We start from the raw sequence: 140,163 nt of genomic DNA on the forward strand, positions 1-140,163 counted from the left end.
ATACCAAAAAATTCGATGAATGTATATATTGAAGCTCGTAACGTAAAGCTTTGACTTTAAAGACTAGAAATTAACTAAACCACGGGAATATACTATGGGTAGTCTAAAAAAAATACATTTCTATTGAGATTTCGAGAGTGTTGTTGGTCACATGACGATCCCATTAAGCCAAAAGGCATAATTCGGACTCTTCGTTAGAAGAGTCCTAATTCCAACGATATATATAATTATGGTTCTTTTCGGTCGCGTATGGCCAGAACCGGGCCGCGCGGAGCCCCTGATTAACTAATCAGTCCCGTAGGTCCCGGGATTATGCGCCCATAATCCCACCAGAACCACACTATGATGAAAGATTCAGTTGTAATTTGTCGCTTTGACTATGTGTTTTAGGGTGGCTCGCTCGCTTGTGAAATACGTTATTCGGCCGTCTATGCAGCCATACTAGCTCTACCCACTGTTCGTCTGATGGCCCGAACACAACCAAGCAACGCCTCTTTGGCCTTTGTACCTGGAACCGAATGCCCCTCCTCGTGCAGGAAAACCACCCGGTCCTGTGGATCACACATTCCACATAGTCGCTCGCTTCTCTCCGCCCAAAGTTCATCATTCCGCCCCCAAATGTGGGCTGTTGGGAATCCTCTCAGATAAAGATCGTCGACCGTTTGCAAAGCTACCTCTCCGCGCTGAAGAGAGGCCAGATCCACGGGTGCCCCCGCGGACAAAAATACAGCACACTTGACCGGAAGCGGCACGTTTGGGTACAGCTGAGCCTGCCGAAGCAGCCATGTTGCTGCCAATGCACCCCCCAGAGAGAACGCAATGAGGCCATCGTAAGGCCCCTCGAGCTTCAGGAACTCAGTCATGTCGTCTAGGGCCTTTTCAACGCTCTCGGCCGATTGGAATGAAAAATAGTCATAGTAATCCCCATCTGAAGGGAAAAAGTCCTTCAACTCTGGTTCTCCTACTTGGTAAGTCTTGGGCATTTGTGGGTGGGTGGTGGATCTCACCGGGGGCCAAAGGCGCAGGAAGAGTCCCTTCTACAAAGTCATATGTGTGACCATCTTCCAGTTCATGGCGCAGCGCAGCGATCTGTGTTTCCATAATCTGCAACTATATCAGTTCAGAAACACCCAGCAATTACTGACCCCAGGGAAGGAATCACTTGGCTGTTGGTGCCTCTGCCATGGAGACAAAGAAAGCGCATGGTCCTCGTGGTAATTCGAAAGGAGTTGATAACGACAATTGCAATCCGAGATAAATCCTATCTTTGACACATGTTATATCTCAGTCTTGAGGTCAATGCTACATCTTTTCCCGACCCACACTTTTACGGTGATGAAATTATGGGGGGTCTGCAGGACTACGGGGCGTTTTGTTTTATTCCCTGTTTTTTCCTTTTATTTTGCCACATTGGAGATGGGCTGTGCGTCGGACGCGGTCTTAATTGGTAATATTCTTGTGCAAATTGCCTTGTGCTATTGAGCATTTGGCCCCCGCACTAGTCGAGAATACAGCGTCTAGTGCAGTGCGTCGTGGCCCGTAAAATCTACACTAAGCTGACTGGGGTAACCGACCGGAATTAATAAATACCACAATTCCCAATCCTCCGGTACAGGGTTAGACTATTGTCACTGATTCCCTCGACGTGTCCCTTTTTCAGGCCATATGACGGGCATGAAAACCCAGTCAAGCGAGGCCTACCTCCGCGAGACCAAACAGCCACTAATACTTGGGATCTCGGGGTTTTTCATTGCAATTGAGACCATTGCCGTAGCTCTAAGACTCGTTTCAAAGCGAATTGGTGGCCTACGTATTGGTTGGGATGATGCCCTTGTTTGCTTGGGTCTCATCTTCTGTATCGGCGATGCAGCCTGCACAATCGGTATGCCTGATTCTTGTATGCTCACACGATTGGGGCTAACTTTCACGTAGCGGACGTGTATCATGGTGGCATTGGGCTTCACGAAGAACGGGTCCTCCAGATTGACCCGACCATGATGGTGACTTGGGGGAAGTTCATCATCATCATCCCCATTGTATACTTTTCCACTGTCATGCCTCCAAAGTTGGCCATCTTGCATCTCTACCTCAGTATATTCACGAACAAGAAGCTTCGTTATATCTGCTTCGCAACTGCAGCCGTGGTGGTCGGAAATTGGATCGCTGTGACCATCGCCGGCGGTCTTGCATGTCAGCCCATTAGCTACTTCTGGACCGGAGAGGGGAATTGCATCGATATAAACTCATACCTACGCTGGGGTGGCTTTGCCAACATTTTGACAGACTTGGTCATGCTGGTCTTACCTATACCAGTGGTGTGGAATCTTCATGCGTCAACACGGCTGAAGACTGGTATCCTGATCACATTTTTGCTCGGTAGCCTGTAAGTCCTACATTCAAGATTCTGGACGATGTATTCCCCACACTAACAATCTCAGTGGTCTAATCTCATCTATTGTTCGGTTTGTCGAATTCTACATCACTAATGCCGAGGTTGACAAGACTTGGGCCGCTTCAACTCTCGTCATTTGGGCTGTTATTGAAGGCGGCATCTACCTTGTTGCCGCTTGCTTGCCTACTTACCGCCCACTAATGAGATCCGTGTCGCGCAAAATCCGAGGCTCGGAGCCCGCGGGCACTGATAGTACAATTTTCGGTGGATCCAGCCGACCCGATGCTCGAGACATAAAGCCTATCTCCAGTGGCTTCGGAAAGCTTGATGATGAAGAGGACGCAGTGAGATTGGTGACTCTGGGGCAACACCGTCAGGACATTGCCCCCGGGGCGATTCTGGTCGACCATCAATTTTCGGTTCATTAGAGTCGGGACTGCCAGTTTGGTTTTTTGTATATTACTCTTGTTGCCATGTCACTTATCATTCAGTTCAGTCCGTGGGTATTGCTACAACGTTGAAAGAAGTTCATTCAGTTTGTGCTTCCGGGTATTGACAAGCTACAAGTACACTCTCTGGCCACGTCTGCGGAGATAATACCGCCCAGATCATAATTTGAGCTCTCATATTGCTTACACCAGCCCTGATCATAATGTTAATTAATCCTACCTCCTTATTGGTTACCATTTAGTTTCCGATGAAGAAAAGTGAATAAATAACCTAACGATATAATATCAGTATTAGATAATCAATTTTACAAAACAAAAAAAAACGCTGTAAATTTCGGTATAATTTACTACCGTCGCGCTAATGCACTGCACAGTGTCTCCGCGAATGTGGCCAGAGTGTAAACTCACACAATTTGGTGTGCGAACCTACACGTGCTGGAAAAGATTGCTTAGTAAGAGACAGAAGTGGGCCCTGCTAGGTGATTTAATGTTGACGTTCCAATGCTACATTAAGACCATAGTACTCTGTACTGTATTGGGGATGAAGCGGCGCGCCCGACGACCCGCATATCCATACACATGCATATATAGCAATACAGCATTAGAATACGCTGAAAAATACCTGCGGCCCCACAGGCTACTCCGTTATTGCAATGTTGCCTTTGGGGGCCGAATGCGAACAAAGCTGTTGGACACCCCACTGGGTATATCTGAAACCCCCCACTTTAACTAATGCAATATAGCAGCGCTAACTTACGAGGAGCAAAAACTGCCCATTCCCTGTAGGCTGAACCATTCTGAATGTCGCTTGCCGTCGGTGTCTCGCAGGACTTTCCAAGATTTTCATTACTTTTTCCCCCGACCTATTGACGCCCCACGGTCATACTGCTATTTATGAGGCGACGTGGTACTGGGATTGCGCACATGAAACCAACTTTTCTCCCAACATAGCATCTCAGATTGCAAATATTCCACGATGACTGCTTCAGCTGCAAACGACTTTAATCCTTGCACACAACTCATTCCCAATATCATTGATCACTATGCCCGGGTCTTGCCAAATGCCATCTATGCCGAGTATCCGGTCTCTTCGATGAGTTACGAAGATGGGTACCGCCCGGTCACCTACAAGGCGCTTGGAAATGCAATTAATGGCATTGCAACCTGGCTAACGGCGAACCTGGGTCCAGGAAATGGTGAAATCTTGCCTTATGTAGGACCAAACGATGTGCGGTATCCAGCCCTGGTTTTAGGTGCCATTAAAGCTGGCTACTGCGTAAGTGTCCACAATGGATGGTTCGTGGAACTGGAATGATCCACTGACGTGAAATAGATGTTCCTCACATCTCCACGCAATAGCGCCGTTGCTCACCAGAGTTTACTCAAAAAGCTCGGTTGCACCACATTGATATGCCCTACGCCCCGACCAGCTCCCGTCAATGTTATTTTGGATGCATGCTCACTCAATGTACTAGAGGTTCTGAGCGTGGATGAGCTGATGAGCACCCAATATCCGGACTTTCCTTTTTCGAAAACGTGGCCAGACGCGGCGACAGAGACATTGGTTGTTCTGTACGCCAACCCTTGCAATTCTTTACAAACCCCTTGCTATCAACTGCTAACCTCTATGTATGTAGCCACACATCCGGGTCGACTGGAATTCCAAAGCCAATCTTCTGGACTCACGACACCGCATGCAAGCACATGGAGATGGTAGTGCTTCCTCCTCCACACGGCTACGAGAGCCAGGACTACTGGAATTTCGGCAAGAGAATGTATCTTGTCCCGCCCCCTTTCCATGTATGTTTCACCAAACACCCGTCGGAACAATTCGAGCTAATATCGCACCAGGCTGCGGGCGTGGCATACTTGCACTACATTGGGCTATCCGTGGGCATTTCCTTGATTGCCCCGACATCCGGAGGCCTTCCTACTGCGGCTTCTCTGGTCGAAGCGAGAAAGAAGACCAATTTCGAGACCGCTCTGATCGTTCCTTCCATTGTGCAGGAGCTCGCACAAAGTCCCGAGCTCCTGGACTACGTCAGTAGAAATCTGACACATCTTGTGTACTGTGGAGGAGATCTTCCACAGCAGATTGGCGACGCAGTGGCTGCAAAGATCAAACTTGTCAATCAGTACGGCGCCTCCGAGGTTGGCATGATGCCTTCAGTTCATTCCACAACAAACCGAGATCCTTTCAAGGACTGGCGGTACATTGACTTCCATCCTAGGATGGGGGTAGAGCTTCAGCATGTCTCGGATGGTGAGTATGAGCTGGTTGTGGTCCGTCGTCCAGATTACGAACCACAGCAGTTCTCATTCACCATCTTCCCCGACAGACAGCAATATCACACCTCGGATTTGTTTGTTCAGCACCCTGATCCAGCAAAGGCCGATCTGTGGCGCTGGTGTGCTAGAGCCGACGATATCATCGTACTGCTCAATGGCGAGAAGACAAACCCAGTCTCCATGGAACAACATATTGTTGCATCCAACCAACAGGTAACAGCCGCTTTGGTCGCGGGCACACAGCGCTTCCAAACCTCCCTTCTCATTGAGCTTAACACAAAAGAAAATTTGAGCTTGAGTGAGCGTGCTGCCATGATTGAGAAACTCTGGCCTAGTATTCAGCAGGCCAATGCTGTTTGTCCGGCCCATGCACGGATTGCAAAAACTCATATCGTTTTCACTACGAAGGAAATGCCAATGCTTCGGGCTGGAAAGGGTACCATCCAGCGAGCCGGAACACTCGCACAGTACCGCCATGAGCTTGATAAATTATACGCTGATGCGGACGAATTATCGAGTGATGCTGGGATTGGAAATGGACCTGGTCGCAGCAATGACCTCCCCGTCGTTTCTCAGTATATTCGACAGTCTATTTTGGATATCACAGGATGGAATGACAGCCTCTCCGATACGGAAAACTGGTTTTCCCTTGGGCTTGACTCCCTGCAAACAATCACCACTACCCGAGTTCTTAGGCAGGGTCTCGGAATTCCAAGTCTTAGCCCAAATGTGGTATACTTGCATCCCACGGTGTCGGAATTGGCCAATGCAATTATTCTTTTGCACTCCCAAGGAGATCAATCTGCCGAAGACCATCAAAGGCACCAACTGCAAGAACGTGAGGAACTGTTGCAAGAACTCCTTGGGCAGATCAAGCTTCCTTCAAGCCCTCCTCCTCGCACAACTCCCACAGAGCAAATTGTTATCCTCACTGGCTCGACAGGCAGCTTAGGCAGCTACATTCTACATGCACTATTACAAAACCCCTCCGTGGTGCATGTCCATTGCCTGAATCGCCGATCCAATGCTAGTGAGGTGCAATCCCAGAAGAGCAAATCATATGGCCTACAGCTAGATCATACCCGGGTGAGCTTTTGGACTGCAGACCTTGCGGAGCCTCAACTTGGCCTACCTCTCACGACCTTGAGGCAGCTTCAACAGACAGCCACGCTGGTGATTCATAATGCCTGGGCGGTCAATTTTAACCTGTCTCTTAGGTCATTCAAACCTAATCTAGAGGGCGTCGTGAATCTCGTCAACTTCAGCCTTGAAGCTACATATGGGCCTCATCTGTATTTCATATCCTCAATTAGCTCAACTATGGGGCACCATACGCAAAATGGCCTCACTCCGGAGGACGTGGTCACCACCACCGTGCCCGCCCCCAATGGATATGCCAATAGCAAGTATATTGCCGAGCGCCTTCTCGCCGAGGTAGCCGAGAGAAGTTCTGGGGCTTTTCATCCCGCCTATTCACGCGTTGGTCAGATCGCTGGCCCAGTGCGTTCAAGTGGTCTATGGAACAGAGCGGAGTGGTTCCCCAGCCTAGTTCTGAGCTCCGCGCACATTGGAGCCCTCCCAGAAAGCCTCGGCCCTGCTCTGGACCGTATCGACTGGGTGCCTATTGATCTCCTTGCCGAAGTCCTGGTGGACCTAGCACTCACTAGAAGTGTTAGGGTAGATGGAATTGTGGAAGTGCATCACCCAGTGAATCCTAGTCCACTGAGTTGGAACGATATCAGACCAGCTGTGGTGGAAGCTCTCAAGAACAGCTCCGGTTCGAACGTTGAGACCGTAACCTTCCGTGAGTGGCTACATCGCGTCCGCCAGGATATTGAAGTAGCTGGAGTTGACGGGGACAAGGAGCTGCAAGAGCTTCTTGCGCAGAATCCAGCTGCCAAGCTCTTGGATTTCTTTGATCAGGTCATGTCCCAGTCCACAATGGAGAACTCACTAGACACAGAACTTACCACTCGGCGCTGTAGGAAACTCCAGGCTGTGGGTGCGGTCAAAGCGGTGTGGATCCAAAAGTGGGTTCGTGAGTGGTTATAGTAAAAAGACTTAGTCTCTACTTAGCTTAGATATTACCTTCAATCCTAAGCTTAGAGGTTAGCTGGTTAGATTACTCTTCGCAGTATTTCAAGGGTGAAATCTCTATGGCGATTAGGCTTCGGCAAATGGGCCCTCAAATTCAAAATTCCAGGGCCCAACCCAACCCAAAAAATATGGGCCCGATATGGGGGGCCCATAGGCCCATATTTTCAAAATTGATGCTTAATCTTGCCTGATTTTGCCTGATTTTGCATATTCTTTGCCAAGACTTTTCTTTTAATTACAACTATTCTAGTCTGTGTATGTATAGCAACCACTATTTCTCTAACCTTCTACCATACCTAATGTAATTATAAGTAATATAGCTTAATATAAGCTTATTATACTATGAAATAACCCGTGCCATAGTCTATCCCATAGTGGGAATCCCGTGGGTTTTATCCAGGTCTATCTAGCACTATCCAATAAGAGTCTATTCTATAGATCCAAGCCCGTATAAGGCCTAAAGGCGACAGTACGATTGCGATTAAGACTTAAGGGCGAGCCCTGAGGTACGTATAAGGAACAATACGAACGATACCCACCGTGACTAGTTAGCACCGCGTAACAAGTATTTCTTAAAGGGAGCTATATCTAGCCCCCCCCCCCCCCTAAATGAAACTTCTAATGATATTTTAAATTATAATTAGCTCAATATAATCTTTAGGATTATAAGGTCATTTCTCTAAATTTCTAGAGGTTTATATAAAGAAGGCATAGTAGTATATTATATAAACTAGAATAGATATAAGAAAGGGTAAACTTTCTTAATGACTAAGTAGCTTTATGATTAGGATTATGAATAATTTAGGCTTATTTAGGCTTATTTAGGCTTTATTAGGGGCCTAGACTAGGCTTTGGGTTAGGTCTGGGCCAGAGAGGTTAGGCCTAAGCCTAATATAGGTTGAGTTTTGGGCCGAGACCTAGGGCCTAAATTAGCCTTTGCGGAAGTCTAATAATAATAATTTAGATAATAGGAAGAATAATAATTAAAGTAAGTAACTATAGCGTAAACGATTAAAGAAACGATTATCTAAATCTCTTAATAACGATAATGATGACCTTCTAGAAATACTAATAGATAAGGGTATATAGGGATAGTTAGGGCGAATTTAGAAGTAACCTAGGTTACCTAATAGATTTTAGATTAATTTAAGGTAGTTAATATTATATAGAGATAATAAAATTATGTTTACTAAATTAAAATATCGAAAATTAATGATTACACTATAATTATATGAAAAATATGTAGGAAACCGCATAATTTATATATGCTTAAAGGAGTTATAAGGCTAGGCATGTTTAGCCTATTTAATATCTACTAGATATCCTTGAATATCTAGAGGATATTAGGTGGTATACTATATCTATAAAATTAAGGATTGTGGATATTAGGTGATATACTATATCCATAGTTTGCGGAGAGGATATGTGGATATCTATGGATATTGAGGATATTACCACAGTCTATACTAGGGTAAGCGGGAGCACGCACTACGGCCCAATGAGCGTGCGTATAATTCTACTAGACCCCCCAGTGGAATTGACAATACAGTATAGGGCAAACGCCAAAGCAGCATAATCGAGCTATGACCTAGACCCGCCGAAAATGAAACTCATAATATAATCGTCATAGATCCAGTGGATAACTTAATGCGGATAAACGCCTTCAAAAGCCGACAAATTCGCGAATCAGATAAACCTTATTTCTTTTCTGCCGCAGCGGGCCTGAACGTCCGAACTCTAGTAATGATCATGCGATCTTCTCGTTCCACGGTCGGTAGTGTTAGCGAATTTTCTTCTAGTATACCTCATAAATGTCATAAGGCTGGTTTCTTTTCTTCTTTCATCCCTAGTTCAGTCCTCAGAACAACGATATATTTCCAAAAGATTTTTCATCATAATGACCACAATTCCTATTGGTTTTCGTGTTGCCCAAGCTGTCGGCTTCACGGGTGCTGCTTGGCTATCTGGTAAGCGCCCTTTCATAAGAGGTCATTGCCTTCTCACTAACTTCGCTGTTCTGAATAGGTAACATCGCCGCTTTAAGCATGAATGCTGCACCTGCAGTCTTGCGTGCCCGGGTCGAAGACAATTTGCCAGTCAAAAATACGGTGAAGCTTTGGAGAAATCTCTATGAATCCGGCAAAGCCCAGAACCCTCCTGTTGCAGCTCTCACCGCCTCGGCCTTCTTCTACCTTGCGTGGTCCAACCGCTCTAGTTCGACACTAATTCGCCAAGTTGCGCGCAACAGCCCTGCATTGTACGGCACGGCAGCAATTCTGACCTTGAGCATCGTACCCTTCACTTTCGTTGCGATGAGTAGCACTAACAATGCACTCTTGGCCAAGACAGAGTTAGACTCTGAACCATCCGCTCAAACAAGCGCGGAGATTGATGATCTTGTGAAAAAGTGGATCTCGCTCAATGGCATTCGGAGCCTCCTACCTTTAGCAGCTGGTGTCTTTGGCATATTCGCCGCCCTCGCGTAAAATTCGGGAAAGCGCTCTGCAGTCAAGAGGCTCGGTGTATCAATAAAACCTCAACTAATATTGGTGAATTCCTTTTTGTATCAGCCGTTTACTGTTTCTATAATAAGATAATCCCCCCACTTGGAACTATTCGTAGGTACTCAGAACGGTTGAGTGACCTTAGGGCTCTACGTGAAAGAACCACGGCCTTTTAATAAGTACTTTTTTGGAGTTCCATAAGATAAAGTAGAGGACACCAGGTGAACGGTGAAAAGATCTATCGTGATGTCTCGTTTCGGTATTTTTTTAAATCCTCAGTTCGTCTATTCCCCTCAATCCTTCCATCAACTCCTTTAAATTAGTAGGTCTATATATAGGTGATTTTGCATCCTTACCGACCTTATACTCTATGGCTAACGGCAATGAGCCCCTGACTGCGGTTCTTCGCGCTCTAAGTGGTCCGTGGTGCGTGGTTCCGCCCCCGGGCCGCCGTGGCGGGATCGGGGTAACCCTAATCAACACCAAACGATCCCCGAACACCACCCGATAGAGGGATCTTTAGATCCGCTCTCGATAAGGAGAGGAGGAGGAAAGAATCCCGTGGGATGAAAGTGATTATGCGGACGGAACTAAACACGACGCTTTATTTTATTATTTTTATTTTACTTTTTTTTTCCCCCCCTAGTAGTCTCGAATTCACCTACGTTCTATAAGGTAGACATCGCCAAAACCCACAAAGCCTAAAGCCTAACCCGACCTAACCTATAGGGGTAAATCCATTAGACACTAATGGATTTAGGGTGAGCGGCTCTAGTATAGGGAAATAAAAGTGGGTTAGGGTCTAATAGATTTAAGCTTCATAACACCGATAGATTTACATTCCGCCCTCTAGGGTAGCTTATATATTTATATATTTAGCAACACCCTCTGTTTTATGCCCAGAGTAAATTTTAAAGCATTCCCACCATTAAAAAAGGTGTTTTTAGGGGTTCAAAGTTGACCAGTTTTTTTAATGGGGTGCCAACTGTTACGGACCTACAGGGGGCCGCACCACCCGCGGGGCACTTATACCTAATCATCCTGGATGAACGGGACGACGTGTAGGTCACGTGTAAGGCATGGTTCGAAGAACCGTAGCCTCTCCATAACAGGATGCACGATACGTGATAACCGAAGGTCATTACGATTCGGTGCCATCCTGGGAAATGGACGATCGCACGATAAGTAAGATCGTAGGATAAGGAGTATCCTGCGATACGCCATGGTTATCGGTAACGGGAAAGATCCTACGACGGGTTCCGCCCTATGACTAAGGATGCCCTACGATAAGCCACGGTTTAGAACCAAAGGGGGGATTCTTAGGACACGAGGTATCCTAGGATCAACAACACCCTACGACGGACCATAGTTACTAATAACCATAAATATCCTACGACATAGAGAATCCTGCGGAGCTTAGGACCCTAGGAAAATAAGGATCCTAGGAAAGGATCACGTGCTGACTTATCGAGTGATAAGTATAGCTCATTAAGCGATGAGACTGGAATAGATTAAGCGATAAGTCCCAGACTCATTAAGCGATGCGACGGATTAGATATATAAAGATAGTCATTACTATAGATATATTTAGTTCTTCGCGTTTAATCATACATTGTTACTTAGAACCTATATGTTACGCGGTGCTAACTGGTCACAGTGAGTATCGCTCGTATGGTTCCTTATACGTACCGAGAGGCTCGTCCTCAAGTCTCACACGCAATCGTACCGTTGCCGCTGGGCCTTATACGGGCTCGGATCTATAGAGTAGACTCTTGTTGGGCAGTGCCAGATAGTAGCGCCTAGTCAAGCTATGCTTAGGATCTGTGTCAAGTGACAAGAGACTAAGTATACCTCTCCTAGTAGGGTGGGTTGTCTTAAATACGAAACAAGTTGTGAAGCTAGGGTTGTAGGTCCTAAGTAATAATATATAATTAAACGCGAAGAACTAAATACATCTATGGTAATGACCGTTCCTTATATATCTAATCCATCGCATCGCTGATGAGTCCAGGACTTATCACTGATCTGTTCCAGCCTCATCGCTGATGAGCTGCACTTATCGCCCGATGAGTCGGCACGTGATCCTTCCCTAGGATCCTTATCTTCCTGGGATACTAAGCTTCTTAGGATCCTTCATATTGTAGGATACTTCATGGTTGTTAGTAACCATGGCCTGTCGTAGGGTGTTATCGATCCTGGGATACTCTATATCCTAGGAATCTCCCTTTTGGTTCTAAACTATGGCTTATCGTGGGATATCTCTAATTATAGGGCAGAGCCCGTCGTAGGATCTTCCCTATTGGCGATAATTATGGCCTATCGCAGGATACTCCTTATCCTGCGATCGTGCTTATCGTGCGATCGTTCTTTTCCTAGGATGGTACCGAATCGTAGTGTCCTTCGGTTATCATGTATCGTGTATCTTATTATGAAGAGGCTATAGTTCTCCGAACCATGCCTTACACGTGATCTACACGTCGTCCCGTTTATCTAGGATGATTAGGTATAAGTGCCCCGCGGGTGGTGCGGCCCCCTATAGGTCCGTAACATCACCCCCTCCTTTCCTAGGTCTTTGTCCCTAAAGACTCCTGTGTCTTATAACCGCCCACTCCCCTCTCTTAGTAAGTGTTGGTTCTTATTTCCTTTCCTACCCTTTAGCCATAACTCCGTTATTATGCCTTTGTCTAAGTCTTCTATCTAGAAGAATCAACTAAGTGATCGCATTTCTGTAGAAGGTTATTAATCCGTTATTCCTTGCGATCGTTGTGTTCGCCTTAAAAGAGTGTGTGTTCGTTCTGACTTCTTGGATCGCTGTGGTTCTTGTGTGAAGGGTGGTGGTGGTGTAAAGTGCACCATGTCTCGTCCTTTATATTCCGATGCTGAGTGGCGTCGCCTCCTTAGCGCTCGTTCTTTATTGGCCGATGAGAAGCGTGTAGCTTTATCTAAACTACTTCGTCTTGAGGCCTAAGAGCAACTATTACTGAAGCGTTTAGGTGATTTCATTGCTAGGGATTTCAAGGAAATCGCTAAATTAGAAGAGCTCGAACGTCGCGAAAAGGAAGAATTAGATCGTCTCAAGAAAGAGCGTGTTGAGGCCGATCGTGTAAAAGACTGTGGAAAGAAGGCTACTCTAACCGCTGATGAGCATTCTGGCCTTTCTTTCGTCGAGGACACGTATGTCCTTATAGCCACGTTAGAGGACTCTAGTTGGACGTAGACGACTGCGTCTAACCCCTTACTTTTAGTGGACTGGTTAAGCGTTGATTTTAACGCTTTCTTAGCTACCGTCCCCTAGGGGTCTTTTTCGCCCCGTTGTAATACTGTTGAACTAGCTGGTGGCAGCCCCTTAGGTTCTTGATGGGTTCCCATGTATTTTCTGAGGTAGGGTACCCCTGCTATTTGACCAAAAGCTGTTGCTGACTGTTATGCCATCTATCCACTAGGATTTCTTCCACTTTATATTCTTCTTCGCTAGCGTCTTCGATTTCTATATTGGTAGCGGTTTCTATATTGTCTAGCGCTTTCTCTAATAATGATATATAAAATACTGGGTGAATTCTATCTATGCTTTGCGGTAGCTTTAGCTTATAGTTCACTGGTCTAGTTTTCTCCTTAATCGTAAATGGTCCTAGTTATTTATAGTCTAGCTTGTCGCTAGGTCGTTTTGTTTTTATGTTCTAACGGAGGAGGTACACTTTCTCCCCCTTTGTAGTTCTAGGCCCTCCTGGTGAGTCTTGTCGTAGTATTTTTTCATGCGTAGGTTAAAGAACTTAATGTCCTGTGATATTTGGAGGTGTAACTGCTTAATTCCTGTGGCTAGGATTCATGATGTTTCTGCCACTGCGTGGTTACTAATTAGCTCTCCGATGATCGTGGGATTAAACCTATAATTAGCGAAGAATGGTGATTCCTTAGTTATCGCATACATCGCGTTATTGTACGCGAATTACGCGATTGATAGTAACTCTAACTAGTTATCCTGCTAGTAATTGATATAGTGTCGTAGATATTACTCTATAGTCTGATTTGTTCGCTTTGTTTGCCCGTTGGTTTATAGATGGTAAGCGGTAGAGAGTCTATACTTAATGCCGATTTGGTCCGCGAATGAACGCTATATATTAGAAGTGAATAACTTATCTCGATTAGACGTGATCTTTCTGGGTGATCCATGATTGGCGAAGACATTTCTTACTAAGATCGCGGCTATCTATTTTGCGTTAATCTTTTCCATAGTTAGGATTATATATACGTACTTAGTTAGCTTATCTATGATAACCATAATTATGTCGTTTCCTTCTGATTTTGGTAGTTTCGTGATAAAGTCTATTGTGATCTATTCCTATGGTTTCCTGGGTACTTCCGAGTTTTGTATTTCCCTGTATGGTAGATGTCTTGTCGGTTTATCTCGTAGATATATGTCGCATTTACTAATATATCTTCGCATCTTCTTATGTATATTTAGGATATAGAAGTGGCGAGTGATTAGTTCCACTATCTTCTCGATTCCTAAGTATCCTCTAGTAGGTTCATCGTGATATTTCTGGATGATCTCTTCCTATATTAGTCTAGGAACGTAGATTAATCTATGTATTAGTAGTATTCCGTCGTCTAGGGTTACTTAGCGATTTTCATAGTTAAGTATCTAATCTAAAGCTTCGTCTTTAGTAGTTACTTCCTTGATTCGTTATAGCTAAGTGTCGTCCTATAATTCGCTAGTCGCGGTAAGGGTTTAGTGATTATATACTAGGTTCCCTTTCTCGTCTTTAGTTAATATAGCTAGTACCGCTTCTTTAACTCCGATCTAGTAATCTAGTCTTCTACTGAGTGCGTCTACTTAGCCATTACTAGTACTACTACAGTGTTCAATCCTATAATCGAATTGTGATAGTGTTTTAGCCCAGCGCACTTATCTTCTCGTGAGTTCCTTTATTGTGGTGAAGTAAGTTAGGTTCTTATAGTCCGATTTAACTAAAACCTGATGCTTTGCTCCCTTAAGGTATGGTCTCTATATTTTAAATGCTAATACTATAGCTAGTAATTCTTTATCGTAGATATTATAGTTGAGTTCTGCTGGTGTTATTTTGCGTGACTAAAAGGTAATCGCTCTAGGTACTTTAACCCCGTTAATAGTTATATTTTGTGTTAATCGTGCTCTAAGCGTAAAGTTAGATGCGTCGGCTTCTATTATGGACGGTAATTCCACGTTAAACGCGTAGAGGATTGGTCTTACCTAGAAGAGGTTCTTGAGACCTTAAAATGAGTTTTCCGCGGCCTAGTTCTAGTCCTATTTTTTGTCCTTCCTAGTCAGGGCATCGAGTCCTATAGCTATTTCCCTAAAACTGTCTATACTTTTTCGGTAGTAGTTACATAGTCCTCGGAACTATTAAATGTCCTTCACGTTCTTTAGTTAAGGCCATTCCAGGATGCTCCTGATTTTTTCTTCTTCTATGCTAAATTAGTTATTGCTGATGATATACCCTAAAAATCCGGTCTGTCGTATATAAAACTCGCACTTCTTAAGTTTTAGGGTTACCTTAGCTTCCCTTAGCCTTAAGAGTACCTTTTTCACGTGTTCCTGGTGTTCCTCGATGGTCTTAGAGTACACCAAGATGTTATCTAGGTAGGCTACTATAAAGATGTCCAAGTAACCTATCAGCACACTAAAGATGAATTATTGGAACGATGCTAGTGCGTTAGTGAGCCTAAATAGCATCACTATATATTCAAAGTGTCCGAACTTTATTTAGAATACTATCTTCTACTTATCTCCTTCCTTGATCCGTAGGCGATTATAAGCATCTATGATATTAAACTTTAAAAAGTACTTAGCGCCTTAGATCTAATCTTAGATCTCCTGAATTAGGGGTAGTGGATATCGGTCTTTCTTAGTAATCCCGTTTAATTATCGGTAGTCGACGCATAGTCGTAAACTTTTATCCTTTTTTGGCATAAATAGGATAGGATATCCTGCCGATGATATTAAGTGTTAGATGTATTTCTTTTTAAGATTGGTCTTAATATACTCCTTTAGGGTCTGGGATTCTTTCTCCGATAGTTGGTAGATTAGTATATAGGTTAGTTCTTTGCCCTCCATGATTTTGATCTCGTGGTCGTGTAATCCATGCTCTAGTAGCTGACTAATAGGTGGTGGTGTAAACACGTCCTGAAACTCCTTATATTCTTTAGGGAGTTCTAGTGCTCCTTCCTCTATTATATATAGGGCCACCTCGTCTTCGTGGATCACGACGTATTCTTTAAGTTTGTTATCTATTATCTCTAGTCGCTATTCTCGCGACTTAATAACGCTCACGTCTATAATGCGTTAGCCTGTTACCGGCGTTAGAGGTAGGTTTACCCTTCGTGGTGCCTCCTTAGGTTCTCTTACTCCTATACTAAGGACCTTTTCAATTGTTTCTCGTGATGCGCCCGACCATATTCAGCTTGTTTTTCTACAACCGCAACTTACGAAGTAAATAGCTCTAGTGTTCTATTAGATCGTTAGCTCATGTTTTTTTAGCCATGGTATTCCCAGCACCATATCATAGTTTCCTAGTGGGGTTACGTCGAAATAAATGGTTTCGATATGGGTTCCTATAATCATGGTCTAGGGTTCTGTTTTATGGGAAATGCCTAGGCCTAGACTTTCTCCATTTAGCCTAACAATAGGCCTAGATTAGTTCCTTTTCTATACTAGCATTTTAATTCGTTGCATATATTATAGATCCATGAAGTTTCTACATACTCCTAAGTCGATGAGTACCTTAACTATTTTAAGGAGGATATTCGCGTCGATCTTAAGGTATACTACCTAGTTAGTGGCTATAAGTTATTAGGGTTTCTCTTGGTGCGTAGACGCATTACCGTTAGCACTTTCGTCTTACTTAGGAGTTTCTTTAGGCGTCTATATCTCTGATCTTAGTTCCTGCATAACTAGATCCTGGGAGGTGGTGTTATTCTAGTCTCTATGTTAAGTCTATCCTTGACTCTCGATTTCCGTAAATCTATTACTAAGGACTATATCGATCACTTTCTAATGAAGTCCTTAAGCCGTTATTTCTAGTTAGTTCAATGTGTTACGTCTTTCTTACCCGAGGGTTATTAGTTCTTGTAACTACTGCTATACCTAACCCAAACTATGTCTATCTTCCTGGTTGGATGCTAGTAACTAATCAGCTAGTTCCTTAATATCGAGTTCTGGCGTGGCTTCTTAGACTTTGTTGTCTTGGGTTGTATCCGTTGGTTTGTCTTCGGCCGTAGCCCGAAGTTATTATGGTTCGTTATAGCCCCCTCGTTCTTGAGTGGCTCTAAGTTGCTAGGGTTGCTCTTTACTTCAGTAATCCTTAATGCGGTATCCTGGTTTCCTACATTTGAAACATAGATTATTGTTTTTGCGTCTTTTCTATTCTTCATCAGGGAGTCTTGCTACGTTAAGCTCTATTGGTTATGGACTATAAGGATCACTGTTATACGTCTAGCGCGCGTTGTAATCCTACCGTCTCTCCAGTCGCTAGTTACTATATGGTTGACTAGTGTTACTTCTCTACTGCCTATGTTCTCGCTGTTACTAAGCTCTTTTATAAAGCCAATTATTGTATTTAACAGCGATGTCGATAAGCTTGGTAAGCTCGTCTAGCCGGTCGATTCTTATAAGTTCGTCTTTAACTTCTTCCTTGAGTCCTCGTTCGAATAGCTAGATGTAGGTATCGTCGTCTATATCCAAGTGCGAAATAATCTATTAGAACTCCACGGCGTACGCGCTAGCAGATCCCGTTTGTCTAAGCTTGTCTAATCTCCGTTCCACCGTGCGTACCGCGTCGATGTCGCTAAACGTTTATTCAAGTTTTTTCTTAAAATTCTTGTATAAGGCGAAGATTTCTATCGTGTTATCGTTCCACTTATCCTTCAGTTTCTCGTAAAACTCCCTTATGGTAGGTTCGAACTAGTTAAACGCGGCTCCTCGTAGGTAGGTGGATGCATAGACCACTTTATCGATTTCGCTGGTGCATTGAATAATCCTTAGTTGCATCTCCATTTACGTGATAAATGACCGCAGTTTAGTTCGTTCTCCATGGAAGAACTCTAGCTTTGGTGGCTTGACGGGCGGTGCCCGGTTGGCCAAAGTTCCGATTTGTTCCTGAAGCTGGCTCACCATTACTATGAGCTGCTCGTTCGTTAGTGGCGCCTCTATGTCTACTGGTGCCGCCAGTGCGGTAGCATTGGTATTGGCTGGTGCCATATTAAATTACTACTTCACGTGTCGTGCTTTCGTAAAGACAGGGCGTTCAATATATTACACGGTGCTAACTAGTCATAGTGAGTATCGCTCGTATGGTTCCTTATACGTACCGAGAGGCTCGTCCTCAAGTCTCACACGCAATCGTACCGTTGCTACTAGGCCTTACACGGGCTTAGATCTATAGAGTAGACTCTTATTAGGCAGTGCCAGATAGTAGCGCCTAGTCAAGCTATGCTTAGGATCTATGTCAAGTGACAAGAGACTAAGTATACCTCTCCTAGTAGGGTAGGTTGTCTTAAATACGAAACAAGTTATAAAGCTAGGGTTATAGGTCCCAAGTAACAATATATAATTGAACGCGAAGAACTAAATACATCTATGGTAATGACCGTTCCTTATATATCTAATCCATCGCATCGCTAATGAGTCCGGGACTCATCACTAATCTATTCCAGCCTCATCGCTAATAAGCTACACTCATCGCCCGATGAGTCGGCACGTGATCCTTCCCTAGGATCCTTATCTTCCTAGGATACTAAGCTTCTCAGGATCCTTCGTATCGTAGGATACTTCACAGTTATTAGTAACCATGGCCTATCGTAGGGTATTATCGATCCTGGGATACTCTATATCCTAGGAATCTCCCTTTTGGTTCCAAACCGTGGCTTATCGTGGGACATCTCTGATCATAGGGCAGAGCCCGTCGTAGGATCTTCCCTATTAGCGATAATCATGGCCTATCGCAGGATACTCCTTATCCTACGATCGTGCTTATCGTGCGATCGTTCTTTTCCCAGGATGGTACCAAATCGTAGTGTCCTTCGGTTATCACGTATCGTGCATCCTATTATAAAGAGGCTATGGTTCTCCGAACCATACCTTACACGTGATCTACACGTCGTCCCGTTCATCCAGGATGATTAGGTATAAGTGCCCCGCGGGTGGTGCGGCCCCCTATAGGTCCGTAACACTATAGTTCTAGCTTTACACTTATTTCGTATTTAAGATAACCCACCCTACTAGGAGAGGTACCCTTAGTCTCTTATCACTTGACATAGATCCTAAGCATAGCTTAACTAGGCGCACTATCTAGCGCAGACCAATAAGAGTCTACTCTATAGACCCGAGCCCGTGTAAGGCCTTTAGGTAACAGTATAGTTGCGATTAAGACTTAAGGCCAAGCCTCGACGTACGTATAACGGACCATACAAGCGATACTTACTATAACCAGTTAGCACCGCGTAATATATTAAACGCCCTATCTTTACGAAACCACTTCGCGAAGCAGTAAGTAACCATATCGAAATCTAGACGACCACTAGTACCGCTATAGTCCTAGACGGCGCGACTACCCCTAGATAGCGACAACAATAACGAGGATTAGTCTAAGCTAATCCAACAGCTAAGGGCCCATATAGTGGGACTCACTAGTTAAATCAACGCACTATCGCAAGACGTGAACTAGATTCCTAATATATAGGACTACATCACGCAACTTAACGCCTAGGTTAGAGCATTAGCTCCCGCCACAGCTACCTATGTTATGAAACTCCCGAAAGCTAAGCCTTTCGATAGAACTCAGTCTAAGCTAAGGGGCTTTCTTACTTAAATAAGAATACACTTAGACGTTAACCGAGCACGACTAACTAACGAAGAAAGTAAGATCATCTTCATGTTAACCTACCTTCGCGGATAAGCATAGGACTGGTTTAAAGTCCATATCCACGAATACTATGAGAAAACACGTAACGAGTAGAGCGTAGTAACCACAGATATCTTTAGAAGTTATAGTAACTTCGTAGCTTATATAACTAAAATATTCAGAGAAATCAATATAACTATTAACATAGAAAGGAAGCTAGTAACACTCCACTAGACCACTTCCACTATAGCCTATACTATATAGTTTATATAAACCACAGCAGTACTTAGATAGGATAACTATGCCCTTATCCTATGGTACGTGGAGGGACTTAAATCCTATATAAAAGACGAACTTACGCGTATCGATCGACTAACTATAATAATAGAACTAATCGATGTGGTAATATAATTCAATAACTAGTACTTCGACCGCCAGTAGGAAAAGAAAGAGGTCAAATAGTGGAGAAGGAACCTAGGACAAGGGAACCGATTCTAACCTAGAAGTCACGGTCATAGGGCACCTAGATAAGATAACTATAGCCCACGACTAATAGAGCTCGACGTAGCGAGACTCCCTAATAAAGAGCAGAAAAGACATAGAAACAATAACTTATGTTTTAAATACGGGAAACCAAGACACCATATTAAGGATTACTAAAGTAGAGAGTAACCCTAGTAACTTAGAGCTACTTAGGAGCGAGGAGGCTATAATAAACCGCAATAACTTTAGGCCACGGCCAAAGACGAACCAATAGAAACGACCTAAAGCAACAAGATCTAAAAGGCAGAAGCGATCAACGCAAGATTTAACGCGGCCTACCAACGAGCAAAGGCGCTTAAATAAGAAGAGGGTAACGCTCTCGATAGAGCAATATAGTAACTCAAAGCAATAGTAGCTAGCAGTAAGGAGCGCTAGGAAAAATTCGACCATCTATAAGAAGCCATACAAAAGACTTAGAAAAGGATAACAGACCTATTTCTAGACGTCGACTTTAAGGAAGTCAAGAGTTAAGGATAAACTTAGCATAGAGACTAGAATAATACCAGCTCCCAGGATCTAGTCATACAAGAATTAAGATTAGAGATATAGGCGCCTAAAGAAACTCCTAAGAGAAACAAAAGTGCTAACGATAATACATCCACGCACCAAGAGGAACCATAATAACTTATAGCCACTAACTAGGCAGCATATCTTAAGATCGACGCGAATATCCTCCTTAAGACAGTTAGGGTACTCATCGATTCAGGAGTATATGGAAACTTCATGGATCTATAGTATATATAATAAATCAAAATACCAATATAGAAAAGGAACCAATCTAGACTAATCGTTAGATTAAATAAAGAAAGTCTAGGCCTAGGCATTTCCTATAAAACAGAACCCTAAACCATAATTATAAGAACCCACTTCGAAACCATTTATTTTAACGTAACCCCACTAGGGAACTATAATATAGTATTAGGAATGCCATAGCTAAAAAAACATAAACCAACGATCTAATAGAACACCAGAGCCATTTACTTCATAAGTTACAGTTATAGAAGAATAAGCTAAATATAGTCAGGCGCATCACGAGAAATAATTAAAAAGGTCCTTAGCACAGGAGTAAGAGAACCTAAGGAGGCACCACGAAGGGTAAACCTACCTCTAACGCTAATAATAGGCTAATATATCATAGACATAAGCGTTATTAAGTCACGAGAATAGCGACCAAAGATAATAGATAATAAACTTAAAGAATATATTATAATCCATAAAGATAAGGTAGCTCTATATATAACAAAGGAAGGAGCACTAGAACTCCCTAAAGAATATAAGGAGTTCTAGGACGTGTTTATACCACTACCTATTAGTCAGCTACTAGAGCATAGACCATATAACCACGAAATCAAAATCATAGAGGGTAAAGAACTAACCTATATACCAATCTACCAACTATCGGAAAAAGAATCCTAGACACTAAAGGAGTATATTAAGACTAATCTTAAAAAGAAATATATCCGACACTCTATATTATTAGTAGGATATCCTATCCTATTTATACCAAAGAAGGATAAAAGTCTATAACTATACATTAACTACTAATAATTAAATAGGATTACGAAGAAAGACCAATACCCACTACCCCTAATCTAAGAGATCCAAGATCGGATCTAAGGCGCTAAGTACTTTTCAAAATTTAATATCACAGATACCTATAACCGCCTATAGATTAAAGAGGGAGATAAGTAGAAAATAGCATTTTAAATAAAGTTTAGACACTTTAAGTATATAGTGATGCTATTTAGGCTTACTAACGCGCTAGCATCATTCTAACGATTCATCTTTAGCGTGCTAGTAGGCTACCTAGACATCTTTATTATAGCCTACCTAGATAATATCTTAGTATATTCTAAGACCATCGAGGAATACTAGGAACATATAAAGAAAGTACTCCTAAGACTTAAGGAAGCCAAGGTAACCCTAAAACTTAAGAAATACGAGTTTCACGTATAATAAACCAGATTCCTAGGATATATCATCAGCAATAACTAATTTAGCATAGAAGAAGAAAAAATCCAAAGCATCCTAGAATAGCCTTAACCAAAGAACGTAAAGGATATTTAATAGTTCTAAGGACTATATAACTACTACCAAAAAAGCATAAATGGTTTTAGGGAAATAGCTATAGGACTTAATGCCCTAACTAGGAAGGATAAAAAATAGGAATAGAACTAGACCGCGGAAGACTTATTTTAAGGTCTTAAGGACCTCTTCCAGGTAAGACTAATCCTCTATACGTTTAATATAGAATTACTATCTATAGTAGAAGCTAATATATCTAACTTCGCGCTAGGAGCGTGATTAACCTAAATCATAACTATTAACGGGGTTAAGGCACCTAGGGTAATCGCCTTTTAGTCACGTAAAATGACGCCAGTAGAACTTAACTATAATATCTATAATAAAGAATTACTAGCTATAGTATTAGCATTTAAAATATAGAGACCATACCTAGAGGGAGTAAAATATTAGGTCTTAGTCAAATCAGACTATAAGAACCTAACTTACTTCATAACGACGAAGGAACTCACAAGAAGACAAGTACGCTAGGCTAAGATACTATCGCAATTCGATTATAGGATCGAACACTACAGTAGCGCTAGTAATAGCTAAGTAGACGCGCTTAGCAGAAGACTAAACTATTAGATCAGAGTTAAGGAAGCAGTACTAGCTATATTAACTAAAGATAAGAAGGGAAACCTAGTATATAATCATCAAACCCTTACTATAACTAGCGAACTACAGGACGATACTTAGCTATAATAAATCAAGGAAGTAACTACTAAAGATAAAGCTTTAGAATAAATACTTAACCATAAGAACCACTAAGTAACCCTAGATAATAGAATACTACTAATATATAGATTAATCTATATTCCTAGACCAATATAGGAAGAAATCATCCAGAAACATCACGATAAACCTACCAAAGGGCACTTAGGAATCAAAAAAATAGTAGAACTAATCACTTACCACTTTTATATCCTAAATATACATAAGAAGGTACGAAGATATATTAGTAGAATTGCGATTTGCTGGCCCGCCGCCGTTTTCGGCCGCCCTCTCCGTTGGGTTTAGCGCTCGTGGGTCCGCCGCCCGATCCGGGATCGCGTCCGTCCACTTGGGGTTTAGCCCGTCCGCAACGGGTTTGGCGCCTAACGCTAGCCCCAACCAGGATCTGCCGTCTCCCGCCGCCCGCCTCGCGACGTCCGCCATCTATATAACCCGCGGTGCGTCGCTCAACGACTACTCTCTTCTTTCCCACGCCCCTTTCCCCCCCCCCCCCTTCCCCCTTCATTTTGTTTTACCGACGCCATTCCATGGTCGGCTGACGTGGCCCCTGCCAGCTGAAATCTCTGCGCCTTGAGCACAGCCCGCCTCCCCACTTGCGGAAATTCGAAGGGGGCGGCCTGGCCTTTTCGAGTCACCCGGATCGCCCTTGGTTTCCCAGTTCTACTAGGCTTCATACCGGCTTCATCATGATGTACGCTGTGGATGATCACTGGTGCAGCTCATGTACACATCACCTTCGGGCTACTTGATAATTGGACATGTGATTAACAATATAGAAGGGCTACTGGGCGCTCTTTGTCTCAGGCTTCGGTTCGCAAGTGCTACGCAGCGCCCCAAAACGGTCACTTTGCTTTTTCAACCGACCACTGATTGACAATCATCACCGAGTTGCTCGTGAGACCCGCTTTCGCTCACTAGCCAACCGCAAAAATGCCGCAGGAGCTCCGGCGCTGAGCTGAGGCATTGCCGTCATCCATGATATTGATGGCTTGCATGATCGGCTTGCCCGATTGGGGGACCGTAGGCTGCCGCTCGTATTGAGGGACTTATTCCCGTGGATCTTTCCCCAATCCGTCATTTGTCAGCTGAGGTGTCTTGCGTCTTGCCGGCTGCATCGTTACAGATTGGAGTAAGAGGCACCCTTGCACAGTGGGGCCACGAACCCAAGACGTCCTTCGACGAGGCAGCTCGGCTGAATTCGCCCGGAATACCCCCAAGTGATCAGCAGACACAAGCAGGGAGTAGTGGCAACGAGGCAGTGATATCGGCGTTCTCGGTTGTTATGGGGTCGTCAAAGCGGTATACTGCATGATTTCCGGCTAGCATTGCCCTGACAGCGTCTGGGGTTTAAAAAGGCTGACTGAACTCCTTCTTCTCACTCTCTGGATAGGATTCAGATCGGACATGGACACACCAGCTCAGTCACCACTGCACTCATCTCAAAGGTTGCTTTATCATCTGTCAGTATCTACCTCCGCTGTGTCTTACCACTTTCTCTTTCTCGGAGATGGGGGTGAATCTTGATCAAATCGAGTTCTACCATGGCCCAAGTCGCCAGCCGCCTTCCACCAGTACCAAAAGCGTGACCCCCAGTCACGTTCCGGCTCACGTGCCACGATATTTCCAGCAGTCTTTTCCGACTGGGTTCGGCTTCCGTCCGGGACTGTGTGAGGTACCTCCAGGACAGCCACCGCAACTCACCGGTACGACTCATGAGTGGAACATTTTTGATTTCGAGATCAATAATGTCTACGGTCCTACTCGGCCTGACGTGACGAAAGATGTCGAACCTCCAGTGACAACAAATATGCCAGCTGCCTGTGATATCCTGTTGGAACGTGGAACTTCCGCGCTGGATTCCTCAGAGCCAGTGCCATTGACAGACTCTCCCAAAACAAGCCCATGTCTTTCAGAGTCAGATATGCCGGGATATTATCTACCGGGTAAGTTGGCTTAATGTTGATGAATGTTGAAAGTCGGCCACCATTCTCTCATTGTCTGACTCTCTTTACTTTTTAGACGCCATTCCTGATACCAAAAAAACGGAGGCTTCTCCACTCTCGTGTGTGCCTTGTGTGACCGCGCCCGTGCCTGCACCCGAACAAGCGAATCGTCCCTTTAGCGACCTGTCCGTGGTGGATGATTCCCAACAAGAATCAGCCAAGCGGAAATTATCTATCACGGAGCCCTCAGGCAGTTCGCACCCTGGGAACTACGAAGATGATACGGACCCAAGTCAGACATCTGACCTAGGTGGGAATTTATGCTCCAGGGCAAACGATACTCCGGAGCGGGAAGACTCCGGCACTGCTGAAGACACGTCAGCCCCATCTGGCCCGTCCGCTCCGCCGACCGTGCGCTCTACTTCAGAGTGTTCTCGTGTTCTAAAGACACTGACTTCTGATATCCCGGTGCGCTATCCGTCGATAGCTGTGGTTGTACCATCACCGTCCTGGAAGCAAGGAGCCACCAGGACAAGCACAAGGGCGGCTGCGGTAGTATGCAAGAAGCGACTCCGCTCAGGCCGAGGCACCAGCAACCACCAAGATGGGAACACCACCTTGTATGACACAGAACAGCCGGGTCAAAAGAGGAAGAAACGGAGGCCTTCAAACAGGCCATGTTCCGACCCTTCGGACTCTTCTACTCCCGTTTCATGTCATTGCCCTGGTGCTATCCAGGGTGTACGCGGGAGTGCTCTCCTCACGATCGAACCTAATTCTGGCCTGAAACCGGCATATTTCTTCACTTTCGTACCCGACCCTAGCCCGATGTTGTCTCAACCCCACACGGCGGTTGTCCCGGGGAAACAAAGACCGTACACATCGGACGAGAATGCGCTGCTGGTGCGGCTGAAGGAAAAAGAGGCGATGTCATGGTCGGAGATTGCGAGTCACTTCCCGGGCCGAAATATGTCATCCCTTCAAGTCCATTATTCAACCAAATTACGCCACAAGGCCAGCTCTCGGTCTGGGAAACCGAGGATACGCGAATGAGAGAGTCTCTTCAGTCAGTATATATTTCGGTTCACCCCTGCCGGCCTTTCGATTTATGCAACATTCTCTGTAGCTATATGTTTCAATACCAGCATCAAGGGCAGTTTTGTGTACTGTAAATAGTTCACATACTCGAGCTCATCCGAGTCCCTCTTCGATCTGAGATACTACTAGGTAGAGCATGGGGCATTGCTTGCCCTATGGCACTGGCAGTTCAGAAGGAATCCTTATCTAACCGAGGATTTTTGGCCTCATAAAAAGAAGTTGAGCCATGAAGTTGGGGAGCAGCGAACATCACCTGTCTCTCAGGAGCTGTCACAGGCTTTTGCACTGGCAGGCCCTCGTATTTTGCCCTTCTTTTTCTCCTCATTCACAAGAAACCTGCGCCTAGCATCACGGCAGAGAGAATCCCCAGACAAATGCCTACGCCTACTCCAACTACAACAGTTTTGTGATTGTCCTCTGCCGAGCCCCTAAGGTTGTAGCGACGGTAGCCCCGCTGGAGTCGTTTTCTATGGCGACTGATGTCGCTGCAAGGTGCGGCGTAATGAGAAAGCGTCGATCTTAGCCAAGAGAGCACCGTTATAGTTATCAATGGTTGCATGCATGCAGGCATCAGCACAGTCATTGCTGGGGGAAGGGGCAGTAAGCAGTATGATACGCGACGCGTTCCGTTTGAAACATCGGTCATATAAAAAGCAATTACCTATCTGACCTATTTTTACTTCTACTGTGGATGTTGCTCGGAAATATGATAGGTCAACCCGTGCTGCAGAGCGTTGTACGACGAAATACGGGGGCACTCCCCATCTGCTAGCAATCAAGATGTCGGGAATCGGGGTGGGGGTAAGGCGGTATAGAATTTGGTGGCATGACATTGGATGTGGCCCCAGACCAAGGCTGCCGTAAAGCGGTGATCGGTATTGTATTTTTCCTCTTGCCTAGGATTTTCTTGACCCCCTTGCCTACCTAAATAACTAACTAGTACTTAAGTAGTTAGTGAGTGATCAGCAGCAAAGTGGTCGAATTTTTCTTGATCCCTAGTCCTAGCCTTTTCTTTTCTGATCCTTGTACACGAACAAATTTCTCCCCTTTCCAACTAACCGATCTTGGGTTTTTCCTCCCGGTAACTTGTTTCATCATATGGTTTGTTCCTCACCTTTGCTCGATCGGCAGCTACGAAACCATGCCACAAACTCTAAGACCGCTCGACTACGGGTGCACGGATTGGCGGATCAGTAGCCAAAGAGTCGCAGATCTGTACAGTTCTGGTACCAGACTTTGGACGAAAGAAGATCTCGAAGACATAGAACAACAATTGCGTCGTTCCTATACGATGGAGCGATTTTCAGTCCGTCGAGTCGATGGAAGCATAATCCAAATTTCCAATCCCATGTTCCAAGTACAGAATCCAATCTGGTACGTGGCTATGGTATTCTGACCCAAATTCAGCCTGCAATCTAAGTTCCTCTTAGGAAACCTCATGTCAAGTACCAAGAATATTGGCAACTTGTGAAAGCACAACCCAGCGGCCCAATTGAAACCTACCTGTGCTCTTACATTGTGGATTGGAGCAATCAGACTGCACGAAACTTCCGAGAGCTTTTAGCACAGCCTATGCAAGTATTTGACGAGAAATACTTGCTGTGGCAGAATAGCAAGACCTGCAAGCGCTTGGCAACCTTGGTCCAAGATACACTCGGTACGAACACTGTGAAGAAAGTTCTCTGCTTCGGGCTCGGTGATTTCTGCCGCTCCGCACCTGAATGGCTAAAAAGGCAGCACGGCTCTTGGGATGAAATCTCGGAGGTGGAAAATGTTATGGGTTGCATGATCCAGCATTCGATGGCTCTTACTATCGCTCAACTTTGTCGTGGCAATAAAACATTGCCATTATATTCTCAGGACCCAGAGTATACAGAGATCGCGGAAGAGATCCTGACCAAGAAGGAATTCAAAATTGTTGGGACTCACGGTGCAGGAGGATTCGCGGAAATTGACGATGAATCCATCATAATATCACCCTTTGCTGCCGCCCCAGTCAAGCAGATTATTGCCGATCTTGCTCGGCCTGTGCTTATTATTTCCACCGGCTTTGAAGTTTTCAATGGCAATGAGTAAGTTCGCTTTTATCGATCCTCGAATTTGTCTAACCATGGCACTTAACAGAAAACCATTGGCAGATGCTGAATCTCCGAGGACAAGGCAAATGTGGCTCGATTATGATGCTTATAGCCTTCCAAGCCATTCAGATGAAGTTGAAATATGCTCTGCACTTAAAGGACTATATCTGTATTGTAGACGCCAACAATCTCTGGATTCGCAAGAAGCCTGAGTTCGCATCACAAAGGATCGCAAATATGAGATCGATTTCAAAACAGGAATCTTATGTATATGTATAATTCTTGGTCTCTCCCATCCCTTGTGCGCTGCGGTGGATTTCGTAAACTGGTTCAGGACAGCCCGCGGAGTCATTATTCAGGAGAATCCTTATGACTGGTTGTCAGTCAAGCAGCTTCAGTGACAGTTCAAAAATCGCAGCTATTCACCTCCCACCTCCGATCATTCAGTCCTTTTTCTTGGAGCAATTGCAGCAAGAAGGACAAGCGCCACAATCTCCATGGACCATGCTCTTCTCCTGTCCACAGGTGCAACATTTGATCGCGTCCACGGGATGGGTTATGTCGGATTCAGAAGTCATGACGGAGGCGGGGACTATACATGTATTAGTTGGGACACCGCCGATCTGCAATAGAGGGCACGAATACTGTACTTGTGAGGACTCTTGCAATTAGGTATACGCTTGAGAGGAGCGGTTCAGAAAAGTGGTTTTTAACGATCAAGGTTTGAGAATCCAAATTCAATAGAGACCGGGCAGAGTAGGTAGTCTGTCGACCAGATATTATAGGAAACAAAGCCACGAGAGTGATTCTTGAGAAATTCAAGAGACAATCGTTACTTTCGCACTTTATACCACAGGAAAGCGGGGGAATAGATCACCTGGGCATAACATCAGGCGAGTTCATTATATTAAGCGTAGTCCTGTGAGAATTGTTTCTGATGGGTCTGTAATGCATATGGGATTACTGAGGCTGCCTCCTTGTTTACTCGAGGGTGACGGCCCCTACATTTGGCGCTAATTATGGCTCACGAGCACCAATCAATCGATATTACTGAGTGGCTTTGTTGATTATTAGGTTTCGGCGAAACCCAATTTGGGTCCAAGGCCCCCCTATCCGTGCGCTGTGGATGTGAAAAGCATGGATCAGCCCCACCGAGGGCGTTTCGTCCATGTTCAGAGCATCTGTGAAGATGATTGGCAGCATGCATGCGGCTGAGTGCGTCGAATCTCATCAGTTGAAGAGGGGAACCCTGTCATTTACCAGGTCAGTGAGGTTCTTAACCTACTGTGATCAATCACAATGCAACCCTTGGTTGACGGAGCTCTCGTGACCAACGATACTGGGAAATATTGTTTCAAAGGTAGCTCTCGCTTTCTTGATCTTAGATTTTCTTTTTATGCCGGTGGCCACGTCACCTGCAGCTACCCTGTCACGCTGCAATTCGAACGACTCGATCAGCAAAGAGCTACTCCAATGAAAACTCATGTCAGATTATGTCCAATGACAAGGGTGAAGGTCGTCATACATCATTGGACTGGGTGTGTCGAGCTGATAAGCCCAGACCACAGAACCGATGTGCATTAGCGCGAGGCTGTCCCCCTGTTTACTTAGTGTTTGACACACTCACGGGGTCTGTGCAGGAAATGCGAGGTGGAATGGGTGAATAGACAAGTTAAAATGGACAGACAGGGATGTTTCGGGCAGAATGCCCAGCTTTTGAGGAACTTTGACCAGAGCGGGGTATGGTGGATAATTAAACAGGGATGTTTGGGCAAAAGGACTAACTTTTGAGAAACATTGACTAAAGCAGGGCGCCATAGCTGAAGCTGCATGCAAAACACATGAGACACGTGCTCTTGGCTACCAAACTTTAACCCCAAGTGTAGAATGTGGGCAATTGCATATCCTATTTCCAATAGAAAACTATCTTCTGAGTTACAGATTTGTCACTAGCCAGGATAATCCCGCACGCTACGTATCTGCTTTCATGGTCGGGCTTATTCCTGCGAAAGTAACACATCCATACTGCATTCCGGAGCTCTGGAAAAGTAGAACGCGACGGCCGCCTTTCTCAGACTCATTGTTGTAATTTGGAGCTATGCAGCATATAAGTAGTGTATAGTGATTTAGAATTCAAGGCACTTACCGTCACAATTTGGATCTGTAGGTGAGGTTGTATACAAGCAAGAATTGTCAAGCCTAATAGAATAAAAAACATTCCTATTGAGCTAACGGACGCTGCCCACAAAGCTCGTTGATGTCTGGTAGTTGCGAGATCCGGACTTCGCCATAAGAATTTGAAATACCCTGTTTCTGTATGCCACGTCCTCATGCAAGTGACCCAAGCTCTAATGATTAGAGCATGGACGAAGCTGAGACTAGCCAAGCTGGCGATCATGTATGAAGAAAACAAGCCGCTGCGATGATCCTTTATTCTCGGTTAACAAAGTACATATAAACGGAAGAGCCACCACTCAAATCTCACCGAAAAATAGAAGGTAAGTGATAGAATAGTAAGTGCCACCAGTAATGATAGGACATATATTATATGTATCAACGAGGATTGCAAGAGAGAAACGCTCAAGTACTGTATAAGTAAGTCTCATACCACTCCTCCCCTCCTGATTTAACGCACTTACCTCATTCAAATTGAGTAAAGTCAATACTCCACCAACTTCCTGCTGTAGTATCTGCCAATTTTTCCCTTAATTAAAGTCAACTCCGATAAAGGTCACGGGGGGACATTGAAGCTTCACCTTTCTTCGACTTTGATTCAAACAATCCAATCGGAATAGATGCAATCAGTCCCAAAAGCGCCACGCCGCCTAGCATGACTTGGCTAGAAATAAGATACTCTCTCTTTAACCTTGAGAAGCTAAGAGCCTTGATAGACAGGAGCCAGAGAAGAAGACTTGTTCCACAGCAGAAAGATGCTATTGCGGATGTAACTAGTTGAAAAAGCACATCAGAACCCATATCTACCTGATTTTTTGATAGCCGTCTCCAAAGCATGGAGCTGCAATTCAAAAACATATGAAATTTGCTTACCCCTGGGTCTTGCTCCGGAGGGTTTTATACATTTCCCGGGCTTTGATTGACCATCTCGTGTCTCACCAAGGACTACAAATACGGAAGATTAGAATGGTGGTTCTCAGTTTGTAGGAGGGATTTAGGGCAAAATGGACAGCCTTGGAGGAATATTGTCCGGGGCAGCATACGAAGTCAGCTAACCGGTGCTTTTGCTGCATACGCCACTTGCCTGGTCATTTTGCCTGGATTATGGGGAAGTCTTGACCGCTTATTAAGCCTAAGCCGTATGCTGATCATATTACTTAATACCGCATTTTTGTTGACTGATGTCATTGCATTTCCCACACTTGCAGGGTTTGCAAATCAGAGTAAACAGATATTTTGACATTGAATAATCCCTACCAGGAGCATCTACCGGTTCGATTTGTGACTCATTGTATGCGCGAAGAACGGACGAAGCACGAAGTGTGGATGCCTAATCTGTGCCAGTAGTTATCCAGCAGCCTTAGTAATCATATGAACTTCCCCCACCTTTCTGCCCATCTCTAGTCCAGCCCAACCGACTGCGTTCTGATGTTTTCGCCGTGCGCAGTCGACGACATCAACTTTGATTCCAACATCTCGCAACCCAAATCGACAATCCTCACGTCTAAGCGAACACAGTCCGGCCAACTTCATCCCCGAGGAACGCACATTGAGAGTTTCAAAATATTCAGATTCTCCGCGACCAGACTCGATCTTCTCGGGCACCCGTGGCGCACTAATCTTGGTGCGTTGGTTTTTGCAGATGGCAAATGAAGCAACGGTCACTGAATCCAGTTTGGTATACTATACGCCCTGTCTTTTGAATATTTTTCTAATCTGAGCAGGCAAGCCGCTGGCAAAATTTCACAACCGCTTCATTTCAAGATTCCGACAAGAAAGCAGCTCACCAAATCAATGCATCCCTGACCGAAGAACAATTTTTTGCATGTGAATCTTGCGAGGAGATACTATTTCAGGATGGAGATGGCTCGACCATATTCCGGGCGGAGGGCAGTGGACAGATGATATTACCGCCGGGTATACGGGTCAGAGCAAAGGGTGGATCGGCCAAATCACGACCGATAGATTGAATTTACAAAATTGTAACATGATGTCCAGCCAACCGTCAAAGTGATTACCATAAGCTGTGCTGGATATATGTCTGCCGCCACACACCTAGTCTTAATTTCACCAGTTTCTTGATTCCAAAGTTGACTGCTCGTAATAGCTTCAAAAACGTCATCACCGAACGCTGTAGCTATCTGGTTCTTCACAGCGCAGCCTATGGAAAACCGCTCTTTTTTAAGTCAGTAGAAGTCAAAATTCGACCTGAGAGTTGCTTACCAGCAGCCATTGTGTCGCTTTCTGGACTGCCGAATAGGTTTTGAAGGAGGCTCTGGTCAAACATCACCATCACTCTGATCAGTCCATCCGTCGATCCTTCGGATGGAAGAAAAGTTGTGACATAGCCACGAACAGCTTTAATCAGCAATCGAGGGAATGCAATGTGCATGGATTCAGGCTTAACGATCGAAGTATAGCACCAGCACGGTCCTCCGCACAGAGAGTACTGGAGATTTGGGCGTAAGTTGCCATTACCTATTCGTCTCAGAGTAATGAAATCTATGGAAACGTTAGAAACTTTGCAGAGATGCCGACTATCGAACTTACTTTTCAGGAAATCTTCGTCGGCCGATGAGCTTAGGACTACCCTGTTGATTTCGTCGCATTTAGCGATAGTCTTCACGGCAGTTTGGGAAGCGATCACAGCTTGTTCAAGCAATACATCAAAAAGCTCTTTTCGCATAACCTCAATAGCTTTTTGCGTCAGGCTCAGTCCACAAATGATCAATGACACAGGGTCCAGCTCCCTGAGGGCTGCCACTTTTGGTTCGTGCCACTTATCAGGTCTAAATATCAGATGTAGCAGATGGGATAATCTCCCCAATGCAACACGGCTAAATGAGGTCTCCTTGGCAGGCAACAATATTTTAGCAGCCTCCGTTCTAAGCAGTTGTTGCTTCAGAGACGTCATAGTTCTTTCCAAATCTTCAGCCGCTAAAGCTTGAGGATCAAAGTCGTCCAGACAGCTGACCATTCGGATGTAGCCATCCATGACGTAAGATTGCCTGCTGCTGAACAGTATCTGGAAGAAAGGATGTAGGACCGAGTGGAAGTCGAGGGAGTTCGGGCAAATTGCCCGGCTTTTAAGCCATTTTGGACCAGAGCGGGGTACTCAGCTGCGCCCCATCAACAGGGGTCTGTGGATCCTGAAATGCATAGAAATTGGGCCAGAGCCTTATGGTACGGGATTCATGGGCACTTTACCATTTTTTTAGGGCATTTTGACTTTTTTTTTTCTGATATCTCTGAACTCCTCAATGTTTGCGGTGAAGGCGTCTTGATGGAGGGAAGAAAATAACAGGTAGTTGGTGCGCCATATGCATATTGCTTTTTCGGCAAGAATGAACGAATCAAAGATCCGACAGCCAGGATTGACGCTGTTGCATAGGCGAGGTCTTTGTTTATTCTCCCCTGATTGCCAGCGTATAAAGGAGCACGAAACTCTCAAGAGAAAACATAGTTCCAGCCATCAAGCTGCGCTGATATAAAAATTGTCGGCAACTTTTGTCATCCTTATTATGAGTTCTTTCAATGATAGTTCCTACCAAAGCTATTCCCAGATGTCTCTCTTAGACGTTTTCTTTCCGGGCCTCAGTATGGTCTCTGCCTCCGCACAGCATTTGTTTGCTGGAAACCTGGACAGTACCACTCGATTCCTTTGCACCTTGGGAATGTTCATCCTCTTCGCCCGCTATGCAATCTGCTATGCATGGGAGGTAGTGAGAAAATATTTTAGTTCGTATGCCTTCCATCATGATGAAATGACCCTGACATTGTGAAGCTTCCACGATTTATGTCTCATACTACGATGAAGCATACGACATGCTAGTTGATTGGATAGCCGAGCAACCGTTTGTCCACAATGCCCATTCATTGATTGCTCGTGTGAGAACCACACAGCGGCCAGGAAACATTTACTCAACAAAGAAAAAGCCTGTGACCTTCTCCCCTTGGGATGGATCATTCCTTTTCTGGTACAGGGGACACTTGCTCATCCTTCACTGTGCAGTCAAAGAGCATCGAGAAGACCTCCGTATCTCCTCCATTGGTCTCAATGCCAATATCCTGAAAGCTTTGGTCGAAGAGTGCCGCGAAAAGTATCTCAGGGACACCCAGCAAAAGATTTCTGTATTTGAGCATCACGAAGGGGAGTGGAAGAAAGCCAGGCTAAGATCCGTCCGACCGCTCTCCACAGTCATTATGGACGAACGGATAAAGGATGATATTTTAAGAGATGTGGACGAATTCCTCGATCAAGACATGCAAGCATGGTACGCAGAAAGGGGCATTCCGTACAAACGAGGCTACCTTCTTTTTGGGCCTCCTGGAACCGGGAAATCCAGCTTCAGTTTATCACTCGCGGGCAAGCACAAACTGGATATCTATACGCTTCAATTGTCAAACATCTCCGACAGTACACTGATGAGACTTTTTGCTGAGCTCCCGCCGCATTGCATTGTCCTCTTAGAGGACGTGGATACCGCTGGAGTGGGACGCAGAGACAGCGTTGATGCAACCCAGGAAAATGAGTCAAAGTCAGCGGTCACCCTATCCGGGCTTTTGAACGTGCTCGATGGTGTCTCATCCCAAGAAGGCCGCATACTCATCATGACGACGAATCATATCGACCATTTGGATGAAGCGCTTATTCGACCTGGTCGCTCAGACAAGAAAATTCATTTCAAGCTCGCCGATCAAACCATCTCGAGCCAGCTCTTCCACACGGTCTTTAAACAGCTGCCGAATCAAAAGCAATGCAATGAGGTGTATGATGATGAGACATTCAGTACCCTCGCTCAAGACTTTGCCAGCAAGGTGCCGGAGCAAGTGTTTAGCCCGGCAGAAGTTCTATCATTTCTTTTGGAGCGCAAGAAGTCACCTTCGGATGCTGTTTCTTGCGTGGAGAGCTGGGTGGCCAATACAAAGTATTGAGGAGAGAGTGGCAAAGAAGGCAGAGGGCCTGGGAAATACTGAGAAGAAATGGGTCGAGAGATGGGAGCTCATTTAATTGACGCCGAATGATTGAGCTTTTTGGAACCTTTGTCGCATGTATTGAGAATGAATTCTAGCTCTGGAGATTCGTAAATTGACTTTATGACCGAGTGCGATCGCAAAGCAGTCCACCCTGACCATTTGATGACCATTTGAAATGATCTCATAATAATAATTCGTTCGAAAAGGGGCTTTAGGTTGCGGAAAGACCTGCACAATCATTCGGTAAATCTGAAGAATATGTAAAGGAGAAGCGAAAGTCAGCTGAAAAATTATTATGGTGATCAATTGTAGGTATCGATAATTGATTTAAAGGCAGAAGGAACATTTAATCCTCACAAAACACGGACGCGTTTCACATTTGCTGCCTCCTCTGCTTGACATAGCCGTCGTTTTGTGGCCCCCGGCCGCTGCTTAGCTGGTCGGCGTCTCAGAGTAGAGCGGTGAAAGTCGATGATCAAAGCACGCCCGAGCTCTTCATTCCAAAGAACATTGTCTCGCCTAAGGTCTTCGTGTATTATCCCGAGAGCTTTGATTTCTTCGTTCGATTTGTGAATTTCGCGGCGAAGTCGCTGCGTCAGGTCCATCTTGGCGGTGCTCTCACCTCCCCAGCCCATTATGAGCATATGGCGGATCTGTCCAGCGCCATGAAGAAAGTAGATTTTTGCTAAATCAATCGTCCCCAAAAACACAGGCACGGCAGATGCTTGAGCCTTGCGCAAGACCTGATATACCTGCGCTTCGCGGGAAACTTCCTTCCATAAGCCCGAAGTGGTGCCTTTACCGATGACCGTATAGCCATATTTCGTGCACGTCAATTTGAAAGGCGCACCGTAGGAGCCACAGCGACCAAAGGGAATGCAACGATCGATGTTTTCGTCTACTTGGCTTTTCAGTGAAAGCATCAGATCTCCGACCGAGATAGAATGATGGCTCGGATCGTTCTGGCCCTCACGATGATGGTCCACGTTTGGACACAACTCGTCCAAAAACTCCCCAGTTTGTAGGCCGAGTAAACATCGCTGCGTGCAAAATTGTGCAGCATGGCGTCGGGAATGGTCTTCTTGGTCACAGCCTGACTTTTGTTGGTGACCTGATCGCCGTGCGGACGGTGAAGGAGTTGAAGGCGTTACTTTACTGATCGTCCGCTTGTGGCCAGCTGCTTGATTTGTGTCGGAGCCGGACGAGTTAGGTGACTGCGAGCGCGGTCGGATCTCCCAAGGTGCACAATTGCTTTGAGATCGTGTAGGCACTCGACGGCCATCTGAGGGAGACGGTAGCGGGGATGACGAGGGCAGCTCATAGGACGACCCAGATTCAGGACTCGGGAACTCAGGGTTGGTGCTGTCGGAGTGGGGAATCTGCTCTAATTCTTTGCTCGAAATCTGGGATCGGGCATGTTCAAAGCTTGTTTGCCACGTATGAAGATCGGGCCGCCAGCGATTTCTCCACTCTTGCCCACGAGAGGGTGATCGGAATGCCAGCAAACAGAGGCATAATACCCTCGCAACAGAGGTCTTCGATAACTGTGAAGTTATGTCGCCCGCTGGGTCCACTTCGCTGTGGGGATCGCAGAAAAAGTAATAGAGCGTGGTCGGTTCATCTTGCGGAACACGAAGTAGGATACGGGTAAGTCCATTTGTCACATAGGAATACTCGCATCCTTCTTCGAACATCGCATGGTATTCTTGGACAACAGCAGAGCAGGCTAGCCGCTCCGCATTGTACCTCAGTTTCGCATGCTCATCCGTGGGTATTTTATTTGATCTGACCATTGTCTTCCATAAATCCATTGGTCGTAGTCCCATGCGAAGAGCTGCGACAGGCAGTTTGTGAGGCGGCTTGTACTCGACAGTTGTAAGGAGGGTATTCGTGTTGCCGTCGACCCGATGGATGCAAAACTGATCTGGTCGTGGATGAGGTGTGCTTGACAGATGACTCTCATCTGCTCCAACGGTCTCGTCCCTGCTCAAAGAATGATTGTGATTGCTGAACTGAATCCCATCACCGAGGCCAAATTCAGCACATGCCGCTGGTATTTTGCATAACTGTGATATTATATCATGGACATGCTCTTCCACTCCAAACCGCTCATAGGCCTCGAGATCTTGCTCACTGCTGAGGGGCTTGCGGGCAAATCGGCGGCCGAGTCCTTTCAACTCCAGCAGAGGGGAAAACAAGCGTTGTGACAGCCCTGATCTTGGCTGTAGATACTGGCAGACAGAATTGTAGACCCTTAGCAACTGCTCTGGGCAATCATCCCAATGTTCCAATCGAGTTGGGCAAAACTTCCCAGTCGGAGCGGGTATTTTGCCAGAGGTTGAGCGAGATGGTGTCTGAACTCTCAATTGGCGGGAGATTGTATCATGACAGTGTCGTAAGAGCTCCGTGAAAGAGGTCTGTTGGTTGCGTTCTTCTGCCTCCTTCCGTCTCTCCTCTTCTTGCTTCCGTCTCTCTTCCGCCTGCAGATAGAGAGTTTTATAATCCGGGGAGCTGTTATCAGCCATCGACCTTTTGGAAAGGGGCGTCACATTTGCCCTTGTGTATGGGCCAGCAGACCAACGAGCGGAGAGTCAGCCGAGCCGGCTCCGGCGGAACGTTTTTCCAGCGATCAACAATGGATAACCGGTATATGGTTTCTCCGATCCTCGCTGGGTACGCAGATAATAATATCGTGCAAGACGAGGGTGAACTATCCCGGTGGAGTTCGCCTTTCCAGCTTACTCGGCTCTTAGCTCCAGTATATTTATGCGTCGAGCATTAAAATGATTTGGCTTTTGATGCGATGGAACACAAAGACGTTCGTTCCTTGGAATATCATGTGTGTATAAGGCATACCAGACTGCTTTTGCTGAAAGGGCCTTGAACGACCATAAGGGATAAGAATATCAGGTAGACATGACGAGGTATTTATAGGCCCGAGGCTTGTTTGATCTTGGTGGTTCAAAAAGGTACCATCACTTTTTTGCAACTTCATGGAAAAGCATCCCGCACAAAAAAAAAGAGGTTTGGAGTTTACTCACACTTATAACGATTTTCCCTTACCATCATATGGAGCCAAATTATTCCTTATAGTGATCTTACTCCATCGCCCTTGTTTCCGCGAAAAATACTCATCATTTCGTGTCAAACTGGATATCATCTCGTCCTCGACAGCCTCAACAAATTGAGTATACTTGTATGACGAACCGTTTCGCTTACATCTCGTACATTCTAGCAGTGCCTCTCATTGGTCCACACTCTGTAATACAGTATCAATATCCGACCTACTACTGTCTGGCTCATCTTTTGCTGTGCCTGACAATCTTCAAAACCAATCGTTTTTGAGTTTAATGTATATTAATTAAAGGCAGGCTTTTTTTTCTCAAGAAGCGTCTTTGTGATGAAATAGACATTTTTGATATTCTCTAATCAACACGGCACACAATGTGTGTTGCTGACTAACTTCTAGCTTAATCATCTGTATCACATGATCCATATCGCGACAAATACGTGATATCACCTGATATATGTTTAGTCATGGCAGTCCCTTACTTCATTCCGGGCAGGAGAAATATTCTCCCGGACGGCAAATACATATAGATTAAGTCCAGTTTACAAGCGCTGAGAAGATATGACTTCATTGGTAGGTCATTACGACATCAATTTTCACTCTCAGGCAGCTCTGAGTCGCAATAAAGCTTCGCTGATCAACTCACCCACTTCCATACTCAAACCAAACTTAAATCATCCTACAATGCCAGGAGAAGGCTGGCTCAGTTTCTTGCTTGGATAAGCAATATATCAGTACGCCCGTTCACTCGACTGGCGAACAATCAAGAAGCGTCTAAACAAGCAGACACGAGGTGTTAAAATGCATGGACAGAAACTGCCCGCCACAGGCAGCCCACTTGGCGGGTCCGGTGATGCCTGCAGGCCTTCAAGTCCTCACCACGACGATGTGACGAAAGCTGTTGCAGCCGAACCGAGTTACACCCGTGAACTACTTTTTAATATTTTCGAGGCAGTTCAGCAAGCCGACCATACTTATGAGCAGAAATTGCTCGAATGATCCAGCATCGCAAGCCTGTGCAACAGCTTCATGCCTTTCTCAACGGGATGTTAGCGAGTGCAGGAATGTCCGAATTGAACGACCAGTTGATCGTTTGTTCAGACCGCGCTAGGCGCCAAACTAATATTGAAAGTCATCCGCCTAGAGCCCGTCCTAGAATTATGGACATTCAATATTTGTGTGGCGTTGCCCCATACAGTGTCCCTGCAAGTCCGTGGACATCCGTCACAGACAGTGATGACCTAGTCTCGCATTTAGTGTCATTATACCTCACTTAGGGTTATCCTTTCTATGCTTTTTTTTTGCCGTGAAACCTTCATTAAACATATGCGATCTGGTCAGCTGACCTCGGACTTCTGCAGTCCTTTCTTAGTGAATGCTCTCCTCGCCAATGCGTGTGTAGGTGTCTGCATCTAACCTTTCAGCGATAAGAAGCTAAGAACCGGCTAATTTAATATAGTTCTACTTAGATTATTCGGAGGCTTATAGTTTACCCGGAGATGTGAAGAGCAAAGGTGCCCATTTCCTGGCCGAGGCAGAAAGACATTTGAAATCGCATCAATTCGAGAGCAGAGGCGATATCCGTATTTCTTCCTTGCAGGCGATGCTACTGTTATATGAGAAGTAATACACCCTCGGTTCTATGGCGTGCTTTTCGATTGCTTACTCTCAATTCGTCGTTCCGCAGATACTCTATGGATGGTCCCGATGATTTTGGCTATTCAATGCGACATAAAGCAATAAGAATGGCGGAACCATTTGGCATTGTGAATAATGCAAAAGGACTACGTCTAGAAAAGTCTTATATCTCCACGGACATGATATCATCTCTCAAGCGAACGGCGTGGGGTTTGTTTCAGATCGATACGTAGGTCTTTCCTCAACGTGGCTAGTAAGAAAAGCTCACACTAACTGTCTTGTAGGATTGTCCATATGAACTTCCTAAGACCAAGTCACATCAAGGACGTAAATTTGGACCGAATTGATCGTGATGAGATACCGGCGCAGGAATCATGAGTACCTTATCCGATTTCAAGAGCGCCACGTAACGCTTACATGAGCCAGTATTTTGATGAGTCATGCAAGCTCTCTTTTATAGCCAGGGATACGTCTTGGAAGGTGCCGCACTCCCTTGAGGATGTGGAGGTCAAGCAAGGAATTTATAACCGTCTGCGTCAATGGAAGAAAGAACTCCCCCAGGTCTTTGAGCTGAAGGAGAAACCAGCACCGTATATTCTTGTCCTCAGGTTTGTGTTGACCGTACCTTTCGCTCAGTTAGTATTGAATTACTGACATCAATCATCCTGAAAGGATGCGCTACCACACGCTAGTGATCAATTTATATTGCTACGATCTCCAAAACGGCATTACGTCCTCAAAAGCTAGCAAAGACGCCTGTGGCTCCGCTCGCCCTCATCAGGATGCCATGCAGACCGCGCTCTTCTCTGCGCGAGAGATTGCCACTTTGATCGAAGTGTACAGAGCGGAATACGGACTAGTACATTGTCATCAATTTGCTATGTATGCTATCAATGTTTCGCTATTTTGCATACTTGCGCAGGAGTCTTTTCAAATTCTGGATCCAGATTTCTTAAGCCTCACTAGTGCATTCTCCGTTCTTGCCTGCCGTTCGAGGGTGGGGAGACATCTCTTTCATGCGTTCAAGTTGTCTGTCCGCTCTAGGGATTCAATTGGATGGATGTTTAGCACCGACGATGATATCCCTCCTGGGATTAAGGACCTCTTTGGACCACGTGAAAAAACCGACGAACCGGACAAGTGGGATCACTATGCGGAAGGCTTGGCAGAGATAGCTGGTGAAGTAAGCTTCCTCAGAGAACTTGGAATGGATCCTGCTATACCTGGACTACTTGACATGCTTAAGTGGTACGAGGTGCTGAGTATTGGGAAAGAAACCAAGTGGAGAGGGAAAGATTCAGACCATGCTTTCTTGAAATTCTTCGAATGGTTATAGAATGTAAGCGTTCAATAGCGTTCTTCCTCTTGTCGCTCTTTGAGGTAATGACATTTGATTTAGCTGATGATGTACTGCTACATTTTCATGACTTGATCGTACTGCGCCTCCAACATACATGCGTCAGGTTGGTCAATCTGTTTCTCTTGCGAAAGACTGGACCTTTGTCTCTATCGTCAGAATAGAGACAAATAGGGCGTCTTAGAGACCATAAAAGTCTCGAAGCTGTCACTAGCCCGCAAAATACGTAATGGCGATCAAATATTTCAACCCCCCTTTTGCTTATAGTTGTAGAGTTAGAGGCTCTGGTGACATCCGTACTGGAACATAAATCCGTCTCGTGCGGGGTTCTGATAGGATGAGCCCCACCCATGTGTCATCAGATCCATGGACTCAGAAAGTAACCTTGCTTGAGCTTCGGACTCTTTTTCCGGCACAAAACCCCGCCACTCCTGCTTAGAGACCTCCCGTTTTTCCAAGACTCTTTTTCATCGGGACCTCTCCAATTTCCAAGTTGATTCGAGGTGCAACACACAAAGCGTCAGAGAACCTATGCTCATTTGTGTTCTGTCGAATCGACGAACACAGCATTAAGACGCATCCGCGTTTCAGATAAATCAGTATTGAGAGGTTGTCTCCCTTTCGAAGACGTCATTTCATGATGAGGAAAAATGAAAATGCTGTCAATTCTCCTGAGAAGGGCCTAGTGTCACAAAACAGCATGCAAAATATCCTACCTGAAGCTCTCAGTCTTCATTCCTTCCAGCCAACCTCGGTCGCCAACACAAATTCAGCACTTGGAACGAGTTGGGTGAAACAGGCTGTTTCTACCAATAGCAAAGTTCCCATCCCCCGCCATCGACCAAGCACTGCGCCGCGATACAACCATCGAGTGCCTCGAGCTTGCGAATCCTGTCGGCAGCGCAAAACGAAGTGCAGTGGCGACACCCCGGTGTGTCAGCAGTGTCAAACATCAAAAGGAACATGTCTATACCCTTTAGCGTCGACGGAGAAATTAAAAAAGTAAGATTTCTAGCCTCTTATATCTCTTGGCTCTGGATGAAATGATATGTGGCCGGCTTTTTTCTGATTCATAAAATCACGTAGACAAGTCAAAAAACTGTCCGAAAAAGCGCAAGATTACGAGAACATGTTGAAGGATTTGGGAAACCTCGTTGACACCCGCACTACGGAACGAATCACGAACTTACTGAGCAAGGTTCGATACGACTCTGTCGCAGAAGGTTACTGCTTACTAAATCATTAATTTCTAGCATGGCTTAGATGCCCCCTCGTCTCATAGTGTAACATTACATGATGAGCTTCCCAATGAGCCAAGCTCGCCCTCGTCTATTGGCTCACTTGAAGAGATTGACCGAGTAGAAGAAGACCTTAACCGCAATAAAATCTCAAGGGCAACTGGGTTTATGGGAAAGTCCTCCGAGGTAACTTGGATGCAACGTCTCCAGAGAGAAGCGAAACGTCACGTGCAAGGATCGTCGAGCTCCTTGGAGCATGGCCAAGGCAAGCTGCAAAATGACCTTGCTCTTCATACAGTAAACTACCATCTAGACGAAATGGGCATCTCTATTCCCGAACCGATGGAAATATACGCTATTCCACCTCGTCAGCTAGCCGATAGACTACTTGATGAATATTTAAGGACTGTTCACCCGTCTTTTCCTATCATTCGCCAAACTCTCTTCACCGCGCAGTATCGGACGTTTTTTGACAGCAATGAGCACCCAGGTGATAAATGGCTTGCTATCCTAAATATGATATTTGCCATTGGCGCACAGCATGCCAGTCTCATTAGGGCTTCATGGCGCGGGGCGGATGGAGATCATGTCACATATCTTGCCCGTGCCAGAATTCTCAGTATGAGTGGCCATGAGTTATTTAATCATCCCGATTTTCAACAGGTCCAAGTGGAAGGCCTAATTGCATTTTATCTCCTATCTTCGGGCCAGATAAATCGGTTAGTCGAATGCCTTTACCAGTGATAAGCCTTGATTCTAATTCGAGCTTTCTAGCGCATGGAGAATTTCCGCACTGGCAGTCCGATCCGCTGTTGCGTTAGGGATCAATATGAAAAACAGTAGTCCCACAACACCTAATATCGATAAAGAGGCCCGCTACCGAGTCTGGTGGTGTCTCTACACATTTGAGCATCTTTTAGGTATAATGACTGGCCGGGCTACCTATATTCTGGATAATATTTGCACCACTCCTCTGCCACTTCCTTTTGAGGATAATGAGCTCTCTAATCCAGTGGCCGCGGACATCCTCAATGATACGCAGCTTAGAGATGAGTGCATCAACAACGTCATGGCGAGTGCATCAGTCCGACATATACCTCTCAACCCACTCAAAGGCACAAAAACCTCGCATCTAGCTCACGTCTATGATAGCTCATGGGTGAAAAGCCTACCTTTAAGCTCTAGCCTCTGCTATCTATACTACTGCGACCTAGCGCTTATCGTCCAGGAAGTCGTGAACAGAGTATATTCCACGGATTGTGTTATGGAGCCTTGGGCTCATATTTTGAATCGTATTGGGGAATTGAGGGTTCGGATTGACCTATGGTACCAAAGTCTTCCAGAAAATTTCAAGTTCTCAGAGAGGAAAGATGGCCGCCCTGATTTGCTCCGTTCCAAGTTGGCTTTAAACCTCCACTACTTCAGTGCACGCATCACGCTTGGACGTCCATGCCTCTGCCGGCGCGATGCGCAAAGGGAAAGTTCAGCGAACAGATCGGCTTTCAGCCGCGAAATGGCAGAGCTGACTCTACAGTCTGCAAAGCTCATGCTTGAACTCATCTCGGATGAGCCAAATGTCATCGAGCTCTACGAGATCTCCCCGTGGTGGTGTATCCTGCATTATTTAATGCAGGCAGCGACCGTCATCCTTTTGAAGATGTCGTTCTGGAGTGACAAGATACCGGAAGAAGAGACACACTTTGTGATCTACGCTAAAAAGTCAATGCGATGGCTTTATGCTATGTCTGCGCACAGCATCGCCTCGCAGCGCGCCTGGCAGCTTTGCGACATCAGTTTGCGGCGTATAGCGGCCGGCGTGGGATTCAATGTCGACGATATGCCCTCAGCTTTCGAATGCCAGCCCACGCCTACCGCTACGCTCGCTCCCAAACACTACTCTTCGCAGAGATTCCAGTCTGGTTCAACCGAGCTTTGGGATTCATTTCTAAATGACCCCTACCTAGCTTCCCCTGATGTGCCCTCCACGGGTCCTACGGCATCGGTAATGGCTGACCTCCACTTGTCTAACGATTTGTACTTCCCCTATGATCCCATCAATGGTGAGTTTATTCGTTCTTTCTTCCCGCATTCGGGTGAGGACAGTAAAGAGATGATGGAAGAAGGCTGGTAAAGGTTTCCATAGTAGAACCAGTTTTGCTACCTAAGTAAAAGGTAGATTGGGGTTTTGAATTGAAACTTGAAGCATTGTTGGTTTTCAATTGACCCCCCTCCCCTCCATCTCTTTCCCCATAACTAAGACATCCTAGTAAGGGTTGGAACAAAATCTTTGTTCGAATTGTTCAATTAGATCATTGTAGAAGATTTGAGGCTGGTACCGATCTTCTTTCCAAATTTGGAAGCCAGCCCAAAATGTGTGGATTTGAGTAGTTTTTTCGCGGGTTGTTAGATGACGAGACAGCTGTAGATCATCTTGAATTTTTGGTGCTGATGCCCAGCAAGCATGCTGGGGCATTTCAAAATCGAACGGGCCTTTGTCGGTAATAATAAAAGTGAAAGATATCACTAAGGTCGCCTTTTGTTCTTTCGATATGTCGAGAGAATAGATGCATTGTGTAGCGAATGATGACGGAGTGTAACCAAATTCCTCTTTGCATTGTCGTCTGGCAGTATGGAGCAAGCTATAATCATGATCTATGTCATGACTTCTATGCAGAACTCCTCGGGTTTTGGCATTGTATTGATAGATAGATTCTTGTATATTTTTTTCATTTTCCCTGACAAACATATAGCCTGCAAGGTATTTCATACTTTGCGGCTGGGGGAGCTCAGGAAGTTGAATATGCTTTACGCACTTGTTGATGTTGATTGTGGAAATCTTTGATGGGTATTTTCGGGCTGGGTGGCGTATAATGGTGTCGACTGTATCCATGATTGCACGGTATGAAACGATTCGCTTTCTTTATTCAATATATAAGAAGAAAAGGCGATATGTAGGACTCCTTGTCTCTTCTAAATATTTTGGATGGAACGTCCTGTTTTATATGTCTCAGTCTTGATTAATTAGGAAAGATATCTTTGATGATGTTGTGAAGCCATATCAATTGTGTTAAGCCATACTGGTTGAATTATATGGAGTGATATACCTGGAATAGTGCACTAAGTGCGCCTGTGATGGTATTGGTAATGTAAGTTAATCATCAGAGAGCTTATCTAATCCGCTACCCTAATATCACGGATTAACCTTTCTCCATCATGCTCTACTCTTTTGAGTAGGCCCTGTATTGATATTGATATCCAGTATTGATATCCAGGTTGTTCTCATGCGCTTGTGCGCTGGTTCTCAGGTCCTCATGCGGGCCTTGTGTAGACGTGTAGTAACAAATGGGATGGCTAATACGAAAGACTGTGGCGGAGAATTCTGGCTTATCCTTCTCCTAGTATTACAAGTCTAAAGTGCTCAACTAAACTTCTAACAGATCTCTATTACATAAGAGGCCCAGCGCCTGGCTTTATACCCACCATGTTAATAAGCCGTCACAAATTTATTGTAACAATTGAACGACTTATTTTGATATGTTCTAACATGAAAACCCGGCATTCCGAGCTTTGTCTAACACCCGCCAGATATATTTTGAAACGCATCGACGACTCATATCTCGCTATTGAATCAATAGTACTAGGGGGTCAAGTAGAGCTAGCAAGCTTTATTTTGGCGGTGGAGGAGGGGCGCCCGGCTTTTTGACACCTGTGGTCTCGTATGCGCCACGCCTATAAGTGTTAGCTTGGTAGGAATCCTCTGTATAGGGAACATACCTAGTATTTGACATGTTTGCTTTGAACTGAATAGCGAACTGAATATGAAATTTTCCGGTGGAGATCCAAAGGGTCCGGGTATCTCTATATATGGTGGATTTTGATGACCTGATCTGTAGGCCTCTCTGGAAAAGGATAATAATTCCTGGCGAGATGTTACATGATTTCAGCGCAATTTTTCATGTATACTTTACCTTGTACTGAACGCGGGTCCAAAATTAGCTCCAACAACTGATGAATGGTTCATGCATGGTTTTAAGGGCAAATTTTCTTTTTGAAATTGGAAAAAAACTCGATTAGGTCATGAAGAATTGTAATAAGTGGCGAGATCTATCTCCAGCTTTATATCAATGAGAACGGATCACGAAGGTGTAATATTATGGCAGAATATAGCAGCGCCCCTCCCCACTCAAGTCGATATAGGTACATTCTAGATAAATGGGTAACTCATGAAGTTTTCCGTCATTTGCCACCAACTCAATCAAGTATCCAGGCCAGCCAAAGGCTTCATTTGCATGACTGAACAAAAGCTCAAGTTTCTTGATTGCGAGTTGCTCAGTGGTCCACACACTCTCCATGATGTTGTCTGTGGGTGCCGATTCCGCAATGTTGTTGCTGTATAAGGATACATGGCTGACAATAGTGTGTAAAGATTGTGTCACGAGGCAGGGGCGTACCATATGTAACAATGACCCATGTGTCAGAGCATGAGAAAACATGGTTTCGCTTTCCTGGTGCTGAGACTTTCCTATTGCCATTATTGCTTGGTGATAGGTTCCATGATTTTTTATGCGGCTCGTCAGCCAGTTCACCGTTATGTGTCGATTCAATTCAAGTGCCCCAATAAGGATATCGATTCCTCTAACTGGAGCTTCGGCGGTATAGTCGTCTTTGACTAGGAGACTGAGGATTGTTCCGGGATCCGCTCCGAAACAAATAGATGCATCTATAAATGCAATGATGAATCTCAAGGACGCTTTGTATTTTATGTCGTAGTTGCTTTTCATAAGAATCGTTTCCAGTATTTGAATATCACTCTTCCCAAGAAGGTAGATAGTGGGGTTGGCCAGAATGTGACTTATTAGAAGGTTCAATTGATGATTTGATGGGCACTTTGCAGGAAAAGGCATCTGATAGTTATGAACGCGAGGATTTTATGATTTAGGATTCGGATAGTTGATGTGATATATATGCGAAATAGCTTTTGAGGCCCCACAATCTAAGTAGGGTCATTATGTGGAGAGGCTAGTGCAGATAAATATGGCACTAACCGCTTGGTCATATTGAACACCTGTAAAGGATCTGCACACGCGTCAATTGGGTCAAAAAATTCCACGGATGAACCAACCAAAGTGCGTATAACGTAACAGATACGGTATGATGCGGGAGATGCCTAAGCCCGCTCTGAGTGGAGGTAGATGGCATGTGGTCACCTGACCTCACCAACCCTTACTTAATGGCGAATAGGGGCGTAGCACACGTATATGGCAACAATTTTTGATACCTTAGACTTTTATATTTTTCCTCTCGTGGAAAGTGACTTTAAAACAGGCTAATTAAGATGCTAATCATGAGCGGGTACGAACAACTAGCCTGCAATATATCTTCTAACCTTCTAGAATCCTCAAATGGTATCATGTGAAGGGCAGATCTTTCGCTATCTTTCAAATGGCAAGCTGGCACGTAAAAGCCTTCTGATTCAAGACCTTGCTTGATTGCTGTCATTGAATAGTAGTTTTTGGCTCTATGCAGTAGCTTTAATGCTGTTAGTAGGGCCGACATTTCGAGTTCAATGTAATCATACCTTGATAAGTTTCATAAGTTTATTTCTCATCACTGGATCAGAAGACTTTGATTTTGCAGTGGAGAAAAGAAACTGCCACCGGTGGTTCATTCTTTGAAGTGATTGGCGAATGACGAAATCGTTAACGTAGCAGTGATGAAGCTCTTGGAAAATCCGATAATCTGCTTTGACCATTTCTCTGGCAATCGTTCGCGCTCCCGTTTGGTGCAGTTTCTCGGGTATCCCCCAGTCGATATCAATCAAGTCGCGTAGACTGACTTCAGAAAGTGGACAGTTGAGATTGATGTAGTTCAGCTGTCGAAGCACTTCCTTCACAGGCAATGCTTGGTTAAGAATCCCTTCTAAGGGTCCCTTGATGATATCAAGGTTACTCAGCTCAAAGGGCGAGTACTTTCCCTCAATAATACAGCCTACCGCATGTCTTAATGCATCATATATAAACCGATGAGTTTGGTGACATTTCTTACACCGGGTATTAGTATTTAGAATCACAAGGTGCGAATTTCATGATGGCCTACCAATTCTATGTCAAGCTTATATTTCGCGAAATTCCCGCTCTCGGTATCAAATACCAGACGACTCAACTTCTCCATCTCTTGTTTCAAGGTATTGATATGCACTGACGGCATCTCAAGAGATAATTGGATCCATGCAGAGAAAGGCACGCGATCAATGGCCTCCTTGCCTTTTTTCCTATGCTCCTCAAAGCTGAACGGTATTTTAGTATTCTGTTCTGGTGATAAAATGCTGGTAGAGATATCACATATTGGCAGTTGATCTGGAAGTTCAATTCCAGCTTCATCGAGAAACTGTTTGTTGAAAGGGCGGAACTTGTGAAGAAGCTGTTTTTCTTTGGTTTCAGGGCCATTTAATATCGGCAAAATATCTCTTTGGCGCCAAGACATGGCGAAGTGAGGACTTTTATCTTCCATGGCTGAGGTATGATTTGTGGATTGGCGTAGACTTAATATCTTGTTTAGTAACACCTCGTATACTCAAGTGAGGCCAAACTCTTGGATTGTTCAAGCGTTGTTCAAGCTGGGGACATATTACCTCCAGAAGCCTTGACACCCTGCATGGACTCCCTGCATGCTAACTAGCCAACCCAACGTCTAGACTCTTTTTGAATTTTGAGATATTTATTGAAGGTGGCTGGGTAAGTGCCGCCTTAAGTTCAGATTGTATATGCTAGCCTCTATGTCAGAGAGTATATGCTTTCACGAGCACATCGCCCGATAATGCGTGCATTACACCAGAATGCCAATACTATATTGAAAATAAAGTTTTATTCTCTCATATTACTTACAGAAGATAACTGGCAGAGCTGGTAAATTACACCGGGTGATATCTCCCTTTTCATTTGCCTCAGCAGGCCCGAATTCTAAAAAGATGAAATCCTCATTCAGCATTCCAGTGGGCAACTTTGCGGAATTCTTCATGCCTCTGTATCGCTATCTGGAACAAAGCCACCTGCGAGCTTGGGACAGGTATCCAAGTCCACGTAATCTCCCATTAGAGTTCTTGGATTGATTTTCTCCTCAATTCTCCTCCCAAATATGATGACACTCAAACAGTCTCGGGTAAAGCCAGTGTTCTCAAAATGGGCGGCCGCACATGACCATTCCATGGCAGGCACCCGGTATCGCTTTTCAGCGAGCAATCGGTTGATTTGCTGCTGCAATATATTGTCCAGAGCGACGTACTGGCGGGTTGCAGACACAATACTTGCTCGACTGAAGACAATCGTAGACAATTCGTTCTGTGGCATGAATTGTTGACATCTCTCCGCTATTTTCCAGCCAGACGCGCTGCTGGGAAAGCCTAATTGGTAGAATATGTAGGCCTCGAAGGTCTGAGATGGCTGAAAGTTCGTTCGTGGATTCATATTTGAGACGACGCAATAGTGAGGCCGCGGGCTTTCTTAGTTTGCAGGTCGTTGAGCTTTTTAAATGGTTTTATTTTCAATTTTGATGTGCAGAAAAATAGGTGTTCTGACTTTTAACGCGATCAGATCCTTTTTATGGGGTGCTGGTGTTTTGATTAAAGGGGTGTACATCTAGGACAGGTACTCTAACCTTTCAAATCGGATCTTCTGCGCCTACCATTCCCTTGAGGCTTTTAATGAATCTTCCCATTAGTTTAGATGCTTCGTTTACTAGGCTTTAGATGACCTTTCTTGCACTTCGATTTAGATGAAATGCAGCACGTATTATGGAAATACAAGGGTATCAAATTTAACACTCCCCGTCTGGTTTCAAACGTAAAGGGCACCGTATCTTTCTCTCTTCTCTCGCTAATGGCAATTAGTTGCGCTTCGGGATTAGGGAGAAACTAGACTTACGTGGCGTAAGGACTCTTGGATAGATGTGCAACAAATAAAACAGGCTATGATAGTCACATAGAGTATCAAGGAATGCCATAGAATAGCACCAAAAAAATCGAATTCTTCGTTTTCCATCACGAAAGCTTGTTGGTTCGACATTTCTGGCTCTGTCGAAAGATTCGGTCTGGCATTCAAAGGTTGGCTATTCTTAGGTCGGTCACTAGGTAATGACTTTTCGGATAAGTTTCAACAAAGCATAGGTTTAGGTGGGATGCATTGGTCGTGAAATAAAACAGGAGAGATAGAATTTGAAGCCCTAGTACCTTTAATATATGACTAGCTAGTTAATGCAAATTAGATACATTAGCCACTGCCTTGAATGGGTCATCGCTACACTGCAAAAAGTATTCTTGAAGAGCAGCTGGTGTAACCCTTCTATGAGGAACTTCGTTCGCAAATTCGGTGGCCAGCTTAACAACATTTTCTTTTGAATCGTCAAAAAAGTGACAGAAATATTCTGTTATGGTTGATGCATCAGGATTTCCAAATTCAAATTTTCGGTCCATTCGACCAGGTCGAGTCAGAGCAGGGTCAAGTTCTGCTATGACGTTTGTCGTGGCCACAAACAAATGACCTTCTTTGGTACCGATCCCATCCAAAACGTTCAAAACAGTTCCTAGAGTTACCCCCCTCTGATGGGATGTCGGCTCCATTGTGCCTACGTCCACTGTACTTACTTGTCTTTTGATCCCTGCACTGTCTATATCCTCAAGAAGAACCAGGCAGCGTTCAGGAGCGGATGGTAGTGTGCGAAATAGTTCTTGAAGACCGTAACTGTCAACAGTGGCGAGGTTGATTGTGTAGATAGAAAGTCCAAACTTAGCAGCAAGTGCGCGGCAGAGGCTGGTTTTGCCAGTTCCCGGAGCGCCATGAAGGAGATAGCTTCGCCGATAAGGAACACCGCGTCTGCGATATGATGCAATGACATCTTTACTGAGAAATAACTCCATATCCGACACGATGTCTTGTTTCATACTTTTGTCCAATGCTAGACTTTCCAGCATTCGTCCGTTTTCTTCACTCATTTTTCGCCATTGCACGTCTGCCTTTGACTGATATCCATTCATAATCCTCACTTTTCCGCTTTGGGAATCAATGTTGACCTTTTGAATGGTTTCCATGAGATCCGTAAGGGCGCCTTTGCTCCATGAGAAATAATACAGTATGATATTCTCGGAATTCCGGCTAAACGGATCATTGCGACTATCCTGCGGATCGCGATATAGGGCAAACCAATGGTTTTGAAATCGAAAGAAATGAAGACAACTCTGTCCTGGGGTGTAGCGAACTTTTATCACTTTTCCATGATACACTGGATCATCGATATCCGCAAACTCAGGCGCAATGTCAATGTCCCAAAGATATCCGAACGGATCGTTAGTTCCGACGATCCGAGAGCTTGACAAACTGTGGAATTCGACAGTCGACATCCACTTCGTGATTTGAGGGTACAGGTTGTTGCGATATTTTATTTCAGCGGAGGAGATGAATACTTCAAAGCATGGTTTTAGAGCCGCGAAAGTCCTTGGAAAGATGAATGTCAAAAGTGCAGGCATGGCCAACAGAAGGCAGACGTGAACAGAGTAGGAAAGCAGGTCAATTCCAAGCATAAATGAGATAAGTCGAATCAGCTGCAAAATGCCTGGGGAGAACGTATGAATGATCGGTGTAAGTGCATCGTAGATATTGTTTTCTTGGTGCTCTGTCATTGTGGTGGAAGGAATAATGGTTTTTGAAGGATTTTTAAGTATGATTTGGAACGGCATTCAAAAATGAGTGGGGTATGTTCGACTTTATACCCACACTTAGACTCCACAAACTGGGCTACTTTGATAAGTTAGGAGGCCCATGCTGACAGCGCAAGTTCATCTGAGGATCTGATTCTTTCTTTTTCCTTCTCGATGGAAATGTTTGTAACTCCAGGCTCCTCCATCCATATTTTAATTGCCTCTTCTATTGGTCAACGATACTATCTTATGCTTTCCGTTTCTCTTGATATACATTCCCAAGTAGTGGACAATTTTGTATCAAGTTGTTTTTCTATAGAGCTACTGTTGGATATCAGGGAATAGTAATAATGAAAAGAACAGGGCAGATTATATCTTATTTGACGAGCCCTGCTGAAAATTAAACCAGGTCAATTGCCGGTAATTACGTAAAGTTCTCCTTCCTCTCGACGGATTCGGTAAAATTCACGCGCAAAAGCACTCTCGATAGGGCCACAAAGCTTGGCCGTCACAAAAACAAAGCTTCAATGACTATAGTGGATTTTCGGGTCGACTTGGGGAATATCAGGATTAGAAGATGTGAATGAAATGATGATTTTCATAGTGTTGCAAGGAGTGGCTATTCTGAAACTTGATTTATGTTTTCGAATTAGATGAACAGCTATTTCATAAAGTAATTTAGTGCTTGTGTCAAACTTTCTAGGTCCATGCGAGCGGGAAAATGAAACCTTCATCTATACATCTCAACCATTCTTCGTCCCTTAACAAAGTCTGGCAGCTCAGAAGCTTCCACTTGTCTTCCTCTGGTAAACGAACTCCATGTATTGAATGTGCGTACCTGACTCTCATAGTCGTACCGTCGTATAATTCGGCAGAAAGCAATAAGCAAATTTCCCTTTTTCCTTGTGAGCATGGTTCAATGGACCAATGTAATCCAAAAAACTCCTTGAACCTCGAGATATCATTTAGGATCCTCACAGTGAGCCTTAGAGAATAACTCTATGTGGAATAGCTTAGTATCTAGAATAACAATGATAGTTGGATTTAGCTTACCAACTCATTGCAATGGGACTTCTTTTCGATATTTGAAGACGGAGGCATCATGGAACTGGGCCCAGAAGGCAATATACTATCAAGACTCGAGTTGCCGAGTGAGACGACGTAAGCAAATTTATAATGTAGGTTCCTTGGGGAACGGAAGTGTCTCTTCAACAAGAAACAAGCACAGCATCGATTCATGGAAGACGCGAGTAAAACCAACCTAGGATACAAGAAATCGCGATGCTGCCATCGATATCGATGGCAACCCGGTCTTTTATATTATTCTACAATATGCTGGCCAGTCCTGTAAGAGACAGCACGCTAATGCAAGCTTCAGGCAGGAAGGGATAGGTGCCTGGATGCGGGAAGTGCGCTGTATGATAGTATGATCATAGTCAAAAGATGGTATTGCAGAAAAGCATGATGCATTAACCATTCTAGCTCTTAGACTTGAGCAAATCTAGAGGATATGGCTTACACCTGGTATTCTCATTACGCAGAAAAGAAAAAGAATATATCAAAGTATTTAGATGAAATCATGTGGAAGAATACAGGGGAGTTCAATCATGATCTGATATTATTTCCAAGACTCGTTCCTGTCGCTCAGTTCGTTCTATCAGCTCATGCCCGATGTCTGGAAGGGAGAGCTTCAAGTCCCAATATTTCCAGGATTCGCGATGAGGTACGATGCTTTCAATCAGTGCCACCGTAGGAGCACTACCACCACCACTTATTCGAACTCCATGATATCGAACCTTTCGGTTCAAACTAAGCGCCATTTCGGTAATATCTTGTTCGTCTGTCGACGAAAAGTCGCCACTGCGCCATTGCTGCTGAAGACGATCTAACCAAGACGGCCCAATGTTTTCACGCAACCCCTGGAAGCCAGTACTCGCCCACATAACAAGGTAAATTTCAGCAAGATGAAACTTAATTCCTTCTCGCTGGAATATTTGCCTGCAAGCAGCAAACAAGGTAGGTTGAATTGGGATATATTGTCTGCCCGATGTGTGGGGTTGGTGAATAAGAACAGTATCTAAATTTATTTAGTATAAGTAATTGAAAGCATATAATATGTGCTTACCTGGAGTGACTGGTCTTATCTCTCGAGAAATAGTAAAGTGATCAATAGCGGATCTCGGCTGCACAGGCGAAAAAAGTGTTCGCGAATAAAATTCTTCCAACATAGGAAAGTCCACGTCTGTGCAATAGCTTGTTAGTTTCTATGGTATTTGCATAGTATTTCCTTACCTTGAGCTTCTTCGGTCTCTGCGACGACAGTGGCAGTATCATCAAATTCGTTCGCCTGTGAATGGGGATATAAAGTTGACGTAGTCATCTCTTCCTTGAGACTCGCGTCCAGGAGAAGTCCTGGTTCCTAATGGGTTTAGAATGACCACTACTCTGGTGTGGGAGCGACTGGATGAACAGAGGGTGTGAAGCTCTATTAAAAGAGACAATGAAATTATCAAGTCGCTAGTCAATTAGTCAATGTCAATTGACCGGCATATCTATATTTAGCAAAAAGGACATCCCAAACAAAAACAAAAAAAAAAAAAAAAAAAAAAAAAAAAAGATTTTGTGGCTCTCAATCTATCGATTCCGGAGCAACAAAGCCAGCGCTATCAGCCACTTATATAGCATAAAGTCATGTACTGGCTAGATAAGAAAATTTTACGGTCATTCTTACTTCGGTCTTTACTCCCTCCGTTACCGATTCTTTTACAAAGTGGAAGGCTCCACTATATGTTCTACACAAATGTTAGGATTGGCAATACTGGACGGGACTATGTAAATAAAAAAAAAAATGTTAAACAAATGCATCTACATAATGGATTCAATGATGAAGACCACCAGGATCTATCAGTGTTTAATGGGAGCAATTTCATGTCCCCATGGATATAAGCCGTCTGTGATTTGCCGAACCTTTTGCTGAAAATTTGTAAACCAGGTTGATTCACGGTATCGAGCAAGCGTCCTAGAGGGAAATAAGCATAGCGATAGATTATAAGGATTCTCACGTACAGCTTTCCCCCCTCTCGACGAACGCGGTAAAATTCATGCGGAAAATCGCCCTCGATAGGCCCAGAAAATTTGGCCGTCTCAAAATCAATTACAACGTGAATTTTTGGGTCGATTTGGGGAATATCAGGATTAGGAGGTTGAATGTGAATGAAATGATGATTCTCGTCCAAGTGTTGCAACGAGTGGCCCATTTTCTCTAGATACAGTCGAACAGGTTCGTAAGGATCGTTGTAGTTCATATCCGCTTCTTGGAGTCGTAGGATGACTCGCTTGGCTTGGTCCAGGTCCATGTTGAGTAATAAAATAATCTAAAGTTCAAAGCTGTGGGCGCCAGCCGTAGTTTATAAAACGGGGTCCAGGGGGGCGGTGTAAGTAATGCCGAATTTTTCAAATACGCGTTATACTAATCAATTAGTTGGTTACACGTGAATATTGGGGCGATTAGTCATTGAGGACGTGAATAGTTAATTTGAATAGTTAATTGGGGTTGAACCCCTTAGTTGAGGAATACGAAATCCATATACAATATGACCTGTTATGCACAGATAGCCTCGCAAAAAGAAGAAAAAATGGATCTAGTAGTTGATACCAGAATCTTTAGGTCGTAGAGAAAGTTGAACCAAGCAGTCAGTCATCTCGATGCCAGGTAGATACAAGGCCTGAATCAGATTAGCAACTTGATTTTATTACGTTTTCAATGAACGCTTACCTCAAAGAATTTCCAAAATTTCAGAGCCCTGAGAGCTTGGTGGTGTTTCGCCCAGGCAAACGGCGCATTTTCCCTCAAGATCTCGATCTTGCTCATCAACGTCTCGTTCCAGATCTCGTAGGTGGCCTGAGGGAGGTAGACATGGAGTTTGGCCAGGGCGTCGAAAGGCGTCTCCACATCGTAGAATTTCTACCGCAATAGCATGGCCACAGCCCCTGGGTGCAGGGCGATAGGTTTTGCACCTATTGGAGCACATGTCTGCGGTCGCTGAGGTTGTTTGACTTTGATGGCATCAATTTACCTGCTATCATTGTATTATATATGCGAAGATGGGTTCAGGCAGCCAAATGGAGGATATGTTCCAGAACAGGCCTGCCTAAGCCCGATTTTCTCGAATACTGGAATCACACGTTGCCAACTATACGATTTCTAGACTTGTAGTTGTCGCACCACGAACAACGCGGCTACAGCCCCTGGCCAGAGATAGCTTCTTTAAATAGAATTCCACATGTTTCCTGCCATCGCAATGGCACATCGATCTAGTCCTGAATTATGTGGATAGATAGCCCGAAAATATTGTTGCAGCAAGAGGGTGTATGCACCAGAAAAACCTTTAGTATACTTTGTTTACAGGTCGTATTTCGAATTCAAAACATTCAGGTTAGATTGCTAAGGATCTACTAGTATGACTGGCTGTGAAATCACAGATAGCTCGGGATCGGCAGTTTATCTTTATGTCAGCAATCTAATCCCACACTCGATAGTCTCTCCCTGTGGCGCGTTCGGACTTCTAGTCCTATTGTCATATGTCATATTGTAGCTTAGTAACGCTAACCGAATTCGAAAGTGCCAGATTCTGGCCCTTTTGAATCCGGTTAGCGTGCTCATGATATCAGCATTCTCATGCATCAGGATCAGAGACACCTAGCTGGAGAATCGTGGTCGCCCTCCATCGCCTTATCAAGACAAGAAATAGTCTCTGCCCACTATGGTATAATGGCTGCAATGTTGTCGAACGTGAATGGGAGCAAAAGGATCCTAAAATGGTGCATAAGCGTGTTGTAGAAGATGGAAAGTAATATTTTGTAGCAGATGGTGCGATGGGTCCTTTAAATGTGATGAACGTGCAGTGAGGGGAGGAGGGGGGGGAGGCGCATACCTCAGCGCGTCGCACGGACCCGCCCTTTCCAAGCTCTTCCGTCTCCTTTCCCCTCCCCCCGGATATCCAAAGCAGCTTTCTACAGCTGATGGGGATTTTGAGCTCTTCCTGAATTGTCCCAGCTTTTACCTTTTATTCTCAATGACTCATGAGCGCTTGATTCGATGTGAGGGTGACGATGCTACCTATACTAAGCACCTTGAACTACGAGTTGCTGAACTTGAGAGCGCCCACGGCACTTCCTGTTATCTAGAGCATCAAGAAAGCCACCATCGTATGACTGGGCAATGTAGACCATGCGAGGTCTGTCAAAACCCCGCCCGTTACACCAGAGACATCCGTATCAGTTTCCAAGGCAATTGTGGCGACAGGATTGGAGTACCCTCTGAAAGTCGTGAAGACAGTCAATCGAGCCAACATGATAATAGTGACACATGGCAATTTATTCCATATGAACCAGCGGGTGGAAACGACCCAGCAAATGGAGACGACCCAGCAAATGGAAACGACCCAGCAAATGGAAACGACCCAGCAAATGGAAACGACCCAGCAAATGGAAACGACCCAGCAAATGGAAAGAAAACCGCCAAGAATAGCAAGACCAAAAATCTCGAATTAGAACGTTTATCCTCGTTCACGTCCTCTATCAATGATCTACCCAAATCTGACGACTGGAAAGAGTGGACTTCCGTCCAAGATGCCAAACGAAAAGAGATCGTCCTTCACTTAGTATCAGGCATTGTTCCCTCAGAGGACAACAACCTATCATCATCCGAGACGCCGCCTAAATCTTCCGTCGTGCTCGAATACGGCATGTCCATGCGGCCTTCAGGAACGGAAACCTTGACGGACACCAAAAAGCGCCCATTTACGTGCTTCCGAGAGCTTGTCTTTTGTTCGCTATGTGCAGTTGAAATAGAACTCAGTCGTACCAAGAAAAAGAAACGTGAAGCCAAAAAAATCGTTTTCGAAGCTATGAGAATGGCCTTTGGGACTGATGGCGGCAAAAGGCCTCTAATGGCACGACTTCGTGGAGCCAAATGGGCGAACCGTGTCATTGATCTTTTACTCCGGACTCAGTGGGGTCTCCGTAGCTGGGACATCGTTTACGTTGGTATGAACCCCACTCGAGAGTATGGTGGAAAAGCTAACTGGTGACTAATAAGCTAAGCGTCAAGTCAACTTTTTCAAAGAACTCACCGATTTTTCTATAAAACCCGATGAGTTAACAAAGGGGTTGAAGGACCCAAATAGTCTTCCAGAGACATCAGTCCCCCTCGCAATTCCTTCCATCATACAAAGGATCTACCAAGGTCGAGTACCGTATGCCATCTATCTAAAGTGGCTTGCTATTTTTCGTTAACGTTCTTCACTATAGGTTAGATTCTATTTGCAAATGCCTGGGATACGAGCCTTCTGTTTATAAAAGGCTTGAGCTTTCTTATCTTGAAACTTTTCTCGCGGAAAACCCTAAGAAACGAAAGAAAGGCAATCCTGATAACTCTTCGAAAAGGCGCTGTCGGAGCTCGCCACCTGCGTGGTCAGAAGGTAAAACGCCTTGAACTATATTTCAATCTCAGTTTTGACGATCATAGATGAATCTTTCGACGTTCCAAATGGACTAGATCCTTCAAATGAAACCACATCCGGATTTTCCGAATCTTCACCCCCCAACTCGCTTTTCGATTGCAATATTGATGACCGCTTCGAAGAGTATTCAGCCAGTATATCAACTTCCACAGAGAATCCAGGTTCTTCTAGCCCTGTGACGAGTACCGCACCACCTGCTCAGTCACAAATTAGTCAATCCTGTTATTTCCGAGAAGATGACACACCAGATTCTGCTTCTTTTTCTTCTTCTCCGACGAGTGATATAAGGCGTCATTCATCTCCCATAATCACCGTGGCCGATGATTTTTCAGAAAATGAAGATCGTGAACCAACCGCAGCAAACCTTCCTCCTGGGACATACGGAATGCAATTTCTAGGCTCTGAGATACCTCCGGCCATGGAAATATCATCCTCGTCCAACGATACTGCCGACAAAATTTTTTATCCAAACAGTCAGCAGCAAGGGAACAACTCCGGTCCATGCAACTTGCAGGGTGATACGTGTTACATCGACGCTGAAAGTAATCTCTCTAGGAGAATGGAGACGTCTGGCTCGAAAGTAAGTCTGACAATAGTGCGTTGAATGAACCAAAAGCTTATAGGAATGAGCAGACCTCCCAGGACATACTCCTGTCGCCTGACCAGGGACAGTTTTATACGTGGACTATGGACAATAGCTCTCGTCTACCTGAAGAGCTCCCGCAACCCACCTATGACCCGCTACTTCCGTCGACTGGTTATGAGCAATTTTATACGTGGGCCATGGACAATAATAGCTCTCGACTACCTGAAGATCTCCCGCAAACCACCTATGACCCGCTACTTCCGTCGACTGGTTATGAGCAATCTTATACGTGGGCCATGGACAATAGCTCTCGACTACCTGAAGAGCTCCCGCAACCCACCTATGACCCGCTACTTCCGTCGACTGGTTATGAGCAATTTTATACGTGGGCCATGGACAATAATAGCTCTCGACTACCTGAAGATCTCCCGCAAACCACCTATGACCCGCTACTTCCGTCGACTGGTTATGAGCAATCTTATACGTGGGCCATGGACAATAGCTCTCGACTACCTGAAGATCTCCCGCAACCCACCTATGACCCGCTACTTCCGTCGACTGGTTATGAGCAATTTTATACGTGGGCCATGGACAATAGTAGCTCTCGACTACCTGAAGATCTCCCGCAAACCACCTATGACCCGCCACTCCCGTCGACTGACCGGAGGCATTTGTTTACGTGGACTATGGACAGCAATTCTAGTATGCATGAGGGCCTTCCGCAAACCACCCATGACCTGTTACCACTACCTTCTGATTTCGGCCAGGATTCGGATGATATTTTAAAGAATTTCGATCCAGTCAGGGCTGTGTTTCAGTTTCTATCGTCAATAGAAGCCAGTCGCTCCCGGGAAATGGAGAGCAATCAAACTTCAGAATTTTCAAGCGGATTTCAGAATGCTTTTTGTTCCCCCAGCAGGACTGTTTCAGCCATTTGAATAATAAGACAGGAATATTCGAGCTATAATAATGACATTACCGATAGATTCGGTTTGAAGAATATCACCGGGGCGCAATAATTAGAACAATCGTATCCGCACCCACCCCCACATCATTATTGACTTGTACGAAGAATCCGTCCTTCAACAACCAACCGTTCACTTTTATTTCGCCAGGTATTGGAATGAGGTATGCTTGACTTCGAAGATCTAGTTTCGTACGCTTCGACCAATATCTCAAGCGTCCTTCCCAGGACTAATAAAATTAGTGTGAATTTCTCCGGGAATAGATAATAATCATGCCTACCTCGTCAATATCAAGAGCGGCTTTCATACGAGTAATTAACTCCAAAAGCGCGTCCCCGCCATACTTCTTATTTCCGCTCTCATCCTCTTCAACTGCGGTGATTCGTGGTATTAATTCCTTAATCTCTTTTCGGACATCATTGGCCTCTTTAGGTAACTCGCGAGATTCCATCGGACGCGAAGATAATGGTTCTTGAAAGAGCGATGACGGTTCTAAAAATGAGTGTCTGGGATCAATATTAGTAACATTCCAATATGGCATGGCATTTAATCACCTCTTGTAAAATTTTGGTCGCATTCATGCTGCGGTCAGGAGGGGTAGAAGTCCAAGTGGGACATCTGTAGCCGGAGTTGGGCACAAGTCACATGACACCGAGAAATAACATCTCCGTGCCGTTTTTCTAATCAATGTAGTCAATGATTAAGACACGCCCGACCTCCTTGCTCCAGAGCATGTCCCGAAAGTCTATGGATCTTCTGCAAAGCTTTACATCCCGTACTTGACCATATTCTAGAGGAGCCTCGGCATCGGCTCTTCCGCTGTACTCTTTCTTGCCTAGCCATGACAAGCGTGGCATTGTGGTTCATATAGAACTCATAATTTCGCCAACCCAATAACACAAGGCTAGCTGATTCTTGAAGCGCTCGTGGAGTCTGCGCTTGGGAAATTTCTCCCACAACATATCGTACCTATTAATATCGAGGGCTCCAGCGTGCGAGCCAAAAAGGACAGGCTTGATGTTGTTCAATAGACAGTGTCCATAAGAACGATGATGAAATTTACTGTTATCGAAATCGATTACCAGGGTATAATCAACAATCTATACTAGACACGAAACAGTGAGGACGTCGACATATCCTTAGAGGAAAATTTGTCTATTCCGATCATAACTTGCAGACATATATGCGGCACGAGTTTAGTGTTGTCGAGCTACCCACTAGACGAAGAGCTCGGGTGAAAGTCGCTGCTGTGGCGCCCACGTTTACTTTTTCTGTTCCTCTCAATATCTTCTTCTGAGCTTAGCTGCTCTGGAGGGGTTCTGGGCCGGCGTCGCTTTAAAAAGCCAGGCGGAACCTGGTTGGTGGAACCTTGGTGTTGCGTCAGTGCTTGCTGCCTTGACTCGGCGCTTAAAAGAAAATCACAAAGCTGCTCCGATGTGATGAGAATCTCTTCATTAACCCCTATGAGACCTTGTGAGAGCTCCTCCGTCGCGAAGTCCCTAAGTGATAGTCGCAGTGCTATATCCTTAATTGGACTTCCAGTCTCTGTCCGAAATGGCTAATGGCTATTAGCACCATGATTCTTGATATGGAATGAGATATCTCATACCTCTGCACTTATTACGGCAGTTGCCCGAAACTCTTGCACCCCATCCACCATAATCTTTTCTGGTCGCCAAACAGTAATAGTCGCTCGCCTAGACCCTTCATAGTCGATATTAAAGGCAACCACAACATTTATACTTCCATCAGTATTTAGAATGTATTCGTCTGCCACGTAGGCAACACGACGGCTTTTTTGCGAATAGCATACTTCTAAAACTACGCCAGGGTAGTATGCCTGGAGATGTCCAAAGGATGCATCGGGTTCCCGTCTAATATAAGTTTGCTTCCCGTCTTTTGTGTCTTCGGGTAGAAGGATTCGGGACGTGGCAAAATGTTGGACTTGCTGCGCGAAATTGGCGATTGGGCTATCGCTTTGTTGATGTTGTCTTAATTGCCTCGATATTTCATCGACTATTCTTGCGCAAAACGTATCATGGAGAGGACTCGGCGTTCGGATTGTGAGGCGAGAGCGATTGGGGTCGTAATCGTATCTATTCGTAATGCTAAGTATATATCAATTTATTTAATGAATCGATATAACGTACCGTAGTTTAGTATCAACGTATTTATGAAGGGATTTATTAGTATCTAGTGCATGTAGAACTTGTGTGTAACCGCTTGGTTTGAGTTGACCCTCCCACCAAGGGGTTGGGCGGTAGCCTTTGCGATGACGGCGGAAGCGATTCACTATGGTTTGAGCACTTTGAGATAACGGCTTCTCTACCGTAGGCGGCGGTGTGGGAGGCATAAACACACTCCCTGGTGGGGTGTTGCTGGTTGCCATAGAGTAGGAATTAGAGATGATTTGTTTACGTCGCTGGGGAGGGAGATACGCTAGCGGCTTAGAGATCACGAGTTAAGGGTCGTGGGTCACGTGCTTGCTAAGTTTCAAATATGCTAGATAGTCCCGTGTGGGTGATCATAATTCTTAGGTGAGCCTTACTACTATATTAGGTGGTTTATACGAGTCCTTGCTTCGGGCTCATTTTATATTTTCGCCAGTGGCGCCTGATGAATGCTTTTACAGTAGTTTTTGAAGTTAGCTTTATTTGGACTTGATTGCTGGAAAATAGATCCGAAACGCACTAATCTTCTTTTAATCACCGCTTTCTAAGATCGGCAAAAGTGTATGATATGGCTGTACTATAGTTCTGGAACCAATATAATAATACTGTATTGTCTTTAGAATTGCGTAGAATCACTTCAAGTTTGATCTCTATGATTGCTGGCTTCCACCTGTGAAGGGGAAGAGTATGTACACGAATGGGGGCTCAGCGTCCACTCGTAGGTCACATGGGCTTAGTCATATATTCTTTCGTGAGCTTGACAACTCGTTCCGCGATCAAACATTCTGCTGCAGGATGAATCAAGTTTGCGCTTAATGGGGTCCAAGATTAGCCTTATGCATTTGGCTTATCCAGGCAAGCCCCAGTGGGGTTCAACCCGTTACACCTTCCGGTCATATTCATATGAGAGAAAGTGGAGAACGATATGCTAAAGTGATAGTTGCTTAGCGTACCATAATGAACCCTGGAAGGCTAATAAGGAAGCATACTACCTCGGTTGACCTTACTGAGGTACACATTCTAAGCTATAAGACTCAGTGAACAGGCCCTCTGATGATGTAAAGCTCATCTGATAGGGGTCCTTTTGCAACTCCTTCTCTTATACTATCAATGAGACGATCGAATAAATCATGGTCTCTGCCTGTTACCAAAAAATTTGTTGATATATCATGATCACCCTCTCCAACCCAGATATCATAATCATCACTTGTGCGGCAACAGGACATTCCAAAAGATGCAAGTGAAAGCCGATCGCGAATTCCAGCCACTAGTGACTGCCATGAGCCTCCGTTTTGTTTATCAATCGCAATAGCGTCCAAACTAATTTCTTTAAGGGTATTGCGATGAACGTAGAAGAAATCTAAAAGATCCTCTGGGTAACAAATGATATTCGAAAGCTCGAGATTCCGAATGCCTGGTACTGCCAATATTCGCTTTAGTGCGGCAAATCCTGCTTGTTCCAAGCCTGTGTCGAAACACAAATGTAAACTCTCTAACCTTGGAAATTGCATGATAAAATTGCTCAAAGATTTGGCCCAGAGTTCCGGGTCTTCGTCGTAGCTAGAATCCACGGCAAGGCTCAATGTTTTCAATGAGGTAATCCAAGGAAGACCTTTATCCCAGCAGAATTCAGGTAGGTCTAACATGTCTGGATGCATGTGTACTCGCTCCTGCACGGTGCCAAAGTCCAAAGTAGTGATTTGGGCCTCGCTGGCAGCTAAAGCTCCAATTATGACATGAATTGCTCGTCTGATGAAGGATTTCGAATCGTCCCAGTCGGTGCTTGATGTAGGAAAGAATCCTGTCTCCCTCTTCGCAATTCCGGCTCCCCAGGGTCTCTCCCACCCATTTAGGCCCACGGTATGGCAGTTGCTTGCTTTTCTTAAGGTTCGAGCCAAACAAGTCGCTTCCCAACCCATTTTCTGGAAATTCTCCTGACTGATCAAGTAGCCTTCGCAGCCCGTTTCCGCGACCGTACCCTGAGGAAAGGAGCACCAGATGGGTCGGGGAAGGAGATCTGCACACACTGCAGGAAGACACAAATAATCTGGAACCAAATGGTCCGGGCTAATATAGATGGACTTGATCAAAGGGCCGAGATCTGGATGACATGAAATGTTTAATAACGTCATCAGGCCTTCAGGACTCAGAAGGTGGACACGTTGGTGAAAATAGCGCTTGATAAATAGCAGGTGAGAGCATGCAGTAAGATATCGAGAGGCTAGACGATAATTAAAGAGGTCGTCAACTTCAAGGTACTCTGCAATAAGTGCAGCAATCTCTGGGCTCAGGTTGTGTATATTTGCCATCATGGTGAGTGTGAGACAGATACCACGAATTGCGGGGTTGGCTTTGATCCATATCCTCTTAGTCATATATAGATTGTATTATTACATACCACTCTGAAATGCTGGATTGGATATGGAGGTGGGTAGAGGTATTGTAATTTGAGTATTGAAGTTTCGTGAATACATTACACTAACGGCTCCATTCTGTTATTTAAAATACACCGTTCATTTTGGGAATTCATCTGGAATGGCTGATCAGCAACTATACCATTACAAGACTAGTAATATGTTTTAGAGTAGAGTTTATGAGTCAATTGTGAAGAGTGTAAAGGTAAAACTGATTTCGAAAACTACATACTGTACTCGGTCTGTGCCCCAACACCTAGATCAAGTGCAGCACGATATATATTGTCGATGTACCGTAAACTGAATCCAAGAAAGACCACGTCTATGTATATCTACCGTAGATGAATAACCGGGCCCTATAACGGCAGCACCGACACTCAACTCTGAGCCCTCCCGTGCATTGATACCCAATATACCCACTTCGAATAAAGTATACATAAGCATACATGGGCAAAAGACATAGGTAGTCATGTCTGACTTCGCTGGGAATTTCGTAGTGATACAAAGCAGGACAAAGCCATTGGCGTTGCCCGGCTTGCATACTAGGCCGGGAAAAGAGACGTGGGTGGTTTGAAGAAAGGTTTCTCCAGCGATATGGGAGAAAATACAATCTGGCGTTGCATATTCTTGTGGAAGATGACCCCGAGTAGCGGACCCATTGGTGTTGGTGGTAATGAGCGATGTTGACAGTTCCGCCCACTCTGCGCATGGCCTATGCCCATCACCGTTAATGAAGCTTAGTATAAAGAATTTGATGACAACATACGTATTCATCCTTCATTCGCAGATGTGATATTCTCTGCGGGGTTAAAAAGCCCCGGATCGCCCGTATTGGCCAACAATGTATGTCAGGTAGTGAAGCATTCCGGCGTTCCTGAGCTGATGATCCCACAACTATAGTTGTTGGAGCAGGTGCTGCATTCATGGCTGCAGATAATTTTCAAAATGTTCTCAATTTCTGCAAAATGGTGACTTTGCAAGTTCAATAACACTCAGGATCAGTCGAGGACGATCAGTCTTTTATATCACACTATGGGATTGAATACTGGGTTTGGAATTTTTTTGAGGAATAGGCTTGAAAAAGCAAGTATTGAAGAACTGTCTAGAGCGCGTTTGCAGACTATTGGACTAGACAGATACCGAGGAGGAGTGTGCAGCCAGGGAGAATATGTCTCGGATAAAGCGATTGAGACAAGCCAGGCACAGTAGAAGATATTATTTAGAGATCATGATCATTTTTCCCGCTTACTTCTCAAGCGCATTTGCAAGAGATCTAGTATCTGAAGCATCCCGAATTGGCTATATCAAATTACAAGTCCTGGAGAGGAAACGATAGTCGACGGCCAAGTGCGAATCATTTCTTTCCCGTCATTCAAAATCTGTACTAACGGACGGTTGGCTACACTGGCCAGTTTCCAAACGCCAGACGCCGATGAAATCATGGCATACAGTATGCTGGCATCATTCGTCAAAGTGTGGCCCAAACTTGTGGCTTCCAACGTGGCTTGCTCGAATTGTTGTTGCACCGGGAGAAGATGAGATTCGATGTCCACTGCCGCACCAGCCGTTGTCCGAAAGGCCGCTGTGACGATCTGAGCTGCGCGTCTCTGGATCCTTTGGATTAGGCTACCGAGCCTTTTGATCCGTCTCTAGGATTGACGAGAAAGCTTCTGGGCACATTGTTGCTCCTGGCATCACATGCACTGTTCCTGGGATCGACACTGTGATTATGTGGGTTCATCACCTCGTGCGAGTCCTTAATACTGATCGAACCGCCTCTGAAGCCGTAAGCCAGAACTCCACCCAGCCGAAGTGGCTCTAGGAACGCATCAGTAGGCTCCGGGAACCCGATTGCTCGTAGAACTACGGGCGCAGTCCTCAGAGTCAGCCGATCGATGGTACTCCAGAGTGGAGCCGGGAGTGAGGAGCATAGACCAATCAAAACTTGGAACAAGTTCCGCGCGGAGCGCCGTTAGCTTATAAAACAGCTTTCTTTTGTCTGCATGCAGCCTTCTCGCAAAACCAATCACATCTGAAGTTGCATCTGAAGTTGTAAAAGACATCAATTGATGACCCTATCCTAGAACTAGGGGCGCATGTCGCTGTCCGTAGGCATTGTGTTGCAAATCAATTAGTAGTCTTCAGTGTTTTGTTTCTACGTCATACTACGATAGTCTTTCTGCTAGCGACCGACCGTGTTTTGTGATCTACACCACAGTAGGCCCGCTTTTAGCCCCATACCAACCGGGGTCGCAATTTGAACGCCTAGAAGGGACCCAAATTTGGACTCTCGACCTTTTTGAGGGTCACTGCCAGGACTATTTACAGACAACGGTGAAGGAATAAAGACCTGTGAATCGGGGTGCTTCGACACCGACTGGAGGATGACGACCGGAGATCCACTTGGGTGAAAATGAGTGCCTGAGCGCATGTACCGCGTTGTCAAATAGGTTAGTTGTTTGCATGCACATAAGACAGAAGCTGGTCCAGTGTTCTTGGTAATGGCTTGGACATCGTGACATGTTCATTGGTGAAACGGATGTCTCATGAGACATCTATTTTGACCTTGTCAGAAGCCCCCGTATTATGTGACATTGCAAGGAAACAATCCAGGACTATTGAATACTGCGTCTCTTATAGGTATCCAAGTAGCAGCGGAAACAGCTCACGCGGTATTTATACATTCCTAAGTGTGCACAGAACTAGCGATTGTCTTGAGCTTATATATTGGACCACGTGTACCTAATTTCAACTAGCCAGAGTGGTACTAGGTAGGAGTAATAAGTGAATGACAATGTCCGAATAACAAATTCTGCAAGGATGTTGAACTCGATCTGAAATAAATAGTTTAATTGACAATTGTAGAGATCGACGTTAAACCTTCATTCGGGGGCCTTTGAGCGCTCTCTGGGGGCTCCGTATCGGAAGTGCTTCGTGACCCAGGTGATATGTGTTTGTGGTTATCACAAACATGATGGCTAAGGGCCCAATTGGCAGGCAGGATTGCAGTCCGATTGTGAGACTCTGGCTCAAAAGGGAACTTACGGTCAGGGTGTTTTCTCTTCAAGTGGCCGACCAGTGAGCTTGTTGTCTTTAAAGTCGTCTCACATCCAGGGATCGGGCATGGCTGGGGTAAAGCGGCTTGCATTTGCTGTGAATGAGGAGCATCAATAACGGGAGTTGCTTCATTTCGAGGTTCGCGAGTCACACTTGTCGGTCTGATAGGCTCAGTCCTAGGACCCTCAGGATACCAGGATTCCTTGAAAGGTTGCAAGTGGGCCCAGTTTGCGCCAGTCCCGAGCGGTGATGGTTGTAAAAGGGGCCGTGTTGGCTGTGGTGGATGAACAATAATATATTGGCGGATATTCTAAAAATTGTTCAATAATCATTTAACGGTCCGGTAAAGTCCCACTTACAAATTGCTCATCTTGAATTGATCTCATAGTGCGCTCGTACTCGCAATCTTCATGATATCGATTGCTAAGGGTATTCTGCCTGATTTTCGAAAGCCAAGTTTTGCGCTCGTTCAGCCAAGCGAGACGTGCCTGGAAATCGGCCGTGTCATCTTGTATTGGTCGACCGAAGGATTGAGAGTGGATCATGGTCACAGAATGGGCGGGCTATTGGGCTAAGTCCCTCATCCGAGCCGAAGTCATCTTATAAGTAGGAACATCTTGTCATAGTTCAACATCAAACTTTGGGACACAATGATGTGTCTGACGTCACCTTACATTACAATTTCAGTGTTCAACAGCAGAGGATTCTGTTACCGTTCAACGTTGTCTTACTCATATATCACAATTCTCGGCCACCTCATATAAGAGACTGTTTCAAGCTACTTGTATCACAAATCGATATTCTGGGATGGCAGCTATCCGAAGGCAAAAACAGCAATTGCTACGTCGAAGAAGATGTCTGTTCAAGAAAGCCTGTGAATATAAACAGGACTTTCCTGTGGAAGTATTACTATTGGTCCAGCTGCAAACCACCGGCAAAATATACTATTTTAATTCAAGCTCTTCCACGCAATGGCCCATAACGGAGGCGGAATTGGTAGGCTTATACCTTGTTTTTGAAGTTCTTTCTAACATCAGTAGGCACTCTACTACCCAAAGCCCGAGCAGGTCAATTCCCAAGTCACGCCACTAATGAAACAGACTGGGGCAGGACTAAAGTCCTAAACAAAAAGGACTTGAAAGAAGGAATGTCGCAAAGTTAATTTAGCCTATCATGTCAAACATGGACCAAGTCCCATTCATCCACTGTCTACGTAAGACAATATGTACATAAGGGCCGAAAGTGCCCTATTAGCTTTTGTCGACCTTCTAGATTTGATCATCTGTGAAAACAATTTACCAATGATCTTGTCACCAATATAAGAAGAAACAGAAAATCCTTTAGATTCCAAAGTCATCAAACCCCTATCGGTGTGTTCTTGACTCTCCTTCGTGCAAAGGTGCTCGATTATAGTTGTAATCAGAGGCGATATTGATTTTCGCACTCGTCCAACTTTTCTAATCTTCGAATTACGAGCGAGGCTCTGATTATTTTAGCCATATGGTGTTAGGAACTACGAGGCTGTGAATGCTTACGTCATGTTTCCCAATTCGGAATTGGGAACGAAGTTTGTATTTGGGTGCATTTATAACCAGTGCAGCGAGATACCGCAGACAGAGACATCTCTGGATCTGTGTAAGGGCCAATGTATGGTCTAGGATGATTCGTAGAAAAAGGATCGAATAGGCTTGTTGTCTGTCCATGACCATATGTAATTTTATATCACTAGAAGCTGTGGCCTTATTCACATTATAAGACCAACGATTTCAATTGATTGTACAGGACGAAAGGTATTTTTTATAGCTTCACGGCTGGATGGATATTATAAATTGAGAATACAATTACCCTGTTCATTAGCGACCCCGGTAGTGCAGACGTGGGACTTCAATAAGCCCTTTGGTAGATACGGTGGCAGCAATTAGCCGGGAACCAGCAAAAAGGAATAAGTGCACAATTCTGCCATCAATGCAAAATTATGGAACTACCTGGACCTAGCAAAAATAAATGACGAATTATTGCTGAGTCTTTGTCAACCCTGATATCTTGACCGTCAGATAATTTCGGAATCATCTCCCTCTAAAGACACATTCACATATAATACGCCCATTCATTTTCAGGGGACACAAAGTATATCCTCTAAATCACTGCCGAGCACAAAAATGAATGTGTAGCATGCATGAATGAACGTGAAGGTGGCTAAAGCACTGCATACTCAATGTAACTAGTACAGTCAGTCACTGGCTAAATAAGGTTCCTCCCTCCAGACAGCTTTTTTTTGTCGGGGCCCGGTGCCAAGGCCTTTGTGCAGATCGTGTATTGATTGGTTCGTAGCAAATTGAGGACTGTCGTAAATGCTCCTTATTGAGTATAGAGTACCGTAGTCATCTATGGTAGATATATCTTGAGGACTCACCAGTCAGGAAGATAGAGATAGAAAGGGAGTGAATGGTAAGGAGGTAAGGGACTGTGTACGGAAGTGTTGATGTATTATTCAAATAACTGTAACTGTATAATATCTAAGCTATGGGGGAGTATATGTGAGCTTACGCTGTGAAGGCAGTGAAGAGCCTAAACCTTCGGCCGAAGCCCCGAGCCCAAGGCATTGGCGTTCCTAGGCTCGGGGAGTTCCACCGCCAACATCATCAACGTTTTCCGCCCAACATTCAAAGCACCGGGTCATACACGGCACACAACATAACAGCCCTCAACTTGGTATAGCGTGATCAATAAAAGTCTTGCGCTAAGACCTTAGTAATGGGGCCCGACAAAAGAAAAGCAGTCTGTACGGAGGAAGCTGATTCGATAATGACTACGCCATATTATATAGAGACTTTGAAAGCCCAGAAGACGCAAGAAGTTGCAATAGCCCCATTTGATGGCTTTGTTTCATTCCACTATAAACAAGAGCCGAAAACTTTCTCATTCTTAGCGTTTCTGATTTAGGCATAAGCATACGATTGGAATTGATTGTCTGTTGCGTGAAAAGGAAAAAGGCCTGCTCAGAGTAGCTGCTACTTGGAAAGAAATCCATCACTCCAAACGTCTAGCCCTTTTGAGAGGCATTGGATATTCCCCAGGTGGACTAGAGGTACTTCGCCTTTTAGGATGTTGCATGCCCGCTTTCACGATATCAAGTATGGTTTCCCCGAGCTTTTGACCAGCAGCTATCATTGGTTCCGATAGAGTATCAGCACAATCGAAAGTCTCGATGGATCGTGGATCAAGACACGATGGTTCCCAGGAAGCGCGTTCCTCGGGTAAGGTGCACAATCCGGCTCTCAATTGAACCACTTCATTGCTTGCTTGATCAAGCGCCCGAGGATCGGTGCCAGGCGGCGCGACAATACCGACAAAGATCCGTTCTGTCTCATCAAGGGCAGAGGGCATCATCTTAAGATGAACTGAATACTCCTGACGTAGCAGAAATAGAATTTCTTTCATCAGATTGTACGTTGCGAAGGGGTGCAAAATGGCTAGCGGTAAGACAAGGACGAAAAAATCCGGCCTCTGCGCAGAATCGAGAATTCCTCTGACCATATTAAAAGGGGACAAGATTTTGTCAAGTGAGTTATTTTCATCATCATCAAGCTCATTCGGTGAGCAATCAGGCACCCAGCCATCGGCATGAAGCATAATCAAGGTCTGTTCGGCCTCGCGTGGTAAAATCCCCTGATCGCATTAGTAATACTTTAAGAATTCGCGAGAGACCGCGCGGCTTACCTCCTGACTATCACTATAAATTGAAAACACTCTCTTGAGTCCAATTTTAATCAGTTCCCCAATATGTGTTATTTTTTCTGGGCACATATCGCGAACCATTGGTACGGCAGAGAAACATGGCGGTGGATGAGAAAGCGGGATTGCCCCTTCATGGCTCGGGGCTTGTAGCAACGGTATCCAGGACGCGGTCAAAATTTCGTCTCCTGTGATAGCAAAACGGCAGACGTGACAGACTGCGGAGACTTGGTATGATCAGCAGGAATGGTCGTTCAACATCAATGAGGGAGTATGCATACAGCTAGGCTGATCCACGAACTTCACTACCGTTGAGGGATCCCACGAAAGAAGTTCTTCAAATAGGATTATATCGGCATCTGCACTTTCACCAATGATAGAAAGGTCGTGGAAATGGAGAACGACCTCTCCAGGGAGGGCAATATCGGGGGATGTCGTGCAGCAATCCGACAAAAAGGAAAATCTTGTTGCCCTCAGAGAGTGCACAAGTTTGTCTTCGCCAGGCTGAAATATTATCTCGTGAACGAACAAGACACATCTTTGTTGGCCACCCGAGCGGCTAAGAGTTACCCCAAGATACTGCTGCGTTTTTATTGTCCCTGCAGACTGAGGAGTTTGCAAGGGTACAGACTAATGTGGATTAGATTCAGCATTCTCCAGTGTAGCTGAATATCTCACCTGTCCATCGCACACACTTGCGTGAGATGGCCATAGCCCCTGTAGTCCATGCACGGACCCACAAGTCTCCCAATCCGTGAGCCTTTCTCTTTGCGTCTCTTCTATCATCCATTTCTTGAGTTCAATTACCCGCGATTCCGCATGTGACTGGATGGTAGGGTCAGGCCAGAGACTGTCTGTGACATCTAGGCTAGTTTGTTCCAGAAAAACCGAGTCACTCATCGTTGAGCAATCCAGATCAGATGTCCCTGTCGAACTGTTCGCAATTTCCACTATGGATCCATGCGGGGTATATCGATTGTTAACCGGCACTTCAACCATGTCTTTCAAGTCGGATTTGCTGTTCGTTGGAACAGGCGCTGGCGGTATTCCACAAATGGAACCCTCGCAATTGCGTGAAATGACAGGAAAAGTGATAGAAGACTCACAAGGGTAGAAAGCCACGGTCTTGTCATTAAGTGCGACGTCTTTGGTGGGGCAGCTGCAGTAGCTTGAGTTGGAGTATAGCAAAGAGTCTCTCTGAACTAAACATTGGATATCATGAAGAGTAACTCTGTACTGGATGTAGGCACCGTAGGCCTCTGCAAAAGCATGGCTATGACCAACATCCCACTGGACGATAACGGAGCCGGAGGTTGTCTTCGCACGGACAGCACGGGGCATATCATGAAGTCTTTGTAGCCCCCTACGACGAAGGACGGGAACCTCTGTGCTGACGACAAAGATGTGTTCTTGCAGCAAAGACAGAACCTCAAAGTATGCATCCTCAATAACATGGTCACAGAAAAACCAGCTTTCAGCATCCTGTTTACTGAATAACGGACAAGGACTATCTGCATGGGAACTCTGCGGATCCAGCCATTGCTGGTGCACATAAAGTGCACCTTCAACAAGGGTAAGAGTTATTCCGCCCTTGCATCCTTGCACGTAGACGATTTGGATTTCCTGCGTTTGCGCTTCTGCTGCGAGAAGACCCCTTAACGCACGATCGAATTGTCGAGAAAATAGCGTGTCAGGAATTTGAATTTTGCCTGAGCTTTTCAGTCGAGACGCCAATTCTTCATCCGTAGTGCTGATGAGCTTGAATTGCCTTAGGAGTCTCCATAAGGACGTCGGCATCGAAGTAGGTTGTAGCTCCAGTCGTCTTTGTATATTCTGTATTGCCTGATTTATATTAAAAATAACCATAGAAATTGAGCTGAAAAGCTTACCGGCTCGCCAACATCAGGAGGATGATAGAAAAGTCCACGAATCTTGGCATCTTCTCGCAAATGGACCCATACACTTCTTGCGGTGCTTTTATTGACCAGTTCTTCGAAATTTCTGACGTCCATCGCGTCTGGAGTTTCCATCAAGATTTGAGAGTAGAGTGCTACCACATTCGCAGCCCCTTTTTCAATAGCTCGTGCCCAAATCTCAGTAATACAACGCTGTGTCGTTGGACACATGCCAATGCATCGCTCACGATGAATGAGTCCGGTTCCTAAATTGTATCCGATTCTGAACTCTCCGTCATAACTCCCACAATCAGCATAGCGTATGCCCTTCACGTATATATTCCCCCGGTACCCCTCATCAAGGATGAGATCCCCTACCAGAGTGCGAATCAAGCCGGGCGGAGGTTTTATATCAATTGTGACCTGCATCCATCTCCAAAAGTCATATTCATCCAGTCGATGCACTGCACTGTCTCTTTTAATCACCACAGAGACATCCCGCCAAATATTTGCGATGAGTTCCCTGGGTAGGTTTTCCTCTTCATTCTTCGCAAATTTGGCCTTTAGACGGTGGGTCTTTTCCCGACTTGCCGGAGTAATGGTGCAGTAGAAATTTCGGCTTTCACGTCCGCGAAATGTAAAATTCCAATAGCAGCTGTTTGCGCATACTTTAACATGGTATTGTTTCCGAGAAAAAGCCAGCGCGGCCAGCTTCAACCCTTCTCCGTGATGACCAATGAGGCGCACATCCCCTGACTTAGCCGAGTAACCAATTTCAAGGCATCTGGTATCCAGAAGACTATCAAAGTTCGTCAGTTCAATCACTCCTGTCGCCTTTTTAAAGCAGATGAAGCCTGCATAGCTGGCTTGGTTCGTGCTCCCCGTCGGAATTGGTTTGGGAACAATGAGGAGGATCTCTTTGTCTGTCTCAGTTGTTGCCACTGGAAAGCCAAGTGGTGGCAAATTATGATCTTGCATGATAGCGTCCTTCCTTCGTCCGGTTAGTATGTGCCTTTTCAACACTTGGGTCCCGTACCAGTTTTGGTAAAGCTCTCTGAAAGCGTCCTCGTCGCTCCAACTTGCCACACAGGCCGATGTTAGACATATTGGCTGCTGGGTTGCGGAAGGAAGTATTTCCGCCATGTCGATGTGATTGGATAGTTTGAGCTAGATAAAACCTATTGCGGAACTTGATCAGATGGAGGTCCTGAGGAAAGCGAAGGTTTCCACATATTATATGTAATTAGTCACTCGCTGCCATTGGCAACCTATGTTGGCGCTGAAGATGATATTCTTCTTTGGCGATAGTGCGCTCCGTGTGAAAGTCTATTTGCAACAGAGCGTTGAACTAATGACCTTCAACCCCTTGCGTAATCTTTTGTCTACTATGGAGGGCGCTCGTTCAACAAGTCGGCCCACCGTGTTCAAAGCTAGTCAACTTGGCATTCTAATACTACCCTGGGCTGATACCCATTTCTCTAGGAGCATCGAAAAGTAACTTTATTTAGAAATGGAAATATAACTATAAGCAATTGAAGTCTTCAATGCCATTCACAAATAGGACGAGAACTACTCTCTAGGTTTATTCGCGTCTGAGTGCATAGTTCTTAACGCCGCAATGGATAAGGGGCCCCACTGGATCACACCATCAGCTCTACCGAGTATTCTCGAGCTTGCTGATGAGGATGGCATTGATATCGTTCACACGGAAGACGAGAGCGAGTCTGAATACTCTCAAACGGAGTCGGATCGTGTTTTCGTTGTGCCGGATGAAGGATCTGAAGCCACGGGGGACAATGAATATGAGCCCCCAGAGATTATTTCTACAACTTCATCCGACGAAGAAGACGTAAGTTCAAGAGTGGACCACAGGAGCCATTTTTCTCATGTAACATGCAGGATGAACCTGCACCGGAGATACTCGGCCAACGTCAAGTCGTGCGTCGTCGGGGAATTGTAACCCAATTCGAAGTAAAAATGTGGATTGATAGTGACCACTGGAATTTTCTATTGGAGCTTATCAGGGCTTGCGCAGAAGCCGATGAAATTGAATAAATATTGTCCACTTCTTGTAGATTTCTGAACCTACGAATAGAATGATAGGTTGATTTCCTTGTGACAATTTATCTTGTTTCCGTCAGAGGGTTTTTTCTGTTCTTTATTACAGTACTCATGACAAATTCCACCTTGTATTAATCGGAATGTTCAAATCTGCTTATGTAGTGTTATCTGATTTGCAATAAATGTAAATTTCTACTTTAGACTTTCCACTTGTGTAAGTTTACTCAAGTTGAGCCAGTCCATAGGTAAATTGACATGATCAAAACCACGACATGGGTAGCATGGCCACACATTCCACACCAAGAACGCTAGAAAATGTAGGTACTTTATACGTAGCTATGTAATTCAATGTTCCAGACTTTTGGAGACAGATAATGCCCCAGAACCTATTCCCTAATTTAGCAAATTTATGTTTGGTTCCTTCCCATTAAGGTCCAATACCCAAGACACAAGAAGGAGATATTCTACGTAGATAACTTGCAACATGAACGGAAAGTCAATTGGTATTATATCTACCTCGAGCAAGTAGCTATTACTTAAGACGACATGTTTAGGAGAAGGATCTTAAAGCATTTCACAAACTAGGACGAGTATACATAGACTCTCTCGAAACTAACTCAAATGATCACTTCAACAAAGACAATCTTCCCAGAGTTTGCCACAACACTAATCTACATCCAACTTGCTCGCAATTTTGGACATAAGCCCCGTAAGTACATCAAGGCGTTGATTGAGCGAAATCATATCTGTTCTGAGAGATGCGGTTTTTTCCTCTACTATCCTACATATTTTGTCATCGAGGTCTTTATCTCCACTTGGCAACTCCGTCGGCAGTACTGTATAATTCCTTGTCGATCTTTTGGGCTTTTCTGGTCTATGGCAAGCAGGATCTCTGACTTTTATTACCTGAGAGTGGGTTTTCCAGGGAGCCGGTGTCTTATCTCGTTGAGATGTTGCCTCGATATATTCTTCGGCTCTTTCTAATCCCTCCAGCCCCACAAAGTTGGTAAATGTCATGACGGTGAATCCATCTTTACCGCTTATCTGCATAATGCACTCGCTAGCAGGACTCCTACAAGGTCCTACATATCGCTCTTTGGGTACCATGTATGCAGTACCCCAATACTTATGCAACCCACCGTACGTCTCCTTGCTAACGGGATTTCGAGTCGCCGCTGTTATGATCATTCTGCGCTCCAGCTTATCCCAATCATCGACTGCAATGCTGATTTCGAATTTACTGACCATTTCAAAACAATACTTACCCCCAATTCTCCTTTGTACGCCGTAGTGTGATTTAGACCCCCCTTTGTATTTAAATATTTTCTCGAAAAGAATGATAGTCTCCTTGGCATCTCCCTTGATCCTAAGGGCGTCATGATGCTTAAACCATTCATCCTCAATTGAACGGTTGTCTTTATCATACTTCAGACTCTGGTCACCTGTTGACGGGGGGATGCCAATGGAGTCATCCATTTCGTCCTTAATTGAATGATTATTTTCATCATACTCGCCGTTTGACTGTGGAATGGATGATGTCATCGGGTCACCAAGGGGAGCATCACCAGGTGCGTCGGGCAATACTTCATGAGTGAATTTCTTGATATCTGTTCAAATTTTAGTCGTGGCCAGCCATCACATATTGGCCGTCAAATTGGGCACTAGGTTGTCTATCTCACTTTCAGAGGCCTGGTCTACACCATTTATTTTCTGGCTTCGAGCATATTCAATCCAGTTTTCACGCTCACTCCACACAGCGTCGTATTGATTCGCAACCTCGCTGATATTTTCATTGCAGAGGTTGATGATCTGACTAAGTACGTCATTCAATTTCTTTCCCTGATTTGCGGTCAAGGCAGCCGTTCCACCCTCTATGCCAGCCGAGAGAACATTTTTACCTGACGGATCTTCGTGGATGAGAAGATTGCTCTTTTGAAAAAGTCGATATAGACAAGTGTCAAGTCTCAGAATAGGGGCCATTTCCACTCAATACGCGTCTGGTTTCAATACCCAAAGTAGATTACAGTGATCTACAAAGTGACATTCGTAGACACGCGTCAAGCTGCCGGCTATTCTCCAATATATAGCATCACTGGAACTCTTAAATTAGAGAGATCTTTTACCTATTGCTTGACTAGAGTTTGGGACCGTTGGAAATTAAAATAGGGGCTTGAGTGATATTCACAAATCTCTTTTAGTCTTTATTCCATTCCCGCTGGTGAACTTTATGAATCCTAAATGAACCTGAGGTCCGTCGAATGCATCTCTTTCTTTAATTTGTACCTACCGAGATTAATTCTTTATCAAAATCCCGCGGGTCAAATAAGTTAAATACTGTTATGTCTCCAGCTCCGGATAATAATAAAATTTCATTTTAAAATGTCCACGTCGGTATCTTTCGACCACGAACTTGCATTGGCTCTGGAACGTCATAGCAAGTATATCGGCACGGCAAAAGTCAGTTTAGATCAGCTTCGCTTTGTGCCAGCTCTGCCCGATGGAATCGATTCAAGAAAATCCGAGCGGCTCCAAGAAATATTTAAAATTGGACAATGCGCGCGGCTCGACGTACAAAATCATATACCAGCAATAATTTCACATGACGCCATTGAAGGCTCCTTGGCATTTAGTGGAATTACACGCGCAGACCTACTGAATGCTAGTTCAGACAGACCGCCCCTGTTGAATTTTCCTAATGGTCAATTGAAGGCACTACATGGTCGGCATCGCATTGAAGCGGCGAGCAAAGCATTATTTCCCGATGACCGTTGGTGGACAGTGGATCTTTATCTTGATGGTATTACTTCTATCCGCATACTGATTCATGCTCTAATATTCGCAGATATTGGGGAAGCTCTACGGGCTACACTTTTAGACGAGTATGCCAACGAATCGTTGCCCACAGATGGTCAAATTTACCGAAAAATTAGACAATATGAGGGCGAGGGAAATGTTTATTTTCGAGAGCGCTGGTATCTAAGGCTTTCTAAGACAGGTCGTGAGCGATTAGACCAGCTAGATAACCCTCGAAACCGAGCCTTGAGAGCCGGTTTTGATAAATTACTTGCCATTCCTGGAGTGTGGGGCCGTGGTATGCGGATCAGTTTGCTGGCCCGTATTATAGCATCCGACTGCATTGATGTGAGTTGATCCCCGTGTAGCGGCCCATCGATCTAATTCCGTTTACAGGAAATAGTCCATTATCTTGAGGTGATATACACGACATGGCTATATATCATGGGCTCTGACACAAACGCACTTTGTAAAGTCACTGATGGTGATGTTCAGTCTTTGCAACTCTTAAGACCCCATGCCCTGTCTGATGAGTTCCAATTGGTACAGGGCCGTGTGCTTAGTGGTGCAGCCTTCGGTTCCTTCACAGAAGCAGAAAGAGTAGGCATAGCCCAAAGACTAAGTGAATTCAAGGGTCTTGTTCCATCACTCTACACTTTCTTTGAGGATTTCAAGATCCTTGAAAGCTGTTCATATTGCTTCAAGCGGCTCTTGTCCCATGTCGACTACTCAATTGCCAGGACGATGAGATATATGTTTCAACCCCCACCAAATAATGATTCCGGCCAAGCTAGCTTCCAAGTCCAGATGGATGCATTCAGATTACAAGAGATTAAGATATCTGCTAGTAAATGCTTTGATCTCGCGTACAGGCAGGTTTGGCTCTTCGTCATCCGAAATTATCCCCACATGCCTCCTGATCCAAGAGATGAAGGTGAATTGTTAGCAAAGCCAAATCGAGTGCCGGCAAATCAATGGTCTGTATACCAGTTAGCCCTGCTATCTAAAAACCTAGGATTCCAGTCACCTGAAATAAACGAAATACTAGCTAATGATCCCGACGTACAAATTGCGCGCAATGCTTTGCTTACAGCCCGTGATCCATTAAACTACGCATACAACGCCCCTGCACTACATGTCCTGATAGGGAATATAGCGGAAAGTTTTAAGACGGCTAGTAAGCTTGATCGTAGTGGCATTAAGCAAATGGAATACCCGGCAAGGGTGGGCATGAGATGTGGAATGCCCCAGAGCCGTACTCATAGCCAGGACGCCCAATTGATCTACTTGTACTCTCTTCATCGACAGGGACTAGACTTGACAGGATCTGTGACAACTGCGTTCGTGATTCGATGGATGATTCATGCGTTTTTTGGGAACTGTGATGCCATTTCGTATGTAACAGAAAATGAAGACGTTCCCATGGACATAGATTCCGGAAAAGGCAAAAAGAGGGACAGCAGCGACCAACAGAAAGCAGTGACAGAATCGGTCTCAAAAAGACACAGACCAGGACCTGATGAAAATGATTCTAGCTCAGAAGATCTATCAGTTGAGGAATCTACCGAATCTACCAGCGGGCTTGGCGCACCAGTATCTGAACCCACGTCGGTCATATTTCGTATATATGGGAATATTAAGACACCCCTCCATTTCACAGATAACAAAATCGCCATTCAAAAAGTCAATAGATCTGCATTTCGCTTTATGGGGGAAAAAAAGGGTTGGGTCTTATGTGACAAAGAGCTCAACTTAGTCCAGCCAGAGAATTGTTTAGAGCAAGTCCGGCGGTCAGGTGAATTTATATTGAATATTATGAAGCGGCCAATTTTTGAATCCCTATTGGCTATCAGACAAGCTTAAGACGAGAACCATTGGGACTTGTCTTGAATTAGTGAGGTGACTTTAACACTGTCGGCCTGTGGTATTGTATCGGTCCTTTAGAATGCACAGCCATACCAAATGCAATTGTACCTTCCTTATTCCTAAGCCCTCGGCCAGCTTGGTAATGACGCTATGACTCTTGCCGCCAGTACAGTCGATAGTGGAAAGGTGGTACAGTCGGTAGCGAAATCAGCTTCCTCCTTACACACTGCTTTTCTTTTATCGGGACCCACTGCCAAGGTCTTAGCGTAGATCTTTCATTGATCAGGCCGTGCCAAGTTGAGGGCCGTTGTAAACTGCGCCGTGTATGGTACTGTATATCCTTACGTAATAGTACATCCAGTGCTCTGAATGTGGGCGGTAAACGTTGTTTGTTACGGTACTTGACATGGCGCATTTTACGGTAGGCCTCAATACCCGATCTGCGCTAAGGTTTTGGCAGTGGATCCCGAGAAAATAAATGCTGTGTCTAGGGAGGAAGCTGATTACGCTATCGACTGTATCATGCCGGCTCATAGTATATTTCGATGTTTTCGTTCAGTTTAAACAGCCATAGAGTTCATACTAATCGATGATGTCTTGGTGCTGGGGCGCTTAGCGTGATTCTCAATTTTTGGGCGGAAGCTATTTTCGCCATTGTATTCGTGTGCCTTCAAATGATGAAGGCATATGCGAAAAGCTAGCGGTCAAAATTGGAATGATAATAAAGACCAGCCATGTTTTTCGTTAAAGCTTTTACATGCCTAGTGTTCAACTGGACTTCAATTTGGTCTTTGACTTAAATAAATATCACAGATTACCCCCTCTCAATTTTGTCAGCTCATCGACAGTTATGATGGAGAGTCTACCAATTGAGATTCTTTACCAACTAGCTGACAGCGTGGGTGCTTCAAGTGACCGGTCAACGATACTCGGATTACTAAAAATAATAGATGGATCAATCCACTCGTCGCCAATGTAGCGTGGTATCTAAGCTATTGCGCCAGGCCGTTGCCCCCCGTCTATTTCACAGTATCACTCTTTACGCGGAGAGCGAATGGGCATTGTATAGATTTCACATTCCGAAAAGTGGCCTTTCCAATCAGACACGCCAGTATATTAGGGTGGTCAATGTTCAAGCGAATAAAAGATTTGTTCAAAACCGCTGCGGTTTTCGCACAGTCCTCCCATTTTCAACCACAGACGTTCCACCGCACTGCCCGGAATATCACCAAGATTTTCTTGACCAACTATTGTCAGAGATATGCCCAGCTCTACTTAGATTACCTAGCAAGAGCTTGAATCTATTCAAGTATGTCTGTTTGTGACTGCAGATCTAAGCACCACTCTGACCTTGATAGCTGGAGCCTCGGGTGCTGTGTACCCCACCAAATCATTATATACCTTCAAAGTATTCCAGCGTTACAAAGTGTATCATTCTCCATTGACTCGACCTGTCCATGGGCTGAGAGGACAAAAGAAGACATCAGTTTCTCTTTCATTGGCAAAGCCGTAAACGTTTCATTGATGGAATGCGGGCCTCATTCAAGTTCGGAAGTATTGATTCAGTGTCAAGCCACAGAACACTAGAAACAGCAAGGCTATGCGTCATAGTTCAACACAGCAGATATGACAGCCTGGTCAATAATCAACGGAGAGAATGTCTTTTCTAAGTCCCTGATCTATGAGAGATTCATACCTACACTTCAAAGTTTGAATTGAGAAAGCCTTGTTGTTGCTTCATATTTAGTTCCGTTGGTATACATTGGCAGACTTGCCGTAGTTTGCTTATGTTCCTTGGTAACTAGACAGATCCCGGACATAATTTCCAAACAATGGGAAAAAACCAAGTCAATACTCGGAAAATCTTTTGGACATCCTTTATAGAGTCGCAGTCCCCGTCGATGATGATAACATTCGTACCAACTTTGAGCACTAGGGATAATGAAGACAGCAATGCATTCAATAGTCCCACATCTCCAAATAATCCTCCGTATTACACCCAAACCTCAGCGTCTCCTGTTTCTCATAGGTTAAAGACCTTCGGAATAATTGCAAGCACAATATTTGGTGCCATCTTTTGTTTTTTATTCATTTTCCTCTTCTCTCATTGGAAAGCTAGACAGCGTGCCAGAATTGAACCTCGAAAACATAGGGACCCAGCTCGATCCTACTTTTCTGCAGATACTACATGAGAGATCAGAAGGAGCCATGTGAAGACCACCGTTTTTCCTTAGAATGGAATTTTTCTAGTTTACGAGGCTCAATCCATCAGCCAGAGCATTAGGTGGCAGCTTGCATATCCACAGCTATGTACTATATCGGACTGAGAACAAGAAGGGCCGACTCGAACAAGAATTTCGTTTGAGAATTACTATTTCTACTCGATTACACTACGGGACGGTTCACGGCAGGCCGAAACCAGCCGCCCTAGCACATTAGCTAATACTCCATAACAACATGGCATTTACGGATATCACGTGAGAAGCAACCCTCAGTGATCAGGCATCCATCTCATCCCATGATAGGATAGGATGGGACCCCATCGAAGGATAGGACGGACTAGATATATAAAGAACGGTCATTACCACACATGTATTTAGTTCTTCGCGTTCAATTACACATTGTTACTTGGAACCTACAGATCTAGCTTCACACTTGTTTCGTACCTAAGCCAACCCACCCTACTAGGAGAGGTATACTTAGTCTCTTGTCACTTGACACAGATCCTAAGCATAGCTTGACTAGGCGCACTACCTGGCACAGACCAACAAGAGTCTAATCTATAGACCCGAGCCCGTGTAAAGCCTACAGGCAACGGTACGGTTGCGATTGAGACTTGAGGACGAGCCTCGACGTACGTATAACGGACCATACGAGCGATACTCATTGTGACCAGTTAGCACCGCGTAACATTAGGATACAACTTCCGGGAATTAAGTCCAAAGAATGTCCGGTCAAACTGAATTCGAAAACTACTGTATGAATGTCAGAAGCTGCTTCGTGATTGTATAGAAACTCAATAATGTCGAGGTGGATTGGAAATAAAGAAATAGCGCGTCGAACCCCAGCTTCAATCTATTGCAGGTAGCTAGGGGATACTGGATGAATGGCAGGAAAAAAATCGAGTAATAACGGAGACGAAGGTAGCTTTGTCTACTAGGCATATCTTAGGCTATAGAGTCATTAACACCTGCTAGAGTTTGCTTTATGAGCGGCCAGCTAGCTCGAAAGGTGCCTTAATTTGATAGACAGGTACGCAATAAGTCTGTATGTGATCGCACAGACGCCGAGTGAAATGAGGCTGATCTCTGGCTCAGCGCTCAAATGATATCTAGCAAGAAGTTCTGTCCCTGATTGATCGGAGCATGAGGAAGTTGGTGACTCCGTACAGTGAAAGATTTGTCCACGTAGCATAAAACTTGCTAGATTAGCAGTTGAGTATTTGAGAGGCGATAAATAGCTCAGCCCGCGGAGAAATTGAGGCAAGTTCGGATTCATGATGCCTGCGATAATCCATGATAAAAACAAGACCACAGATGAGATACTAACCGATAGCCCTTGGTTTGGGCATATGCTGAAGAAAGTAATTCCAACAGATTCGCCACAATTCACTATGCACAGAGCATTGAATGAGGACACCGCAAAACTGGGCCATGATCGACCTAAACCGATAACCCATGTAACCAGAGCGCTGAAAATGGCACTCGAAAACAGTTCCAGGGGAACTTCTAGGCATGTATACTGTAGCACAAAGCATTCCTCAGTGTAGAAGCCGTCGGCATGCTCTTGGACGAATTGACCATATTCACTTGGATATAGAGCCATGCTTTGAGTCAAACCTAAGTATTGGGAGTGTCAGTCGTACCCGAAGAACCGTACCGTACGGATTGCTTAACGTCTAGCAGAATGGTTTCCCTACCAGCATAATAAAGTGCCCCAAATTGTTGTATTAGACCCAGACTAGTCTGGAAGTCCTGCATGCCGTGTTGCAAGCGTCCAAAGAAGAGCGATAGGACGATACCAACGCCAATAGTCTGCGTGATGCGGATTGCCATGAGAAACGGCTGCCGCCAAAGATTCAATGCAGCTCTGCGGAGGAAAATATGGAGTACTGCGTAAAAAGGGCTGGTTTGCCGTCCCCGTCTAAACCCCACGTTTCCGATGTCATTGGAGACGTTAGCTTGACTTCCAGTGCCGAAGTCCTCCGAAAACGTATCCCAACCACTTATAAAAAGATTTTCACGGGAAAATTCTGTGCTGTTGGTTAGATCTCCGTGAACGGCCAGGTCCATGATAAAATCGGCCGGATTAATGCCTTGCTCGAATATTTGCCTGGCGGAGTCTTGGATGCGAGCTAGAATGGATGAACTGCGACCAGCACAGATCATATGTCCATCTGACGACAAAAGCATGAGGTATGTGAAGTGTTCGAACAATTCCTGTTGCGGCTGATGAATGCTGAGGATAACAGTTCGGCCCTTTGAAGCATATTCTTGGAGCATACGAATTATCGAGAATGTGGTGAAGCTATCAAGTCCAGAGGTTGGTTCATCCAGCACCAATACCTCTGGGTCTGTCAGAAGCTGAATCGCAATTGAAAGCCGTCTCCGCTCTCCCTGACTGATTCCCTTGAGCCGGACGCTGCCAACGACTGTGTCTGAGCAATGCGCAAGACCCATGGACTGGATCAACTGCTCCACTTCCTGGACTTTCCCTCCGGCCGGTGCCAATTTGGGCAGTCTTAGTGCCGCGGCAAATGCAAGCGTTTCCCGAACGGTCAGTGTCGCCAAAAGTGAATTGTCGTCCTGAGGCACATAGCAGCTGATAGTCCGAATCTCGCGAGGCAGCAAGTTCTTACCGCCGTACAGTACTTCGCCATAAGTCCGGTAAGCCGTAGTCCATGAGGGAGTTGGTGAACGACCAGCAATCACATTAAGGAGAGTCGACTTCCCACTTCCAGACGGGCCCATAACAATATTCAGCTCGTTCGACATGTATTGTACATTTAGGGACTGAATCACGTGACGCCTCTCAAGATTCCTTCGATACCATAAGTTACGTGGTGACCTCTTCCGGACAAGCTCTAGCCCAAAAGAATGGAGCTGAACTGTCATCTGTGGCGAAAGCTCTGCGACCTGGGTGTTTCTGGTTTGATTAGCAGAAACAGTCACGATTGGCCGCTCGATTGCTCCTGGTCCCAGAGCCACTCGAATCCCTGTCTCATGGAAGTATTCTAGTGTCATTGTGGCGATAACATGGAATCCAAAAAAAATGATAAGAGAGCCACGATAGGTTGCCATATCCAAGGTTGAGGAAACCCAAGCGCTCTCATTACATATTTCCCGGTGTATTCTTGGCATGCGGTATTGAAAGGGTCGTGGGAATAGGGACAACCGTAGACACGTCCCTGGGCCGAATGGCGGTTGAGGCCAATGAATTCGTTTGAACATAGGGCACCAAAGAGATAGAAGTTCGGTGTTACCCATTTGGTCCAGGCAACATAGGCAGGGATTCGACGTACAGGAAGGAAGTACCCACAAGCCATCGACTGAAACGTAAAGAAAATATTACCGATGAGGCTGGCCGTAGCAAAGTTGCGGGAAATGCCAACGCATATCGTGGCAACGGCGATTGTGATGTAATTCGTGATGGTGATTAAGCAGACGAATATCAAGAACTCTCCAGTCTCCTTGTGAAAGCCAACCATAAAGTAGAAAATCGATGAGAAGAACAAAGGGGACGGGATATCCTCCAGTAAAAGCTTAGCCGCTCTTCTGCTGATCAAAAATGTGAGAGTGTCAACCGCCCCTTCCAACCTTTCCTGGTCATATACCTGGACGTCAAGGGAGAGCCTATAAATTTCGAACAGAAGCACAAGGTAGCCATATAACTGGCTCGCAACGAAAAGACCACTCTCCCGTGACCGGATGCCTTGTAGACTCTCATCTACTTGATAAAATGTTAGGCCAGTAAATAAGGCTAACGTGACAGACATGAGTAAAACAGCTGCCACACCCAGTGGTTCACGGCAAGTTGTCTTTATCGTGCGCATTGTCAATGCCTTGAGCTTGCGAGGGAAAGACAGGTTATTTCGGATTGAAACCTCGGAGGTGAAAGGGTTGGGAACATGACTGCAAAGGTGTGAGATCTCCCAGCATTCTTTCAAGTACCTGACTGTTTCCTTGGCAGAAGCATTCTTTTCGGCCGTGGTGGCATTTGTGGCAGACAGTTTGATCATGAAATCCACAGGGTTACTCGTTGAAGCCATAGGAAACCCACATGAGCCAAAGTGAGCGGATACTTGCCTCAAAGGGCCACCATAAAGGAGGCATCCGTCGGAGAGAAGTAACACTTGATCGAACAAGTCGCAAATTTCTCTCCGAGGTGAATGGATGGAAAGTACCACAGTCCGACCCTGCTGAGCAAGCTGTTTCAAAACCCTTATAACCCGGTAGGCGGAGGCAGAATCTAACCCTGTTGTGGGTTCATCGCACAGAATACATGAAGGATTTGCGAGAATGCGAATGCCAACATTCACTCGCCTTTTTTCGCCTCCACTGCATCCTTTACCAGACATGGTCCCAATTTTAGTCTCTGCACATTGGCTCAACCCGAGATCGTGGATTACCTGCTCAACAATGGCGGCTCGTTCATGGGGATCTGGTAATGGCAGTCGAAGATCCGCAGCAAACGTCAATGTCTCGCGTACAGTGAGAGTTGGTAGTAGTGCTTCGTACTGGGTGGTATACCCTGCTCTGAACGTAGCACCTCTCAGTTCACCTCTGAATGAGACCGACCCTTCTACCTGGAGCTGTTTGGCACTCAAGTACCCAGTGATACAGTCCAACAGAGTGGTTTTTCCACTTCCACTTCCTCCGATAATTGCAGTCACGCTACCGCTGGGGATTTGGGCATTTATCTTTTGCAAAAGCTGTTTTGTTCGTGGCGGACTCTGTGCTTGATGGTTGAGAACTTTGTTCGGGTAATCCGTGCGCCGTTTTGTGGTTGCCACTGAAAGGTTCGAAATCACTATCTCAACTGGTAACACCGGCGGAAGGAGGGAACTGGTCCCTTCGAAGTGTACTGGGTCCATTATTCTGCTTGAAGAGCTTGTAAGGGTCTCCCGACGGATGATTCTCAACTAGCGGATAATGAGGACGTAATACGCAACCACGGAGGTTTCGTGATTGATCTAAATTAAATAAGGGAAAGAACCTTCACTGTCGGAGGGTCATAGTTACGCCAATATGGATGATTGCGTAGGGATAGATAGCTGATATGCAAGGGGTGTAAGGTATGTACGTGCGTGATCAAATGGTGCATAAAATTGGCCGCGTAATATGACACCCTTCGGTTCATAAATTCTGATTCTCTAGCCCTCTCTCTTTGGACGTACAAGGATGGAAGATATTCGTAAACCATTAGCATGTCCTAGTTTCAGCCTGAAATGACAACACAACACACCAGACCACATCCTTTTCGCTGATTCAATAAGGTTTTCGCGCCACGATCAAGAAAACGGGCGTAAATATCTCCTTCTCACCACCCTCTACAAGGGCAACGTTCAAGTCCGCCAAGTTCAGGAGCACCTGGATTGTTGCTGGCGGCAGAATACCAAACCACTCGCCTAGAATGGCCAAATAGTAGGCAAATCCCCCCACTAGCAGCGAGCGAGTCAAAACTGTGATATACGCACAACGAAGAGTATCACTGAGTGAAAACATCCATTTGAAGGATAGTCGGAATGGGTAATACCATGGAATGTCGCTGTAATGATCTGCAAGGTCTTCTGCTATCTCAACCTCGAAGCCCGCGCGCCTCAGAGCATCGACGGCGTCAGACGTACGTACCATGTTGGGAATACCCATGCCTTTTTCAAGATTGAGATGAACTGCACAGTGCGTGGGATTATTTTTGTCGAACCTTTCTGTCATAATGAGCTCGTAAGCAGCGAACTTCCCCCCTGGCTTCAGTACTCGATAAATCTCAGAATAGACACCTTCGAGGTTCGGCGCGTAGGATGTGCCTTCAATCGAATAAGCACAGTCAACTGACTGCGACTGCAGGGGCATCTTCATGAAGTCTGCTTTAATAAAGTTGACTCTGTCGCTCAACCCATCCCGTTCGGTATACCGAATAGCGCGGCCGATCTGGTACTCATTCAAATTGATCCCCAGGACTCTTGCTTCTGTGAATCGAGCGATCTCTCTGGCTGGGCCTCCAACTCCACTCCCGACATCGAGAACGTATGCGTCCCTTATGATCCCAGCGTAACAGGCTAGGCTATGCTCATGACGACGAGCAGCTTCACGCATCGTTTCACCTTTTTTGAGGGTAAAAAGATGCAAGGAGCTTGCCCATAGATGCTCGATAATATCCGTGACCGTATCATAGTAGCTGGAGAAGTATTTCAAAGTAAGGCTATTGGTCGTATAACATTTCTATTGGATGAAGACAAGGTTTTGTTCTATTGAAATCTGGAACAGACAGCGGGGGCATCTCTTACCACTTTGCTACGGCATCGTAGTTTGCGCTCCGGATGGCCCTGACGGCTTCGGCGCCCTCTGGGCTGCTATCCCAGTACTCAAAATACTTCGCCACCGTTGACTTATGGGTCATACGATTTTTCGCACATAAAGCAACGATACCACCGCGCGATTCGATCGACCTCTCGTTGAGAGAGCGGACCGACTTGAGAAGCGGGGCTTCTTCCGAAGCCTTAGCCTTCATTGGAAAAGAAAAAGGTGATTGATGGTAGAAAGCTTCGCTCCTATGACCAGACTACTTCAATGACCCAGCGAGGCGAGCTGCGAGGGGATTTATATGTTGTCTGTCTCCTCGAACCGAGAGCTCGTGCTGCAAGTGTTCGAGAAGGAAACCTCAGGGAGTTCCGCCACTGTTGAGTGATTCGAGGTAGACTGTCGTCTAATTCCTAGACCGCTGCTTTGCACAGCATGGTATTCCGTCGTCTATTTGGCTGAGGTGACAAGGTCTTTCCATCTAAAGTTATGGAGCCCTTGCTTCGAGAAGCAAGGGTCTGAAGCGGTTTTCTGCTAGAGCTTACTTTCAATCACCTTGCGTCAGTAAGGGTCTGTACAATGCACCCAATTACGCGCTGCCAAGGTCATTGAAAGCTACGGTTAGTGAAGCGATACGCTATTCAACTGTTCAGTTGTGTCGTTCACGCGCGGCTCGATGGACCTTACCTTGCTGTCTACTATGCATATTTGACTCTTACAATTGTGGCTGTCTTCGCAAAATAGTCAATTTTCTAGAACATCCCATGTAAACAATAAGCACACCGCTTGCACTTAGCTTGAGTGATACATGAAGCAACCCTAAGCCTCCAAAGCCGTGTGACGTTGATTATTAGTGTAACAAGTCAAGGGGACTGCAAATCACCCGGCCGAATGGACGACCAGTGATTATATAACTACTACAGAAATAAACTATGCTTTATTAATAATCTCGCGCAGTCAAGGGGGACAAAGAAGTATACTTTGGCCGTAACGGGTCACCTGCCGCTGCGGTCTTAGACCATAGCGTCAGATAGAGCCCCTCCGGGCTCCTTTGTTGGGAGTCAATGTGTCTGTATTGAAGTAATTTCTATATACAGAGGAAAAAAAGGTGGGAGGAACAAGTTCGAAGCTTGACTGCGTGAGAAAATGACGAGCTACCACTAAAGGCAAGCAACTGACTCTCGTGAGGCAGTTTCAGGAGAGAAAAGGCCCTCAGGAATGTCGGTGTAGATATCCGTGAGGTGACGATGCGCAACCGTGAGGCAACCCCAATAAAAATACACTCTATATGACTAGCGGTCAACACTTCAATGATATGAAAAAAACAACCTTATCGCTGCAGACAGACTATGCGATAATGCAGTAGACACATCACTAATTGTCGATCGAAACGAAATTCACCACGATGTCTGTCTGCGTCATCATTGGCGTCAGAATATTTAAAGTCCTCGTATCTTTCCGACTCAGCAGATTCTGCTCAAGCACTTGCAAATCCTGCTGCTTTTACTAAAGCTCCTGCTCACCTTGTTTACTTTCAAGAGGCATTCATTCTGTCAGCAACATCATCACTGATACCTTTTTGGCTGTGGGGCGATGCTATATGATCCGAAACAATATGTCGCCCACTGATATTATCGCAACTCTGCCACGAGTATATCTAAAAGGAGGCGGCAAGCGACCCCAAATAGACAACGCGCTCTGGGGTCGTCGAAGTCATGTTTCGACGATTTCTGGTCTTCTTAGCATGTTGTTTATGAATGTTGTGCAGTTGTTCGTGATATTCCTCTGCATCTGCTTCGAGCGGTTTGACGGCTCATTACAGCATGGCTTGTTGGATCTACTAGCCTGTCAGTCCTTGAAAGGCTTCTTCCAACAATATCTTCCTGCTGTATTCCTCCGCCCTGCAATTTTCTATTTCGGCTGGGTTGCTTCACAGGCATTACTATATTCCGTTCTTCCAGGGAAGATAGTGTACGGACCCTCGACACCTGGTGGCCATACACTGTCGTATTGCTTGAACGGGCTCAGCTCATGGCTTGTCACGATATGGGTAGTCTTGGTAGCTGCGTATGTTGGTGGTGCCGAAGCCATCGCGAGCGCAGCCCAAAGTTGGATGACTATAATAGTCGTCGCGAACCTGTATGGGTTGACGTTGTCAGCTCTGGCGTATCTGAAGGCTCATATATGGCCCAGCCATAACAGTGACCAGAGGTTCAGTGGTAGGCTCTATTCACCCTTGGCCGGCTCATGGCCTATTATCTCCTTGTGCTGGTTGGAGAGTCATTGAAGAAACGTCAAGCTAATTAGCTTAGGTTCCATCTGTCATGACTTCCTAGCAGGGATTGAATTGAATCCTCGACTAGGGCTCCATTGGGACCTGAAAATGTTCCAGGTTGGTCGACTGGGGATGAACTCCTGGGTGGTAATGTATATCTCACTTGCTACTTTGTATAAGTTGAGTATCTCACTATAACAGTGACATCTCGTTCATGGCTCGACAATACAAGAGTTATGGTGAAGTATCCAATTCGATGCTGCTGGTTATATTCTTCCATGTTATATATGTGGTGGATTTCTTCCTCAACGAAGAATGGTATGTTTTCATGTTGCGGATCTGCTTCATTTTGTGTCACTAAAGTCCATAGGTATCTAGCAACAATTGACATTGCCCACGACCATTTTGGCTTCGCCCTAGCATGGGGTTCCGCGGTTTGGCTGCCCGTAGTATATACTTCGCAAGCCCAGTACCTATCCTCGCATCCCATGCGGCTCTCACCTTGCGCAGTTGTCATAATTCTTATTGCTGGCGTCTCCAGCTACGCACTATTCCGACTATCGAACTATCAGAAACATCATTTCCGGCAGACGCACGGAAACTGCCTAATAGATGGCAGTAAGGCCCAAATGATTCGAGCCCAATATTCCACAACGGATGGCACAAATCATGAGTCACCTTTACTTTGTTCGGGTATGTAATCACTTTCGATACATGCATATGTAGCTGAAAGAGGCCCTCTTCTAGGCTTCTGGGGAATTGTGCGCCACCCCAACTATGTTGGGGACATCCTCTTCTCCTTCTGTACATGCGTTTGCTGTGGTTGGACACATTTGCTTCCCTACATCTACTTTCTCTGGATGGCTACTATGCTGGTTCACCGGTGTTACAGGGACGAGAAGCGGTGCTCTGCCAAGTATGGACCCAGCTGGGATGCTTACCAGCGAAGAGTACGATGGAGGATGGTACCTGGTATATTCTGAGATTATACTGGGGCTAAGTCAGCAGAATAGTATTTTCAAGAACACACAGATTCACAGACTTATAACGCCATAATGTTTTCTGACTCCCACTGTTAAGACAATAACCCAGCAGGAATTGCCAGCCCTAAGCCACCTGGCTTACAAGCTCGGAAGGCCCCTCGCCATGATTACAGTTACCGGGATTTTGAAAGCATGATCGTGGAAGCAGTCAATGAGGGGACGGATACGACGCGGTCACGCAAACGCAAGAGAACTGAAATGAAGGAGCCGTTTGCTTCGGTACTAGTTCCTCAGAAGACCTGCTTATTTTCCACGTCGGACAGGGTGCTGCAGCCAACAGTAACTGCGCTCCGGTGGGCGCCTTGTATGGTCGGACCTTCTGTAGACAGTACTGGCCGAGAACCTAGATCATTCAAGAGAAACGAACGACTCACAGCATCCGCTGTAAATGAAGGCTGGGCATATCGGCAATTTGAAGTCGATAAGCTCTCTCGCCTCTGGTGGATAGTGGAGGGTGACAGAACAGGGTTTTGATTGGTTTAAAGTCTAGGCGCTAATATTATTGGTAGGCATCGGCAAGGCCCACTCATCATCTCAGAAACAGCCAATAATATCAGTATGTTGGTCACATTTCTCGACGTGGTTTTGTTGTGGAGACTGCATCTTCCGATCTTTTCTCGGTTTGTCGTGGAAGGTAAGAAGACACATGTCCACGTATACTATTTCGGGCTTTTCAAAGTTCATTTCCGGAAATTGTCAAGTATCTCGAAAATCGACATATTCTTTACCATGCACGTTAATTCCGAGTCACATCCAAGCTGGGATCGCACGTCACGGATATCTGGATGGCTTGCCAGGATTGCGATAAGTGTGGCTGCATCTTCACAAGGTGGAGAGAATTGACCTATTCTCGTATCGGAACCGGACTGGTGTGCTTCAGGAAAGGTTTCAGGCATGTTAGGACCGGGTGTTGATAGTCGCTCTGTTTCCAGGTCTTCTTTTGGACCTGACTTTAGTGGAGAATATTTAGCCGCGCGGGGACCACGCTCAACTAGCGGTATGACGGCCTTTTTATGGAGTTCTCAGGAGGGTAAACTCAACAGATATCAGAATGTGCTATTACTGATTCTTCGATCATTACTCCGTTTGGGAATATAGTGATCAAACTGCAGCTAAAGGAAGCACGAGGGAAAAGAAGAAACAAATGTTCGCGGATCACTCATTCCGGGTGTCGTATTTACGAAAGCTAGGGGTGATAGACGAGTGTTACATTGACGCAAATAGCAGATGCGAATGCTGAAACAAGATGAAGAAGCTTTCTGACGATGAAGCATCAAGGGAAGACAATGGAAGTGGAGAGAGGATAATAAGGTGGCTGTTGAGTTAGTGCTACGTTACCAGAACGTTACAATAGCTGAGGAAGTCAGTCTGTTTTTGACTTGCAACCTTCTGGACATCAACTGGCTTCCAGGAAATTTCCCATTGGGAGGCCAGGGCCTTCTCGTCATCCTCGCGGACGGACACCATTTTCCCCGATCTAAGAAGACCAACGTCCTTATCGAACATGACTTTTCGGAGATCACACGTGACATGCCCAAGCATAAGAAGGTTAACTACTGGCTCTAATTCCCGGAAGACGCGAATAGTACCAGGTGGAGTCTTCTGGACGAATATGACAAAAACCTGGATCTGAGGATAGTTGAACGTGTGATTACACCTAGTAAAGGTCAGCCAAACCACGCGATGATTTTGCTGGTATTCGTACATAGACATCGCCAAAACCCACAAAGCCCAAAGCCCACAGTGGGTTGGGCTTTGGGCCCGACTCTGGGCCCATTTTCAGGTTTTGGCGATGTCTACTCACAGTGAGTATCGCTCGTAGTGGTGCTATACGTACGTCGAGGCTCGTCCTCAAGTCTTAGTCGCAATCGTACCGTTGCTGTTAGGCCTTACACGGGCTCGGAATGTGCTAGATAGTAGCGCCTAGTTAAGCTATGCTTAGGATCTGTGTCAAGTGACAAGAGACTAAGTATACCTCTCCTAGTAGGGTGGGTTGTCTTAAGTACGAAACAAGTGTGAAGCTAGAACTGTAGGTTCCAAGTAACAATGTGTAATTGAACGCGAAGAACTAAATACATCTGTGGTAATGACCGTTCCTTATATATCTAATTCGTCGCATCGCTCGATGAGTCCGGGACTCATCGCCCGATGAGTCGGCACGTGATCCTTTCCTAGGATCCCTGATTTCCTGAGACCCTGAGCTCCTCAGGATCCTTCATATCGTAGGGTACTCATGGTTGTTAGTAACCATGGTCCATCGTAGGGTGTTGCTGATCCTAGGTAGACATCGCCAAAACCTGAAAATGGGCCCAGAGTCGGGCCCAAAGCCCAACCCACTATGGGCTTTGGGCTTTATATATATCTTAAGCCCAACCCACTATGGGCTTTGGGCTTTTTATGAGGGCCCATGGGGGCCCACAAAAAGCCCAACTTTACATGAAACTGGTCTTGGCGCTCATAAATCTGCTGAGTAATACAGGAAATGCATAAAAAGACTGTATATTTTGCTTTTTTACTAGAAATAGTAAATGTTTGTCTTGTTTGTATACTAGTGGGCCCCCAATGGGCCCCCAACAATGGGCCGAGCAACGGGCCCAAAACCCGACCCATTTGTGGGTTGGGTCGGGTTGGGCTTTGGGCTTTGTGGGTTTTGGCGATGTCTAGTCCTAGCTCACGCGCTCGGCTAGAGCAACGTATTAGACTATAAACATGGTCCCATACAGGAGGCTGCCTAGTGGCCTCCTCTATAGCATTAATATCTTCATGACGTTTTAGCAGCATGCGCTAGGGTGCAGATGAAGTGCCTCTTTTATCCGTGGATCTTAGGCCGGACTTAAGGGCATTGCTGCTGTCGGTATAGTTAAATGACATATTTAGCGTTAGCTTCTTCCCTTCTCGGAAACAATCATCCCACGCGAGGAGTTGTTTCTCCACGACAGACCAATCAACATCAGTATTAACACAGGAAAGGGTGAGATCCGGTTGATTACGATGATTCACCGATACAATGATCGTTGTCTCGTCTAGTTCAACACTCTTATGGTGAAAGTTCTTGCCTACAAGTTCGTTTGACTTAGGCTCCAAAAACAAACGCCAATAATACCGAGCCAAAACCAGGTCCTGTTCCGTGTTTTTTCTCACGGGTTTGTTATTCAGGGTGACCTTCCACACAATCGAATAATGGAGATATTTAGGTGGTAGTTCATCATATAAACTTCCTTCTTCCCACTCGTTTAATTGAAGTAGTGGAATCTGGCTCAGTCGTGAGGTTTGATGTTGCGAGAGAAAATCGTCATCTGGGCGATGAAGTAGAATCTATCAAAATCAACTGGCACGAACAAAAAAGATTCTCCAGCTGATCCTTCATTTCGATCAATTTCCGTTCAACCTTACCTAGACAGAGCGACCGCGAAGAACAGAAGGGGTGAACAGCCCGTGTTAGGATATAGATGAGATTGAAAATTGACGTGTTGGGTCGTACAGTGTTCTGTCAGCTTCGTCGAGTAGTGACAATGCCCTAGAGAGTGCAATGTAGTTGGAAGATCAGCAAAGCCGCGGTCGCCCTAACCAAGCCAGATCGGTTTCACTCCTTGACGTTTGTGTTGTTTGCATGTGTGGGTCTTTGACATTCCACGGTATTCTATTAACATGATCCACCGCTATTCCCGATTCAGGGTAAATGTCAGCATCTAATCTTGAGGGCCCTCACAAACTTGCGTCTTCTTCCCAACAAATTTAGAAAGAATAGGATAATATGACGACAAGTATGTATCAGTGCCATGACAATGTAAAAGTGTTGATTTGCACAGCGCTTTCAAGGGTTTGCTGTCAAATTATGCCTGCAGTCAGTAAATTGAGGGCCGTAACTACCGGTGGATTTTAAAAGCCAATTCCACAGAGAGGAACCTGGTCACGTGCATCACCCAGTACTCGAGTTGACCCAAATCGAAACACAATTTAAATGTATTGTACTTTAAACTTGGAACCGTAACTCTAAATTTAAATACCTGTTAATACCTTGAGCAGTCGACTTTGTATTGATGCCCGTTAAATAAATATTCACCCTAGTGCCTTGGCAGTGGGGCCTAAGAAAATAAAAGATGTCTTTAGGGAGGAAGCTGATTTCGCTATTGACTGTATTATGTATGATAGATTGACGCCAAATTGGTATTGGGCGGTCAATGTAAGATCTACTAGGATCTTAGAAGTGGGTTGTGAAAAAAGGAAAGCAGTCATTAGGGAGGAAGTAGATTTCGCTACACGACTGCCCGGCATCAATTTCATCAGTAAAAGCTAATAAATGACAAGAAAGATCAGATGGTCATGATTGCTTCCTAATTCTTGATTGTCCTGCTTAGCTTAAATCTTCGAACTAGCCGCATGATTTTCGGAGACTTCAGTGCTCTAGATCGCTAAAATAGATACAAGGCGGCGTTTGTATTATAGGATGATCAAGATCGGCAGTTCAGACGTTCACCGGTGTGGATTGGATTTCTCAACACGGTGGGTGCATGAACCATGTATTAGCTGTTATCTTATCTGAATGATAAACCCGAACAAAAATTATATGAAACCTCGCTCGACCCGATAAAATGTGATGGGCAATTGCCATCCAATATGAGTGAGGAGATTGCGTTAGTCCGCGAGATTGGGCGGCAGCGGGCTTTGAATCGATTTTTCAGAACATGTTATTCAATCCTACTTGAGTTGCGTCATAGGGTTGCCGACATATCCGATGAAATACTTCTTTTCCTCCAAACAGAGAGACGGGCTTCTCCTGAAAGACTTGTTACAGTTCAGGAAATAGCCAATCAACTGCGGGATGCTGTGTTGGATGCCATGGAGGTAGAATCACAGGCCCGCTTGGCCCTGGAAGAATTACACTTCTCAGAAAGCCCAATATCCCCGCCATTCGACCACGGTCCAGACTCTAGAAATTAGATTTGGACGATAAAGGAGTTTCTATTGGCTTCTAGTCGCTTAGCGGAGCATGCTCGCGTGATAACCACGACCAGGGTTCAAATTAATCCTGATCCCCTGCCGGGGATTCATGCCCCATAGCTTGTCGCTGTGCATTGGTGTCAAAAATGGAAGTCAGGAAGCAGCTTCCGAGTTTCTGTGCCATTCTTTGACAGGACTTTATCCCTTGGGTTTTGTTCTTCATAGAGAAAAAAAAGAAAAAAGCAAGGCTATGGGTTAAATTTAGCCCCCACCTTTTTATATGCATACGGCGCTTGGTCAACAAGATCGACCGCCTATCATTACTACTATAAGATGGCCCCCAAAATATGCACTTCTAGCACATGCCTATCACCTCCGCCCTATCCCGTGATTGGATAGTAGGCATGCATCAAAGACTACGGCTCGGAGAGAACCAAATGTGTTTATAACCACGGATTCCGTAGCCGTTGCCCGGTTTGAATCCATTCCACTGAAACTCACATCATGCAAGATCACCGCCAGCAACAGCTCTTTCCGAACGACCGTGAGGAACAAGAGCTGCTTAACATACTGAACCGGCTTACTCGAAAGATGGGCGGGAAGTCGAAAATGGTAGGCAAACTCCTGTTGCACGAAATTGTCAAGCGCTGACCGATTAGATTCAATTTTCAAATGATCATAGACACTGCATTGATGCCATCTCCAAGCAAAGCTCGAATACGCGTACAGTGCTCCAATGTGTCGATAAGGCTCTAGAGCGCTTGCAACTTACTCCCGAGATCCGCAAATCGCTCAGGGTTTTTCAAATCAAGTCTCCCCTAGTGGAAGAGCAGGTTGCTAAGGAGGCATACCTAGCTCTCAATCCTGAACCTGAACTTGCCCCTTTTTCAGACGATGAGATGGACAAATCTTCGTCCAACGAATGGACACTACATGACGATATCCTCAATACAATTCTTAGCGAAGATGAACTCCCGGTTGATAGGACAGCGTACCTGGGTCAGAATACGTCAATGTTGGAGAATTCAACAGAAAAATCTTTTTTCCACCTGCCGGCTCAGTCTGTTCAACGGAGACTCAGATGCATAATATGGACCAGGGTGAACCCTTAGGCCCAATATCAGACCATGACCCCTCATCAATGGACATTTACGACATTGACGATTCCTTCTGGAACGAAGAGGACTTGAACTATTTAATGGACATAGATTCCCACTGGCAAGGTCCCTGATGTTTGAACGAGTCTTTGTTAATATAATTATCTTGGACAGACAAAATGGAACCAGATGCATGGCTGGAATATTTGGATGAGATCACTGCTCTAGAATCTACAAATGGTCTATCAGAATGGGAAATCGAGTGTGTAGCTCCCTCATCAGACTTTCTAACTAGGTTTGTTCCACCTTCGTATACCAATACCGTTACACTAATAGTGAAGAAAAGCGAGATAGAGATAAACACCCAGAGGTCGGGCTAATTGCTACCGATTGCATTCTTTCAAATTTAACCTTTAACAGAGAAGAGCGCGAGAAGTGTATCGGTTCTCCGGTTCTGCTACCCACATTGGAAACCCCTTGTTGTCCTTTGAATAAAAAAATCGAAAGGTAAGACTATAATTACGGAGACCTATGATTTACGCATAGTCCGATTAACGAAAACCAGTCTGGAACGGGATATCGGGTTTGTTTCCGTGATATCGATCCATGTTCGGTGCTGACAGAACTAGTGTGCTAAAGGAAACGTCCAAACGGTATGTTTAATTCATTTTGATCCTACATTCAACTGTTCGTTCATCTAATATTTTCTCGCACCAGGCATGATATAGACTTACGGTATGAAAGCCTCAGAAGCAAATTTCGCGGCAGCTAACATCTAAAGCTTTTCAGTCAAGTTAAAGAAGAAATATCTCGAAATTTGGAATATATAGAGAGCTTAACAAAATGGTCTAAGGAGTTGTTTACAAAGGTTAATGGGGTATTTGCAACGCGCCCGAAGGCTCCACACCCGAATTAAAGGGTGCAAAACATAGTACAAATAACGTTTTGTGATTGATATGATACTAAAGAGAGTCGTATGACAAATGAGTTGTTCACCCAAGAATGCTTTCAGCTCAAAATAGGGACCAGCTTCAAAATACGGCAAGAGAGGTCGTGCTGGGAAATATTCTTCTACATATCATTATTTCTATCTTTGAGATTTAAATTATAAATTGAGAGCTACGGCTTGAAATACGATGAGATCAGTTTTTTATATTTCAAAACCGAATTTGAATGGATGAATGGACGGATGTCATTTATCCTAATAATCGATCCACATTGTGACGTACGTTTTACCTTCGATCGCAAGAGGCGGGCGTTTGTCCCGGGTCTCTGCCAAACCCTCCCTACAGACTGCCTTTATTTCTCGCGACCCACTGCCAGGGCCTTAACGTAGATCGTTGTTGACTGGACCGCCGTAAATATGCTCCCCATCGAGTACCGTAATTATCAACGTTTACCGCGCAACGTTTGAAGTACCAGGCGGAAGATTACAGTGGGGATACAGTATTATAGATGGCGCATTTTACTCCGTCCCTCAACTTACTGTTGCAAATCAAGATCTGAGCTAAGGCTTTGTCAGTGGGTCTTAAGAAAAGAAAAGCAGTGGTTGGGAAGGAAGCTGTTTTCGCTACTGACTGTAACTCCAAGTGTCCCAAAACGCCAAAAGTAGGGGTATGTGTCGTTAGTTAACCAAACTGATTAGTCACGCGGTGTAAATTTGGTAACTATCCTGTTCGTGTTACAATTTTTAGTGGCTAATATGCCCGTCCTTAGGAATGCTCAGTCTCCCCCACCACCGTTTTTCTACATCTTACGTAATATATGAACGTACAAATAACGTAACCGGTAAGCGAGTCGGCCATGTAAGCCAGCCGGCCACCCCAAAACACATAGTTAATATGATAGATTACAGCCTTATATCTCAACAACCAGAGCTTTGGCTGACTTCTCCTCATGACATGATATTCTCTTTTTCATTTGAAGTATACTCCTGAAATTTGAATAGTCTCCTTATCGGGTCAAGTCAATTGTATAGATTTGAAGATTAAATTACCAAATCGTGGTATATTTTATGGTAACGTTGTAAAATTCTACAAAAAACTTAACAAGACTTCTATGTCGAATTATTATCATCCTAAAGCAATAGTTCCGAGAGTTTGGTATAGTCTAAAAGCGTTGTTGTTGAGATACAAGGCTGTAATCTATCATATTAACTATGTGTTTTGGGGTGGCTGGCTGGCTTACATGGCCGACTCGCTTACCGGTTACGTTAGCTAATGGTGTAGTATTATAAGCAGCTGGCTATATTCATGTCGATGTGCATTCCGTCTTGGCTCTCATATGGTCTAATAGATGCTTGTCACTAGCAATTTGACTACAGGAAGTGAACGATTGCTGTAAACATTTTTGGTCAATTAATAAAATATACCCTTTTTTTAGCTAAGTCTGTAAGCATACACACTAACGGGCGGTTCGCGTTCAACGTTTGGATTATTAGGAGCCGAATGCATTAATGCAATAAAGTCTGTGATTATAGCTTGCAACTACAATTTAAAAGAGACATCCTTATTCATCAGATCTAAGGGAGACCTACTTCACAGAAGTCAAAGTTTCCGCCTCTCCCTCCAATTTTATCACTTAAGCCCGAGAGCCGTTCATAAAATCAGTCCGAATGCCGCGCCGGAGCAAAACATATTCTACTTCAGGTCGCGGTACAAAACCTCAACCCCCCTGCCGCGATGGAAAATACGAATGATCTATGATATGATTGTCAGCAATAGACTGACTTTGGCGGATATGGCCGAGGCAGCTCAATGCAAGAAAGAGGCAATAATCGAAATTCAGAAACTTTTGCAAGTTTTGGAAGTTCGAGAGAGTGACATTCATCTCCCACCATACCCAGCAGTAAACATCAGTACTGTCCTGGTAGATCCCTCCACGCCTCCATCAGTGTCAATTTCTGCGACATCGACGGGGTTGAATGTCTTCGTGACGAACAATGTCATGTTTTCTGCTTTTATGGCCGGGACAGCAGGAAGCCTATAATGAATGTGACTTTATGCATTACTTTGGCAAGTTTTGGTTGACTTCATGCTAAGACGGTTCCTGGTCAATGCATAAATCTAAATTCTGCTTACTTGAGTCCACCGTTTTGTTTAGAGCTAGCAAGAGTCTGTTTTGACGTAGTACCAAGCGTGGTAGATCAACGGTTTTCAGAAGAGTGAATGAATGTGCGGCTAGAATCCGACATGCCCTTTCACGAACCATAGGGTGTCCGTTAAAAATTTCTCAGGTTAGGATTAACTTATATCGATAATAAGTTTATCACAATATGCTGGTTCGATGATGAATAATAGGCGATCGTGTTGAGCTTACAATACGCGCGTCTCCGTTCATTGTCTGCGAACGACTTAGATAGATCCGCGTTCTTAAAATTGGTGGGATGCTGCGCACTACTCCCGTGATGCTGAACGTTGATGAAGGCGGGGGGTGGTCAAAAATATCTTTATTGTTGTATTCCATCGTGTATATATCCCATTCACGGCAATGATCAGCCGACATCTCTCTTACTTCCAATATGTGATTGATAATTTGTTTCGGAATTTAGATAAAACCGGTTAAGATTGGCAATGATACAAGCCTATCATTCTTTAGGACTTTTCAACATCACTTTTTGTGAGCGATATATCTATGAGATAAAGATAAGACAGGTGATATTTTCGCCGCTCTATAATGATATAGATTATGACCATCTAGCCCGCAGCAATGTCTAAGAAATGGTATTCACCGAAAATGAAAGATGTCTATGTAGGACAATTCTATCAATTCTCAAAAAGGGTAAATAAAGTGATTTGCAAACAAGTTGAACATATCTCCACGTTTAACGGAGACCCTTGTCAGATTCCTAATGAGATAAATGATATTTCACTACCACTATATACCAATTTGCCTTGGCCCACTGATACACACCCGAGACTGCTGACGTTACCTAGTATAAGAATGCAAATTCCGTGCGGTTGTTTCCCTAGCGAAGCCCAGTAGAACGATCCACAAGGACACCCTGTGAAGTAATTATTATGAAATCATCGTGATCATCTGATTTCCAGACGTTCAGGGATTCCTGTTTTATATAACGGCCCGCCACTGGGTTGGGGATATGTAATGATGACTGATAGTGAATGTTACACTAATCAAATCGTGTAAAGAATAAGGGTTTTCCAAAAAGCAATGTGTATGTCCTCTATAATGCCATCAATGTTTAGTAGAGGCCCCGCTTCCCACACATAGAGATAGAGATTGTTGAACCGAATCAGGACTTAGTGGATCCATTTAGATGTTTGACATCTTGAACGGAGATCCCTGTCGGTTACACCCTGGGATATTGACTATCGACACTAGTGATGTACATCTACCTGCCCCGCTCGCGAAACAGTCAACGGGCACCCCGGTCGGTTACATCACGGCATATTGACTATCACTCGTAGTGATATAGATCGGCTCTACTTGTAGGAAGTTCAACGAGGACCCCTGTTGGCTCTTTAGGATGTTGAAATCTACCTCTAACCGTATTTATGTGGATCTACCCTGCTTGTAGGACGTTCTGCAGGAACGCCCGTCTATTGCGTTGCGGGACTTAAATTAGTAATAGAATTCATCAGAATATCACATGTCCTATATCTTTATTGTTAGGAGGTGAACATCGCACCTCTCCTACGACGTAAATAATAGTAATCTTTGTTCAAGGCTAAAAGCGGGGTTGTTCTATACCCTACGATTGGCGGTCAATATCCCGTGATATGACCAACAGGGGTTCACGTCGAACGTCTAATAAGTGGGGTTGATCTATATCCTACAATTGGTGGTCAACATCCCGTAATATAACCGATCGGGGTTTGCGTTGAACGTCTGAAAAGCGGGGTTGATCTACATCCTACGATTGGTGGTCAACTTCCCGTGATATGACCAATAGGGGTTCACGTTAACCATCTGATCAGCGGGGTTGATCTACATCCTACGATTAGTGGTTAATATGATATGACATAGCTAACAGGGGTTTGCGTTGAACGTCTGAAAAGCGGGGTTGATCTACATCCTACAATTGGTGGTCAACATCCCGTAATATAATCGATCGGGGTTTGCGTTGAACGTCTGAAAAGCGGGGTTGATCTACATCCTACGATTGGTGGTCAACTCCCCGTGATATGACCGATCGGGGTTTGCGTTGAACATCTGAAAAGCGGGGTTGGTCTACATCCTACGATTGGTGGTCAACTTCCCGTGATATGACCAATAGGGGTTCACGTTAACCATCTGATCAGCGGGGTTGATCTACATCCTACGATTAGTGGTCAACATCCCGTAATATAATCGATCGGGGTTTGCGTTGAACATCTGAAAAGCAGGATTGATCTACATCCTACGACTAGTGGTTAATATGATATGATATAGCTAACAGGAGTTTGCGTTGAACGTCTGAAAAGCGGGGTTGATCTACATCCTACGATTGATGGTCAACTTCCCGTGATATGACCGATCGGGGTTTGCGTTGAACATCTGAAAAGCGGGGTTGATCTACATCCTACGACTAGTGGTTAATATGATATGATATAGCTAACAGGGGTTTGCGTTGAACGTCTGAAAAGCGGGGTTGATCTACATCCTACGATTGATGGTCAACTTCCCGTGATATGACCGATCGGGGTTCGCGTTGAACGTCCTATAAGCGGGGTGATGTACATCACTGCGATTGGTGGTAAACCGACCCCTCACGTCGTCTAACTAATAGATATGTCTATTCTATGCTCCTAACTCGTTATAATTGCCAAGAGTCTCTGTCAACATTGCGGCAAAGGTGGGTCCACAAAAGAATCCCATTCATTCTGAAATGGAAATGATGTGCTCACAGATCAGAGAGTGGATCCAAGCCGCTCGTTAGATTGTTGAACCTACCTTTTCTTCCCATGATAATAGACTGATGTAATTCATCTCTTAGGACGATAAGCAGGCCCCTTGTTAATTCCAAATTTTAGCTACCACTAACAATGGTATGATCTAAATCTACATACTTGGTTTCAATGTGCAATAGTGGAGAGGATAGGATCCATCCCACAGCCTTCACGATGGACCCTCATCATTTCGTTTATAGAAGAAGGGAAATTTTTCGTACCTATTCTGTTAACCCCGACATGCCGCTAGTGAAATAGAAGCTACATCAATTATGCGAATCTACGTTTGTGAAACTAATGTTGAATGAGGTTTCGATTAACGGAACGTATTTAAATTTAATTACGTGATAGGTGCGATGTTTACCACTAATGATAACTTGTATACACTTGAATCACGGAACCTTTCAATCCAGGAATTTGCCATTCTACATGATTTGAAAATTACTAATAATAATGCAGGTCAACGCTGGACCGGGTACCGCTCAAGAGAAACTCTAGTTTACTCTAAGATAGGATAACCGAGGGACTTTGATGAGTAAATTTATCTTCCTCAGAGCATGAGAGCTTCGTAACGCTGAAAATGTCAGCATTCATGATTATTAAGAATGAATCGCACATACGATTCGGGTTACCGGCGACTTCCAGGCAGAATTGGCAGCGATAAAGGGCTCAGCGTGCTTGACAATGATCTGTGTTGTCGGCGGAGTGATTGGGAGAGCAGACACGAGCTTTCCAAGGTAAACATAATTCACGTAGCCATCAGGGAGAGGAGTGAGCACAGCGCAAGCGTAAGAAATAGACTTTAAGCTGGAAAGGAGTTCGATCGCGATTTGAGAACTGGTATGCATCCTAGCATGAGACTGTGTCGCGTTCTATAACAGGGAGTATTCAAGGTTGCCTAACGATTAGTTGTTATGGAGACCTAGCGACCAGACGCAGGCGGTGACGTCAGCCATGACCCCGTGACCTGACCCTGGAGCTGGGAAGGGAAAAGCTGCCTTGATATCACGCTCTTATTCTTAGAAATCCTTCATTAAAAGGACAATTATTCTCTTATGCAATACTAGGTTTCGCTTTTTTGAGAGCCCAGCTGTTTACCTTTTGCGTCTGTATCCAATATGCAGTGGTCATATTTAACACAGGTTCAGCGACTACTTATTCAATGTGGAAAGTAATACGAGAGCGATGAAAGGCTAGCTTATGAGTGATGCTCATACATTACGGAATGTCTCATCGTGTGATTCTCCGTTACAGGACAGTCAGTAATATAAAATCAGTTTGAACCATATTAGAGTTTCAAAATAGATATTGGGAAGTAATAATAGAAAACATAGTCCAGCTGGCGTCAGTACGAGCGAGCAAAATTCCATCTTGGCAATATGCAGGTAAAATCTGGTACCTGGTCACAATGAAAGTTGGCTACCCGCAATGGTGCCGTGTAGATCCCAAGTAACTTATCTCTGTATTGGATTAACCCACTCTGGAGAATTATGGGTCCAGTCTGACTGCAGAATAACAGACTTCGGAACGGATCAAATGAAGATCCGGACTCATGTCTTTGAGGAAATGACTGCCTGGAATATTAGTCACATGACGCTATCTAGTCGAGGTTCCAGCCCGTCGAGCAAATCTCCTTCTCGTTGATTCCGCGAGACCCAAGTCATCATGTCGCTTCGAAGACCTCATCGGAAATCTCGTAATGGCTGCACTGAATGTAAGAGACGCAGAGTGAAGGTATTCAGCCTTGGCCCCTTGTCCTTGCGTCGCTACACAAGCTCATTCATCTCTCCCTGCAGTGCAATGAGCAGCAACCTTGTCACAACTGTTTAAAGTATGAGAGTAACTGCGTCTTTGTGACGGACCTGAAGCAGCAACGACGGATCCCAGTTCGCCCAAAGTCATCGATGTCCAAAGCAGGTCAAAGCCCCTCCACTTCAGGGATTGGCGCGGTTGTATCACTTTCAGGACCCCCTCTATGTGATTTGGCTAGAACTGCAGGCTTTGAACCTCGGGACCTTGAGCTCATGCATCACTTCAGCACGTCAGTCGCCAAGACGCTCTCTTATCGCAATGACATCCAGGATGTTTGGGCTATCTCACTTCCCAAGGAGGCTTATTCATGTGACTACCTGATGCATGGTCTGCTCGCAATTTCCTCTTTACATTTGAGTTTCCTGAGCTGCAATTTATCGGAACGTGAGAAACGGGACGAGTACGCAGACTTGTCCACATATCATCTGCACAGATCTCTTGCTCGCTTTAGGGAGAGGCTCGCTAGCATATCAACAGAAAATTGTGTGCCTTTGTTTGGACTTTCCTCTCTAATAGTTATCAATGTCTGCGCGCAGTCTGCCTTGGAAATTGGCTCACAACCAGGTCGGGGGCACTTGGCATCCCACATTGAAATGCTAATGAAAATTTTCAACATGTGCCGAGGGGTAGAGTCTATTCTCGCACCATACCATAGCGAAATTCATCAGAGCTCCTTAAGCTCCTTACTTCACGATGATTACCGCCTCGTGGGTGATCTATCAAGGTACCATTATCACAGCATGTGCACAAACAAGTCTGATCTGGCTCCAAGCTAACGCATACCGAAGCCACCACAATATCGATCGAACCTTGGCCGAAGAACCGCCATTTGCTGACTTGATAAATCTCATCCAAAATCAAGAGAGAGGATCCCAGGAACAAATCGAGTACCTGGATGCGTTGACAAAGCTGAGGACGGCATTTCGCTTTATGCGTACCGCGAGCCAACCATTGGAGCCTGGGGCGGCTTTTGTGTGGCCTATTTTGCTGCAGCGGGGTTCCATTCGCCTCTTCATGCACCTGACACCTCTCTCATTGGTGCTTCTAGCATACTATTGTATAATTTTGCAATACCTCGATGGCTATTGGTTTTTGCATGGTTGGCACAAAGCACTCCTCACTGAAATTACAGAGTCCTTACCTTCAGATCTCAAGACATGGGTTATTTGGCCAAGGGCGGTATGTGGCTTAAATGATGTGAGTGAAAATTCAGGAATGCTGGGCAATTGAAACTCTGGGGGTCAATAGGTTGTCTCTGGAAACAGTCTATATAAAATAAATTTGGATCCAGAAATTAAAAGCAGAGACAAGCCTAGTCAATGGCACAGAATGTACACAGATCCCTCAACCTTCTACCTCCCTGAGCGCTTCTCTTAACGCTTTACTTCGCGCTACTCTTCTCAGAATTCTTGACCCACTGGATCATTTTTAAGGTCTTCACTGTGTCCGCTAGAGAGATCTCAAAGCCTCCATCGACCCGCGACCAGCTTTATGGGTCAAGGACAATATCACGGACGGGTGAAGCACATTCATCGCCACCATCGCAAAGAACATCAATGTCGCGTCAAAAACATACATGAATGCTTCGTGGCTGATAAGATAGCCATCATTTCCTTGTGCATACTCGATGAGACGAAAGACCGATCGTATTAAAATCAGAATGCTGGCAATGTACAGTCCCCAAAGAACGGACTCCCAGCTGCGGACGATACACAGGCCGTGGTCTTGTCTCGCTTCAACCGCCTGCTGCGTCGGACCTGAGCGGATGCGGACATGGAAAATAACCGATGTGAGCACGAAAAATGTGAAGAATACCAGTTGAACACATAGACCACCTATCGTAATATGTTCTCCGGATTTCATTGCATCGATCGTACCGCTCGCCATGATTCCTCCTCCTATAAACACCTTTTTGTTAGCATGTTATATTGGGAACAGTCTTAACCATGCTAGTGTGGGACATACCTGCTGCCTGCATCACAAATGCTATCACATCACCCGTGACGAAAATGCCAGTCATCCATTTTAATGGTACCATGCTGTAACTTTCGGCACGAAGATGCACAATCAGTCTCCCAAGAACCATATAGATAGATGCAGCGTATAACGGGGGGGCCAATAGAATGAGGATTGTTTGAATTGAATAGATGGGCACGCTCTCGGTGTTCGCATGTGACAAAGCCCGTGCTATATATCCAATTATCTGGACTATCAGGGCATTATAGTTAGCTTGATACACTCCTTACTAGTCACCAATAACGAATCCCTTGTTCTTTGAAATACTGACATATTCCTCCCAGGATGAATGCAATGAAGTACCAAGAGCGGCTTCTGATAAGCTGCCAAAGATGGAAGACAGTCGTTATGATAAACAAGGCGATGAAGATCGCAGCGGCCGCGACAGAAGGTGTATATCGGTAAAGTTTAAAATCGATGTGTTGGCTAGAGTCGCTCATGGTGGATTTCGGAATTGGTCCACAGGGACAAAGGATATCCTAGTGAGAATAGTGGCGAAGAGGTACGAAGACTTGAAGAAGTATGAGTTTGGACTGAAGCTGGGAGTGTGCTGAGGGTGACTTTACTTAAATAGCAAAATATTTTCAAGACATGGGCATTGAACCCCGTGGGTACTAGAATCAATGACCTTCTGCTCGAGTGGGCTGTGCAAAGCGCGAGTGGATGGAATCTGCTGTATAGTAGGGGCCATACTCGGTCTATTCGGGCTTAGTGTACGACGATACGAGAGCCAATCACAGCCTGGTGGTGGGGCCATAGACTGTCAACCTATCAACCTCGCAGGTTTCCCAGGGTTACCTCTTTTCAATCGATCCCTGCACATATCAACGATATTTTTGTAACCTGGTATTTCAATCAGTTCTTGCTATGAGCTATCAGAGACTGGCTCAGGGGTAGGCTAACCGTATGGGATATGGCTCATGCAAAACAGAGTTCAACAATAGAATTGAAGAATGAAGATAAGGTAAAACTGATACCGAGCGCGTCTTTACATCATTAGTTTCGAAAATCCTCAGAGCTTGGATAATATCGATCTTAAGTCGGTCGCAGGCTCTACAGGGTTTTAGTGCGATGGCATTAAGGGTGGGAGGTAACATAGCACGCGCCAGGAGAAGTATTTAACATTATCGAATTCATGAAAACAGTTCATGCTCCTCCAGGTTGCTTTTACATTTAACGCGATGTTTCTTCAAAGATTCGTCGATAGACAGACTTCGGCACATCCGACAGACTCATTTGTGTCATTGATTCAGAGTGGTGTGGTTGTTCTTGAGAGACCACGGACCGTATGCTCCATATACTGAGGTCGCTGGGAAGAGAATATCACAAATCCAAGTCTTCAATAGTTAGGCCGGCGTGCCTGAACGGCCTCTAGCATTGCTTTCCTTTGCCACAATCTTGTCATTGCACCATTCGAGAAAGCAGCCAAACCCTTGATCAGGATTTTCTGCAAGATAGGTCCAATGACTTATAATAAAGCCCTTGAGCCCTTCTATAAATGCGTTTTAATTTCCACAAACTTCTATCTTCAAGCCTGAGTGTCGAAAATGACCTCTAGCACTCTCTTTCTTTACACCGCCTGTGTCAATACACCATGCGAGGAATGTATCAAAACCTTGATCGGGATCCACTTCGTAGTAACTCCAGTTACGTTTGATAAAGCTTTTCAGCTCAGCAAAAAACTCCTCGATTAGATTCAAGTCCGGTGAGTAAGGCGGCAGGTACGCTAATTTCACCCCAGCGTCCGTACACATCTGCGCAACCCGTTCTGAATGATGAAATGACGCATTGTCCATGACCACAACCGATTTAGGCTCAGGCCATCGTCCACAGTGCTCAAGTAGCTGAGCCAAAAAGTCTTCGAACACAACGGCGTCGGTTGAACCGCGGAATACACGTGAGAGAACGATCCCATCCTGAGAGTACGCGGGTAGTATCTGATATCGTCGGTCGCGATGGAACTACGATACTTACAAGGGGGCCACGCCAAGTGGTGACCAGCCGGTGCGCCTGAACCCGGCCCTCTTATCGCATCCAGATTCATCAACGTAAACTAGATGGTACGATTGAAAATCCGACAAATTATAGAGATAAAGTTCTCGTAGGTCGGCATTACGATCCTTTGTATGCTGCCGGGCCGTCTTTTTAGACCAACCCTTAGCAACAAGGGCTTTCTTAATGCTAGAGGTTATGATCATTATATGAAACTCATCCCAAAGAAAGACAGCCATCTCATCGAGGTATAGGCCCGGTTTTTTCGACAGGTGGTCGCAGAGTGCGTCGATCATAAGCGGTGTTACGGTTGGTTTCCGACCTATGCGAGTTAGGGGTGCGTGGACGCTGCCGAACTGCCGCAAGTTTCTGCGAATATTTATGATGGTGACCTTGCTGCATTCGGCTTCATTAGCCATTTGAGTTGTAGTTAGCGACTGGCTCTCTATCATATCGCGGATAAGAAGTAGCTTTGAGGGGAGAAGTCTTAGGGCCATGTTGCCAGCTTAACGTATAGTAGCGCTTGAGCGTTGTGCATAAAGGAAGGTCCTGGTTGCTGGGAGAGAAGAGGTAGAGTGGTATCATACGTATAGGAGTTTCGTGTAATTTATATCAAGGGAGATCCCGGCGCGTTATATAAAATACAGGTTCTATTTTGAGACCTAGGGGATCGACATAGTTACTATATCTGGATTAGCATGTTTCAACCTAGGGTTCGGGAATGAAGGTCTAAGAGTGTAGAGGTAAATCTGATTTCGAATACTACTGTATTAGAGATCAAGAGTTCGCTCCTAATTATGTGGACTTACTATACCTATAACAAACCAAATTCTTACTGTGTGGCCTTCTTTGGCCCCTATTCTTATGTCTTGAATAAGACATCTCAACGGGGTGAATCCATATGGTGGTAGGCATCTTCAGAGTTTGGCTCTGTTAGTAGGTGTAGGTATAGGTATTTCATTTACCAGGAGTGCCAAACTTGGGGTGTATGATTTAGAAACTGCGTTGAACACCCCATTGACCAGTCTTATATTTTGAAGAAATGAGGTAGTTCAACGTTTGATTGAGGAAAATGCATCCACTTATCTGAAATATCTGTAAATTATACACGGTGGGCAATCATGTTGAACATCTCCTTGGGCGAGTGGGAATGGAATTCCATTCTCGTAGTCAGCTACGAGGATTATTATTGGAAATTTGGCTTGGGCATCAATTCTACTCAGTTGTGTATTCAGTCTAACTGAAGGCAGTCTGAAGGGAGAGATATCGTAGTTTATACTTTAGCGTGAGGGTATTATGAATATGGAAGGAAGTAGATAAATAGAATATTGGAAAACGACTAACCTTAGTCAAATACCTCTCTTCACGAAATATCTGCATAATAGGCTTAACAGCCACCAAAAGACTACTTTTCGTAGGCAGACTTGCCCCTTGTCGCGCTTTATCAAGCAGGTTTCCAGCTCTGACTGGGATTATTGGTATTTCATAATGGCCGATCGGCCACATTCAAGTCTGTATAGCCGGTCCACTGGATCTGTGGAACTGCAGTTGGTGCCTGTTACCCATAAGCGAAACCGCTCAACCGTTACTTCAATTCCTGATCAACCCTTTGTCACTACTATCGACCATGAGATTCGAGACACGCTAGGGCATAGCTCCGCCATAGACGCTTCTGCTAGTCGTTTGCAGATTCTCAAAAGCACTCGCGATAGTCATTTACCCGCAGAGGAACGGATTAAGATTCGCAACTGGGAACTTAGTTGTATACGTCGGGAGAATGAATTTTACAAAACCTGCACACAAGTCTGTCGTGACTTAGAACGCGATTTGCGCTACATTTCGCAGGAGCTTGAATCAGAATACCAGACGAGGCTACTACAGCACTACTTCGAGCCGGAAGAGCCCATACCAAATGATGAGTTCTTGAATAAAGCCTGCGAGAGAATCGATGCATTACTTGTCAACGCAGTGGTCCAAGAAAGAACTGCGGCTGGAAAGTGGAAGGCATATTGGGAGAAACCTTGGGTCTAGATATATGACCGTTGAACATTTTGCATCCATTGAATTTATCATGTTTTTGCGTGCGACCTATTTTTTTGACTTAATTCCAACGTGGACTCATTTTGATTTAATCAACGTTTCTTATATAAATCATAATATGAGCTCAATCAGCGAGAGCTAAACAATAATCAGCTGCCGCATCTATGTCAAAAACCAATGCCAAAAGATCTAGCAATGAAAATGAAAAAAGAGGGCAGGAAAAAATAAGGAAACGTCGTCACAATCTCTTCAGGAGGCTCAAAGAATTCAATGATAGATACAACATCGAAATCTGGATGACTATGCGCATGCCAAGTGGGTGGATGTACACATTTAACACTAGTGACGAGCCTATGCCGACCGAGGACGATCTGGTATATTAAATATGACTACTATCCAATCCTATAAGATATATTAATTTATGACAGATAAACCATGACATGCCGGTGATCCGTAAGAGGCCGGCCGACTACGAAGTCGAGGAACATCCCAATATCTCAGTGCCCAGTCCCCCAGTCTTTAACTTGCGTCCACCGGTCTATAAAAGTTCACCAGAAATTCCGAACGACCATGTTTCTTGTAATACAAATCTGGAACGCAGGCCTGTGGAACGCGATTAAAATTCAAGTGCTATTGGGGGTAATGTAATAATCGTCATACATCGCGCCACAAATATATTGAGTCTATCGTAATTCTGGAACGGGGACAGTGTCACCTGAAACCTGGCTCACATTTCAAAGAGATTGATTGGATTTGAGTTCCATGATGCCAAGACCATACCACTTTATTTAAACTTATAGGAGGTATAGTAATCTGGGGTTTGGGGCTCAGCATTGAGGCAAAGGACAATCATTGGGAGTGTGGCGTAGCTAGGTACAGTTTAGTGTCCTAATTTACTTAAGAATATTAGATTTGTTGTTCTCGAAGGATCGCTAAGCTGAGCCATTTCCCGTTTGAGTTTAAATCAGGCTTCGAAACATTCTTTGCGTGAGGGATACTGATCTGAAGTGAAAATAATAGTGCATATGCAGTAGTCAAGAGATTTTCACTGGGACTGGGTTGTTATGGGTGGAGCAGTGGCATTCCTCTATTAGGATGGAGAAAGCTCCTTTGACTGAAGATATATATAGTACAGTACATGCATTATACCTAGTCCCTTTCGAAACACATATCTAATCTATATCACGTTCGCTGGAATTGAAGCTACCATTAGTTACCGATTCATGATTTTCTCTTACACAAATTCTGTTTCTTACGGCGACGTCTGGAGCCCCTGACCACGTCTGGTAATAGCTATGTTAAAGTCACCCAGATCGGCGAATAGAAAGTTCTCTCCGAGGGCTGGGATAACGAATTACGCAACATTACGGCTGCATAATTACCAAATTAGCTTATAATATGAATTTATAACTATGTTCTCGATTTTATGAAATGTAAGGCAGTCTTGACGGAGGAAGCTGATTTCGTTACTAACTGTATCATTCAAATAGCACACTGCTATTCTAATGTATATTTATAATTAATTTCCTCATATTTTACTAAGGAACTTGGTAGTACCCAATTTATAGCTACTTCACCCTGACCATTAAATCTATCTAAAACAAAATTACATGGCGTTGATAAGTTTACGCAAAGCCACAAATGTATTATATCAAGTGACCCAAGCGAACAATATTCTCATACTATCACTTAGCCAGCAATGACTATAGTAGGTAGATATCAGATTCATTCCAGTTTTCTATCACATCTTTCGTGATTCGAGAATACTCATACTGTAATATAAGATGTTCTGATGAACACGCACTGCCATAAAACATCTATGTTCTGAAATACGGCGAGTGGACATAACGCGACGAGCCGCCTCATCGAAATTAACTCCAAGATGTCCACACGAACGACTATGTTAACTTCTAATCAGGATAGCCTATTATTCTACACCTTGGCTAATGTTTTCCCCTAAAATCACAATCTCATCGATGCTTCTAAGCTGAAACATTCTTCAATCCATTACAGTGGAATTCGAAATCAGTTTTAACTTTAAACTCTTACGATTTAATTCCTGGACCCTAAGTGGAGACACGTTAAACTATTCTTAGCTCTTCCCCTGTCAACCCATGTAGGGCTGTATTGTATTCACTTGTAACCACAATGAGTCATGGTTATAGTACAGTACCGTAATTTCTTGCAGAAACCGATGGAATCCATCGTGCAAACAGATCAAACAAAAAGAGAATTTTAACGATCTGGCAAGATCTTCTTCACCCTCATACAGTCTTGGTCTATTTGTGACGCGCAGCCTTCGCCCACACTATTTTACATCCAAAAGAAGGCTGTAGTGACGCCATAGAGAACTTATCCTATTACGCAACTTCTATTATCCACAGCGATTCTCATTCGTTACCAAATCCGAAAAATATCCGGTACTCGGGGAAGCTGACATGGGCCCTCCAGGACTGCCATCGTACTGTAGAGATGACACAGAGCCCATATCATGACGATTTCATCACCCAGCCCGAAGAGCCTACAACATGGGAAAACAACACACAGTACGCTCCAACACCTAGATATTTCGGTAGGCCGAATGCAACACGGTTCAACTACGCCCTCCTCCTTACCCCAAACAACCCCCCTCCCCCAAGGTGTCAAAGGACACGGACGAAGACCTTGTTTTGGCCCCTAGTGTCTTTGGCAGCTTTTCTTGGCAAAGAAATAAGAGAAAGTTCTTCGACGAAAAATTGCCCGTCATCGTCAAGTGATGTATATTTTTCACCTAAGACATAAATAACGTCACAAAGCATCCCCTGGGCTTTTGACTGCCTTATCTTGTGATATCCGCTTGAAAACAAGTAGAAAATTATTTGGTCTTGAGCTCAAGAAGAACTAGTCAGTACCTTGGCATCTGCAAATGACATTTAGGGGACTTACCAGGGACTGCGACGACCTGCCAAATGCATGGGGACCGCTGGGGGTGATTGTGTTCTATATTTCCACATTTACAATGACTTGAATCTTTATTGAAATCCTGGAAAATGCAGGCTATCTTTGGAAGGGCAAAGTTTTTCTTTCCGCTATAAGTACTGTGTATACTGTATCAGAGTCTACCTGATGTTCTAATCTGTGCTACCCTTAAATGCGCATATTAACACTGATCAGCGCTGTAAGTCCTCCTGCCGTGCAACATAGACTCTGTATAGCAAGTCTCACCGTAATTTCAAGTTCTAGTCTGTGCTACCCACAAATGTGCATATTAACACTGATCAGCGCTGTAAGTCCTCCTGCCGTGCAACATAGACTCTGTATAGCAAGTCTCACCGTAATTTCAAGTTCTAGTCTGTGCTACCCACAAATGTGCATATTAACACTGATCAGCGCTGTAAGTCCTCCTGCCGTGCAACATAGACTCTGTATAGCAAGTCTCACCGTAATTTCAAGTTCTATTGTACCAGACTATATTGAAATGAAAATTTTGGAACAAGGTATAAAAGATCCTTGGTAGCATGTAATTTCTCAATATCATCTCTCATTTCAACGCAGCTAAAGTACATTTTTATACTCTTCAAACATCCCACAATTTCCACAAGAATGCCTCAGCAAATTCCTCCCGTTGGCTTTCCTTTCCGTATCTTCTTTGAGAAGAAAAACAAGTTTCTCGCCGCGGAAGATGATGTGGCTCTCGTGGATCCTGACGTTCAGTCGGATAACCAACTTTTTGTTCTTGGGGAATCGCCCAGCAAACAAACAAGCGACATGTTCATGATCGAAAGCTTCAAATGTGGCCGTGCCTTGCAACTGGATAAGAACTCCAAGAAGCTCACCCTTGCTGAGCTTCAACCGAGCTATGATGGCCAATGGTTTAGCCTGACTGGAGGAACTGGCAATTCGAAAGATTTACTTTCAGCTGGACCAAAATCTCCGGCTGCTATCGCAATAGGTGACGCCATATTCATTATCGACTTCAGTCGTGGGGATGTGGACGTCGCTGTAACTTACGATCTCAAGGTCGGCAAGATCTCCCAGACAACCCCTGCCTTCATCGCAAGCCAAACAGTTAAGAACGACAGCGATGCGACTCAAACGCCCTCGGTGAATCTGAGTGCCACAAAAACCGTGACAAAGTCGTTTACCTATTCAATGGGGTTTCAAATCACTATCGGAACTAAGTTCAGAGCCGGTGTGCCTTCCGTAGCTGAAGGTGAAATCAGCTCCGAGATTAGCCACCACCAGGACTTCGAATGGGGCACAGCGACAACTGAGGGAACCACAGTCGGATACTCTGTTCCTGTGACCGCGCCTCCGCATTCCAAAGTCAAAGCTACAGCCGTTGCGAAAACCTCCGTGATTGACGTTCCTGCCAAAATACGTTTCTCATCCCGAAGAAGCTCGACGTTTCTGGAGACCGATATTGTGTACCGCGGTACTACCTACTGGGATTTCAATGTCACCTATGAGAACGTCTGATAATTGCTACACCAGGGATTAGCAGCGCAGTTAAGTCGATTATCTGACTCCCTGCATACCTTGCTTATTCTTTGCAGTTCGTGATTATACAATTGTCTTATCTCTTTATTTGATTATCTTTCATTTAATCCAATCCCATCAAATTACAGAGCCGCTCGACATCAGTTCCATGCTTTTATTCTCTTCCATTCGTTCTTGAACTCTATTCTGAAATACGCTAGTCTATCTATGATTTAGATTATTACAAGATCATGAATTGTTTTGTAACAAGAAGCACGCAGTTGGTGGGTCGGTAATTATGCAGAACCACGAGCTTCATTGTCCTTTGTGGGTCACCTGATAGCGGGGCATAGTCTTAGCTCATGGATGCAAATGGCCTACTTGGAGTGGACGGTATGGCAGAGAATTACCATTGTATGGCATTTCGAGTAAGATACACAAGACAGGGTCCCGACCTGCGTCATCATAAATTACAATGTCTATTCTTGGAAACCATAGATCGACAACTATTCCAAATGTGAATTAGCGTGTTTCAGATTATTGTTCGCGAATCAAGTCGCAAGAGTGTGGAGTTAAAACTGATTTCGAATTCTACTGTATAATTACTCCCAAAATAAGATGCTGAGAAGAGTGGACAGAGGGCAAGGTACTGTAGTGCAAATTACTCATAATAAGGCAATACTGTTATTTACGATGATCGACCGCAGGTACGGAACCATACAAAGCCAGCGGAACCACGTCCTAATATGGACTAGTGTGCTGCAGGTGGGGCCTTGGGAGATAAAGAAAGAGAGTTCAAAGGTAAAGCTGATTTCGAACATTACTGTACAATTACTACCAGAATATGCTTTCTTTCCAACTGTGTGTATCGTTTTCTCTGGACTACTACCAAAACCATACTGCAGATTTTCATGAACGGCCCTTGGTAAAAAAAAATCCTGCATATCTAATACCATAGCCATCAACATATGCCGCCCAACATACGAGGACTGAACATAATATAGCTATGATAGATAAGACACCATGCACGGCATATTAATTAACAGTCCTCAATTTGATATACGACAGTCAATGAGATATCTACTGCTCATCTCATCCCATCTCTCTTTACTATGTATATGAGCAGCTGATAGAGCTAGTTTCCGTAGATGGAGTGGCAGTAGATGGAGTGGCAGTAGATGAAGTTTCCGTAGATGGAGTGGCAGTAGATGGAGTGGCAGTAGATGGAGTGGCAGTAGATGGAGTGGCAGTAGATGGAGTGGCAGTAAATAGAGTGGCAGTAGATGGAGTGGCAGTAGATGGAGTGGCAGTAGATGGAGTGGTAGACCGTGACTTATTGGTAGTAGATATTAAGGCAGTCGACAATGAGGAGGATGAGTGTAATTCTGTCGTGAATCCTTCTGATTCCGATACAGCGCACCAGCTTCCAGCCTTAAGTCCCTTGTTGAGTACGCAGGTTGAGCTATCTCCACCCTTATTGAAGAAGTTAACCAGACCCTTGTGGTTAAGCTGTATCCAAGCAGTGCCGCATACGTCGAAACTAAGTGTAGAGCTTTGCTCACTAAGGTCTAGTAAGTAAGCCGTTAGTATATTATTATGTTTTATTTAAGATATTCTATAAGTACTTGAACAATCATCTCCATCTAGTATCGCAAAGGATGCAGAGTAACCCGTGCAACCATAGTTGCCATTAGACCATATCAAACATTGGCGATCGTAATCTATGACCTCAAAGATTCCGGCCTTAGAAGTGCATGCGTGAATGATGAGTAGTGTTCCAACTAATAGAAAATGCATATTTGAGATATTAGAAATGGAGAATCAAACTCGATGAGTTGGGAACAATGATTAAATATCTTTAAGAAGCCAAAAGACCATAAGGAAAGGAAAGAGGAATCCTGGGGGGCAGGGTAATATATGTTTAATTTTTACGAAGCTCCAGCTACTAGACGGGATTGGAGTAATAGCACCAAATCACTTTATTGTTTCTTCACTCTAGTAAATAGTCAGTAGCAAAATCAGCTTCCTCCCTAAAGACAACTTTTCCGTTCTCGAGGCTTCGCGGAGATGGTGTATTGACTGGACCGCACTAAATGGGGGACCGCTGAAAAAAGCTCCTTATCGAGTACCGGAGCTACAGTATCAACGTTGACCAGCCAACATCCAAAGCACCAGTTATGGTATTACTGCAGAAGATACAGTACCATACACATTGCATATTACAATGGCCCTTAACTTGATATGGACGGTCAATGAGATATTTACTCGTAAGTCTTGGCAATTGATCCCGAGAAAAGAAAGGCACTCTATGAGGAGGCTGACCTCGCTACCGACTGTAAATAGAGTGAAGAAAGAAGAGCTAATACTGTATCGAACATCAGCCAGAGCCGACAGCATATTTCAACGCTCCGCGTTGATTTATTCCAGCTCTAAAATGGCAGGAATTTGCCTTTGTCTGGAGAGACATGTTGATCTCGAACAGTCACCTCCTCTTGGAAAGGCTTCTGGGTAAACATGGTGCCACCTGCAGTAGGCTCTGTGATAAAAGCGCGACCTCGGGCGAAGGCAAGAACGACAGACCAGTTGCTCGCTCTTATAGTCTAGCTGTGACTGATCGTACGTTGGTGGCTGACAGGAAATGTCGTGTACAGGGGGCTCAGGACCACGGAGACCTGTAGCTTTCATCCAAGCTGACTTTCTATATACATTTGTAAGCGCGATCTTGAAGGAGGGCTCTCGTGTCTAACTTTTCAAACAACCCTAGCCTAACTCCAAAGTACCACTTCATGTTGCCAGGTGACCAATAATGGCAAAAAGATGGAGATATAGACCGCATATTTCAATACGGGTCTTTTCATAGTTTATCATATACTGACTTGGATTAGATATTTTTTGAATGGTCAAAGTCTATTTGAGAGAATCGGTCAACACAAGCTATGTGCATATTCTTGTCACTACCGCCGATACATTGACGGACGTCTAGACAGGTCAACGTAAAGTTAGAGGTATTTGAGGTATAAGGTGTGTCAAGACCCCCAAGTCCCATTTCATACACAAGAAACCAACAGCAATATGTCTCAGCAAAGATCGCATCCCAAACGTCATCTTCGGAGAAGTCTGCGAAATGCTACATCCACCCCAGTGACTCTAGAGTCCACTGATCAAAAGTTGAGCGTCAGTGATTGCTCACGTCCATTGTTTAAATTTCTCATTGGTCATATGAGAAGTTCACCTTGCCGGTGCACGGTGACCGCAAAGTCCAACGACGGATACATGATTGAAATTCCAATGCCTGCAAGGCTTGAGGATTCTCCTGAGGCTATTAAGTTAATCGCCGCCTTTGAACGCCGTGCTAGTCTGAGATCCCATGCATCATGAACTTTCATTTCTAAACACCTTCAACGAGAATCGAAATTATTCGTTTGTTATAATTTCAATATTTCTATGATATCGAAAATTCAATAGACATGAAATTTGTAGATGTCAGGCTTCAGCCGAAAGGCCCTTCTTATTTTCATTTTGTTTTATCTATTTTCCGCAACTTACTACAATATTTCTATACTTCATTATTCCGAATTATTTTGAATTTAATTCCCAATGGCTGGATTCCTTTGCTGGCACGTACTGCCACGGCCTGGGCCTGGAACCTTAATTAACCTGACCACGCTAAGTTAAGGGCTGCCGTTGGATGCTACATACGTACTACTAGCGTTTAACGCCCAACATATAAAGCACTAAATATAATACGAGGACCAGAGATATAGCATCATACGCGGTTCATTATCTAGTTGCCCTCAACTTAGTGTGGAGAGAGATCAATGAAATGTCTACACTCAGCCCTCTTCGTGGGTTCCTAGAAAAGAAAAGCTGTCATTAGGGAGAAATCACATTTCGCTTATGACCGTAGCAAGCTCACCGACTGATCGTGCTCTAGTCTTATCCCTCGGCCTCTAGAACAGACATAATAGCATGGGTCTCTATCAACACATCGATCAGGGATGATAGCTATGGGTGCAAAATATGATTCACTAACATTGAACTTTCCTTCTCACAAAATTCCACCAACAATCAACAAAGACTATATCTTTATAGTAGCGATTGGTTGATATTTAATTTGCATGTGTGTTATTCCAGTCATAGGACTAAACCACTTCGTTTGTCAAAATCGCCAAACTGCACGAGAATATCATCCATAAGTAGTACATATCCCAATAACCACGCTCTTTGTTGGTGGCGCATTATGATGGAACTGCTCAAAATAGCCAAAGCGAACTAGGGAACTCAATATGTGGTACCATTGATTCTCAAAGTTTATGCCGATGTTGCACTAGCAAAGCGTGGTCCACCGAAGATTTTCGGATATAGTTCCGGACTATTATGCCGGTTATCTGGCCGGAAAATTATGTCCTGCAAGCCGCATCTAAACCAAACATATGATCAATCAGGATTGGTTCCGTATGAGATTTTTAAGTGACCTTTGATCATATAGCTCACCAATCATGAATCTAAATATTTTGTTTATATCGATTATTTGAATTTTGACTAAGGGTTCGGCACGTAAATGGTCATCGGTGACATAAGCCCTGTTGTCCACGTCGCTCGCTCCCCTATTTCTGAGGACGAGACCTATGCACCCCGGGAATCGAATGTTTTTAGTTAGTCATCGGTATGTGCAGCAATAGATACACAATTCACATACTGACCATGAAGCGTGTTTGGAATGTAACTACTGGTCTTACGTATCTCAATGCGATAAACCAAAATACTATGCGTCTACAGGGTTTCAAACACCATAAATATGAGGTCGGTGCAAAAATTTGTGTTAGAGTAGCTTATGTAAATTACTCGTCACTGCTTTTCACAACGCTGTAAGTCATATGATGGCCTTTTACTCTAAACTCGGTTTTAAGTTTATTCAGAATGACGGACATGTCCAGGTAGCGTGCGAGAAATTCATTCAGCCATTTGAGGCTATCGCTTCCAATTGCAACTTGTCAACCCTTTCGCAACTTGAGTGGTACGGTGGCGACCGTTGTTGCCTTCCATATCAGGAAATACATAGATGCTATTTCGAACCCTAATCAATTGATATACTAAGCCAGATTTCGTTATTCCTGTAACTAAAAACTAGAACGTCTTCATATGAAAACAGAATGAAAGTATAAAATCTTATAGACATATACTCTAAGCTACAATAGCGTAGTTCGTTTACCACCCTCCCAGCCCAGCACCTGGAGTTCTCCAAACCGCTAAATGAATAAATAGTATTCAATATCAATTCCTGGCAACGTGGAATAATTCTTTATACAATGCGGGCCGTTTTTGCCCTCTATATTCGGGAATTGAGAGATATTGTTTCAGACTTCTAGTATGTCGAGTCCCGTAAGCACTTTGAAGAGTTGACATCATCCTGATCGGGGCTAGCCCAACACAACAACAAGTTCAACAACGATGCCTAGTCATTATATCCATATATCGCTGACTAATTATGTGAGCCAAGCACCTTCGTGTTTCAATCAACATGGTCAATAATGCCTTTTTTTGTGAAGTTATTGCCATGAAAACACAGTCAAAACGATGCTGATTTTCCATAGACAAGGCGACATTTTAACAGACATCTGTGATTTCTCAATGGAACAACTGTCAGTTATTTAGACCTCTGCATAGTTACCGTCCAGTTCCACTGGCAATTCATAAACGAGCCGTCGAGACTTGATCCTCGTGTCTTGGTTACCATACATTTTCATTTCCCAGGATATTATAACCCCTCACCACTGCGAATTGAAGCAACTTCCTGTTCCCACAGTCTTTTTAATTGAGCGAACCCTCTGCCATATAGAAATGTAAAGAGCCCGGATATGACAGTGGATACCGAAGTTACTGAAACAGCAGCTTGAGCGGTAATGGACCAAGTTCCGTCTTTGCTGGAATAAACACTGATCAGTGTATTTATCAAGCCAATTGCAGAATTTTGCAAAATATTCCTTCCCGTGTCAGCACTTTGCTCCTCATCATAGAACTTAGTGACTCACGAGAAAATACTGCGATACAAAAATAGAACATTGCTCTGCCATTTCCACCATAGCCAAAGTTCACCACAAAGCCCAATTACACAAAAAACCCCAGCCAACCATAAAAGATCAATATTCTCGATTGCATGATAGACAACAGTCTCCGCACTATTGCTTGTGTCCTGTAGGGATGACTTCAAAGACGCAAAGGTGCTTGGCAAGACAAGGTAGCCAGCAAGCAAGAGCCATCCAAATCCCGATGACAAGAGATTATCCACTAGTGGGATCTTTTCATAATCAATTAGCATCTTTCCATAATCGGTTGCAGAAGCATGTGACACAGTGTTGCATCCCATAGAATGCAAGAATTCTACCCATCTTGCCTTCAGCCCTAGGGTACTTGTTTGGAAATTGATAAAGGAATATTGCACACCCAACATAGCGGTAAGTGTTCATGCGACTTTAGTGAAAGCTTTATTCATTAGATTGGTGAGTATATATATATACACAATGAGTAGATGAAATGATGACACCGTGTACTACCTATTATTGAAAAGAGCATTGAACAGAGATTGCGCCCAATAATAAAAGACATTGAATGAACGAAGAATGGGGGAAGAGAAACAAAAAGAAAGGAAAAGCAAACCTTGTTGGAGAATCCAGGGCATGATGCTGATTTTGATAGGTGGGCTAATAAGCCTTCATTGCTTTCTTAAAGACCACAAGATATATACACAGCATTCAAGGAACGGGTATCTCTACTTATGACAGTTCGTGCTAGATTGCTTGAGATCAGAAACCTTGTTCAGCTGATGGTTCAATAAATCCTTTAACTCCAAAGGTCAACATCTGGTGGTCTTTGCTGATGAGATGAAAGCAGTGTTTTGAGGAGCCTTGAAACATCTAGTTCCACGAAGTTTTTAATTAAGGAATTTCTATTTTCTGAATCTATCCGAAGAGTTATGATCTGCCCTCATATTTGAGCGGGTGAATGTTCATCTGAATACATTCTCATGTGCTACTATACAGTACGTCCCGAAACTGGTGCAACCGCCTGGACTCTTTGAGTGATTATTTAGTCCCACTGCCAAGAATCACTAGACTATATTAGGAATAGGTCCGGAATATCAATATTCCTGTACCAGTCTCGATACCGTGATTTACGTTCATTAAAATACGCTGTCTCGTCTCGTAACTGTATTGGCGACCCAAGGGAACTAGAATTTTCCATGGAAATGTAAACGAGTCAAACACTAGAGCTTAGGAGTCCCTCGAGAATCTAGCGACCTGTCACTTCCCTTCCGCTCCTATGTCCAAGTGACGGTCTGGGGGCTTACTCGGCACCCGACCTGCAAATATTGACTGGCATTACTTGCTTACTGTACCTGCAGACTACTCATGAATCTGCTTATCATAATACTCAGACTGTCAGCCACAGTTCTCGCTTCTTGACGCCCTGGAACACACTCGGTGGAAGCTGACACACAACCATGTTAATAGACTCCTGAGTGGTATCTTCTGCCTTGGGGGGATGACTCACACTCCTTTCAACGATGATGATGATGATGCTTACCGAGCTGAACTGCCTGATCTATGGGAACGGACTCCCTCGTATGCCCCCACCCCTGGTTACCTAGACCGCGAATGGACGCCATCAGTAATGTGCCCTTCACCCGATCCCGAGGACATAGTTGGTGAATGTTCACCTTCCTTGCATCAACATCTATCCGACCAGCTGAGTTTTGATCCTATGATTGAACGTATAGATGGAAGTGCATGGGATGAACAATCTCCGAACTGTATCCACTACTAGATCGAGTGGAGGGTTAAATTAAACAATCGAGTTGTGGTCAAGGATATAAAACAAGACCTTATTAAACCACCTAGATCCTACTAGGAACAGATAAAAGAGGATGCTTGTAATATTCTAGGACGGAAGACAGCCCGTGGCCGACGGGTGCGAATAGATGATACTGACATGCTGTTATCGGTGAACTCCCAACGGATTATTGACAAACACTTTAAAGGTACTAGTGTTAATTAGATAGCGGTGGAGAAACAGCTACTAGCGTGGGCCCATCTAGCTCGTCGTGGCAAGAAGATCCGGCTTTGGATATCGATCAACTATATAGAGGATAGCGGGCCTTTGCCTTCTAGAACCGAGAAGAGAGGAAAGTCATCGGTGACAACACGAATACTCGCCGACCGAGACGCTCAGATTGACGCAGAGCAGATCTCTAGTCATTATTCTATCTGGCGCGATGTGTATTGTATTATGCGATGCCCCGGGCCTCTATGTCGCCACGAAGGATAATATTGCTAGTAAGAGCTAGAGAGAAGAAGGCATCAGATTGAAAACACACCATCTAAAGGCCCTCGTTAAATATGTGGAGTAAGGTGGAGTCCTCGAGACGCACGATGACGTTTCTGATAGTATTCGCGAGCAGCTATATGCCAAGGAGAACCACTAACTGGACAAAAAAAGGAAGCTGTGGATAACTCTATAATAGGTTTAACGTGCCCTCTAATAAATATCAATGTCCTCCCGGCAGGATCATCTCAACAACCGATACATACTTCTGCTAATGATGCCACGCCCACTACGCCCGGCTATACAGAATCGATCATGGTCGACGGCCTGCTAGAACGAAAGTCTATGCAGTAGTACAGTATATCACCTATGTAAGAGGTTTGCGGGTTGTTACACAAGTTTTTCGATAGCTCACCGCAACCAGTTACTGGAGTTCCAAATAATGGCGATCAGTTAAGGAAGGGTACGCCGCGACCCCTTTAAACTGCAGATCATAAGCGGTGTAGATAATTACTAATTCCAGATGCCAAGAGCTGGTATTTAGCATACTAATTAAAGGTAAGATATGCAGGCGACATGGCACTATATCCCTATCTATACTAGACTATGTGATACGTGATATATGATACATGATTTATGATATGTTGAGGAGGGAATGCATGCGTCATCTTACATCTGTTATTTTGATGAGTGGGAGACTTTGGCTGACTAGATTAATATCTCAAATGTTGTTTATAGCAGCCCTCTGCCAAGTTTATAAGCATAAGTCCGTTACAGTCTTGCAATTATTACGTAACCGACCTTATTTAATCCTTTCTAAACCACGGAAAAGCAAGAGTTATATCGACAATATGAAGGTTCTCACTATCCTCTCTGCAGTTATGTTTGCCACATTTGCGGTGGTAGGGGCTGTGAATGTTGATGATGGTCAACCTGAAAAAAGACAGGTATGGGAATGAAGATCAAAGTCGGAGTGATTGAAGGCGACTATCTGAATACTAGGCTGACTGAGATGGGGTGTGGATAGGGTGTAAGTGATTATCCTGGTGTTGAGAAGTGGCTATCTGAATACCAGGCTGACTGAGATGGGGTGTGGATAGCTTGTAAGTGATTATCCTGATATTGAGAAGTGGCTATCTGAGTACCAGGCTGACTGAGATGGGGTGTGGATAGGATGTAAGTGATTGTCTGATTGTCCTGATATTAAGGAGTGGCTATCTGAATACTAGGCTGACTGAGATGGGGTGTGTATAGCTTGTAAGTGATTATCCTGATATTGCGAAGTGGCTATTAGGATACCAGGCTGACTGAGATGGGGTATGGATAGGGGGTAAGTCATTGTCCTGATTTCGAGAAGTGGCTATCTGAATACTAGGCTGACTAAGATGGGGTGTGGATAGAGTGTAAGTGATTGTCCTGATATTAAGGAGTTGCTATCTGAATACCAGGCTGACTGAGATGGGGTGTGGATAGCTTGTAAGTGATTGTCCTGATATTGAGGAGTGGCTTTCTGAATACCAGGCTGACTGAGATGGGGTGTGGATAGGATGTAAGTGACTGTCCTGATGCTGAGAAGTGGCATTCTGAATACTAGGCTGACTGAGATGGGGTGTGGATAGCTTGTAAGTGATTGTCCTGATGTTGAGGAGTGGCTATCTGGATACTAGGCTGAATGAGATGGGGTGTGTATAGGTTGTAAGTGATCATCCTGATTTTGAGATATGGCTATCTGAATACCAGGCTGACTGAGATGGGATGTGGATAGAATGTAAGTGATTATCCTGATGTTGAGAAGTGGCTATCTGAATACCAGGCTGACTGAGATGGGGGTGTGGATAGGATGTAGGTGATTGTCCTGATATTGAGATGTGGCTATCTGAATACCAGGCTGACTGAGATGGGGTGTGGATAGCCTGTAAGTGATTATCCTGATTTTGAGGAGTGGCTTTCTGAATACTAGGCTGACTGAGATGGGGTGTGGATAGCTTGTAAGTGATTGTCCTGATGTTGAGGAGTGGCTATCTGAATACGAGACTGACTGAGATGGGGTGTGGATAGGCTGTAAGTGATTATCCTGATGCTGAGAAGTGGCTTTCTGAATACCAGGCTGACTGAGTTGGGGTGTGTATAGTATGTAAGTGATTCTCCTGATATTGAGATATGGCTATCTGAATACCAGGCTGACTGAGGTGGGGTGTGTATAGGTTGTAAGTGATTATCCTGATGCTGAGGAGTGGCTATCTGAATACCAGGCTGACTGAGATGGGGTGTGAATAGCTTGTAAGTGATTGTCCTGATGCTAAGATGTGGCTATCTGAATACCAGGCTGACTGAGATGGGGTGTGGATAGGATGTAGGTGATTGTCCTGATATTGAGATGTGGCTATCTGAATACCAGGCTGACTGAGATGGGGTGTGGATAGCCTGTAAGTGATTATCCTGATGTTGAGGAGTGGCTTTCTGAATACTAGGCTGACTGAGATGGGGTGTGGATAGCTTGTAAGTGATTGTCCTGATGTTGAGGAGTGGCTATCTGAATACCAGGCTGACTGAGGTGGGGTGTGGATAGGTTGTAAGTGATTATCCTGATATTGGAGTGGCTACTTGAAAGCTAGGATGACTGAGATGGGGTATGTATAGGGTGTAAGTGATTATCCTGATGCTGAGAAGTGGCTATCTGAATACCAGGCTGACTTACGGGTCTTCAGTAAGATAACTACATGCGCGCGAGACTGTTGGTTTGAGAAAAACCCCACCAATGTGAGAACTGAGGACTACGCCATGGCTGCATCATGCATTTCTTGCTAATAGGCCTATCCAGGTGTCATGCACTTCGAGTCCATGGATTCGTTTCGAACTATTTGGACTTTTCAACAATTGTTTTTCCCTGCCTTAGTATAGGTTTTCCCTATTCGGTTAGGTTTCCCTGTACTGTTATGTGAATGCAAAGGCTCAGTATTAAAATCTATCAGAACAAACTAAAAGTGTATGAACCAGTATGCATTCAGGGCCAATGGGATCATGAGTTGTAATTTTTCGCATTTACTATGGTGTTCCAGCTGCGCAGCTGGCTTACATGCGCAGCTCGCTTACCGGTTACGTTAACTAGATCACATGGTATTATTAAGCACACATATAAGATGCGTGCGCACAGATAGCAGAATGGACAGGCAGATGCATATACTCGAAGGGACATCCATTGGTCGCTGTTCCACCGCCTGATTACGTGTACGGACATGACATCGAAGTCACGTGCTCACTTTCACGGAAATTTGATTCAGAGAAATATACACTACGGTATTTTGAACCACAATGGATTCTCCCACCAGGCTTCCATGGTTTTCTAATACCACCCTCAAGTTAATTTGAATGGGTTGAACAAAAAGTCAACATGCTACTAGCCGAATAGAATTGTTGGAGAACAACGACATGATTATTAATAGGACGGTGATCAGGACTCCAGGAGAGAAAACCCCTTTTAGCTGATATTATGTAGTTGAACCTTTTTGGTTGAATTTAAGAGTAAACCTTCCTAACTTCTGTCAATTTTTGTGCGTCATGTCTATATTGGCCCATGCTAGTGACCAGGTCAGTTTGACATTGTAAGTCATGGTTCTTGGAAGAAGAGGGGAACCCTGTAGTCCAGATTGCGCGATCATTACATCCATACGTCGCTACCTAGTTTACACGGATTTACCGCAAGCTTGCCTTTCCAGACAGTCAAACAAGGGGGCGGATTCGCATTGTCCCCAAGACAAATTATTCCATTTATCAGCGATCAGAAACGGAAGACATTCGAAAATTGTACTGTACCTCAAACCGTAGATCCACTTTCTTGAAGCCCTCATCATGTGACTGGATGCGTGTCTGCTATCAATCCTTGAGGCAACCAAATTCTCTACCGTACCTGCAGCAAGGGAGCCGTAGCAATCACGGGATCAGTGCGCAGTCACTCCTTCATCCGCTATTGGCGATGGATTCATGGTGAAAAAACAGCATCTAGCGTACGTTCAACGCCGCCTGAACTTTATTTGTTTACACGCACTTCATCTCATTGGTATTGCACCCTTGTTGTTTTTTCATGGTCGTTCATTTGTTATGCCGGGCCCAATTTGACATCATCGTCGACCTTACCATATGTATTAAGCGCCGTTGAGTGTGATGAGCAATTCTATTCGCTCATTGAATTTTGAAGGTTCTTGGCCATAGATAAGGCCCATTCTAGCTCTCATTGAGTCATTGTACCTTGTTCAACGCCGATCATGCGGAGCAAATAAACCAAGCGCGTGCAATTGCGTGCCCTAGGCTAGGGCCATGAGTTAAACCCGTTTAATTATTAGAAGCCTCATCCTCCGATTTCAATCCAACCATAATTATTTCGATCAACGAACAGAAAAGTCAAGAAATAATTGCCCACGAGAACTTCATAATGAAATGGGAGCTTGAGGAGATAGAGGCCTTGCCACAGTTCATCAAGAATATGCCAAATAAATCATGGGATGAAATGGCAGGTCAGTGGAATTCTCTCTTCCCTAAAAATCGATCAGGGGAATCACTTCGGGGGAAGTTCAATCAGCTTCGCTGGGGCTGGAGACCTCAGAAAGTTTCCAAAGCATCTCGCAAACGCAAAAAGCCCCGGAAAAGGAGTTTTATGATCAAGTCATCCGACTTGAAGCTGGAGGGACGTATTTCGTCCCTCTCACTGTCTCCAAAGTCTGAAGAACTTTCTTCCCCTTCTGATGATTTTACTGGCGACATTGATGAAAGACACATGCTCCGTTCTCATGAGTGCAATGGACAATTTGAACCCACTGGGTCGATAGAGGAAGAGAAAGAATCGTCTATTCCTAGCTCGTTGGACTTTCCTGATGGTCCAGTGGGCCTACAAGAATCCACGAGAGAGCCTATGCTCTCTTCAAGCCTCATGTCCTTTCTTGTGGGATTAGTCATCTGTAAGTGCACTCTCCACTCTCGTGCAATTTATCTGACTGATATAGTGCTTCAACCATAGAGCCATCCAGAGACCTCTTGTCCAATCCTTCTGCCACGAGTTCCAACTAGGCCAGAAAATGCCGGAATATATGCGTACTATGCGTACTCAATTGGGAAACAAAAGGGTTCTAAGAGGAGTGAAAGGGCAGAATCTTCGTTTTTGATAGCCTAGCGCACCTGGAAATGCCCTTATGCCATTTGGAGGCAGGTGTACCTTTTCCAAACAACCTTTTCAATCCTTCTTCTCACTCTTCCTTGGGAACCCCTTGATCGATTATTGAATGGTTTCTTTTTTCTCTTGTTTTTGAGGCTTCTCATTCCAATGGCTTCTACAAACCTCACAGTTTCATCATCTTCATTTGATCAGCGCAATTTGATCATGGACACCCCCTGTGACTCGAGAGATGAATGCAGTCTATCGTCTGTCTATTAGAATCGTAATTGATTTCCAAATGCAAACAAGACCTTATCTTTCCCCTTCCTTCTTCCTCATCTGACACCTCTCTACTTACCACCGTCTCTTACCGCCTCATCATTCCTACGAATTCTTCCCTAGTATGCTTATGATATGGAACCACTACGAAGATAAATTACTCTTAGGAGATCATCGTTTCCCCTTGACCGCAAAAACCTAATCCTCTTAACCAATTTAGAGAGATATATTGAATGTCGAAGGCTTTTCCGGTCAAGTCTCCGCTGTTGGCATGTTTTCTCGCACATAGTAGTTTATAAGCAAAGCCAACCACCACAGAGTCTATCGATTTGACATTAAAATTCAGAAGCTCAAAAATGTATTCCGTGTCCTAGTGTAGCAAATCAAGTGGCTTGCAAGATGACAGGCAGATGGTACTGTAGATGACAAACAGCATCGCAATATGGAGTCGGGTCGTCCTTTTAAATTTTACATTCATGGAAGCCTTGCGGCTACATACACGTTTTTATACCAGAATAGCATTGATCATGACTGAAAAATCCAGAACAATAACAAGCAACAAAAGCCAGGGAGAGAAAAGCAGACACGAAAAGAGAGATCATCGTTGGAAAACAGCATTCATAGAAACAGCGTGCACCATAGTTGGCGTAAAGAGGGAGGGCATTTTCTGTGTTCTCTACCCTACCGATACATCTCATTTTGGCTGATAAATAGACAAAATATGCTGGATCTGGTCTTCAGAAAGATTGCCGGTCCGAATGAGGTGCTCTAAGGAGCTAGAGCCATCATTTCTACCAGGTCCAGGGCCCACTCTATTATTCATGGAATCATTTGGTGGGACAACTCGAGACAGGTTACCCGGATTCAAAGCACCTGTTGACGACTCAATAAAGCTATGACTATTGAAGTCTAGCGTCGGCAGCAGGTTCTGTAACGGCAGACGGCTTGTGGTAGATTCTTCGGGCAGATAAGGAGGCATACCACCGGACTGAGGCCCAGTCGGAACAAATTCTTGGTCCCGTGGCATGCATACATTATGTTGATGAATGTTGAACACGCGCGGTCTCAGACCATGTTTACTCAACGAGTTCTTGATCTCGGGGTTCATCTGTAGATCGGCTATAACTTGCTCGATAACCCCGAGGAGGCTTTCACAAAGCTGTCGAAGCTGAGTGTTCATCTCAATGCAAGCGGTGTGGTCACGGAGTGCATGTAACTATGTGTGTATTAGATATTAAGTCTCTCAGTAAATGAAATCGGCACTCACCACACCCCTCGCGTCGTTTGGACCGACGCTTGCCATCAGTTGTTGTAGGAAAGCACGTGTGTTGGGCGAAATGGATCGTGTTGATGAGGCCGGCGATTTCCTTTGTCCTTCAACAGGGTTAGAATGATGATTGGGATTCATGGTTAACAGATTGACCGGAGAAATTGATACTTTCGTAGAAGTGGGAAAAGCCCGGGAGGGTTGTCATAAGTCATCACAAGAATGATATCACATGAAGCTAACCTTCTTTTAGCTAAATTCGTTCAACGCCGTTGTTGTAGATTCTTTCTTGATTGACGTCATGTTGGTTGACAAATAAGTTGAACATTAGTCTGTTGGGCCGCGCAAGAAGAGGGGAACCCTGCATTTCACATGAGCGCATCGCCTTTCGCTCTCGTTAGGTTGATACCTTCCAAGAGGCAGCCTAAATTCTCCGTTGTCGGCTTTGAAGGTTGAGCTAGGTGGCTTCACATCATACCTCAAGACGAGAAATTTTATCTATCCATGATGAGATATAACTGCTCGTACAATCAGAAGCAACAGCCACACTATTAGGTATATATCATCATTAAAAGTAGTAGTAATATAGATTGGTCTACGATGGGGGTGACAGAAATCACCTTCCATGGTTTCAAAAGTCAGGACGATGAAGATCATCATCTTTCGTAGTGAGGGAAATAATGGTTTTTCTTTTCTTTTTTCCTTTTTGGACTTATCAACATCCCTTTTTATTGGTGTATATTGTTTTTGGTTTGGTACCTATTGCATCCCAGGGTTTGCATTACTGGTCCATCTGCAGGGGAGATGAACATTATCGCTCATAGCTAAAATTACTAAATGAAAGTTCACTCGAAGCCACGATCTGGGCCTTCCTCGAGCGGACCTTAAGCAGGTTCAACTGCTTCATTTGCATGGTTACTACTTTGCTTTGGAGCTAATCCAGAAAAGGTAGACGCTAATCTACAGGTGGTAATAATGCCGAGGAATTGGGAAGTCAATATCTCATCTAGACGCCCTGGCAGGGATACTAGGCGCTGTTGGATGCCACAAAGAATTTGATTTGCCGGCTGATCCGTTTCGGGTGCATTGACATTGGTTCGTTGGATTCTGTCCGTCAAGTCACACTCTAGCCATAGTCCATCACCGTTCAACGGTCGGCAGCAAGTCATTCATTCCGGATTGGATTGACCCCTCATTTTGCCCAAATATTCAGATTTATTTTTGATTAAGAATTGAATTTAAAATAAGATTCTAGTAATATTCTTATCCCCAAAGCTTCAACATAAAATGGGACCAAGAAGAGGCGGATGCGCTACGCCTATCGTTCGAGCGAATATCAGACACATCGTGAAAGTACTTCGGAGATCGATGGTAGAGAGATGTTCAATGAATAACGCTCAGTGTAATCACTTGGTGGGAGGTATCCGCATTTTGTTGATCTAAATTGCTTTTTGATGTAACCCTAAAGATGCTGGAAGTCATAAAACGGGAGCCCCGAGAGGAAGGCTTGGAATTTACAGCTGGGGAAGCTGAGGTCGTCGGTGTCGCTTTTTCCAAAGATTGAGGGCTCTTCTCACCTCCTGATAAGCATAGAGAATATTCCTCCAATCAAGACTGAGTTGCTTTAGGCAAAAAATGCGACGAGCTTGAAATGGCTTGTTTAGCAGACTAAGGAAAGGAATAATCAGTACTTAGAAAGTGTACTTGCCTTCTCCTATCTCTGGTGGTGGTTTGTGCCCTTGAAATCAGTAGAGCGACAAATATTTCCCTCAAGTCGTTTCTTCCCTTGCGGGCCTCTTTATTTAGAAATCAGTCTACAAACCAGTCCACCTCTATAGGAGGCACCTGACTGACGTCAACATGAGACTGCATTTGACCTACTTTCCAGATCCCCGTGCTACGAATTTCAACGAATACAACGAAGCACGATACTGGAGGGATAAATGCTTACATATTAAAAACTTTCTCTCATGAAGATTAGGTCATCCGTTTTATTCCCGATGTCCTAACACATTTGGCATCAGGCTTATCACTATCCTAAATGTCTTTCCGGCTAATTTCCACTTTATTGGATCTTTCTTTGCCCCTTGTGACCTACTGTCATTCTTTTCCTTTGAAGTTCCTTCTCAAAGTGACTGGAACGTTTTTCTTCTTTTTGTTCTCTTCATAACTTTGGATGATCTCTTCTGCTGTTCATTGTCTGTACCCTGTGAAAATAGTGTTGATGAGATTCTCCCTGTAATTTTACGTCCTCAATTCAATAAGGTCTGACAATTTGAATTCGCGATCCCCTTGTTTGGGGACGATTATGCTATTTAAGAAGGCAAATCCGTTCCCTGTTGTATATCAAGTACCAAGAGATGTCTAACTGGCTTGATATAGTGCCGAGTCATCAGGGGTGGACATTGCTAGATACTGGACAATTAGTCCGAATTGTGGACGAGCTCCCTGGCCCCGACAAACAATACCCCTCTTTACTTGTCTTCGTTGGATCAAGTGATAAGACGAACGCTTTGAAGGCTCTTTTTCCACATAATAACATCCAACGACGTGGCTTACACGGGATTGCGAAACTTCATATTGATTCAAATACGACAGAATCACTCAATCCCGTTCTCTTCGCAGACGTGAATCTGACCAATCCCAGGCAGTCTCACTATGACGATTATCTCAGAAATAACACGTTCATCAAATTGGAAGTGCGTTACACGGGCCACCTCTCATTTGCCCAGGCTCGGCTCGACATAATAGGTCGACTTATAGTTCCATTCTCTCATATGATATACATATTTGCAGATGATATTGGTGGTCTGAGTGAAGTTTATGCCCTTCTTTGGAGATGGGTTGAGGCAATGGGAGATGAGTCTTCTACATGCCATGCGCTTCCTGGACTTGTGATTATCTTTTCGAATGGGACCAAACCTGGCGACATTGAGCCTATTAATGAACAGTTGCGTGCTGCACTCTTAAAATATGTTATATCATCACTCAAAACCCTTGACCTCCGTGGTCGGAACGATTTATCAGCGGCCGCTAGGTACGAGCCACTGAAAAGCATGACATCCAAAGATATTCAACTTAGTCGGGAATTACATGCTGCAGATTATGAACTTTATTCAGCAAAACATTTAGAAGCACTCTTTTGCAAAGCTTTCGTCAGTGTCACTCAGTACCCGGATGTAGCATTCTCGGCGTGCCAAACTGCACGCCAAGATAATCCTGTTCCCCAAAGCGCTGCTCAACATCTAGAGCACTTTGTCAAGCACGCCGGACAGATATCTGCATCCACTGAAGACATCGCAAGATTCATTGCCTCTGCCCTCATAATGGATGCTTATCCACCTCATATGCATAGTAAGCGATGTATCCGAGATCTTATGATATTAGCTAAAAACGTCAAGGATTCAACCCACATATCATGTTCTCGATCCATTATAGATCTCTTTGTCTACTAGCTTGGAGACAAACGTGCCTAACCGATATAAAAAAGGGATGTGAGGAGGTTGAGTTAGAGTTTTGCCGGATGTTCACCAAGCTTCACGCGTGTGAGGATACGTCGGCACATAGGTGGCATGTGGCTAAAAAAACCGCCATCTGGGCTAAACTTACCACTAACGATGTATGCCCGGTTTGCCTCCTTCGCGGGGCAGATTTTGTTCTACCCTGCGGCCATGCGATTTGCTCGAATTGTGCCTGCATGCGAGGTAGTGTGAGGGATAGGGGAGGGGCCGAACATGCATTCGTGATCACGCAGTGCATCTTATGTGATGAAAAGTTTCATTATATTGTGAACTTACTTCCCCCAACAGCAAGGCCATTGCTATTCGTCTTAGACGGTGGAGGGGTCCGTGGGGCTATCACATTAGGATTCCTTAGAGAATTAGAGGCTAGGTTAGGCATACCACTCTGGAAGCTACCTCACCTAACAGTTGGGACTAGTGCAGGTTAGTTCATCTACTCCTCCCAGGGCTGAGTCATTGGTAATTCTTAATTCACAGGCGGATTAATCGCCATGGAAGTTATTTGCCGGCGATCTTCGGCATTGATCGCGCAGGAAAAGTTCCAAGACCTGGCGCGGCATATTTTCCCTTCTAACTCTTGTCGGAAGACATCTTTTGGATGCGTATGGAATGGCTTTCGATCTTGGATAAGAGATGGGCGGTATAATTCTGACGTGTTGGATGATACATTACGCGACGCATTCGGGACATCCTATCGCCTTTTTGGCTCGTCACCATCTGGTTGTTCCGATGGCTATATTGGATTAACAACCAGCCAGGTAGATAAGGACGGTAAACTTGGCATTTTCTCCAACTATCGCCGCCTTCCTGAAGAGAATGTCGATCCATCCTATTCAGTCCTGATACCACCAAGTAAAGATGAGGAGCCACTTGGCTGGGAAGTGTACGCCCCATGAGATCAAACAAGATATTTCTATACAAAACTAATACCTCATTAGGGCTCGGTGCATCATCGCCGCTTTAGGGCAAGTATTGATCTTCATGTTTACTACAATGACTAATCGGTCACTAGGTACTTTACGCCTTATCATATTCAGGGTATAGGCACAATGCAAGACGGTGGGATCTGTGCAAACTGCCCGCTTCGGGTCGCTATCAGAGAAAGTCATTCCATCTGGCCAAATGCAGGTCGACCCGATCTTATTCTGAGTATAGGCACTGGGATTTCAAGACCTATTATTCAGCCCGGTGATGCCAAGCGCTCTAGTGGATTTCTTGCAAGAGGCATACGCACATTTCTTTATTCGCCAGCGGTAGATCCGAATGAGGGCTTCCAGGATACTTTCAATAGCCTATCTGAAGATCTCCAAAAAGATGTTCTTCGGCTCAACCTAGATATTGAAGGCCATGTGCCGGACCTAGATGACACTACATGTATGAAAGGCTTCATAGAGGCTCCTTATACTATACCTGATGACTATATTCAGCTGATGCTTGCGACATCCTTCTTCTTCGAGCTTGATGAAAAACCTGAAAGGAGAGGCAATCATTATCATTGCATGGGGTCGATTCTATACTTGAGAGGAGACTGTACTTATTCCCTATCGAGACTTGCCATGGAGCTACCATCTGCTAGGCTCATCATTACACCTGGCACTTACCTTGGCTCTTTAGATGAGCATGAAGGATGTGAAAAATGTGGCTATTACCGGAAATGTGTTTCATTCACCGTACAATCCCTCAATGAAGTCATTCAGATCGCTATTCATAACACATTCGCCACAAGGCGTATCAATGGATTCCCCACAACTGTTCAAGCTTTAATGAGAGCTCAACAAGTTAATTCACCTTTTGGGAGACCTAATCATGCTATTGACTGGCGTTCGAATCGTGCTTGCTACTGTCCATCCCCCTTGTTAAAAAGATCTCGCAGGGACACAGAATTATCAAGTTATCATTTTAAAAAGAGGAAAACAAGATAGATCGCTTTCTGCGCATTCGGTCTCGTGTAAATCATTTCTAGGAAGTCAACCCAAGCGTAGATCAGAAAGCACGTGTTTTATAACAGTACTTAAAGTGTGCTTTCTATGAAGTATGTTCTGAAGCCATAGCTTTTATTCTTTGCCAAACTCTTAGCAGCTTATGTGGTAGCATGTTACTATCACCAGGAGTCATATTCTCAGTGGCGATATTTTCCATACGATCATCAATCACCTATTTGGAAAGTAGATAGGGTCCAATAATAGATCATAGCTGTATAGTAGTCTGAATCTTACATGAAATCCCAACAAATCATCCTTTAATTATCATCACATTTCTTTTCCAAAGATGTAAAGCAATCTTTCGATTTTCAATTAATATTATAATACTACAGATTTAACAAAGGGTTTCACGTGAACTATAGCTATAAAGAAGACGAAAATACTGCACATATCAAGGCACAAAGTCTTTTTTCTACATGAGGCCATATCAAGTTTCTCATCATGCCATGGGAATCAATCTTTAAAGGCACTATTCCAAAATACATTAAATATGGTTCAACTCCCCATTAGATGTTTCCATCCGCAAAGCTTCGTAAACAAAAGTCAACGTAGAGATTTGATCGAACATCACAACCTTGAGTGGCTTGATCATCATATGGCTGGTAATACACAAGCGGACAAGCTTTTTCAAAAGCGGGACACACAACGGTAGTACATTCCTTATAAGATGGGGCTATTCGAATGCCATAATTGAGAAGAGGATTTCCGTTTATGTTAGACAAGTCATAAAACACCTGATTTTTTGGCGAGCAGGAATTGCTTTGAACGCAAGCGCTATATTCGATTTGAGTGATATCATTGCTGTCTCTATTGGTTGAAACCTTCAACGAATTCCCTATGCCGTTGATTGATTCCCGAAAGGGAAGATATATCGTGGCATTAGAACGTAACTCGGTTTCAAGATACGTCACATTAGCCACAGCCTGAATATAGAGTATGAAGGGGCATTTATTCCGTAATATGACAGCTCCGCGATCTACACAGGTCTCAGCAATTTGAGCAAAAGCATAGACTAAGGCCGCGATGTATAACTTCATCATGCGTATTAGCTTTTGTTTGTATGGATTGGCATATGAAACTCCATCACGTATGGGAAAAGCTTGGTATAAGTGGTAGACATAGAACGATATGGGAGATAACAAATGAAATGAACAAAGTTAGTAGAAAATACAAAACAAGAAAATTCTATGTAGAAAAGAGGATTCACAAAAAGACGCAGAAAACACTAGATTAATTTCACCAGCCTGTTGACCGACCTACATGTCACCCCTAAATCGATAAACGCCTATTTATCTCCGTGCTTCGACGTTCAACGAGGGGTATAAAACCGATCAAATCGATGCAACCAGGTCGCTATATAGACCTAGGACTTCCTAGAAGTTGTAGGTACACCAGAGCTTCTAAAGATGGCCCCCTTTGAGACCGTTCGCTTTCCTAGACACGCACTTGCCACCATAATATACAGTGTGGCCTGTCTCTACTTTACACTTCTATCAATCCGAACTGTGGCCGAATATCTACAGGAGCCTCTTTCTCGGTCCAATGAGATCATTCCAGACGTTATTGTGATATTACTATTTTTTATCGGAAAGGTGTTGATCTACGCCCTAGCTGCCAAGGACCCCGTTGATTTTGCTGAGTCTGATGACCTCTACTACACCTCGGTCATTCTTCTGATATGGAGCTCGGCAGTTCCCTTTGTATACTTCCAATTTTATCATACGACCCTCCTTTCCTTAGCTCTAATATTGGTATTTACATTCTTGACTGTCTGGTTTGCTGCCTATGTCAGGTTTTCTGGTAATTGCGGAGAGAGGAATGCTGCATGTTGTGTTCTTTTTCTGATTACGGTAATTCCCGCTTTTTATGCTAGAAACGGCTTATCTGCCTGTCGTTATCCTCTCGCAAAAGCCTTTCTGAGTCTGTGCAAATGGCACGCCGCTGGCGTAATCATCCATCAAGTCCAAATACCTGAACGACTGGGTTATTTCAGGCAATCTCGTCTAAGCTACCAGATCATGCACATATTAGTGGCTGGCGCAGGTGTCTACTATTCGAACTATCTTTTCAAAGCTTATGATAGCGACCTGAGGTTTGCCGGGCTCTGTGGCTCTTGATCGTTTATGTCTTGATTGCAAAGCAAGATATACCCTTTGGGTCTAGAAGCTGTCTCAGTCATCTAAATGGAGATGAACTCATACATTGATGTACGTATGAAACAATCTGCCATATTATAGAACAATGCCATAATCTTATATTCTCATAAGTCATGTTTTCCCGCTATCCAAGAAAAGAATATACATGTAGACTAAGCCGATTCTTCCTATTCGTATGAGCTGTGTCGCTTAAGTAATCCCAGAAATCATGCTATCACTTTACTTGATCCAAGAACCTCTTTTAGATTAGAGCATTAGAAATCCGACCCTAAGCCGACAAAGCCTTCGTTTCGATTGAAAATTGGGATAAGGCCGTATCATGATATACGTCCTTTGTTATAAAGCTGGTGCGGTTCAATTTTCGATCTTTACTCTTGGGATCAAACGATATATCGCAGTCAGAGTTGTTTATAAAGCATGAGGAAGGAATATTAGCATATTTGGCCTTAAGGTAAATAAGGTATGTATGAAAGAGCACACTTTAGAACTATACGCATTCTTATGGTGAAATTTTATGTTCAGCAGCTCGGGAGTAAGAGCCTAAATGTTCTTCCCTGTGTTATATTATAAATAGAAACGGTTTCTAAACAAAGCGCCCTGAGCGTTTGACCCAATCAAGCCGAACAAACTACGGATATGTTTTTCGACAACAAGATTATGAGGTATGTATTGCTAGCGGATTTTAAATAATAACTCACGGACTGGAATCAAAAAAGCCAAAGACTTCCGACTTAGACTTGGTGGTTTGCTAATTTGTCCGCTTTAGTTTGTGGAGGAAATTGGCATCATAGGCGCTTTCGCGAACCATTAGACTGTTGATGGGACGACCTCAACAATATCTAAAAGACCAACCTTGTCCAATTTACGGCTAAAAATATTGAATATGTGACAAGTTTTCCACATTCTTGTTTCAAGCTTTTCTTCCAGTAACAATAGACAATTTCCTAACAGCCAGGTCGATAAACACTAACGATAGCCACATCGTCACATTTTCAATCCCCGTGGACATTGCTATCTCCTTAAATAGAAGCTAGGAATGAGTGACGCTACTTATAACATTATAAAAGTCAATATAGCACTACTAAAAAGCCTCTTTGAAACATATAAGAATTTATACGCATCCACTTATACC

At 44.6% G+C, this 140,163-nt stretch overlaps 34 protein-coding genes across 34 annotated transcripts; 19 read left to right on the top strand and 15 right to left on the bottom strand.

Moving 5' to 3' along the window:
• Nucleotides 1-1,665: 1,665 nt before the first annotated feature.
• On the top strand, nt 1,666-2,820 carry N7484_006723 (uncharacterized protein; the record flags this gene model as incomplete). The annotated part of the gene is made up of 3 exons (XM_057117141.1): nt 1,666-1,882; nt 1,933-2,383; nt 2,439-2,820. 3 exons carry the CDS (start codon nt 1,666-1,668, stop codon nt 2,818-2,820), a joined length of 1,050 nt encoding a protein of 349 aa, XP_056973024.1.
• Nucleotides 2,821-3,817: 997 nt separating this feature from the next.
• N7484_006724 (NRPS-like enzyme) lies at nt 3,818-7,182 on the top strand (the record flags this gene model as incomplete). The annotated part of the gene is made up of 4 exons (XM_057117142.1): nt 3,818-4,117; nt 4,175-4,413; nt 4,479-4,641; nt 4,693-7,182. The coding sequence occupies 4 exons, from the start codon at nt 3,818-3,820 to the stop codon at nt 7,180-7,182; spliced, it is 3,192 nt and encodes a 1,063-aa protein (XP_056973025.1).
• A 1,942-nt stretch (nt 7,183-9,124) lies between these two features.
• Nucleotides 9,125-9,713, top strand: N7484_006725 (anthrone oxygenase family protein; the record flags this gene model as incomplete). The annotated part of the gene is made up of 2 exons (XM_057117143.1): nt 9,125-9,194; nt 9,253-9,713. 2 exons carry the CDS (start codon nt 9,125-9,127, stop codon nt 9,711-9,713), a joined length of 531 nt encoding a protein of 176 aa, XP_056973026.1.
• Nucleotides 9,714-24,455: 14,742 nt separating this feature from the next.
• Nucleotides 24,456-25,944, top strand: N7484_006726 (SANT/Myb-like DNA-binding domain-containing protein; the record flags this gene model as incomplete). The annotated part of the gene is made up of 2 exons (XM_057117144.1): nt 24,456-24,891; nt 24,968-25,944. The coding sequence occupies 2 exons, from the start codon at nt 24,456-24,458 to the stop codon at nt 25,942-25,944; spliced, it is 1,413 nt and encodes a 470-aa protein (XP_056973027.1).
• A 1,186-nt stretch (nt 25,945-27,130) lies between these two features.
• On the top strand, nt 27,131-28,279 carry N7484_006727 (uncharacterized protein; the record flags this gene model as incomplete). Its single annotated transcript, XM_057117145.1, has 3 exons — nt 27,131-27,363; nt 27,420-28,061; nt 28,114-28,279. 3 exons carry the CDS (start codon nt 27,131-27,133, stop codon nt 28,277-28,279), a joined length of 1,041 nt encoding a protein of 346 aa, XP_056973028.1.
• A 4,124-nt stretch (nt 28,280-32,403) lies between these two features.
• Nucleotides 32,404-33,237, bottom strand: N7484_006728 (uncharacterized protein; the record flags this gene model as incomplete). The annotated part of the gene is made up of 2 exons (XM_057117146.1): nt 32,404-32,744; nt 32,793-33,237. 2 exons carry the CDS (start codon nt 33,235-33,237, stop codon nt 32,404-32,406), a joined length of 786 nt encoding a protein of 261 aa, XP_056973029.1.
• Nucleotides 33,238-33,805: 568 nt separating this feature from the next.
• N7484_006729 (BCS1 and AAA domain-containing protein) lies at nt 33,806-35,177 on the top strand (the record flags this gene model as incomplete). The annotated part of the gene is made up of 2 exons (XM_057117147.1): nt 33,806-33,980; nt 34,027-35,177. The coding sequence occupies 2 exons, from the start codon at nt 33,806-33,808 to the stop codon at nt 35,175-35,177; spliced, it is 1,326 nt and encodes a 441-aa protein (XP_056973030.1).
• Nucleotides 35,178-35,572: 395 nt separating this feature from the next.
• Nucleotides 35,573-37,744, bottom strand: N7484_006730 (uncharacterized protein; the record flags this gene model as incomplete). The annotated part of the gene is made up of 1 exon (XM_057117148.1): nt 35,573-37,744. The coding sequence occupies one exon, from the start codon at nt 37,742-37,744 to the stop codon at nt 35,573-35,575; it is 2,172 nt and encodes a 723-aa protein (XP_056973031.1).
• A 2,161-nt stretch (nt 37,745-39,905) lies between these two features.
• Nucleotides 39,906-41,263, top strand: N7484_006731 (fungal specific transcription factor domain-containing protein; the record flags this gene model as incomplete). Its single annotated transcript, XM_057117149.1, has 4 exons — nt 39,906-40,156; nt 40,212-40,254; nt 40,354-40,535; nt 40,600-41,263. The coding sequence occupies 4 exons, from the start codon at nt 39,906-39,908 to the stop codon at nt 41,261-41,263; spliced, it is 1,140 nt and encodes a 379-aa protein (XP_056973032.1).
• A 661-nt stretch (nt 41,264-41,924) lies between these two features.
• Nucleotides 41,925-44,653, top strand: N7484_006732 (Zn(II)2Cys6 transcription factor; the record flags this gene model as incomplete). The annotated part of the gene is made up of 4 exons (XM_057117150.1): nt 41,925-42,286; nt 42,371-42,507; nt 42,548-43,241; nt 43,297-44,653. 4 exons carry the CDS (start codon nt 41,925-41,927, stop codon nt 44,651-44,653), a joined length of 2,550 nt encoding a protein of 849 aa, XP_056973033.1.
• A 4,882-nt stretch (nt 44,654-49,535) lies between these two features.
• Nucleotides 49,536-49,985, bottom strand: N7484_006733 (uncharacterized protein; the record flags this gene model as incomplete). The annotated part of the gene is made up of 1 exon (XM_057117151.1): nt 49,536-49,985. One exon carries the CDS (start codon nt 49,983-49,985, stop codon nt 49,536-49,538), a length of 450 nt encoding a protein of 149 aa, XP_056973034.1.
• Nucleotides 49,986-50,767: 782 nt separating this feature from the next.
• On the bottom strand, nt 50,768-52,192 carry N7484_006734 (uncharacterized protein; the record flags this gene model as incomplete). The annotated part of the gene is made up of 1 exon (XM_057117152.1): nt 50,768-52,192. The coding sequence occupies one exon, from the start codon at nt 52,190-52,192 to the stop codon at nt 50,768-50,770; it is 1,425 nt and encodes a 474-aa protein (XP_056973035.1).
• A 1,619-nt stretch (nt 52,193-53,811) lies between these two features.
• Nucleotides 53,812-54,590, bottom strand: N7484_006735 (uncharacterized protein; the record flags this gene model as incomplete). Its single annotated transcript, XM_057117153.1, has 2 exons — nt 53,812-54,287; nt 54,503-54,590. The coding sequence occupies 2 exons, from the start codon at nt 54,588-54,590 to the stop codon at nt 53,812-53,814; spliced, it is 564 nt and encodes a 187-aa protein (XP_056973036.1).
• Nucleotides 54,591-55,075: 485 nt separating this feature from the next.
• N7484_006736 (uncharacterized protein) lies at nt 55,076-55,566 on the bottom strand (the record flags this gene model as incomplete). The annotated part of the gene is made up of 3 exons (XM_057117154.1): nt 55,076-55,111; nt 55,178-55,229; nt 55,277-55,566. 3 exons carry the CDS (start codon nt 55,564-55,566, stop codon nt 55,076-55,078), a joined length of 378 nt encoding a protein of 125 aa, XP_056973037.1.
• Nucleotides 55,567-57,285: 1,719 nt separating this feature from the next.
• Nucleotides 57,286-58,302, top strand: N7484_006737 (uncharacterized protein; the record flags this gene model as incomplete). Its single annotated transcript, XM_057117155.1, has 1 exon — nt 57,286-58,302. One exon carries the CDS (start codon nt 57,286-57,288, stop codon nt 58,300-58,302), a length of 1,017 nt encoding a protein of 338 aa, XP_056973038.1.
• Nucleotides 58,303-59,421: 1,119 nt separating this feature from the next.
• Nucleotides 59,422-60,258, top strand: N7484_006738 (uncharacterized protein; the record flags this gene model as incomplete). The annotated part of the gene is made up of 1 exon (XM_057117156.1): nt 59,422-60,258. One exon carries the CDS (start codon nt 59,422-59,424, stop codon nt 60,256-60,258), a length of 837 nt encoding a protein of 278 aa, XP_056973039.1.
• Nucleotides 60,259-60,322: 64 nt separating this feature from the next.
• N7484_006739 (uncharacterized protein) lies at nt 60,323-62,674 on the bottom strand (the record flags this gene model as incomplete). The annotated part of the gene is made up of 6 exons (XM_057117157.1): nt 60,323-60,514; nt 60,566-60,791; nt 61,500-61,653; nt 61,708-61,843; nt 61,895-62,381; nt 62,436-62,674. The coding sequence occupies 6 exons, from the start codon at nt 62,672-62,674 to the stop codon at nt 60,323-60,325; spliced, it is 1,434 nt and encodes a 477-aa protein (XP_056973040.1).
• Nucleotides 62,675-63,490: 816 nt separating this feature from the next.
• Nucleotides 63,491-64,768, bottom strand: N7484_006740 (uncharacterized protein; the record flags this gene model as incomplete). Its single annotated transcript, XM_057117158.1, has 1 exon — nt 63,491-64,768. One exon carries the CDS (start codon nt 64,766-64,768, stop codon nt 63,491-63,493), a length of 1,278 nt encoding a protein of 425 aa, XP_056973041.1.
• A 6,189-nt stretch (nt 64,769-70,957) lies between these two features.
• On the bottom strand, nt 70,958-74,700 carry N7484_006741 (uncharacterized protein; the record flags this gene model as incomplete). Its single annotated transcript, XM_057117159.1, has 6 exons — nt 70,958-71,596; nt 71,648-71,889; nt 71,944-72,292; nt 72,341-73,504; nt 73,552-74,548; nt 74,594-74,700. The coding sequence occupies 6 exons, from the start codon at nt 74,698-74,700 to the stop codon at nt 70,958-70,960; spliced, it is 3,498 nt and encodes a 1,165-aa protein (XP_056973042.1).
• A 475-nt stretch (nt 74,701-75,175) lies between these two features.
• Nucleotides 75,176-75,612, top strand: N7484_006742 (uncharacterized protein; the record flags this gene model as incomplete). The annotated part of the gene is made up of 2 exons (XM_057117160.1): nt 75,176-75,406; nt 75,457-75,612. The coding sequence occupies 2 exons, from the start codon at nt 75,176-75,178 to the stop codon at nt 75,610-75,612; spliced, it is 387 nt and encodes a 128-aa protein (XP_056973043.1).
• Nucleotides 75,613-76,771: 1,159 nt separating this feature from the next.
• On the bottom strand, nt 76,772-77,598 carry N7484_006743 (uncharacterized protein; the record flags this gene model as incomplete). The annotated part of the gene is made up of 3 exons (XM_057117161.1): nt 76,772-76,818; nt 76,884-77,225; nt 77,298-77,598. The coding sequence occupies 3 exons, from the start codon at nt 77,596-77,598 to the stop codon at nt 76,772-76,774; spliced, it is 690 nt and encodes a 229-aa protein (XP_056973044.1).
• A 399-nt stretch (nt 77,599-77,997) lies between these two features.
• N7484_006744 (uncharacterized protein) lies at nt 77,998-78,768 on the top strand (the record flags this gene model as incomplete). The annotated part of the gene is made up of 1 exon (XM_057117162.1): nt 77,998-78,768. One exon carries the CDS (start codon nt 77,998-78,000, stop codon nt 78,766-78,768), a length of 771 nt encoding a protein of 256 aa, XP_056973045.1.
• A 5,348-nt stretch (nt 78,769-84,116) lies between these two features.
• On the bottom strand, nt 84,117-87,370 carry N7484_006745 (ABC-2 type transporter; the record flags this gene model as incomplete). The annotated part of the gene is made up of 2 exons (XM_057117163.1): nt 84,117-85,422; nt 85,596-87,370. The coding sequence occupies 2 exons, from the start codon at nt 87,368-87,370 to the stop codon at nt 84,117-84,119; spliced, it is 3,081 nt and encodes a 1,026-aa protein (XP_056973046.1).
• A 394-nt stretch (nt 87,371-87,764) lies between these two features.
• N7484_006746 (sterol 24-C-methyltransferase) lies at nt 87,765-89,007 on the bottom strand (the record flags this gene model as incomplete). The annotated part of the gene is made up of 2 exons (XM_057117164.1): nt 87,765-88,698; nt 88,784-89,007. The coding sequence occupies 2 exons, from the start codon at nt 89,005-89,007 to the stop codon at nt 87,765-87,767; spliced, it is 1,158 nt and encodes a 385-aa protein (XP_056973047.1).
• Nucleotides 89,008-90,411: 1,404 nt separating this feature from the next.
• On the top strand, nt 90,412-92,054 carry N7484_006747 (ergosterol biosynthesis ERG4/ERG24 family-domain-containing protein; the record flags this gene model as incomplete). Its single annotated transcript, XM_057117165.1, has 5 exons — nt 90,412-91,015; nt 91,109-91,223; nt 91,273-91,389; nt 91,442-91,764; nt 91,819-92,054. 5 exons carry the CDS (start codon nt 90,412-90,414, stop codon nt 92,052-92,054), a joined length of 1,395 nt encoding a protein of 464 aa, XP_056973048.1.
• A 5,505-nt stretch (nt 92,055-97,559) lies between these two features.
• N7484_006748 (uncharacterized protein) lies at nt 97,560-98,815 on the top strand (the record flags this gene model as incomplete). The annotated part of the gene is made up of 6 exons (XM_057117166.1): nt 97,560-97,667; nt 97,715-98,054; nt 98,327-98,447; nt 98,573-98,659; nt 98,718-98,735; nt 98,782-98,815. 6 exons carry the CDS (start codon nt 97,560-97,562, stop codon nt 98,813-98,815), a joined length of 708 nt encoding a protein of 235 aa, XP_056973049.1.
• Nucleotides 98,816-104,590: 5,775 nt separating this feature from the next.
• On the bottom strand, nt 104,591-104,888 carry N7484_006749 (kinase-like domain-containing protein; the record flags this gene model as incomplete). The annotated part of the gene is made up of 2 exons (XM_057117167.1): nt 104,591-104,614; nt 104,661-104,888. 2 exons carry the CDS (start codon nt 104,886-104,888, stop codon nt 104,591-104,593), a joined length of 252 nt encoding a protein of 83 aa, XP_056973050.1.
• Nucleotides 104,889-105,705: 817 nt separating this feature from the next.
• N7484_006750 (Zn(II)2Cys6 transcription factor domain-containing protein) lies at nt 105,706-107,082 on the top strand (the record flags this gene model as incomplete). The annotated part of the gene is made up of 3 exons (XM_057117168.1): nt 105,706-105,774; nt 105,837-106,563; nt 106,592-107,082. 3 exons carry the CDS (start codon nt 105,706-105,708, stop codon nt 107,080-107,082), a joined length of 1,287 nt encoding a protein of 428 aa, XP_056973051.1.
• A 219-nt stretch (nt 107,083-107,301) lies between these two features.
• On the bottom strand, nt 107,302-108,308 carry N7484_006751 (RTA1 domain-containing protein; the record flags this gene model as incomplete). The annotated part of the gene is made up of 3 exons (XM_057117169.1): nt 107,302-107,750; nt 107,818-108,060; nt 108,140-108,308. The coding sequence occupies 3 exons, from the start codon at nt 108,306-108,308 to the stop codon at nt 107,302-107,304; spliced, it is 861 nt and encodes a 286-aa protein (XP_056973052.1).
• A 3,040-nt stretch (nt 108,309-111,348) lies between these two features.
• N7484_006752 (uncharacterized protein) lies at nt 111,349-111,891 on the top strand (the record flags this gene model as incomplete). Its single annotated transcript, XM_057117170.1, has 1 exon — nt 111,349-111,891. One exon carries the CDS (start codon nt 111,349-111,351, stop codon nt 111,889-111,891), a length of 543 nt encoding a protein of 180 aa, XP_056973053.1.
• Nucleotides 111,892-115,482: 3,591 nt separating this feature from the next.
• N7484_006753 (uncharacterized protein) lies at nt 115,483-116,358 on the top strand (the record flags this gene model as incomplete). The annotated part of the gene is made up of 1 exon (XM_057117171.1): nt 115,483-116,358. The coding sequence occupies one exon, from the start codon at nt 115,483-115,485 to the stop codon at nt 116,356-116,358; it is 876 nt and encodes a 291-aa protein (XP_056973054.1).
• Nucleotides 116,359-125,531: 9,173 nt separating this feature from the next.
• On the top strand, nt 125,532-127,581 carry N7484_006754 (uncharacterized protein; the record flags this gene model as incomplete). Its single annotated transcript, XM_057117172.1, has 2 exons — nt 125,532-125,627; nt 127,492-127,581. The coding sequence occupies 2 exons, from the start codon at nt 125,532-125,534 to the stop codon at nt 127,579-127,581; spliced, it is 186 nt and encodes a 61-aa protein (XP_056973055.1).
• Nucleotides 127,582-129,109: 1,528 nt separating this feature from the next.
• On the top strand, nt 129,110-129,691 carry N7484_006755 (uncharacterized protein; the record flags this gene model as incomplete). The annotated part of the gene is made up of 2 exons (XM_057117173.1): nt 129,110-129,632; nt 129,678-129,691. 2 exons carry the CDS (start codon nt 129,110-129,112, stop codon nt 129,689-129,691), a joined length of 537 nt encoding a protein of 178 aa, XP_056973056.1.
• Nucleotides 129,692-130,799: 1,108 nt separating this feature from the next.
• On the bottom strand, nt 130,800-131,408 carry N7484_006756 (uncharacterized protein; the record flags this gene model as incomplete). Its single annotated transcript, XM_057117174.1, has 2 exons — nt 130,800-131,321; nt 131,373-131,408. The coding sequence occupies 2 exons, from the start codon at nt 131,406-131,408 to the stop codon at nt 130,800-130,802; spliced, it is 558 nt and encodes a 185-aa protein (XP_056973057.1).
• Nucleotides 131,409-140,163: the final 8,755 nt, after the last annotated feature.

The sequence above is a fragment of the Penicillium longicatenatum genome (genome assembly GCF_028827895.1).
Source record: "Penicillium longicatenatum strain IBT 33135 chromosome Unknown contig_3_segment0_segment0, whole genome shotgun sequence".
Classification (NCBI taxonomy): Eukaryota; Fungi; Ascomycota; class Eurotiomycetes; order Eurotiales; family Aspergillaceae; genus Penicillium; species Penicillium longicatenatum.